This window comes from Adiantum capillus-veneris, chromosome 2 (assembly GCF_014529385.1).
Source record: "Adiantum capillus-veneris isolate H3 chromosome 2, ASM1452938v2, whole genome shotgun sequence".
Taxonomy (NCBI): Eukaryota; Viridiplantae; Streptophyta; class Polypodiopsida; order Polypodiales; family Pteridaceae; genus Adiantum; species Adiantum capillus-veneris.
Window position 1 is genome coordinate 147,228,430 of NC_140932.1, and position 144,179 is coordinate 147,372,608.

At 42.5% G+C, this 144,179-nt stretch overlaps 2 protein-coding genes across 7 annotated transcripts in view; one reads left to right on the forward strand and one right to left on the reverse strand.

Annotated features, from left to right (window-relative positions):
• Nucleotides 1–18,594: 18,594 nt before the first annotated feature.
• LOC147463816 (uncharacterized) lies at nucleotides 18,595–87,965 on the reverse strand. 2 transcript variants are annotated; one of them, XM_086491326.1, is made up of 9 exons: nucleotides 87,582–87,965; nucleotides 86,285–86,369; nucleotides 86,041–86,157; nucleotides 85,551–85,615; nucleotides 84,981–85,072; nucleotides 42,112–42,191; nucleotides 41,811–41,922; nucleotides 41,606–41,725; nucleotides 18,595–19,262 (listed from the first exon to the last, which is right to left on the reverse strand). In XM_086491326.1, the coding sequence occupies exons 1-9, from the start codon at nucleotides 87,871–87,873 to the stop codon at nucleotides 19,083–19,085; spliced, it is 1,143 nt and encodes a 380-aa protein (XP_086347452.1). In that variant the 5' UTR covers nucleotides 87,874–87,965; the 3' UTR covers nucleotides 18,595–19,082. The 2 variants fall into 2 exon arrangements, with proteins under 2 accessions (XP_086347452.1, XP_086347462.1); XM_086491336.1 differs by having other exon boundaries at nucleotides 84,981–85,069; nucleotides 87,582–87,964.
• Nucleotides 87,966–140,064: 52,099 nt separating this feature from the next.
• Nucleotides 140,065–144,179, forward strand: part of LOC147463817 (RNA polymerase II degradation factor) — a 76,498-nt gene continuing 72,383 nt past the window's right edge. For 3 of the 5 annotated variants that reach the window (XM_086491357.1, XM_086491348.1, XM_086491362.1), the window contains exons 1-5: nucleotides 140,065–140,740; nucleotides 141,255–141,524; nucleotides 141,621–141,731; nucleotides 143,224–143,279; nucleotides 143,374–143,518. In XM_086491357.1, the coding sequence (XP_086347483.1) occupies nucleotides 140,420–140,740; nucleotides 141,255–141,524; nucleotides 141,621–141,731; nucleotides 143,224–143,279; nucleotides 143,374–143,518 (903 nt within the window). In that variant the 5' untranslated portion in view covers nucleotides 140,065–140,419. The remainder of the gene's footprint in view (nucleotides 140,741–141,254; nucleotides 141,525–141,620; nucleotides 141,732–143,223; nucleotides 143,280–143,373; nucleotides 143,519–144,179) is intronic. The other 2 variants (XM_086491379.1, XM_086491370.1) reach the window with 2 other exon arrangements.

Sequence of the window (144,179 nt, forward strand, 5' to 3'; positions counted from 1 at the left end):
ATCTGGACATGAAGACAATTGACCATACCCGTCAAGTCGAGTAGGACATTCCACTTTGAGTTTGAACTCCATAGACAAAGAACTATGATGCACCACTAGATCCATCCCTCCTTCAAGGCGAATGATTTTTATTGGGGAGTGAGGAGTATGTATCCACATGGCATCATTGCCCCATTCATGTAGAGCTTTAGTGTGCCGCAAGCATGGTTTATCGATGAGCAAAGGAAGTCCACCATCATCCTGGGCAAGACAATAGACCATACCTATCAGGTGGAGTAGGCTATTGCAGTTCAAGTTTGGACTCCACAGGAAAAGAACTATGATGCACCATTGGATCCATCCCTCCTTCAAGGCGAATGGGTTTCATTGAGGAGCTAGGAGTATGTATCCACATGGAGTCATTGCCCTAGTTAGGTAGCGCTTTAGTGTGCTATAGCCATGGTCTACCAATGAGCAAAGTAAATCCTCCTTGAACCTGGGAAAGATGAACCGCAACCAAATCCAAGTTAAAGGGGTGAAGTCTTGTACCTGTAGAGGCACCTTGTCCACTATGCCCAACGAGTAGACTTCCCTCTCATCGACTAAAGTAACTGGGAAGGGGGAGGGTTGTGTAGGCTACAAACCTAATGCCAACATGTTCTATCTTCTGGAGTCTTGTGTCCATCACACACATCTGCACTCTCTCTGCATATTGGAGCCTCAACACTCCCATTGTACATGTGAATCCTAGGCTTGGAGCTAGTGTGCTGCCAGCCAAAGTCTATACAGGTTCCATGAGTTAGTCGAGTTCCATGGTATTCTCAGTCTATTGTTGTGTCTTGGAGTTGCTCGGTACATTGTTGTGTTTTGTGTTTTCTTTTTGTTGGAGTGAGGTTTCATGCATATTGCATTGAGGAGCATCTGGAATAGAGAGCACAACAACACACTTTTCCTACTACAAGTGCTCTCATTTTTTACATGCCCTGTGGACCTCAACTAAAGTCTCACTCCACTCCACTATGTTAACATGGGCAAGGAGCTAGCTAGTTTAGCCCCTCACTTTGTCTAGTATGCTTGTGTGGTTCAGCTTGGTCTAGACCAGTTTTGCCTTGTTCCATCTTCGCCTTGTAAAACTTGGTCTAGCCTCTCTCGCCCCTATGTAGCAAGAGTGGTCTAGTCGGGTCTAGTACAGTGGGTCTAGACTATCCAGCAAGCTCATGGGTCTCCCCGCCCACAGCTAGGGTGGGTTTGTTCCTACTGCATGACACACACATGACAGTCTAAATATTGACAAGGCTCGCTATTGAGCCCTCTGAAGTACTACCACAGAAAGTGCCAACCTTTTGTGTCGGGTAGAAGTCCACCAACCCCACTACCCCTATTCTCCCATGCCTCTACCTCCACTCCCTCGACCATTTCTTCACCTAGAAGGTCACCTTTCCCATTACACTTCTCACCAATTGTGTTACAACAAGCACTTGAGCAACACGCTCCTGACCAAGAAACGAGGGAGGAGCTAACAAGCATTCTGGCTAAGGTGAATATAGAGTTTTTGACTTTCAAAGGACTCTCCACAAAAGATGTAGACAACCATGCTAGGATATTTGTATCCCTCTGTAGGGGTTGTGGCCTCAATAGAAAAGATGCCTACCTCATGCTCTTTTGTCAACCTTGGATGGCTCAATAGATAAACGGTATAGTCAGTTTGTTGAGAACCACCTTACTACTTGGGCAACACTGAGGCAATAGTTTTATGAAGCTTTTAAACCAAGTGGCTTTCAAGATGAGAGCACGATAATTCGAACCAGGTGACTTTCATAGGGAACTAGAAGCATTGAAGTTACAACAAGCTCTTCAAGAGGAGAGATCTTTCTCTCTTTGATAGGAGAAGCCTCCACATCAAGAGGTTTGGACAAGATTAAGCGAGAGCGGAGTTATAAGAGTTGAGGGCTCAGCAAGAGTCTAAGGGTGTGGTCTGGTTTAGCTCACATCGCTCTCTAGGGCATCCTCCACACGAATACCCCATTTGGGCTTCTTCCCACCTCTGTAAAAAATCTAGACATGAAGACAATCAACCATACCTGTCAGGTCAAGTAGGCTATTCAACATCAGGGTTGGACACCACAGACAAAGAAGTACATGATGCACCACTAGATCCATACCTTCTTCAAGGCAAATGGGTCTCATTGGGGAGCGAGGGGTATGTACCCACATGGCATCATTTCCCCATTCATGTAGCACTTTAGTGTGCCACAACCATGGTCTATTGATGAGCAAAGGAAACCCTCCCTCAGCCTAGGGAAGATAATAGACCATACCCACGGGGAGTAGGTTGTTCTAGTTCATGTTTGAACTCCACAGACAAATAACTATGATGCACCATTGGATCCATCCATCCTTCAAGGAAAATGGGTTTAATTGGGGAGCTAGGAGTATGTATCCACATGGAGTCATTCCCTAGTCATGTAGCACTTTGGTGTGCCACAACCATGATCTACTGATGAGCAAAGGAAATACCTCCCTCAACCTGGGAAAGAGAAACCACAACAAATCCAAGTTAAAGGGGTGAAGTCTTGTACTTGTAGAGGCATACTATGCCCAACAGGTAGACTGCCCTCTCGAAAAGTAAAGTAACCATGAAGGGCGTGGGTTGGGTAGGCTGCATACCTAATGCCAACATGGTCTATCATCTTGAGTCTTGTGTCTAGCACCGCACATCTACACTCTCTGTGCACATCGGAGCCTCGACACCCCCATTGTACCTGTGAGTCTTGGTCTTGGACCGGAGTGTGTTGCATGCATCTACCTCCACTCCCTCAACCAGTTCTTCACCTCCAATTTTCGTACATTTGGGTTTTGTCTTAGCCTTGGTTAATTCTCCTTACCACTTCTTTGACCAATTGATCATAGTTCGGCATGGTAGGAGCTTGAATGTTTCGCTTGGTCATGGATTCACTTGTCGTAGAAGAGACAATACTAGTCATGTTGTCAGCATCTTCCATCACCTCTTTGTAGGCCTTACAATGGTCAACTAGATATAATGCTTCTCTAGTGAGTTGCTCAAAGGTGGTACATCCTTTTAAGTGCATATCTATTTTGAGAGTTTTATTTTTTAAGCACTCTAAAAAGAGAACTGACAATATTGATTAATATTCGGCATGGTAGGATCTTGAATGTTCTGCTTGGTCATGGATTCACTCGTCATAGAAGAGGCACTACTAGTCACATTGTTTTCATCTTCCATCACCTCTTTGTAGGCCTTAAAATTTCCAACTAGATATAATGCTTCTCTAGTGTCTTGCTCAAACGAGGTACATCCTTTTAAGTGCAGGACTTTTTCGAGAAAATTTTTAAGCCCTATATAAAGAGAACTAAAAATCTTTTGTTCTGCGGTAACTCTTGTGCAGGACATCTCTCAAGGTAATGTTTGAATTGAAGCAATGCTTCCTTCACCTTTTCATTTTCCTTTTTCTTGAAAGCATAGATATGTGACACCGTGGTGTGCTTGATCCCCCTTTTAGAGAAAATCCTCTACAAATTCATGCAAAAGTTTCTCTATATTTGGAAAATCTCTACTATTCAAAGGTTGGAACCACATAAAGGTCGTTCCTTCCGATGTTAGCCCAAATCCTTCGTAGTGAGTGTGGAAATCTACAACCTGATTAACTCTCAAAACTTGTTTGAAGAGTGAGACATGAGTGTATGGATCTCTTTTACTTTTTGGCAATACACTTTGCTACCTGACATGGTCCCATTTTGGCATGGTTCAACCACCAATCTGACCAATTTAGAGTCTCTTACAAATTTGTCTCACTCTCTCTTCTCGTCTTGGAGAAAATCCTAGTGGAATCCTCTCTAATATATGCTCTAGCATCTTTTTTAGGAATCTACGTCCAAATCCTTGTGTTTCGGTCTCAATGATCATTGGTGCAATCACACTCGGTTGAAAGTACATAGAGATTTGAGTAGCCTTATATGTATACCTCTCTAGGTCAATTGGATCAAAAAGTTTGTACTCTCGCCCATACTTATCTACCATCAAAACTCACACTTATTGGGCATTTGTATATGTGAATGCATAGAGGTTCTTATGGTATGTCAACTCTCCAGCATTGGGTTCTACACACTTGTTGAAAGCATGTTGATCCATGTTTGTGAACCTATACAAGACCTCATGAGTGTAATCTGTTGGAACTCTCATGGATTCACTGATTTTGATGAATCTCACGTTGGGTTTGTCAATCAGTGGATGCTTCTCCTTCAAGTCTTCCTCAATTTTTGCTCTCATATTTTTAGACACATGCATTTGAGTTGAGGTGTATAATGGCTAGTGTGGTTCCCCATGAGCTCTATAATTACTTCACAAATATCCACGAGCCATGCCTTGAGGTGTGGTGTTGTATGTTTGATACATCCCCACGTACTCTCTTAATCCCACTATCAAAGGTGTTGCAACACTTCTTGTCATTTTCACATCTCTGAGCTGAGTAGAAAACCATGGTGGTGGATAATTTTTCATGGCTAGGGCTTAATCAATACTCTCAAGATAATCTTTGACAAGCCCACTTTGGCTTAGTGCAACTTATCCCTTTCTGTCCTTGATCAGGTCTCTCAAAAGTCAGGTCTATGTGAACCTTTGGTTTATGGAAACTGGTTTGGGTACCCTAAAAATTTGGAATTAAAAACCTTAAAAAATTGACTCTTAAACTTTCCTATTGCTTGCAAGATTTTCTCTTGGATTTACCTGACTTAGTTTGGAGTTGTGTATCAAAAGTTAGAGCAATTTTGGTGATTTGCACTTGAAATAGCACTCGAAACATTCTCAAGACCTGGACACAAAAACTTTTTCTTGTACCTTGGTCTCTAGAGGGAATTTTTAGCTAAAACTTGAGATATAAGATGTAGTGAAGCATATCTACAAGATCATCCAGCCAGATAGCCCAACTAGGAAGAAGACATGGATCACGATCCATGTTCCTCTATCAAATTTTGACTTCAAATTTTGATTGTTGGTAGACCAGATCATCTACATACTATCAATTTTCACCAATTTCTGAGATTGGGGTACATGGATCATGATCCATGTTTCACCACTTTTGGACTTGATCTCTAGAGAGATTGTTACTCTCTATGTTTACAAGAAATATCCCAAATCTTTTTGAATTTGGAATTGTTTTGATAGGTCAAATGCCCAACCCTAGGTTTGATCTGCGGTTTTGAGTCTGTCTTTTGTTTCGATGCCTTTTGATCCAAATTTGCTCAATTTTTTTCCAAAAATGGACTTGGGGATATGTTTTCTTATATATGCACTACAGTGTGGAAAAGTTTCAGGTCAAGTTGTCATTATGGGTACATGGATCGCGATCCATGTTTGGAGGCCAAATTGAGTTTTCTTAGTACCATTAGGATCGTCATGATTACTAGATACTATGGTATTAAACTTTTTGGATTTGGAACTTTGGATTGGAAATTAGGTTAGTTTTTACACCATTGATAGTTTAAGGTAGCAAAGTTGGCTATGTTATCATTCAAAACCAAATCACATAGGCCCATTTTGGGCATACAGTATCCTTCATACCTCGGTTGGTATGCCAAATGAGAAGAAGACCTACTAAATCTAGTCAAATTAGCCTTAATAAAGTTGAAAAAATATCGTGCCCCGATAAACAACATAAAAAGTAGGACCCTTCAATATGTTGGTAGCCTGATACGAACTCAGTAGGTATAAGATGGAAGAAAGGTTACTTCATGATATGCAGTCAATAGTCCACCAAGTACAAATAACAATCGCCTTTGGGGCTAGTAGTACCAAACATACCATTACCTTTCCTGTGAGTGTCAAGGGTATATTATACCACCCCATCACTTCTCTAACAAACAACAAATTTTAGGCAGCATAGTGTTAAGACAGAGTTCTACCAGAATCACGCCAGAAACCCATAAACTAATGCGCCATATTGGCCGTCAGAAAATAGCTTTATCTAGAGCCAAAACATCGTGTATGTAGGGGCTCCGCTAGATCAAACCAAAGGTGTAATAAGGCTCTACCCAAAAGCTATGAGTGAAACATAACTTACTCTCTATACTACAAACTATCTAACACAGTAATCAAGTTAGAGAGAGTTGGTTAATAATCAACAGTGCAGCTTGTATCATGTCAAAGGAAAAAAATGATGCAGACATATTAGAAAATCCAAGGAATATAAACAACTTAACAGGCTTTGAAGTGGTGCAGAGTAGTGCAATTTTTTTTTTTATAAAACCAATCCAAGATGCCTCCTTGTGTTCAACCATCTCCATAGCCACACAGTAAGCAAGTGTTCAGGCCCTCAAAAACTCACTTTCATGTACACACACAGAAAACGCAAGAGCCAAGGCTAAGTGAGAGGTATAGATTATCCCTCACTTGGTTATATAAATACCCAATTCTGCACATGTTTTGAGGAGCCACATTCAAGGTGAATCATGAATGATCTGTCATCATCACGAGGAGAATACAATCCAGCGGGTAGCCGCCAACCTTAATCCAATGGAGGGGGGGGGGGGGGGGGGGGGGGGGGGGGGGGTGTTTGTGTGTTTTGTTAGGAGTCAACGAAAGCGAAGTGGAGCGACTCAAAGGAGTGGGAGTAGTAAGTTCCAAGGGAGGAGAATTAATGTGTGGCTTGCTTCTCTAAGAAGAGAAAAGACTCACGATCCACTTAGGAAGGGATTTTTATGAGGACTAAGTCCGAAGGGCAACCACCAATTTAGGGAGAGCATCCCACGAAGGATGGAGAAGTTCCATGCCTTCTTTCAATGTTTTCGAGGAAAGTTTTTTGAGCATTACCAGGCAGTGGTACTCGTACTTATGTGTGTGTAAGTGTGTGTGTGTGTGTGTGTACCCGCCCTGTCCCAAGCTCCATACACAATGGGTCGGTAGTAGGCCCATTATGCATGGGCCTACTACCTGATTAGAGAGATGGGGTTGGCACGACTGAATTGTAAGCCAAGCGAGTCATTCCGAGAGATAATCTTGATGGTTTTGTGTTCTAGGTCGCCTCTTGAATCCATTAAAGCAAAACTTGTGAACAAGTAGCTTAATGTCTACCCATGCCAAGAAGCAGTTGGAGGAAGAGTATAAGATCAAGTGTAGCAGGCTGATGCATGTACTAAGAGCAGCCATATGAGGTTGGCTACTCTTGTTGGTAGCCTGATACGAACTCGATATGAGATGGAACAAAGGTTACTTTACGGAATGCAATCAATAGTCCACAAAGTACAAATAACAATCTCCGTTTGGGGCTAGTAGTACCAAATACACCATTACCTTTCCTGTGGGTGTCAAGGATATATTATCCCACCCCATCACTTCTCTAAAAAACAAATTTCAGACAGTGTAGTGTTAAGACAGTGTAGTGTTAAGACAGAGTTCTACCAAAATCACGACAGAAACCAGTAAACTAATGTGCCATATTGACCGTCATAAATAGCTTTATCTAGATCCAGAACATCGTTTATGCAGGGGTTCCACTAGACCAAACCAAAGGTGTTATAAGGTTTTCCCAAAAGCTACCAGTGAAACATAACTTATTATCTATAATACAAACTATCTAACATAGTAATCAAGTCAAAGAGAGACGGTTAATAATCAACAACGCAACCTGTATCATGTCATATGAAAAAATGATGCAGACATACTTTGTACAGAAAAAACACCGTTCATATGGATGTAATCCCCTTTAGCTATGAAATCCAAGGAATATCAACAACTTAACACGCTTTGAAGTGGTGCAGAGTACTGCAAATATATATATATATGTATGTATATATATATATATATATATATATATATATATATATATATATATATATATATATATATATATATATATATATATATATATATGTATGTATGTATATATAACCAACCTAAGATGCCTCCTTGTGGTTCAATCATCTCCATATCCACACAGTAAGCAAGTGTTTAGGCCCTCAAAAACTCAACTTTCATGTACACACACAGAAAACGCAAGAGCAAAGGCCAACAGAGGGGTATAGATTATCCCTCACCTAGTTATAAATACCCAATTTTGTACATGTTCTGAGGAGCTACATTCAAGGAAAATTGTGAATGATCTGTCATTGTCACAAGGAGAATACAATCTAGCAACAGCCACCAACCTTAATCCAGTAGGGGCGGCGGGGGGAGTTTGTTTGTGTGTTTTATAGGAGTGAACAAAAGTGGAGTGCAGCGACACAGAGGAGTGGGAGTGGTACACGTAGTGCAGAGAGTGGGGGGGGGGGGGGGGGGGGGGATAATTAATGTGTGGCTTGCTTCCCTAGGAGGAGAAAATACTCACGCTCCACTTAGGAAGGGATTTTTATGAGGACTGAGCCCTAAGGGCAACCACAAGTTTAGGGAGATCATCCCACAAAGGATGGAGAAGTTCCATGCCTTTTAATGTTTTTGGGGAAAGTTTTTTGAGCAATACCAAGCGGTGGTACTCGTACTTGCGCGTGCGTGTGTGTGTGTGTGTGTGTGTGCGAGAGAGAGAGAGAGAGAGAGAGAGAGAGAGAGAGAGAGAGAGAGAGAGAGAGAGAGAGAGTTTTGGTGGAGCTACTTCTCATTCTATATGTGAGCTCCTTATTGATCTAGATTATCAATAAGAAATAATGAGATAAGGGTTAGTGGAGCGGTTAGCCTGTGATAGTATTGGCCTAATGGCCGTTATCCCCACCAACCTCCCACTTAAAGGCCAATGTGCCAATAAGCGGAGAAAGGGGTAAGTAGAGTATGATGTCTCTACCCAATACGCATCAAAATGCTTAGGAGGTAACCCTTTGTGAGAAGGTCAGCAGGGTTGTCATGTGTATGTACCTTGACAAGCTTGATTCACTTGTCCTCAAGCATCTCTCAAATGAAATGATACTTGATCTCAATGTGCTTTGTCATTGCATGAAACACGAGATTTTGTGCTAGTTGAATAGAACTTTGACTGTCATAATGCAACACCGAAATCTCATCATTAATGCCCAAATCTCCTACTAGACAAGCAAGCCATATAGCTTCTTTGCCAGCTTCAAAGGTGGCCACATATTCTGCCTCAGTGGTTGATGGAGCAATGCAATCTTGCAAACAAGATCTCCATGATATTGCACCCCCAGCAAATGTGAAAACATAGCCACTCATGGGCCCTCTATTGTCCTCATTCCCTACATAATCAGCATCCAAATATCCTTTTACACATGCCTCCTTGCTCCCAAAGCATAAGCATTTGTCCTTTGTACCACTCAAATATCTCATCACTCCTTTTACTGTATCCCAATGCTTCTTACCAGGATTAGACTTGTATCTGCTAACTACTCCCACTGCAAATGCAATGTCTGGATGTGTAGCAATCATGGCGTACATCAAGCTACCAACAACATATGCATAAGGAACTTTGGCCGTTTCAACCTTTTCTTCCTCTAATTAGGACAATCAATTTGGCTAAGTTTTACATATGGAGATAATGGATGCCTTCCCCCTCTCCATATTAAAACATTGAAGTACCTTGGAAATGTACTCGGTCTGAGATAAGTAAAGGACTTTCTTTCTCCTATCTCTGACAATCCGCATAGCAAGAAAGTGATTGGCTTCTCCTAAATCCTTCATATCAAAGTTCTTATGCAACTTTGATCTCAATGCATCTATCTCGCTGGTAATTTTCTTGATGATAAGCATATCATCTACATACAAGATGAGTATCAAAAGACTACCATCAATAGCCTTTTTAGTGTAGAGGCAATGATCTTCATCACTCCTTCTGAAACCTTGATACCGCATAGAAGCATCAAACTTATTGTACCATTGACGCGACCCTTGTTTGTCCCATAGAGAGCCTTTTAAGTGTGTGTGTGTGTGTGTGTGTGTGTGTGTGTGTGTGTGTGTGTGTGTGTGTGTGTGCGAGCGCGCATGTGTTGCAGGTCTCTTTTTCTCCCTTCTTCATCGTGTACAGACCTCTCTCTCTATCTCTCTCTCTCTCTCTCTCTCTCTCTCTCTCTCTCTCTCTCTCTCTCTCTCTCTCACACACACACACAAAATATTTGCATTCTGATCGCTCTTCTTCACACAAAAAGCTTTGTAGTAGAACTTCAAAGCGCGGGGTGCATAGAGGAGTCAGTTGTTTTGGGAGCCAGAGAGAGAGAGAGAGAGAGAGAGAGAGAGAGAGAGAGAGAGAGAGAGAGAGAGATGAAAAGGGAAAGAATGCCCCATTTCCACGTGGCCTACCTACCTCCTCGTCTTCCCTTTTCTTTCCCTGAGTCTCTTGTAAACCCTTCTTTTTTTCATATCAAACTAGTACCACCATTTTTCCATTTTTCTCCAGCTGGTACCCCCTACTTGTAAAGAGTCCTTTTATTTAAAGACCACAAAGATTCATTTTATTAAATTATTGAATTGATTTAGTATTCTCTAGGCTTATTAATCTATCTTTTTTAATGAAAGCATCAATATATTCTTTTGTTTTGGTTTTTAATGTGTTTTATATTTTATTGCTTTTATTTTATTTTATTTTCAAAAAATAATGTGTAATGTGCACCTTTTACCTTATTATTTAAGTGGTGTCTTTTCTTATATATAAACCATTCGAGATTATGATTGGGTTCACGAGAGCCAATGAGAGACATGCAAAAAGGAATGTGCCTTTACTATGGAGGTTGTCCATTGGCACAAAAAGAAATTATACTTCTCTGGACCCACAAAATGTTATGGATAAGGGATATGTACATTTACTACTCTAGTGCTCATTACGAGCTATGGTCATTTGTGGCGGCCGGCCAATGTGTATTCATTTTGAGTATTGAAGAATCTATAAATAAAATACTTGCAAGAGGGAAATGCTCACTCTTGCACAGGGGGAGATTGCATCCAGTGCTTGTGTGTTTCTTCTATCCTCTCCTCTCTTCTCTCTTGGCGTGTCGGTGTGGTACTCCGCTCTAGGAGGCGCATTTGCACGTGCTCTCTCTCTCTCTCTCTCTCTCTCTCTCTCTCTCTCTCTCTCTCTCTCTCTCTCTCTCTCTCTCGTGCCAGACTTGTTGCTATGGATTCCTTGCGTACACGATTGTGCAGATATGTGGCTCTGATGAATTTATTGTCGATTATATGCTATTTATATATTTTGCAGGGACTTTTGTAGAAGTGGTATCAGAGCTTTGGCGACGTTCATGATGACACAACTTAAACTATGGAGAGCTCCAAGGGCTAGAGCTAAGCTTCTTTTTCTCTTAGAGGTGTTAATTTCACTCTTACATGGTGAAAATGTTTTCATATAGGTATACTTAAGAGAAAAAAATAAATACATAACTACATAATTTGTGTATGTTTTTATAGCATGATTTGTATGTCTATGACTAAGATCTATAATCCATCAGGTAATTAATGTAATAGCATAGTTAAGCATAATTAATTGTTAAAAAAAAAAACGAGAAACAACACAGGATTCGTTGTTGTCGACGACCATCATTTAGAAAAATAACCGCCAAGTCTTCATGATATTTTTGAGTGATCCTTGTGTTGTTCGTGCTTGTAATCATTGATCCTGGCATTCTCTAGTAGGTCTAGGTGGTATAATGAATTGGAAGGTGTAGCATCGTCTTGGCCATGGCTACATATCGCGAGTTGATGGGGCTACGCAATATAAGGGGTGATAGGGAGCTAAACTGTGACCACAAGTGTTTTCTTCAACTCATAGGAACCATTCCATATCAAAGGACCAGTGGTAATAGCATAAGGCAAGCCGGTAAACGACCATAATAGGGCTAGCAACAACAATGGCAATGCGTAGTGACCTCGCACCATGAACCCGTGAAAAGCGTTCAACCAACCACCTCGTCTTCCCTCTTGAAACAGTAGGCAACAACGACACTGGGGGCAACATTCCGTCATGGCAACAACATTGGCATCTCCGACAATATGCAACCACCAGATGGCAACAAGCGATAGCATAGCCAACCACAATGTTGGGCAGCAATAGACCTCCACATTGGTGGTGGCAGTCCTCGCCGTCTTTGTCCTTCTCTCTCTTTTTCACTCTGTTGAACCGTAAAGTGCACTACTCCCTAGGCTTTACAGTAACGTTTATGGGAGAATTGAATGGTTGCCTAGGACGAGGCACCAAGGGGCATGGGAAAGTTATAAAAGGAGGTGTTATGTTGTAACTGAGCATCAATATGAATGAGCAAAGATTGTGGCATTTCATGTCTCTCTCTCTCTCTCTCTCTCTCTCTCTCTCTCTCTCTCTCTCTCTCTCTCTCTCTCTCTCTCTCTCTCTCTCTCTCTCTCGTCATCTTGCGCAGACCCACTCTCTAACCGCCATCTCTCTCCCGCCTAAACACACTCAGTCGAATTCACCAACTATCTCATGTTCTGTCTCTTTCGTCGAACGTACAACTGCCATTGAACTATCTCTCTCCCTTTGGCTAGCCGCCATTGAATAGGGGCGTCTCTCTCTTTCGACGAGTTCTCCGAGCACTTTTCTCTACCCCGTGTTAGGTGCATGCAAACGAGTAAGACAACCTCTCTCTCAAATCTCTCTGTGAGTCGACCGTAGTCATCTCTCTCTCTCTCTCTCTCTCTCTCTCTCTCTCTCTCTCTCTCTCTCTCTCTCTCTCTCTCTCTCTCTCTCTCTCTCTCTCTCTCTCTCTCTTTCTCTCTCTCTCTCTCTCTCTCTCTCTCTCTCTCTCTCTCTCTCTCTATATATATATATATATATATATATATATATATATATATATATATATATATATATATATATATATATATATATATATATATATATAATTTTTTTTAAATCAAGACCATAAACCCTTATTGGATTCCGAGGGTCCTTTCCACAGAGCGGTGGGCTCACAAATTAGTAGATCCTTCATGCTTCTTTGGCACGTTACGGGATATCGACGACCATAGCAATCTGCTTCTTCTACCTCTAGAACTATTCAACATCGGAGGTACACAAATTTGGCCTCGCCAACATCAACAGCGTTTACCATTGACCACGACCCGGACATCAGCACAAGGCGCTTGCACATAAGGCTACATTGACGGAAAAGGAACAATACATACACTGTGGGCGATGATCGACATGATCATAGAAGTGTGTCCTATCGCTCAAAGTCGTGTCATCGGGCAGTCGACACACCACGACACACAACGGATGCAACAAGGGATATCTTTCATGACCAATAGTCACAACGGAGGTAATCGTTCAAGTGGTGATGATGAGAATCCAAGTATTCATGTCAGCACTCAAGACGTTATCACAAGACAGGGCAACCCTAGAGTATAGAAGGGATCATGGCCATCAAGATGCTACTCGTACAACTCTCAACATCATGAAGATGTCAACAGGGACACACACGATGAATAAACTCAAAAGTGCTAATATTGATGACCACAATGACACTTTCTCTCTTTCTTACTACCCGTACCTGCACTCTCTCTTTCTCAATTACGGAATATCATTGCTATGAATGGTCCTATATATCTTTAAATTTTCAAGGTCTTTATGGGACTGCTCCACCCGAGGCTCCACCATAAACTCCTGAAGGATTCACCCCAAAACTTTGGCACGGTACTAAATTGTATAAAACAATTGTATTCTTTTACAATTGTTGTTTAAGCCTGCCCAAGGATCCTTATAATCCTTTTCCTAAAATCTCCAACTTCATCCGTGGTCCCAAGCTTACCATGACCAATCCTGACCCGGCTTGATACAATCAACAACACGTTTTCTTTTAACTAACCTTAGGCTAAGATGAGGCAAACCTTCCTTGTACATTGGTAATAGGCGGCCAATTTTATATCATTTGTTCATTGTCTTTTACAAGTAAAATTATGACATGTATCATATAAATAGCCTTAGTTACCCAAAAATGTAGTATCTATCACATTTGAAGGGATTAGATGCAAATTTGACTAGTAAAGACGATGCAAGTGGTGACCATGTCGAGTTAGAGAAGAGTAATGTGCTTCTCATTCCTCCTACTGACTCAAGAAACACCATGCTGGAAAGTTTGTAAATGCATACTTTGTTATTATGGATGCCTCAACCCTTACTTAGGTATCCATTGTTGATGTAACCATACACACATATACAAAACGGGCAAGATAACCATAGGATATTGTGCTTGCGGGGCTTTGCTAGATATGTACACTAAGTCTTGGGTTCTCTCTCTGTCTCCTCCATTTTTGGTATATCAACAGATATCTATGGATTGCAGTCAACGATCATTGTTATTAAGTTGTTACTTTTTAGGCTTTAAAATCTACTACAATATTAACAATCAATTAGATGTGTAAAAGCCTTGAGCAAGAGTTATTTGAAAATAAACAATAAAAAGATGATTCCTTCCCAAGTTGATGTTATAAACTGTTATTATGGCATTCTCTACAATAATTTTCTTCTCATGGGTCCTGTTGTTGGCAATTTCACAGTTAATATCCACTGTTCATCCCAATCTTGCAAACCACCCTATAAATTTAGATAACACATCTCTTATCCGCTCGTCTCTACTTCAGTTGTCTACTTTCATTCTCTTTTCTTGGCAAACGAACTTTGCATCAATTTTGTCCTTCATGGAGTTTAAAATGTTAATGCATTTGATGTGCATTTATTAATGTCTTCTTAAATTTAACAAGAAATTGTTTTAGTGCTTTTCTTTTTGTCTTTGAGAAATACTTTTGCAGGTAAAGTTTACTACAATGCTATCATATCAGAGAATCTTACGGTATGCAATTTCTTCATACATTTTGATAATATCCCTCTAGGAAAATCATTTCAATAACCCCTGGTTAGTAAGCTCTTTCTATGTAATATTAAATGGCTAACTTGTGTGATGACTAACCTTAACAACTCTCATTATCATCTGCACTTTGTATTAACAAGCTTCATACATGAGCAACACTATTTTCCTTCTAGTGATTTGAAATTTCTCCCAGCACACTAGGTTGAGACATTGTACATTGTTATAGCAAGGATCTTATCGGTTAATCTGAATGGGAATGGCAAAATTTCTACACATATTAGAGCTCCTACGTCTGAATAGGGTAGGACTCTCCGCTCCACACCTTGTTACGAAAACTTATAGTTATTGACATGTGTATTAGAGTGTCTACGCCTCGTGAGGCAGGACTCTTCGCTTTGCAATAATGTTATGGAAAATTATGGATGTCAATACATGTGTCCTAGAGTGCTTACGCCTGGTAAGGAACAACTGTCCATGGTTACATTATATGTGGAATTGGCCCACCACATTTGGTATGGATTGATCTGAAAGGATATGATGAATTGGTAGGCAAGGTGGAAGGTTAACAGATGGTGGTCTATTTGAAACAACATTTCTGACCAATGTTGCACTCCACACCTATGCACATTTACTTCATTTTATGCACTCCCAAAATTGCTTCCTACTAATCATTGTTACTCTTTTGGTTTTTACTTACTCATTAAGCTATGCAGGCATGTACCTAGCATCTTGTACCTTGCACTCGACTCCACCACTTATGTACCTCGTAACTGAGGACAGTTGCTTTTTCAACCCTGGAGTATGTTATGGATAAGGGATATGTATATTTATTACTCGAGTGCTCATTACGAGCTATGGTCATTTGTGTCAGCTGACTAATGTATATTCATTTTGAGCATTGAAGAATCTATAAATAAAATACGTGTAAGAGGAAAATGCTCACTTTTGCACGGGGGGAGATTACACCTAGTGCTCGTGTGTTTCTTCTCTCCTCTCCTCTATTCTCTCTTGCTGTGCCGGTGTGGCACTCCGCTCTAGGAGGTGCATCTGCACGTGCTCTCCTACTCTCTCTCTCTCTCTCTCTCTCTCTCTCTCTCTCTCTCTCTCTCTCTCTCTCTCTCGTGCCAGACTTGTTATGGATTCCTTACGTACACGATTGTGCATGTATGTAGATCTGTTGAATTTACCATCGATTATATGCTATTTGTATATTTTGCAAGGCCTTTCCGCTTTCGTTTGTAGCACAAAAAAATTAGCAAGCCTTCCCTCACTTAGAAGAGCAGTTCTACCGTCCACTTTTCAACACGAAACGTGCATCGATGTGATTGAATTGAATCCAGTAGCTACGTCCTCAACAACACTACCACTATCCTCACTTAGAAGAGCAGTTCTATCGTCCACTTTAAAACACGAAACGTACATCGGTGTGATTGAATTGAATCCAGTAGCTCCGTACTCAACAACACTACAGCTCATTGGATGTCAAAATCGTACATAATAAATTTTATAGAGCTACCTTCTTCCCTTGTGAATGAAGAGAGAGGTGGAAGAAAGAATAAGTTTTTGGCACCAACTCTTGTGAATCTAGCTTGTGTATGTATAATGAATAATATAATATATAACTTTTTCATTTTATTTTGTTTTAAAATGATAATGTGCAATGTGTATCTTTTACCTTATTATTTAAGTGGGGCTTTTTCTAATATATAAATCATTTGTGATTATATATGTATAATGGATAATATAATTTTATATTAAAACACAATTTTTTTTAATGTGATTGTAGGCACTGATTTAAACTTACTTTCCATAAATCTCATTCCCCCCTTAATTTAGTAGGTCTTCGTGCCTCTTCACCTTGTTTTTTCAATTGCAATGTGCTTCTCTGTTTTTTTTTGTCTGGGAAGGAGCACAAAAATACGATTGTCCCTTCCCCGTCTCGTGCTACTGTATCACTGTGACAATAAATGGGGCAAAAAAAAATGTGTCTCTACCTCCCACTGCTCGGGCCTTGTGGTCTCCCTCCCTAGTTCTCTTTGTGCCTGGCGTCTCTCTCTCTCTCTCTCTCTCTCTCTCTCTCTCTCTCTCCTTCCAACGTACCATTTGCGCTGCTCAAAGCCATAGCACAAACTTCAATTAATGCGCCTCAGTACATTTTCCAACAAAAGTTTCCATGCTTTAGCTACTGTTACCTTCTAATAAGTATATTACAGCTTCGAATTTGTCTTTTGATGGTTCTCCTCCTAATGAGAACTTACTGTAGAGTCTGATAGAGCACGGGAAACAAATTGACACCAACACCACCCATGCCTTCACTTCCTTGCCTCCCCTTGCATGGGTGGTGCATCCAACAAGGCCTTGAAGGGTTTGCTGAGGCATTTCAGGCACTCTCTTCAGTTGTCAACCGATAAGCCATGTTTGTGAATGCCAAGTAGAAGGTATTTGAATGGTAACAAGCTACATTTCATTAGTGACAAGCTTAAATACGATATAGGAAGTGGAGGTGGTTATGAAGGAGACTAGAGCCTTGAAGCTTATATTTCATCACAGGTTCACAGAGAAGGAGACTAGAGCCTTGGAGCTTATATATCAGCACAAGTTTACAGAGAAGGCATGTTGAAGGCATTTTGAGAGCTGTGTAGCAAGCTTATACGATATAGCCGTGCAACAAGTAGAGGCGGTTATGGAGGAGAACTAGACCCTTGAAGCTTATATTTGATCACAGGTTCACGGATAAGAAGTGTTGAAGGCATTCTGAGAGCAGCATCCGTATTGTTGATGGTAAGATTAGCGGTGAAATTAGAGTAGATTGGCACTGATTCAAGGTGGCCAAGACACCTTATGGTAGTGAGCTTGAGGGAGCTGATTGCTGACAAACTTGGCGAACGACAACAACTCCAAGAAGAGTACGGTTGATTAAAGTGCTAGGGGCCGAAGCTTTTGGTTGTCGATTATTTCCTATTTAATTGAGCAAATTTATTCTCCACATCAAGGGCAGGCCTTGTGATTTTATCACTTGTTAAACAGGGCTAAGCTTCATGTAGGCATTTCAAAACAAAATGTCATGGAAATCTATGTAGCCTTTATTGAAGGGACCCATTCTTTAACAAAGGCAACAAAATAATTTGTATGCTGTTCTCCCTTCTCTGCTACTTCGACTTCATTCAAGACCGATGGGACATCGTAGTTGACTAACAACATGAAGAGATTAAATCCATGAAAGCCTCAGAAACGGAAGTCCTGGCTCAACAGAGTTCCAATAAGTGGTCAGGCAAAATGTATCTCTGCTTACATTTGTACCATTTAGAAATCCAATAGTGCAAGAGAAAAGGAAGAAAATCCTCCTTAAATATCCACAAAATAGAGTGAAAATGTGAGAAATTAGGTTATTTTTGTAATTTTTGTTCTAGGTTAAGCACAACGAGGAATAGTGTATGTTTAGGAAAATGATTTTTTCCAAACACTGAAGCTTGCAATATATGTCTTCACTACCCCAATAAAATTCTCTTAATGAAGCTTTCAAACACAGAAGCTTCCAATATGTCTTCACTACCCCAATAAAATTTTCTCAATGAAAAACAGAGTTACATGTACTGATTCAATCGCTGCATCCTTCATCTTGTCCTGGCCTGTCTTTTTGTCAAGTTGACGGCAGCCGTCGTGTGTGGTCTCAACCTAATCTAAGAAAAATCGCCACGAAATGATCCACGGTAATGCAACAACAAGCACACTCCTCTCGATAGAATCCTAACAATAAAACCGGTATGCAGCCCTGTTGGATACCAAAAGCTTCTGAATGAGGGAAACGGACCACTTATGTCTGGCAAAGAGAATATAATAAGCTTCTAAGAGTGAGAAACGATCAACACTTTCTTGGAGCAAAGAATATACAACTAGTTGATGAGGTATAACATTGAACTCCTCAATTACTCTTCTTGCTAAAAGCTCATATTTGAAGACCCTTTTGATGGTCCCATGCACTCCACACCATACAGAAACCATACAGCAATTGACCTGAAGGCTCTATAGAAATGATGCTTGCTTTGTAAGCAACTAAATGTACAATAAGGGAATATCAACCAATAAATAACCTAGCTTACAACAACCTAGGAAGAAAAAAGCATCAATCTTCTTTGCACAAGAATAAACCATCCTCTCCTCGCCATTCCATGATCTATGATAGTTTCCACAATCTGCTACTGCCATTGTTGTTGGTGGAGGGAATGCGCCGTATGACATGCTGAGGATACTGGCATTATAGTAGTAGTTCTATTCATACAAAAAAAGTAGTATGCTTATGTCTCTTCACAAAATAGGAATGGCATGCTCTTCTTTAAATCTCATCTGTATTCATCCCCACAATCTCCTATTAGTTTCATCAAATCCTTTCCCTTTCTTGACACCTGATTTATATTGGCTTCATCCTCCTTGTCAAGTTGAAACTCAAAAATTCTCCTAGAGTCCTCCAAATGGTCTGAAAGGCCGAGTCGAACTCCCACCATTGAACCAGCAACTTCTGACTGCAAGGATACATGTCTCTCTCTCTCTCTCTCTCTCTCTCTCTCTCTCTCTCTCTCTCTCTCTCTCTCTCTCTCTCTCTCTCTCTGTGTGTGTGTGTGTGTGTGTGTGTGTGTGCGCGCGCGCGCGCGAAAGTGGAGCCTTGACCCTTTGCATTACATAAATCGACCATCGGTCCGAATACAAGGAAATATGGGAAAAAACCTGGAAGATGTACAATGTGATCATGGGAAAAAATCCCATAACAAACCACGGGATACATGTGGGAATAAAGATACTCTAACCAGGTGGTGAAATGTAGCTATCTGGATGGTGATCAAGTCTACACAAATCTGCCCAAAGCTAAGTCTAGTGCTATGTATCTGACTGATATAAAGCATCCACTATAAAAACCTCTTGTAGCAGCTCACAAAAGCCAAGGGACTGTAAAACCCCTTGGCGGTGCCTTCAAAATCATCCGCATCCACTCCAACATTTCCTGATGATGAACCTGATTAAAAAGATGCGGATATACAACACAACCAAACTAAACGAGAGGCAGCACTTGCTGTCCGCCTCAAAAGCCAAGGGAAGGTACCACAATGCACATCTCTCTCTGACCAAACCAACTTCCCGAAGGCCTCTCTAAATTGACTCTCAAACAAATCTACAAACACGTACTGCAGGTATATCTGCTGCCTTGGCAAAGATTGAAGCTGCCGTGCGCGGGATCTCCAAGACTGTCTCGATCTTGGAACCAATCCTGGATAGAAGCAGGAGGTACTCTCTCCTCAGTCCGGGGAAGCAAACTAACATGGGCCAATCTCCTTCCTTGACAAGAACTGTCAAGTGTAGCGGAAGTGTTTAAGGATTTAGCTCGGATCTAGTACTCTGCACAAACATAAGGGACACTTTACTTCACTTGAAAGAACTGAACTGAAAGAAAGAGAGAGACAAGAGAGATGAAAGACACGACACAAGGATGTCAAGTCCCAACCCTCAAGGGTCCAGAGCAAGTACTTTCTTTATTCTTGCACAAATGCTCATACCTGATGCCAATGGGTACAGATGCTATGATGCTGATACTGCTGAGTCTATGTCGACGACGATGGCAGTGTCGTCGTCGATGACGATGTCAAGGCTGAAAACTGAAAACGCTAGATGTTCTGCTGTGGATCTACGGTACTGCGGCGAGGATCTGCAACCGCCAATGCATGCAAAGCTGAAATGCAAAAACGCTAGCTGATCTGGGTTGAATCTGCACAACGCTGGCTGCTTTGGGTTGAAACCAAAAACGCTAGGCTGATCTAGGTGCTGTTGGTCGATACGACGAGGATCTGCAACCGGGAAGGGTGCGGTATGGCAAGGTTCATGGCTGATCAAAAAACGCTGGTCTTCTTATGGGCCGAAAATGCTGGGCTGAATCTGAGAAAACGCTAGAGCTCCTAAGGAGATGCCGATCGGGTGTCTACCTCCTGCCCCCTACTTCCTTTTATAGTTCCTTTAGCCATTTGCCCTACCTACATTCCAACGAGGAAGAATGAAAAGTCGCTTATTAATAGATGACCTATTAATAATGCCTGCATGATGAAATGTTGTCATGTGCAAGAGAGGGTAATGCAACTGTGACCGGCCTGGACATGCACGTCCTGCTAGAGGCTCACAAAGGTGCCAGGCTCAGTCCTAAGCTAGACTGGATAATGCTAGACTGTGGCAGAACATGTCGACGTAGCGCAAGTGAAGTGCGCACGTGACATCCTCTGTTAAAGGTGAGATACAACTGCCGAACTTCTATCTGTACTTCTGATGCATGTGGATGCATAACCAATGAAGATTCCTCCAATGGGTGGACACTTCGAATGTAGATATAGTGCGATGTAAACACCTACTATACGAGTTATCAAGTAGCCTTACTACTGTCGTAGAATACCAGCCTTCGTGCTAACTCTGCCTTGCGAGCAAGTACGACCACTTGAATAGTCTTGTCGTGAAAACATTGTGGGTGAAGCTGAACGGTAAGGGTGCTTGGAGGTAATTCCAAGGGTTTCTTGTCGACGGAAGTGGATGCACGCTACATGCGAATGCGAATGTAGAAGAGGTCAGGGATCCTGTCTCCAACTCCTTCCATATCCGCATAAGAGGCAAGTAGATCCTGGTACTCAAGATCCGGGTTCTCGTGTATCCAATGTCGATCGTCCTTCAAAGACATGGCAATGAAGATGGGATCTGTTAAGTCCACGGTCCGGACTCAAAGATTCTTTCAAGAAAAAAAAACGGGGAGAGGTTCTTTGGGTTCTTTTGTTCAACTTGGGTTCTTGATGGTTCTTTGGTTCTTGGTTCCTCCCTTGAGTTCGCAAAGCTGAAGCACACACAGAGCTCTGATACCAATGCCAGGTGCAGCGGAAGTGTTTAAGGATTTAGCTCGGATCTAGTACTCCGCACAAACACAAGGGACACTTTACTTCACTTGAAAAAACTCAACTAAAAGAAAGAGAGAGACAAGAGATAGGAAAGAGACGACACAGGGATGTCGGGTCCCAACCCTCAAGGGTCCCCTTGCTCTATTGCCAAAGCAAGTACTTTCTTTATTCTTGCACAAAAGCTCATACAAAGACTGGAGGCTGAGATGCTGATGCTAATGGGTATTGATGCTGTGATGTTGATACTGCTGAGTCTATGTCGACGACGATGATGGTGGCGTCGTCCACGATGATGTCAAGGCTGAAAACTGAAAATGCCAGATGTTCTGCTGTGGATCTGCAATCTGCGGCGGTACTGCAGCAAGGATCTGCAACCGCCAATGCATGCAAAGCTGAAATGCAAAAAAGCTAGCTGATCTGGGCTGAATCTGCAAAGCATTGGCTGCTTTGGGATGAAACCAAAAACACTAGGCTGATGTGGGTGTGCTGATGGTCGATACGGCGAGGATTTGCAACCAGGAAGGGTGCGGTACGGTGAGGTTCAAGGCTGATAAAAAAACGCTGGTTTTATGGGCTGAAAACGCTGGTCTTCTGCTGCTGAAAACGTTGGGCTGAATCTAAGAAAACGCTAGAGCTCTTGAGGTGTTGCCGATCGGGTGCCTGCCTCCTTGTGTCTCTGCATTCATCTGCTCTCTACTAGCGCCCCCTGCTTCCTTTTATAGTTCCTTTAGCCATTTGCCCTACCTACATTCCAACAAGGGTAATTGAAAAGTCACTTATTAATAAATTACCTATAAGAGGTGGTTCACGCAGTAAAAAATGCCCGCATGATGAAATGTTGTCCTGTGCAAGAGAGGGTAATGCAACTGTGACTGCCTTGGACATGCACGTCCTGCTAGAGGCTCACAAAGGTGCCAGGCTCAGTCCTAAGCTAGATTGGATCATGCTAGACTGTGTGGCAGAACATGTCCATGTAGCGCAAGTGAAGTGCGCACGTGACAAGAACATCAGAAGCTTGGTCGAAACCATGGCGCCACTGGCAAAACTGAGCCCTGTCTGCTCCGATGGCTAGTGGGCTCATCAAAATGACCTTGGAAGCCATCTTGGGAGTCTCAAACTCAATCTAGTATAACCTCGCCCAAGAAGCTTTACGTCGATGATCTTGCCCACCTCCACAAGAAGGTGGGCCTAGAGAAGGTCACGCACTTCGCCTCGGATACCCTTGCAGATGATAGAGGTGGCTTGGATGCGCTCCATCTCTACTGCAAGGCTCGCTTGCTTTGTCGGCGATAGAGCAAGTCGGATGCTGGGCTCTGCAGGGTTGGGCGAGGGGGGTTCATTTAAGTCCCTTTGGGGCGGAGCGGGAGCCTCCATTTGTGTCTACTGCTGCGAAGAAAAAAGGCGAGACGATGTCCAGAGCGGCAAGTTGAAATCGAGGACGACAAGTCGAAGAAAAACAGAAAGCAAATCGAGCCCGGGGGGGGGTGTTGGCATGCAGTGTGACAGGGAGAGGCGGCGGGGGGTAGCACGAGGGCAATGGGCCGGGAGGAGGGCAACGCGAGGACAAGGGCGAGAAGTGCGCGGGGGGGGGGGGGAGCGAGCGAGATTCAAGATGAGCAAGTTCAAATGGTTAAAAAGCTCACCATAGCTACCCCGATTTCGAAGTTCTTCGAAAAGAACTACGAGTATACCAACCTCGTCTACCAAGTTTCCCTAATCAAGAAACTCGTAAACACGACTATGCAAGAAGGTCAATGCTCATCCAAGTTCTTAGAAGCTTGACAGATATTCTACATGAAATACTTATATCAGGGCTAGCCATCCCTAAATAGCTACAGTCTGTACTCTTATTGGCCTCCTTGCCTGCATCGTGGAGAGCCTTCATCACTATACAAGCTACGACGAAAAATTAACATCCTCAAAACCTAGTAGCAAAGATTCAACAAGAGGAAACCCTTCATGACTACACGAGTGGCTCGCAAAAGTCAATGGCATTAGTCACCATGACTAAACCTGAAAAACCCACCACTCCAATCCTCCTCATCAACAACACAACCGTGGCAAGAAGCCTCATCAAAAACCCAAGCAATGTACAAATTGTCATAGGTTTGGCCATGTGGCTAAGGATTTTCAGCAACCACGCTGTCAAGGTAACCCTAATTTTCACCCTCCTGCTGCTTATTCTCGTTTTTATCCCTCATACCCTCAAGGGCGGACAAGGCCTCTTCTGTCATCACCTTCTTCTCACCCAAGCTCATTATGCTGGCATCTCTACCTAGCATAATAGCCTCTCTTATCCTATGCAACTATATGCCGTTGGCTGCTTGATACAGGTGCCACCCATCAATGACCTATCATGTTCACTGGCTTTCAAACATCACTTACCTAGAAAACCTGGCACCTCACAATGCAACACAAATGCTTACATATGCATGTTACAAGACACAACAAACAGCGCCGCTGAGCACTCCCCCGAGACAAACGGTCTGCGGTATGAAGCTACTCAACGACTACCTCGCCACTCCCCCCGCAAATAAGCTAAAAGGTCCGCGCCATGAGCTCAGAAAACTGTACAACCAAACGCTCCACAGACCGCAGTCTGCGTAGCTTGGAGGTTCAAGCATACAGCCAAACGCTCCCCAGGCATCGACCTACGTCGTTCCGAGTTTCAAACAATACCAGAACAGTATTTCTCACTTCTCCACCTGGGAGTAAAATCACCAATCAATGAAACCAGTATTAAAACTAGAGTAAAACATTTCAAATCGGCACCAAAACAGGTTCAAAACAGATACCATCCATTTCAAAAAAATTCCAAACAGGATCACCAAACGAGATCAAACAAAACTCAAACTTAAAAAGCAATCTCGACATCAGTCGAGCTCGAAAAGTCGATTGACTTTCCATCTTGGAACCTGCACCAAAAATTAGGGTTAGGTTCATTCCGTAAGGTCGTAGCCAAGCACAGCATGGTCCATCAGCTCTTGGACAAACAATGTTTCTTTTACGGTGATGGTAGTCCCAAGATAGCAATCGCACTGGACCTCCAAGGTCATCTGCTCGTGAAGAGACATCTATTGAGAGATGTCGAGAAATTTCAAGTTATAATCTGCTAGGTTTTCCATGGCAAGCATTTCAGGATACCCCACTCTGCCAGAAGTTGCACTCCGAAGGAAGATGTCAGAAACCATATAACTTTGGGCAATTTTTTTTTCTTTTTTTTTCTTGAAAGCTTGCCAAGTACTTGGAGTATGCTGCTTGGTAGCTGTAGACATCAACATCTGCATGGCACTGATTCTGAGAAAAACAGTGACTTGAAACAAATCTGGATCCTTCTCTTGCAAGTGATCTTAATTGGCTTATGCCCTGTAAGACATGAGCGATGAAGACGGGAGCGCGCCCGATGCGCGATGAAGTAAGGGTGGGAGTGGCTAATAAGTCCAGGTTGGAGGGCGAAGATACCTCAAATAAGATTCCAACAGCTCTGTCTGCTCTTTTGTAGGACAAGAGCAGTATCAGTACTTTGATCGAGAGTCTTTCCTAGCTGCTCCAATACAAGGAAGCAATGTTATTTTGGGAATGCCTTGGCATTACAAAATTCATCCTCTCCCAAATTATGTAAATAAGAAATTGTCCTTTACTTTCATAGGGCAACAGTATGATGTAGATGCAAGTTCTAGTGATTTGCCTATACCCATGGTCAGTCACTTCATTGTGAAAAGAGAAATAAAGAAGTGTCTTTCTGCTTACTTGATTTTTGTCAAAGACAGAGAGATCGACTAACTTTTCTCAATCAATAAAAGGACTCTTTTACTAACACTCTTCCAGACGACTTCTTGAGAAGGGTCTTGTTCGACCTAGTACTTCTCCTTCCTGTTCACCAATCTTGCTTGTTCAATAGAAAAACGGCACATTTCGAATGTGCATCGATTATCGTTCTTTAAATAATATTATGATTAAGAATAGATTTTCGATTCCCTGAATTGATAATATCATAGACAAGCTACAAGGGGCACAAATCTTCAGCCACATAGATCTCAAGAACGGCTACCATCAGATTCGTATTGCTCCAGAAGATATACATAAGACTGCATTCCGTACAACTTTCAAACTGTATGAGTTTTTAGTAATGCCTTTCGGCCTTACTAACACTCCAACAACTTTCAATCAAATGATGGACCGAATTTTTCATCCTCATCAACAGTTCACAGGAATCTTCTTTGATGACATTTTGGTCTTCTCTCACACAAAGGAGGAACACAAACGACATTTACAGACTTTGTTCAAAGAATTGCAACAGCATAAACTTCAAGTTGAGGGTAAGAAGAGTGAATTTTTCTTGACAGAGATTCACTATCTGGGACACAATGTCTCTCGTAATCAAGTACGCATGGACCCAACAAAGGTTCAAGCTATTTCAGATTGGCCACAACCTATTTCAGTTCATGATGTCCGCAGTTTCCTTGGCCTCTGTGCCTACTATAGACGCTTTATTCACCATTTTGCTCATGTAGTTGCACCTCTCCATGATCTCGCAAAGAAAAAGATATCTTTCGTATGGGGGGACTAAAGAGAACGAAGCTTTTGAAAAGCTTAAGCACCCTCTCACCCATGTACCTGATCTTCAGAAACCATTTGAAGTGCAGCGTGATGCTTCAAATGATTGCATTGGCTCAGTTTTGAATCAAGAAGGCCACACAAATAGCTTAAGAAAGTAGACGACTTCGTGATGCGGAACTCAATGCTTCCATCTATAAGAAGGAACTCATGGTAATAATTCATGCTCTCTCAGTTTGGAGCAGATTTTACAATCAAGACGGATCATCAAAGTCTTCGGTATTTTCTCTCTCAACGTAAGTTGTCTAAAAAGCAGACGAGGTGGGCCAATTTTCTCTCCATGTTTCACTTCCAAATTCTACACACTTCCAGAAGCAAGAATAAGGTGACACATGCTCTCTCTCGACGGCCCCAAGGAAATGCCATAACGAGTATACATCATTAAGAGTTGGAATCTCTACCCAAGATGTACCCTGACGACTCTGACTTTGGTGAAATCAAGCAACAGCTACAAACTGGTACTGAAATCTTTCCCTACTCTATTAAGAATGGTTATCTTTATTTTCATCAGGCTCTTTGTGTGGTGCATCCACTTAGAACAAAGGTGATGGATGAAGCACATGCTTCTCCTTACGCAGGACACAGAGGAATAATGTCCACAACACGGGCCTTATAATTTATTTATTTTTGGCCAACACTACGAGTTGATATAGACACTTATGTCACAGAATGTGTACCATGCCAAAAAGATAAGTACGATCGCCATAAAACTCCTTGTTTACTTCAGCCCCTACCATGAATTTTATAATGGATTTGCCGCAAACCCCGAATGGATATGATGCAATCTAGACTATTATAGACAGATTTACTAAGCAAGCTCATTTCATTCTAGTAAGAAAGACCATCAGAGCTGATCACACGGCCAAGATCTTTCTGGCCCACATTCTTAAGCATCATGATATGCCCAAAATGATTGCGACCCACGAATGACTAGTAATTTCTGGCGAGCTGTTTTTACGAACTTAGGAACTAAGCTGAATTTTCCTTTAGCTCATTATCCTCAGATAGATGGACAAAGCCAAATCGTGAACTCCACAGTCCTAGACGTTTTAAAGTGCTATGTCTCAGATAACCAACGAGAATGGGAGAAGTATCTCCCTCTCGCAGAATTTGCCTATAATAACACTGTACATGCCTTTAGAGGAAAAGCTTCTTTTGAGGTTATTTATGGCAAACCACACCTTCCCCCAATCCTTCTCACCTAGGATGAGATATTCGCAACTGATGAATTTGTTTGAGACCTAGATACCACTTACACACCAGTGAAACGCGCTATCTTTAGATCTCAAAAAAACATAAGAAAGCAATGGATAGACATCGTCGTGATCTCAAGCTAATTAAAGGACAATTTGTTCTTCTAAAGTTTGATAAAGCGCGACTTAAGTAAAAGGCCAATCAAAAAGGGAAAGTTGTCAAACTTTCCAACACAGATTATGGCCCGAAAATGATGTAGCATTTAGATTGGATTTTCCAGAAACTTGGAAAGTCCATAATGTTTTTCACATGAGCCTTCTACGACCTTTCATTGGCAAACCTCCTGCTGAACCAGTTACAAAAGATGTCACAAACGGGAGCGCATAGCAATATAAAATATACTCGGATAAATAAAATTTATCACTTAATATTGAAGCCAGAGGATATAGAGAGAGAGAGAGAGATAGAGTGAGAAGATCGACACAGTACTGGGACCAGAAGATGGGCTGGTCCCCCCCCCCCCGTAATAGTATCTTTATTACTGAGGAGAAGTCTATACAAGCACTTGAACCGAACGTATTACCACGTTCGTTCTAGAATAAGACTCGATGGTTCCCGGAAGCCTCGGCTTCCGAATCCTAGGGCAAAACCCTATTCCAAGGAACTTCCGTTCCTTATTCCAATTCCTCGAGAATCAAGGTTCTCGCCTCTGGATCTCACCTTCCAGACTCAGAGCATGGCATCCCTGCAACTCTCTTTCCAGAGTCCTCTTCCCGTAGAACAACTCTGCTTTCCCGGACACGAAAAGTCCGTACTTGGGAATCCCAACTTCCGGATCACAACTTGAGAGACTACCTCTCTCCGATCCATGGATCTACTTCCCAAACTCGGGTACGAAACCCTTGGGCTGATCTGGCTCTAGTTCCTCAGAGCGCTTTTCTCCTGTAGAGGCTCATACCTTCCTTTGCTCCTACTCCCTCACTAAGAGGAAGTACACCTGCAAACAAATACTCAGAGTTCATAACATGAAAACCGTTACCTTCAAAGTCTCGACGCTCAAAACGCAACTCCGTTCTCGAAAAGCAATTCCCCGGAAGAGATCTCTCCATAGAAAATCCTCTCTTCCAATCCTACACACAAAAGAGGTGTGTTCTCGGGTTCCTTCTCGTAAATCAGCCCCGTCTACGACGTTTATGGGCTGAAAACAGAGAAAAACGACAACTTGTCGCGATGGAAACACGCTTCGTAGGCACTTCTTCGCGAGGGAACTCGCGCACTGGGTCTTGGCGACATCTGGTACACTTGGGGCAGCCATGGGCATCACCGGCAACGTCTTCTTTACGGCTGGAATCTGCAGCAGCATCTCCTCCTTGCAAAGATTGGTCCTCCTCTCTGAGTGAGGGCATGTGATGCTTTTATAGCTCCTAGCCACGGGCACGAATAGCTGCTCGCGTAGAGATCGCGGCTGGTTTTTTTTTTTTTTCCCAAAATTAATTTTTCATTTTTTTTTTCGCTGTTCTGCCATAAAAATAGAAAGAGAAAACGCTGACTGATCTGTTGCCTTATTTATCAGATGGCTGCCCACTTATTAAGTGGGCGACCGGCGTATTTTAAAAATAGTCTGAACCTGCCCAAAAACTCAATAAAACCTTTTAAGTTAAAAACAATGCTTTCACAGCACTTCCCAGGTGTCCCTGGATGCAATCACATGCACAGTTGCAATGCAGACATAGACTTCCTCGCGGGAAAGCATCTGCTTTCCCGAAAAGCAATCCCGCTTTCTCAGAAAGCATCTGTTAAAGTTTCCTCTGAACCCATCTTCATTCAAGTGCTTGCTTTTCCTTGTGCACAATTCTAACACAGTTCGGAATTTCCTCCCGACTATGGATATTCCCTTTCCGATGCACCTGTCACCCACCTTGTGACACATCAAGAATACCCATCACCTAGTCCTTTCCTACCGAACTTACGGTACAATCTCCTTCACGATGCTCTATGTCACCCATTCTATGACGCATCAGAGATGTCCGTTCCCCGATGGTCGGATACTTCTTTCCGATGCTCCCTGTCACCCATCCGATGTGACGCATCAGAAGTACCCGTTCCTGGTGGCCTTACAGATATTCCCGTTCTCAATGCTCCCGTCATTACTTTGAATGACGCACTAGGAATACTCTGTACTCGGATGTCTCCAGTGAGAAAAGCCCTCTCACTTAAAATTCCAATAATTCATTTAGAATTATTTTTCCTTGGTGTTCCAAGCGAGAAAACCCTCTCACTTATAAATCCAATAATTCATTTAGAATTATTTTTCTGTAAGATAAAGCCAATTTAGCAACAAAAGATCTCCCTGAGGTAGATGAAACTGAAGAAATACTTTTTCCAGAACAAATCATTCACCATGAGGAGCGCCAACTAAAGTCTGGAAGAACTCATCGTATTTAGTGAAGTTTAAGAATTACTCTCCTCTAGATGCTCAGTGAATGATGGGGATCAAAATTGCAAGATTTCCCAGAGATCCTGCATCAGTATCATGAAGCCCTACAGTTAAGGACAACTGTCTAGAAGCCAGAGGGATGTAATATTTTTAGCTACGGCTACAGATAAATGAAAATAATTTTTGTGCACACAGAATGAATTTATGAATTGGTACCATTACGAACGAGTAAATTTTCAGGTGCAATGTGCCATTTGGAAATTTATCCGTGTCCGGATAGTATGATAAGTAGAACAATAGCCAAATGCAGTGCAGAATAGTTCAGCACAAGTACATGAATAAGATGGTGTCATCCAATTTGCTCAAATAAGCTATAGTTTAATAGTTTTGCAGTGGCCACCCAAGGAGTGGTTGGTCGGTCGGACATAGTGGAAAAATGACCCACCGAGACCGGCAGACTGAGTCCGGAAAGTTGTGAGATCGGTCGAGCTATGAATGCTCCAGATTGGCTAGAAAATTGGGTCTTAACACTCGTATTTAAGTAAAAGATTTAAAACCTTTAAAAAATAAGCAATCGGGCTAGTTTGAATGCGGCTAGACTTCATAAACTTTTAAAAGAAACCCAATCCTAGTGTAAGAAAACTGCAGCAAGCAGCATTTTCTATTTTGCAAGCGGTTTTCTTTCTCTCTCTGGCGCCATCTGGCAGAAATCAACATGCGCTAGGCATATAAGCAGATAGCGCTACCTATTGGGGTGCCTGCACAGCAGATTCCAGACACAGAGCGGCCGAATTTTGCATTGACATGCTGACGTGGCAAACTGTACGGACAATTCCACGAATCGTGCTAACAGTTGCTGACGTGGCAGTTGTACGGACATCCCATGGGACACAAATGCTTTTCACATATTGCTTTTGAATGGGCCTAGGACCTTTAAATACAAAGGGTAGGCACTCTCTTTGCCTGGATTCTTAGTTGAAGGCCCTTGGCCATCAAACTCAAAAGCAATTTTACATGAGAAGCTGCAAACTCAAAAGCACTGAGCCAAAAGCAGCCAATGGAAATTGTGGAAATCCGTACAGCCTGCCATGTGGCATGTCAACGCAAAACGTGGAGCTCTGTACTACTGCCACATCAGCACGCTAGCGCAATTCCCGATCATCCGTACAATTCTGCCACGCATCAGCTGGTCCTAGCTCGGATGGTCATGCCCTTCTTCTTGTTATTCCCATGTCTTTGATTCTTTTGTCATTTCTTGCCCGTTCTGTCCTCATCACTCGAATCAGAAGAGGAAGAGCTGTCAGAACTGTCAAACGAGGATGAGGACGAACTATACACACCCTCGAAGCGTACAAGCTTCTTGGCTCTTTGTGCATTTGCAAAAGAAAACTGTCGACCCAAATAACTAGGGTAATCTGTTTCCTTGCTGCGTCTCTTTGGAGGCTTCGTGGTCTTCAATATTTGGTTGACTCGTCATTCGATCACATCATCAAGTTCATCTTCAGTGTACATTCGCGGGACAGGTGGTTTCTTCAATGCGGACTTTAATGGTGACTCGATGGCTATACGCCATCGAGAATGCACCTCGTCAATCGGATGCCGGATCAAAAATTTCGCGTACTAGGGATTCTTTGAATATTGTAGCATCTGCTTGGCACACGCATCAACCTGCTGTTGACGCTGTATCTCCATTCGTTCATACTTTGTAGGCTATGGAGGCCCGTACTCTTGTTCCGATTGTCCATTTGAATTTTCCGTTCTTTCACCCGATCCGGAGTTGTCGAGTGGGTTCGTCTAATTCTTACGAGATTCGTCGTTTGAATCCATGTGTGTCGCGGTAAAAGGATCGGATTTCCGATAGAAGAGAAATCGGCTGAGCTTTGATACCACTATTACAGACTTGGGCACCCCAAGTCGGAAATCGGGTACGACTGTAACAGACTTGGACACTTAAGTAAAGAATCAATCGCGACAACACCAAATAACCACTTCAAAACAATTCATAGATCACAATAGATTTGCACTCGCCCGACGGAGTTCCGTGCCTAGAGATATTGGCCCCATAAACTGGCGCCCCTTTCGGTATTTCTTTATGTATTAAATCAATGTCAAAGTACAAAGAGCGGTTAGGGTTTCACTCTCAGACTCTACGTTCAGATGCTCTGCAGAGTGAGCCCTAAACCGTTTACTTAAAGGTTACAAGGGATGCCCAAAAACAGAGCCCCAAAAGCTTTCAAAACAAAAGGAGTGAAAATTCTCTCTCTCTCTCTCTCTCTCTCTCTCTCTCTCTCTCTCTCTCTCTCTCTCTCTCTCTCTCAGAGTAAAAGAAAATAAAGCAATAAACTCTCTCTCTCTTTCTCAGATTGCGTCGCCCAAAAGCTGGGATTTCAGCCCGTAAAAGCCGACGCAATTTCCAGAAATCCGTACGCTGGCCATGTGGCATTTCAGCCGCTTTAGGGTTTCAGCCAGAAAATTAGGGTTAGGTTTTCCAGAAATTAGGGATTCTGCAGATTAGGGTTTCTGGCAGAAATTAGGGTTTGCAGGAATTTTAGGGTTTCTGGCAGAAATTAGGGTTTCTGCTGTTGATAGCCACGTCATCACTTTGTGACATACCCCCCTCTTGAAAGCATTGTAATCGACCACCATTACAGCTGCAAAACCGACAGAAGCCATAAACCGTCTTAGCAGACACTGATTGTTAGTACCTACGTACTAGGAATACACATCTAGCACATGTACCAAATCGACAGTCACATCACACGACATCACTAGACATCATAGGACATCACATGACATTCAACATTCATTCGGATCTTAGAGCATGATTTATCGGCAATGTAGCTAGCAATCAATCTAGATCCAATCGAGACCTCATCGATGCCCGATTGACTAACTCCTATTGCAACCATGTCTATTCGAGATCAATCAGACCAAAATGCTGATGTCATTTTGTCTATCAGTTCTTGCACTTAAAAAGAAGTCAAGAACAAATCAGTATCATAATCAAGAATTCCATTTCATAAAGTTATCCAGCAGAATATTGTCAGCTCTCAGTATCCCTGAAGCTCAAAGAGACATCAGTGACTTTAGTATCAAAATCAAGGCATCTGTTGACAAAGGAGCAGGGGAGTCACTCCGCTCTTGTGCATCCCACTGCACCATATCTCCGGCCAAGTTGAATTCTGGGTTCCGTTTGGAGTAGACTATGCTAAACCAAAAGCATCGAGGTAAAGTTTCACAATCTGAGAAGTATCTGCTAGGTCCTCCTCCTCCATCCACTTCGCATCCAATGCAAGATAGTTCTTGAACTTTAACCAAGAACCGCCTTCGGACTTTACCTTTATTCTTTGTATCCTTATGTGCCAAAATCTGTTCAAGAACAAGGATCTCCTCGTTTTCTTCCACTTCGGGTTGCTCATCAGGCTCCCCATCATCAGACACATCACCCTTTAAAGGTTTCAAGAGACTCACATGGAATGCATTGTGAATCCTCCAAGTATCTGGCAGTTTCAATCGGAAGGAGACATCATTTATCTTTTCAGTGATCTGGAAAGGTCCGTAGTATCGCATACTAAGCTTTGTCTCCTTTCCCTTTTTCTTTCTAAGGCTTGCCTTCTCAAAATGTAAGAGCACCCAATCATCCTCCTTCAATTTCAAGTCGCGACGATGGCGATCCGCTACATTTTTCTGTCGTTCTTGAGACTTCTGCAAAGTCTCGCGAACCTTGGCAAAAGCTGTATCCAAATCTCGCGTATATTCATCTGCTTCAAAGATCTTATCTTTCGTGCTTAGGAAGGGTGGAACCTTCGCAGCACCTTCAACAATCTCAAATGGCGCCTTCCCCGTCGGAGAGTGTCTCGTGTTATTGTAGGCAAATTCCACCAAAGTTAAGTACTTCTTCCATTGAGTCTTCTGATCTGAGATATAAGACTTCAATAAATCTAAAATCACTGAATTGGCAATCTCAGATTGCCCGTCAGTCTGCAAGTGGAACGATGACGAGAACTGCAACCGCGTGTCAATGTTCTCCCAAATTGCCTTCCAAAACAAACTCGTAAATCTGGGGTCTCTGTCAAAGAAAATCATCTCAGGCATGCCATGTAATTTGAAGATCTGGGCCACAAACAGTCTCGCTAAGTGATCTAGCTTGACTGTTTTCTTCACTGGAATGAAATGAGCCTGTTTGCTAAATCTGTCAATAACAATCCTGATACCATCGTGACCACTCTGTGTTCTCGGGAGATCAAAAATGAAATCCATTGCAATACTTTCCCAGGGGCGGGTGGATATGGGTAAAGGCTGTAACAATCCCTGTGCCTTATGCCTATCAAACTTGACCTTTTGGCATACTAAGCAACTGCGCACAAACTCTTCCACATCCTTTTTGAGTCTCGGCCAAAAGAAATATCTCTCTACCCCCTTCATGGTGGTAGCAATGCCGCAGTGACCCGTAAAAGGTGGACAGTGGCATTCAGTCATAACCTTTTCCCTCAATGGCTATGTAACGCACAACATGGTTTTTCTCATCAAGTAGCCTTCCCGAATGGAGTATCTTGCTACTGTCTCCCCATCCCGTATCCGTGTGAAAATATCAGCAAAATCTGTATCTGTGGCATACTGGTCGACCATATCCTCGGAGCTCCTACGATGTATCGCGGAAATAGCCAGAACCAACGGCTTTCAAGACAAAGCATCTGCCACCACATTCTTCTGTCCCTACACATGGACAATCTGAAAGTGAAACTGTGACAAGATGTTCGCCCACTGCATCTCCTTTTCCGAAAGCTGCTTCTGAGACAAGAAGTAGAGCAAACTCTGATGGTCTGTAAAGACAGTAAAATCCGCTCCGAGTAGGTAATGCCGCCACTGAGTAAGAGCATGGATAACTGCCAAAAGCTCTCTCTCATAAATCTGTGCTGTCATCTCCGGCCTAGAGAACAATCGGCTCTCGTAAGCAATGACATGGCCTTCACCCAGACTACGACCACAAGCATCACAATATACTTCGAATGACTTCTGCAAGTCCGGCAAAGTCAAAACTGGTCCCGTAGTCAATTTCTCTTTCAATGTCTGAAAGGGAGTCACCTCTGTGGATCCCCACGAGAAAGGGACTCCTTTCTGTGTCAAGATATGCAAAAGGGAAGCAACCTCTACAAACTTTCGAATGAACCGCCTGCAGTACAAACACAGTCCCAAGAAGCTTCCAACTTCATGGACATTCTTCAGATCGGGCCAATCACGGATAGTGTCTATCTTGGCCGGATCCATTTGCACTCCTGCTGTTGAGACGATGTGTCCCAAAAAGTGTATCTCTGGTAGGAAAAATTCACTTTTCTTTGCATTAATCACTAACTTGTGATCTCGTAATGCCTGAAAGACCTGAAGCAGATGATCTGTGTGTTCTGCCTCATTCTTGGAGAAAACAATGACGTCGTCAAAGAAAGTGCCAACAAATAGCCTGTACTCTCGAAAAATCTTGTCCATCATCCGGTTAAATGTCGCAGGAGCATTGGTTAAGCCAAAAGGCATCACCAAAAACTCAAATAACCCAAAAGTAGTCCGAAAGGTTGTCTTGTAGACGTCTCTCGGCGTGATTCAAATCTGATGATATCCACTCTTCAGGTCAATCTTGCTAAAGCACTAGGATCCCTGTAACCTGTCAAGTATATCATCGATCCTAGGAATCGGAAATCTGTTCTTGAAGGTGATTTTGTTGAGAGCTCTATAATCGATGCACATTCTCCAAGATCCGTCTTTCTTCAAAACCAACAACAGTGGAGAGCAATACAGTGAAGTACTAGACTGGACAAGACCCTTTTTCCAAGAGGTCTTTCACTTGGTTCATAATCTTTTCATTCTGTACTCGGCTCACACGGTAAGGTGGCCGGTTCGGTGGCGTGCTTCCAGGTATCAGATCAATGGTCTGATCTTCAGGCCCTCTAAAAAGCAATCGGCATGAGTGTGGAGAAAAAAAAAATCTTGGCATTCTTTTGTTCAAGTCAAAACATATTCAACCTTTTATCCATCGTTCAGTTCTCTCCCAAAAGAATGAGTAAAGAAACTGAAGTTCATCAAGTACAATCTCTGAGCCCTTCATTGTCAAAGTCGCTTTCTTGGCCCGGTAGTCAACCACGACGTAGTTCTTGTGGTACCAAGGGATTCCGAGTAGAACGTCACTCGCATGCCCTGAACACCCCTGTCATTGCAAACGAAGTTTTCCAATGCTCTTTGTAATGGCAACATCCCGTCCGGGTGCCAGTCGAACTACCTCCGCTTGTGGCGTCAGTCTGTCGGGCGTAATTCCAAATCGAGCTGCCAATTCCAAGTGAAAAGAAGTTGGCCTTGGCTCCTTCAAGAGAGCTTCCTGATCCTTCACTTTGCCCCAAAAAGCGGCAAAGTTTGTACTTTCATTCATTTGATTCGGTGCAGGTCCCACGCCATGTGGTACCAGTTCTGCTTTTCTATCTGCCTTTTCTGCCACGTTCCTCAGCTGCTCTCGAACTCTCACGCTTGTCGTCGTCCATATCATTCTGTTCTTTCGGTGCCTTTTTAGGGCACCTCGCGGAGATATGTCCATGTTCCCCGCATCCAAAGCACTTCCCCTCTCTGATGAAGCGAGCTCTTTCCTCAGGAGTAAGCTTGGGTCGTGCATCCTTTTTCTCTGGGTTGCTGTTTTTCTTTCTACTTTCATTCCCAGAAATCTATTCGGCTCGTTGTGTCATGGCCTCATCTGTGGGGTAGGTCAAACTGCCAGAGTGAATGGCAAAGTCCCGCTTCGCATGACTCATCAACTCTTGACATGGAAGTTGACTTCTGTTCCAAGCAGTGATCTCGGACCTCTGTAGGTAGACCAAGGTAAACCGCTCAATCTGTTCTCTGAACGAGATCTTCTAGAATGAAGAGGCGGGTAGAAAAGAGCTCCAGAATCTTTCACAGTAAGCATTGATTGTATCTTTCTTGGTCATCCGAAGATGGTTCCAAGCAGCTCGTATATCTCGTTCATACTCTTGCGTCAACCAAGAAGAAATAAAAAGCTTCTTAAATTTTAGCCATTTAACTGGCACGGTCTTGTTAAAAAGAAGCGTGGACAACCAAGTGCGAGCATTTCCCTTAAAGTAAGAGGCAGCTCTCCGAATCTTGGAGTGCTCTGAGTAGCGTCCTCCCACGAAAGCAATGTCAAACTGCTGTATAAAAGACGAAGCCTTCGAAGCATCTGAGTATCCTGAAAAAGTATCAAATTTGATCGAGTGTCCACCTGCCTTAAACTCTCGGACCTTCTTGCTTTTATCTTCCAGAAAGTCATACTGGTTGGCTTTATAAAAGTTTGTTCGCATAAAAGTTTCCGTCATCGAGATCTGAGCTGTCTGTAGACGAGTCCTCAGTAGAACTGTCAGTCTCTGGGCGAGATTTAGACTTCCTTGCCTTTTTCTTGCCCTTTCCGAAGCGTTGTTTCTTGCTTCGTTTTTTGCCTTTCTTGTCTTCTTCGCTCGAATCTGAAGAGCTAGAAGAACAGTCACAAGAAGAAGAAGAAGAAGAACTGGGTACTCCTTCAAAGTGAACACGCTTCTTCTGTTTCTTTGCTTTGTCAAATGTCGATTGACGACCCAAATAACCCGGGAAGTCAGTGCCTTTCTTCTACTTTTTGCCATGCTTTTTGGCTTTCCTTTTCACGTCAAAAAGTTGAGCAATCCGCATCAACCACCTCTTGTAATTCCTTCTCTAAATATTTCTTGTGAGCAGAAGGTTTCTTGAGAGGGGGTTTCGGGGGTGGTGTAGTGGTTTCTTGCCACTGCTCATGCACTTTCTAAAAAGAAGTCTCGCTCATATACTTTGCAAATTTTGGGTCCTTCGCAAAATTGAGCATCATCTTTGTTGCATTGCCGATCAATTGACGATGCTCCATCTCTCATCGCTCCGCCTGAGTAGGCCGAGGCGGGCCATACTCTCTGCCGGAATGTTCGTTGTGATCCCTGTCCGCATCTCCAGATGCAGAGGTAGTCGATTGATCCTTGCGTGAAGCCATAGGTGCCACGGAAAAAAAATTGGGGATCAGATTTCCCGTAGAAGAGAAATCGGCCGTGCTCTGATACCACTGTAATAGACTTGGACACTCCAAGTCAAGAATCAATCGCGATAGCACCAAATAACCACTTCAAAACAATTCACAGATCACAATAGATTTGCACTGGCCCGGCGGAGTTCCGTGCCTAGAGATATTGGCCCCAAAGACTGGCACCCCTTTCGGTATTTCTTTATGTATTAAATCAGTGTCAAAGTACAAAGAGCGGTTAGGGTTTCACTCTCAGACTCTGCGTCCAGATGCTCTACAGAGTGAGCCCTAAACCGTTTACTTAAAGGTTACAAGGGATGCCCAAAACAGTGCCTTTGAAGACAGCTTTAGGGACAGAGACATAGTTTTCTACTCAGAGACACACCAGATACCGGGACAGCTTAACTCTCTCACTAATGGATCTAGTTATTTCCAATAATTTTTCTAGAATTATACTTCTTCTAGATAAAGCTAATTTAGTAACAATTGTAGAGAAGATGCTTGAGCAATATACTACAGATACAGATTTTGCAAATATCTTTAACAGGGTGCAGATACAGAGATAGTTGTAGGAGGTTCTTCGAAGGAAGGTTATTTGATGTGAAAAACCATGTTATGTGTGACGTGTGGTTTGAGGCAAAAGGTGTTGACAAAGTGCCACAATCCTCCATTTGATGGGCAAGGGGCATAAGGCACCTTGAAGGGTGTTTAAAGATATTTCTACTGGCCTCAGCTCAAGAAGGACGTGGACACTTGCTTACTTTGTCAGAAGGTAAAATTTGACGGGCACAAAGTGATAGGAATCCTAATGCCTTTGCCTATTCCAAATCAACCTTGGTATAAGTATAGCAACGGATTTCATCTTTGATCTTCCGAGGACTCAGAGTGGGCATGATAGTATTTGGACCATAATCAACAGATTTAGCAAGCCCGCTCACTTCGTACCAGTAAAGAAGACATTTATGGCCCACCACTTGGCTAGACTGTTTGTCATGCATATCTTCAGATTACATGGCATGCCTAGCGCTATGGGAGAATATTTGCACACAGCTTAAATTCTTCTCGTCATTCCACAAATTGACAGGCAGTCAGAAATAGCCAACTCAATGGTTTTGGATTTGTTGAAGTCCTACATTTCTGACAATAAAACTAAGCGGGAGAAGTATTTGCCATTGGTGGAGTTTTCTTACAACATTGTTTGCACATCAATAGGGAAGGCACCATTTGAGATCGTCGAGGGTGTTAGGAAAGCTCCACCTATTATGGGCACCAAGGACAAATTTTTTGAAGTTGATCAGTACACGCGGGATCTAGGGACTACTTTTGCCAAGGTGAAAGAGGCTTTGGAAAAGTCACAAGCACGACATAAGAAGGTAGGAGACAAGCATCGACACGACTTGCAGGTGAAGGAGAATGATCGAATGCTACTTCGGTTTAAGAAAGCACGCCTACACAAGAGGAAGGGTGAGGATAGGCTTTTCCCAAAGCTCAGTATGCGATACAATGGACCCTTCCACATTAAAGAAAAGAGAAACAATGTATCCTTCCGACTGAAGTTGTCAAATACTTGGAGGATTCACAATGCTTTTCATGTGAGTCTTTTGAGACCTTTCTGATATGAGATGCCAGAAGAAAAGGAACGAAAAGCAGCAACCAAAAGTGGAAGAGACCAAAGAGATTCTCGTTCCAGTACAGGTCCTAGCGCACAAGGAAAGGAAAGTGAAAGGTAAATTGGTCCACCAATATTTGGTCAAGTTCAAGAACTATCTGGCTCTTGATGCAAAGTGGATGGAGGAGGAGGACCTAGCAAATACTCCTCGGATACTAGAGTTGTACCTTGAGGCTTTTGGTCTAGCTCCGACTATTCCAGAAGTGCACGTCGAATCAACAGGCTGAATCTGGTGTGGTACGTGCTGCACGAGGAGAGCCACTCCACTCCTTTGTCACGGATTGCCTAGAAGGAATGAAGTCAACTAATTTCCCTTACAGATTCTAGGGGCACTGACATGCTAACAACATGACTATATAAAAAAATGTACATGGCATTTGATGACGTGCATCATGGCATATGGCCAGCAGCAGATAACTGAAGGGCAGATATAAACTAATGACGTGGCAGTTTTTACTGAATTGCTGACATGGCATGCCCTTCCGCAAATTGTGCCACAATTTGCGGAACTGTCACGTTGGCAGTCTGTACGGCAGTTTTGGTCGGGCTTTTCAAGGAGGTTTTGGACGATTCTATATTTAGCAGTTGCCTGCTTTCGGGGACACCCAATGTTAGGCCCATTGTACCTTTAAAAGGAAGGCGTTGAGGGGCTCTCTAGTGGTTGCATATTGCAGAGACGCTCCCTCCGACAGTTGTACTCTGTGATTAGTAATAAAGAAAAAAGTACCAAAAGGGGCGCCAGACTTTGGGGCCAATGCATCTAGAAGAGGAACTCAGCCGCTTTGTGTTGACTCCTCTCTCTCTTTTTCAGTTCTAGTGTTAAGTTTGTTCCAGTTTTTATTCGTGCGTTGCTATTGATACTTGCTTGGGTCTCCAAGCTGTCTGGTAGCATATCCAAGGTGCAACACATGTATCCAAGCTCTCAGCTCTGTCAGCATAAAAACAAGGTCTGCACCCTCCCTTTCATAAGTAGGGTGGGATCCCCGGAACTGAAGCAACCAGCAGACTGCACCCCAAGTGACCAAGAAAAGAGTGAAGGCCTACTCGGCATCATAGAGTGGAGTCCTTTTCCAAACAATATAATTAGGTGGGCTCTACCCTCATCCATTTGAAGGGGCAATCGACCAGAAGTCTAATCGTGCCGGGGTTGCCCGCCCAAGTCCCAACTAGGAGACCTACATGAGCTATCATCCACATGAAATAAAAAATCAGCGGCTGATCCAAAGATCCCACAAAAAGGACAGTCACAAAAGCATGAAAGAGCTCCCATCCAACCAAGAGGGGTAACTATGCAGGCCTATACACCTGACTCACCTATCTAAGTAGAATGTGTTGGCCAATAGAAACAAAGCACTCAAAGGAGATCATAACAGAAGGATCACTTGCTGATGGCCAAAACCCCCCGGATCCCAATACAACTCAGATAATGGCCGACTCCCATATCCACTCTCTCCGCTCACGACGTCCTCTACCCTGGAGGGGGAAGTTTTATTAGGTTGCAATACATAGAGCCAGGGCATCTGGAGGCTAACTACTGTGTGAAAGAGAGTCTCACAGGTCACTCTAATCGACCACTCAATGGAAGCATACAGAGCTATGAGTACCAATGTGAGACGTACAAGGCAGGACAGAACGGAGTACAGGAGCAAAATGTTCAGCAGACAGTATCACGAAATCAATTTAGAAGTCAAGTATTGCAATGCCATGTAAGCCATCCATGCAAGACAATATATGGATGCCTTCAACTTCAGACTTTTCGCAGAGAAAAATCAATCTGCAAAGTAAATACCATAGGCTCAACTTTACGGAAGCCATGGCATTGCACACCATTTCAATGCATGGCCTTCAACATTAGTGGAGTCTTGATCTCACATGCTTTCCAAAAGGTTTCTCAAAACCAGACGTTTGTTGCACTGTTTACTAAGGAGATGCTTCACATAAAACATAAAACACAAGATGTTTGGGGTCTTTATTTCTACCTGATTGAGCACATACTTCACTGCCACTGCAGCGATAGAGACCCCATGCTTTGTCGATATACTTTTAAGAGTTTGCAAGAGCTCTTGAAAAAGGTTCCATCCCCCCCACTGATCAACCATCTGTGATATCGATCAAACCATGCCTTTGAACACGAGCATAGACATTAAGAAACTTGAGAGAAACCGGTAAACGTCAAGATTGCACCTGCTTGTATTTGTTGAGAGAGGGGGTATTTAAGCTTGGCCCCACAAATGGGAGAGAGGGATTGCTACCCAGAAATTTCTCAGAAAGCAGACCACCCATCACAGTTCCATATCTGCTCAAATTGTGGCAATTCAGTTTTATGTGATAAGAGATTACTCTGTTTCCTATTGAATCCCTTCAAAGGACAGTGGACAAAGAAATTGAGAAAGAAGCATTAGTTCTGTCCCTACATACACTGTCAAATTTCAGATAAGAGAGCGAAGTGCTAAAAGGCATTTAAGTCAGACAGGGAAAGACTTACGTTATAAGCTTTACTCCTGAGATTTTACAAAGCTCTGCCATCTTTTTTTGTGGCCGTGTGTCAACAACCGAATACTGCACCTGGCATTTTTCAAACAGCTTGCTTTAAGAAGACAAGTTGTTTTGCATGCAAAAAATGCATTTTTAAAAGAGAGACCAAATATGTATGAGAGAGAGAAATGAAATGTTATATTAACGTCTTCAAAAGGCCAAAGTGACCTATGAGACCAGAAAGTTACAATGTGGTGGATCTGATACAAAGTCAGAGTAACAAGATGACAAAATGACAAAATAAAATACTCTGGAATCCTAAACTGCTAGGTGTGAACTAAGCAGCTAGCTGGGATAGCTAGATCACAAGAGATCCAGCATCGGTCGCTGGCGGATCTCATCAATCTCCTCCATGGCAGTAGTCTAACCGGGCGTCGTGCATGTCGGGCCAAAGTGATCCGAATCCTCTGATGTAGCCTCCGTCGATGCTGTGTAGTCCTCCGCGGTCATGGGCGTCTGGATCTCCCCAACTCGGTCGCTTGGTCAATCAGTGTGCCTCTGGTGTGAGGCAACGAGCTCTGCTGTGGTAGTAGCTCCTCCGGGTGTCCAATGGCAGCTCTGAAGAAGTCTGCGATTTGTCTCTGAGACTGGCTAGCCTCTCCTCTCATCAAGCTCTCTCTGTGTCTACGCAGCTCGAGCAAAAACAAATCCAGGCATCTCCGATCCTCGTACCACATGACCTTGGTTTTACCAAGGTTGACGGACATACCACTTTCCTGGGCAAACCTATGCAAAGCATCCAAGTGACGTTGCATCCCCTCCGGAGAGTCGGAGATCAACATAATATCATCAGCATATAACAATAGTGGAATCCATGTCCCTGCCAGCTGTGCACCTCTATCACCATCTCTCTCAATGTAGTCAGAAACTTCATCCACATACATACCAAATAGAGTAGGAGAGAGCGGGCAACCTTGCTTCACCCCAATAGTTGAGTGAACCAATGTGGATAGACCCTCTGAGGTGCGTACATGCCCCACTACTGACCTGTATAATGCCATGACCCCCCAAATGAACTCTGTGGGTACTCCCATCTGCGCATCAATCTAGCTCTGGGAACTACGTCAATTGCTTTGCGGAAATCCACAAAGCTACAATAGATCCGTCTCCCATGTGATCTACCCTCCTCAATGATGGCTCTGAGTGTCAAGATATGGTCAAGAGTAGAAAAACCTCTCCTGAACCCTCCCTACTCGGCTGCGTGTATCCCATCCCTCTCTGCCCATCTACTCAGCTGCTGCTCAAGAATAGATGCGTACAACCGTGCCAATCTGTGTCCAATCATGATAGTGCGATAATTCCCAGGCTCCATAGGGTCTCCCGACTTGAAGATAGGTACAATAGTAGATAGGCTCCAAGTATCAGGCAAGCCCTCACACATGGCACGGTCAAACATAACTGCTAGAAGCTCTGCTAGTAGATCTCTGGCATGCGTGAAATGCTCAGCCACTAAGCCATCATGATCATATGCTCTCCCAGTCCTCATCCTGTCCTCATCCTGTCCTCAATGGCCTTCCTACCATCTCAGCGGTGAAAAAAGCACATGTGTGTGGGCATGGATCGGGGGGGTTGCTCAGGAACTGTGTACAGAGATGATGCGTACGCCGTACTGGCCCCAGGCCTTTATAGAAGTGATGGCAGAAGGGGGGGGGGGGGGGGGGGGGGGGGGGGGGGGGGGGGGGGGGTGCTCTTGAAAGAGCCGCCATGCCTCCCGTGAATCCTGACTCAAGAATAGCTGGTATAGATCTTGCTCTAGGCGAGCCAAAAATGCCCTCTTCTTCCGTCGCACCAGGCGTCAGAAGTCAACCTGACTGTCTGTGAGTGATGTTCCCCAAAAGCACCTCCCTTTGAAGTCTAGCTCTGTGTCTCGGCATTCCTCATCATACCAATTTTTCTGGGGCATGCTCCCCGAACGGCATCTCTGCTCAGGCTGGGTAAGTGGGTATGCCTCTATTGCTGCATCATGTAGTATAGTAGTAAGCTCCTCCAGAGGTCGCCCTGGCTCCTGTGTGCACAGGCGTCTGTAGATCCCATTTATGTATACAGAGTCCATCTCCCGCGTGAAGGTGTAGCAAGTAGGGGCTGCTGCCCGTGGCCGGACCTTGGCAAAAACCGTGTCTAAGTCGCGCGTGTACTCATTAGCTTCAAAAATCTTATCTTTCGTGCTTAGGAAGGGTGGAACCTTCACAACACCTTCAATAATCTCAAATGGCGCCTTCCCCGTCGAAGAGTATATCGTGTTGTTGTAGGCAAATTCCACCAAAGGTAGATACTTTTCCCATTGAGTCTTCTGATCCGAGATATAAGGCTCCAATAAATCTAAAACCACTGAATTGGCAATCTCAAATTGCCTGTCAGTCTACGGGTGGAAGGATGACGAGAACTGCAACCGCGCACCAATGTTCTCCGAAATTGCCTTCCAAAACAAACTCGTAAATCTGGGGTCCCTGTCGGAGACAATCGTCTCGCGCATGCCATGTAATCTGAAAATCTGGGTCACAATCAGTCTCGCTAAGTGATCCGGCTTGACTGTTTTCTTTACTGGAATGAAACGAGCCTGCTTGCTAAATCTGTCAATAATAGTCCAGATACCATCGTGACCACTCTGTGTTCTCGGGAGATCAAAAATGAAACCGATTGCAATACTTTCCCATGGGCGGGTGGGTATGGGCAAAGGCTGTAACAATCCCTGTGCTTTATGCCTGTCAAACTTGACCTTCTGGCATACCAAGCAACTGCGCACAAACTCGTCCACATCCTTCTTGAGTCTCGGCCAAAAAAAGTATCTCTCTACCCCTTTCATGGTGGTAGCAATGCCGCGGTGACCCGTAAAAGGCGGACAGTGGCATTCAGTCATAACCTTTTCCCCCAAAAGGCTATGTAACGCACAACATGGTTTTCCTCATCAAGTAGCCATCCCCAATGGAATATCCCGCTACGGTCTCCCCATCCCGTATCCGTGTGAAAACGTCTGCAAAATCCGTATTTGTGGCATATTGCTCGACCACATCCTCGAAGCTCCTATGATGTATCGCGGAAATAGCCAGAACCAACGGCTTCCGAGACAAAGCATCTGCCACCAAATTCTTCAGTCCTTGCACATGGACAATCTGGAAGTGAAACTGTGACAAGATGTTCGCCCACCGCATCAGCTTTTCCGATAGCTGCTTCTGTGACAAGAAGTAGCGTAAACTCTGATGGTCTGTAAAGACAGTAAAATCCGCTCCGAGCAGGTAATTCCGCCACTGAGTAAGAGCATGGATAGCCACCAAAAGCTCTTTCTCATACACCTGTGCTGCCAATTCTGGCCTTGAGAACAATCGGCTCTCGTAAGCAATGACATGGCCTTCTTGCATTAAGACCGCACCGAGACTACAACCACAAGCATCACAATATACTTCAAATAACTTTTGCAAGTCCGGCAAAGTCAAAATTGGTCCCGTAGTCGATTTCTCTTTCAATGTCTGAAAGGCAGTCACCTCTATGGGTCCCCATGAGAAAGGGACTCCTTTCTGTGTCAAGATATGCAAAGGGGAAGCAACCTCTGCAAACTTTCTAATGAACCGCCTATAGTACGAACACAATCCCAAGAAGCTTACATTCTTCAAATCGGGCCAATCACGGACAGTCTCTATCTTGGTTGGATCCATCTGCACTCTCGCTGTTGAGATAATGTGTCCCAAAAAGTGTATCTCTGGTAGGAAAAATTCACTTTTCTTTGCACTAATCACCAAGTTGTGATCTCGTAATGCCTGAAAGACTTGAAGCGGATGATCTCTATGTTCTGCCTCATCCTTGGAGAAAACAATGATGTCGTCAAAGAAAGTGCCAACAAATAGTCTGTACTCTCGAAAAATCCTGTCCATCATCCGGTTAAATGTCGCAGGAGCATTGGTTAAGCCAAAAGGCATCACGAAAAACTCAAATAACCCAGAAGTCGTCCGAAAGGCTGTCTTGTAGACATCTCCCGGCGCGATTCGGATCTGATGATATCCACTTTTTAAGTCGATCGTGCTTTATTTTTAAGTTGATCTGGCTAAAGCACGAGGATCGCTGAAGCAGAGTAACATGGAACGGGCCCCTCCCGTTCCTGAAATGCGTTTCCAAAGGGGTCGGGCAGTCAGAACGGGAACGTAGGCAAATCGGAACGGTCACCGGAACGGCAGCGGGAACAGGCGGAACGAGGACGGAACGTCCAGTTCAAAAAAACTGTCCGTTGGACAGAATTCAAAAAAATTTCGGTTGGGATTTTTTGAACTTCTTGCATGCTTTTGGGGGGAGATGGAAGAGAGGGGGTCTTCTCCTCTCCTATATAAGCCAAGGCTCTCAAGCCTCAAGGGAATGAAGCATAAGCCCCTCCACTTTCCTCTCTCAAGAGTCAAGGGCCAAGGCAAGGCCGCAAGGCAAGGCACTCTCTCTCCCTCCCTTGGGCCTCGAGGCTCAAGCTTGACGCTTGCAAGTTGCCGCTCCACTTCTCCATCAAGCTCCACCTCTCTATCTCTCCATCTCTCTCAACTCTTGAGTCTCGAGTCATGATTCACTCATCCATCACCTCTCTCCCTCTCCCTTGGACCTCAAGGCTCAAACTTGAGAGTCAAGACTCCACCTCTCCATCGCGCCATCTTGAGAGCCAAGACTCCACCTCTCCATCACTCTCCACCGCGCCATCATCCTCTCTCTCTCTCTCTCTCTCTCTCTCTCTCTCTCTCTCTCTCTCTCTCTCAAGATTCCTTCCTCTCTCGAGTCTCATCACTTATGACGCAAGCTTCTGCATCAAGTGAACGTGATCCCTTGGGTGCCAAGAAGAAGAAGGACGAAGCATCATGGTGGGATGAAGTGTATTCCCGAGTGTTAGGAAAGTCCGGTGGTACACGCGCATGGAAGTGCAAACTATGCGGCTTCGAACGGCAATCCGGCACAACCAAAGTCCGCGCTCACCTCCTTAAGCTAGAGGGACAACAAGTAGCAATATGCAAGGCCGTCAACGAGCAACGGTTGAAGGAATTTGAAGCCAAGGATGCCGCCATCAAAGCCAACAAAGAAGAGAAAGAAGCGGCAAGGCCTAAGCGTCCCACAATCAACCCCAACAACTTGGTTTTCCCTCTTCTACACCTTCTTCATCGGTTGGTGGTGATAGCAATGCGGCAACGACGGAGACGGCGGACATCATTTCGATCGGCATTTTCAATGCCTAATACTACTCCGGTCTCCACTCCCAAATCTCACCAACGCACCCTACATACCACTTGGGATCCAAAAAGGAAGGAGGATGTGGATGCAAGTGTTGCCCGCTTTTTCTATCACGATCACAACCCCTTCATAAAGGCTCGGTAAGACTTACTATCATTTTCAATTTTTCATACAATCAATCATCTCGATTCTCATTCTCATTTAAATAGTAAATACTAATACCTCTTGTGTGCAATGTAACAAACTGCTGACGTGTCAGCCTAAAGAATGGAGCCAACTTACAGATGTGGCCGAGGGGCCTAAACTGTCACAAAGTGATGATGTGGCTGTCCGAGAGCAAGAACCCTAACCCTAATTTCTGCCAAAAACCCTAACTTCTGAAACCCTAATTTTGGAAACCCTAACCCTAACACTCCAAGTCGAGAATCTACCGCGACACCACCAATAAATACTTCAAAACAATTCACAGTTCACAATTGATTCGACACTGGCCCGGCAGAGTTCCGTGCCTAGAGATATTGGCCCCAAAGACTGGCGCCCCTTTTAGTATTTCTTTTTATATTAATCTGCAACTCAAAGTACAAGCGAGCTTTCGAGTCTCACTCTCAGACTCTGCGTCTAGATGCTCTGAGAAGTGAGAGCCCAGAGACTCTTATAAAAGTTTACAAGGGATGCTAAAAGCAGAGCCCAAAAGCTTGAAGTTAAAAGCTTTGAAAAATAAAGCAAAGGCTCTTTCTCTCTCTTGCTTGTAAAGTAAAGCAAAAGAAATCTCTCTCTCTCTCTCTCAAGCTCTCTTGCGTAAAATAAAGCAAGGTCAAAAAGCCCCAGCGTAAAATTTTCTGCCAACATTGTGTAGCCAAAAAGCATGACAAAACTGCCATAACAGTCCGTACACGCTGCCACGTAGCTGTCCGCCTGCTGATTTTCCCTACGTTGTTGATTCCCTGCGTTGCTGCCGTACACTGCCTGCCACGTCACTGCATCAACCCAAATGTCTGTACAACAGGCCAGCCGGGGGGGGGGGGGCCTTTGCAAGAGGGTGTGTGTGTGTACTGGGCAGCCACGTCACAAAGTTGTGACTCTCCCTATGTCTGCGCAGCTCCAATAAAAATAGCCCAAGGCATCTCTAATTTTGATATCTCATAACTTTGGCGAGTGGTCCAAAACCCTCTCTGAATATGCAGTGGAAACGGCCTCGTATCTCATAGTAGACTGGGCAGTGACATATGTGATGTAACTCTGTCTCTGGCTCTAAATGGCATAACTGACAAATCCTGGCCTCTGTTGGTACTCCTCTAAATCTACCAGCCTCAATCTCTAATTGATGTGATGATGTGCGCATTTGTCCAATAACACATTGTAATCCATGGGATAGATGAGTGTCCATGTAGGCGAGTCTTGTCACAAAACCATCCTCTCTGGCTCTATATGGCACGCTAACTGACAAATCATGACCTCTGTTGGTACTCTCCTAAATCTGCTATCTGCACCCATAATGCATAGCTGATGTGACCAAAGTGTCGAAAAGCCATAGTTTCGTTCGAGGTTCCTGAAATTAAACCTATGAACACATCCTCTCCATCTTCCCTAAAGCCGCATATGCTCTCGTTAGCCTAGTCTCTGCTGCTCTCCTCAAAGAAAACATTGAGCCACTAAAGACCACACTAAGGTAAGTGCTTAGTGTATGCATCTCTATATACTCCATCATCTCTTGACCATATGGAAAGGTAGGTGCAGATCGCTTGACCCACTGTGGTGTGGTGTTGAACACCATAACCTTGGTCTTGCCCAGGTTCACCGATAAGCCGCTATCACTAGCAAATGTGTGCAATGTATCCAAATGTCGTTGCATTCCCTCTGGTTAATCTGAGATCAACACAATATTATCTGCCTATAGTAGCAATGAGATCCAAGTTCCTCCTAATTGTGCTCCTATGTCGCCTCCCCTCTCAATGTAATCTGAAACCTCATCCACATAAATACCAAATAAAGTAGGGGAGAGTGGACAACCCTGTTTCACCCCAATAGTGGAGTGAAAAAGCTCACACACCCCCTTGGGAGTGCGGATCTCACCCACAACTGTCCTGTACAGGGCCATGATCCCCCAAATCAGCTCTGTGGGTATACCCATCTTCTGTAACCTGTGCATCAGTTGAGCTCTAGGGACTGTGTCAAATGCTTTGCGGAAATCCACAAAAGTACAGTAAATCCTCCTACCATGTGATCTGCCCTCCTCAATAATAGCTCTTAGTGTCAATATGTGATCAACAGTACAAAAACCTCTCCTGGAACCTGCTTGTCTTGATGCTCGTAGCCTGCTCTCTCTGCCCATCTACTCAATTGTTGCTCAAGAATAGATGCCGTGTGTCAACAACCGAATACTGCACCTGGCATTTTTCAAACAGCTTGCTTTAAGAAGACAAGTTGTTTTGCATGCAAAAAATGCATTTTTAAAAGAGAGACCAAATATGTATGAGAGAGAGAAATGAAATGTTATATTAACGTCTTCAAAAGGCCAAAGTGACCTATGAGACCAGAAAGTTACAATGTGGTGGATCTGATACAAAGTCAGAGTAACAAGATGACAAAATGACAAAATAAAATACTCTGGAATCCTAAACTGCTAGGTGTGAACTAAGCAGCTAGCTGGGATAGCTAGATCACAAGAGATCCAGCATCGGTCGCTGGCGGATCTCATCAATCTCCTCCATGGCAGTAGTCTAACCGGGCGTCGTGCATGTCGGGCCAAAGTGATCCGAATCCTCTGATGTAGCCTCCGTCGATGCTGTGTAGTCCTCCGCGGTCATGGGCGTCTGGATCTCCCCAACTCGGTCGCTTGGTCAATCAGTGTGCCTCTGGTGTGAGGCAACGAGCTCTGCTGTGGTAGTAGCTCCTCCGGGTGTCCAATGGCAGCTCTGAAGAAGTCTGCGATTTGTCTCTGAGACTGGCTAGCCTCTCCTCTCATCAAGCTCTCTCTGTGTCTACGCAGCTCGAGCAAAAACAAATCCAGGCATCTCCGATCCTCGTACCACATGACCTTGGTTTTACCAAGGTTGACGGACATACCACTTTCCTGGGCAAACCTATGCAAAGCATCCAAGTGACGTTGCATCCCCTCCGGAGAGTCGGAGATCAACATAATATCATCAGCATATAACAATAGTGGAATCCATGTCCCTGCCAGCTGTGCACCTCTATCACCATCTCTCTCAATGTAGTCAGAAACTTCATCCACATACATACCAAATAGAGTAGGAGAGAGCGGGCAACCTTGCTTCACCCCAATAGTTGAGTGAACCAATGTGGATAGACCCTCTGAGGTGCGTACATGCCCCACTACTGACCTGTATAATGCCATGACCCCCCAAATGAACTCTGTGGGTACTCCCATCTGCGCATCAATCTAGCTCTGGGAACTACGTCAATTGCTTTGCGGAAATCCACAAAGCTACAATAGATCCGTCTCCCATGTGATCTACCCTCCTCAATGATGGCTCTGAGTGTCAAGATATGGTCAAGAGTAGAAAAACCTCTCCTGAACCCTCCCTACTCGGCTGCGTGTATCCCATCCCTCTCTGCCCATCTACTCAGCTGCTGCTCAAGAATAGATGCGTACAACCGTGCCAATCTGTGTCCAATCATGATAGTGCGATAATTCCCAGGCTCCATAGGGTCTCCCGACTTGAAGATAGGTACAATAGTAGATAGGCTCCAAGTATCAGGCAAGCCCTCACACATGGCACGGTCAAACATAACTGCTAGAAGCTCTGCTAGTAGATCTCTGGCATGCGTGAAATGCTCAGCCACTAAGCCATCATGATCATATGCTCTCCCAGTCCTCATCCTGTCCTCATCCTGTCCTCAATGGCCTTCCTACCATCTCAGCGGTGAAAAAAGCACATGTGTGTGGGCATGGATCGGGGGGGTTGCTCAGGAACTGTGTACAGAGATGATGCGTACGCCGTACTGGCCCCAGGCCTTTATAGAAGTGATGGCAGAAGGGGGGGGGGGGGGGGGGGTGGGGGGGGGGGGGGGGGGGGGGTGCTCTTGAAAGAGCCGCCATGCCTCCCGTGAATCCTGACTCAAGAATAGCTGGTATAGATCTTGCTCTAGGCGAGCCAAAAATGCCCTCTTCTTCCGTCGCACCAGGCGTCAGAAGTCAACCTGACTGTCTGTGAGTGATGTTCCCCAAAAGCACCTCCCTTTGAAGTCTAGCTCTGTGTCTCGGCATTCCTCATCATACCAATTTTTCTGGGGCATGCTCCCCGAACGGCATCTCTGCTCAGGCTGGGTAAGTGGGTATGCCTCTATTGCTGCATCATGTAGTATAGTAGTAAGCTCCTCCAGAGGTCGCCCATTAGAACCAGCTATAGGCTGCTGAAAGGTGGCGGGCTGAATTGGTACAGCTTGAAAAACTGGCATCTCAGCCACCTGTTCTTGCACCTTAGGTATACGTTGTGGAGACTGCATGTTCTCCGTCAAGTGTACAGGTGTTTCCATTGACTGTGCGGTATGAATCACCTGTGCTCGAGCCTTAACAGGCTTTTGAATATGATCCAGTGACACAACTTGCTGAGACGGAACAGGAGGTTGCAGAAAGGCTAAAAACCTTGGGTTCTGCATTACTTGTGTGAACATAGCCACAGCAGTAGCCAACTGGGTCCTGAATATATCATCATCAGTCTGTGGTGGTCTTGAGGACTCACCCACTTCATGTGTCTGTTGACCCTGTGAAGAGGAAACCTCTTCAGTCACATCATCTGGTCTGTCAGCCATAATTACAATTCCCTGTGTCTGGTCTATGATCCCCTGTGTCTTCAAGCCCAAAACTGACCAAGGCTCACTTCTATGGGAAAAAGTGATTTAATCCCGTCGATGGAACCATGTAACCGGCCTGTATGATCCAAAAAGGGCGGTAGACTTTACTTTAAACCTTGATTTAGCTTTCACCCATTATTAGTCGTCTATTTTACTTGTATTTTCAAGACACAACAAAGGGGAGAGGGATACAGGTTGCTAGATTGCACCTGTATGAGTAGACGGACACCAGATTGGCCCCTAACTTAGGCGCCCCTTTCGGTATTTCTTTATTGTTCAAAAGAGGGAATAAACGCTGTGGTTCCTACAAGCTGCCCCGCACAAACTCGGCTGAATTTCCACTGTTCCAGCCCGATTTCGGCAGCATAACTGTACTAGAACCCTTCACGGTCAGTATTCCCACGCATTGACTGACTTTCCCGACGCATACGGGCACTTTGCAAAACCTGGCGAGAATCTGCAGCACGCTGAATTCTCTGTTTTCAGCCCTGAAAATGCGCCAGATCGCCTGTACAGCGGTCCCCTTGCGTCCCCGAACCTCCTGGGGGTATTAGGGTCCGTTTAGGGCCAAAACCCTAAACCTGCAAAAATACACAGCAGGCTGTAATTCACTGTTTCGGGCTCCGTTCCGCGTGCCGGTCGCATCCCTAGCAAGTCCTCGAGCTCCCGCACCTGTAGGGCTACTTGCCCTTTGAATCGGACGAGATTTCTGGCGTGAAACCTCTCCGAATTCACCTGTACCTGCGGGGGGATTAGCCGCTAGCTAATCCAGTACCTGTGCAAGAGGCTCTTGCCTCGGCAATCGCGCATGAACCCACACAACTGTACATTGGTCAAATGAAGAGCCCACTAGAGGGGCATAACATACTGCCAAAGGGGAGAGAGAGGGCAGTGCGTAGCGTGCAGGGCATCACTCCTGGCACCGCACTGTGCATAAGAGGGAAAGCAAGCACTCCATAGCTCTTAACCTGTGACAAAATCAGCAAATGAGCCCTTCTTCCCTTCAAATTCAGCGCCAACTCCTTCTTGCATTGGAAACTGCACCAGAATGTGCCACTTGGCACATTTACAAGCATTTTCTCGTTTCGGGGTTGCCGCCTAAAAATATCCCAACCGGTTGCCCAGTTGACTTCACGGCAGAGTAAGAAAATGTTCCCTTTGTCATTCCGGAGGTAATGACGCCAACACATTTTCAGGTCCCAAAATAGCAGTTCCCTAAATTTTAGGAGATGCTGCCATTGTATCTTTCTAGGTCATCCGACCCTCTTTGTACACTGCGGCCACATCCCAAAACTGAAATGTAGCCTCTGTAGCAAAGGATTCCACTTTGGCTAGTCAATGACCCCACTTGGCTAACCATAGTCCTTGTCCAACCTTAGTGCTCTCTTGCCCTCAGGCCTGGACTCCCTCTGGACAGTTCCACACTAGCTATGCAATGCAGGGCAGTTAGATTTCCCGAGGGGTTTCCAAAAAGTGAAAGTAAATAGATAATAAGAAAGAAATCAACAAAAAGGATAGATAGTAGTCACACGTTGGTGACACATGTGTAGTGCAACTCTGTCTCAAGCTCGATGTCACACAAGGAGCATGTCCTGGCCTCTGCTGGTACTCCGCTGTATCTCCCAGTCTTGATCTGCAGCTGCTGTGAAGATGTGCGTATCTGGCCAATAGCACATCGTATCCCATGAGACAAGTGGGTGTCCATGTATCTGGGCCTCGTCACAAAACCGTCCTCCGTAAGCTGGAGAAGATTCTCTCTGTAGAAAGCCATCTTTGTGCCCAGATCCTGTGTTGGCTGTATCCATGTCCTCCTGGTGTCTAGCCGAGTCAGGTCCTGGCGGATGAGCCTGGTGATCTCGGACTGTGTAAGAGTTAGAGAGGGTGCATCTAGTGAGTACTGGAAGGGAGGCAATCTGTCTATGCTGAACCCATGCGCCTGAAACCATGATGTCATCTCCCCATACCAGCATGCTGTATCTCCCTGCATGGCTAACTGTCGAGAGGACTCAAGTGCAAGGCGGGCATATCTGTCTCTAAGAAGTTCCCACATGCGGTGTATAAAGGAGACAGATTTGGTGAGCGCCTCAACCACTAGTGGGGGGGCAGCTAGCTCTGCTCGGACAATAGCACGTGGTAATGAAGCCTTAGCTCTAATGAGCCGCGAGATCATAGAGACCAGAGGCTTCTCCATGTCCCCCCATCCATCAATGCGGCCTGTCCTCCGGTGATGATCCAATGAAGGTCCCCAAATCTCAGCTCCATAAAGCAATGCAGAAGCCACCAAAGTGTCAAAGAGCAAGAGCTTCATCCGAGGCTCCTGAAACTGAACCTGTGAACACATCCTTTCCAATCTACCCAATGCTGCATGGGCTCTGGTCAATCTAGTCTCTGCTGCCCTCCTCAATGAAAATGCTGGCCCACTAAAACCCACTCCAAGGTAAGTGTAAGCATCTGTATACTCCACTGCCTCCTGGCCATATGTGAATGCGGGCGCTGACCTCCTGATCCACTATGGGGTGGTATTGAATACCATGACCTTGGTTTTACCAAGGTTGACGGACATACCACTTTCCTGGGCAAACCTATGCAAAGCATCCAAGTGACGTTGCATCCCCTCCGGAGAGTCGGAGATCAACATAATATCATCAGCATATAACAATAGTGGAATCCATGTCCCTGCCAGCTGTGCACCTCTATCACCATCTCTCTCAATGTAGTCAGAAACTTCATCCACATACATACCAAATAGAGTAGGAGAGAGCGGGCAACCTTGCTTCACCCCAATAGTTGAGTGAACCAATGTGGATAGACCCTCTGAGGTGCGTACATGCCCCACTACTGACCTGTATAATGCCATGACCCCCCAAATGAACTCTGTGGGTACTCCCATCTGCGCATCAATCTAGCTCTGGGAACTACGTCAAATGCTTTGCGGAAATCCACAAAGCTACAATAGATCCGTCTCCCATGTGATCTACCCTCCTCAATGATGGCTCTGAGTGTCAAGATATGGTCAAGAGTAGAAAAACCTCTCCTGAACCCTCCCTACTCGGCTGCGTGTATCCCATCCCTCTCTGCCCATCTACTCAGCTGCTGCTCAAGAATAGATGCGTACAACCGTGCCAATCTGTGTCCAATCATGATAGTGCGATAATTCCCAGGCTCCATAGGGTCTCCCGACTTGAAGATAGGTACAATAGTAGATAGGCTCCAAGTATCAGGCAAGCCCTCACACATGGCACGGTCAAACATAACTGCTAGAAGCTCTGCTAGTAGATCTCTGGCATGCGTGAAATGCTCAGCCACTAAGCCATCATGATCATATGCTCTCCCAGTCCTCATCCTGTCCTCATCCTGTCCTCAATGGCCTTCCTACCATCTCAGCGGTGAAAAAAGCACATGTGTGTGGGCATGGATCGGGGGGGTTGCTCAGGAACTGTGTACAGAGATGATGCGTACGCCGTACTGGCCCCAGGCCTTTATAGAAGTGATGGCAGAAGGGGGGGGGGTGGGGGGGGGTGGGGGGGGGGGGGGGGGGGGGTGCTCTTGAAAGAGCCGCCATGCCTCCCGTGAATCCTGACTCAAGAATAGCTGGTATAGATCTTGCTCTAGGCGAGCCAAAAATGCCCTCTTCTTCCGTCGCACCAGGCGTCAGAAGTCAACCTGACTGTCTGTGAGTGATGTTCCCCAAAAGCACCTCCCTTTGAAGTCTAGCTCTGTGTCTCGGCATTCCTCATCATACCAATTTTTCTGGGGCATGCTCCCCGAACGGCATCTCTGCTCAGGCTGGGTAAGTGGGTATGCCTCTATTGCTGCATCATGTAGTATAGTAGTAAGCTCCTCCAGAGGTCGCCCTGGCTCCTGTGTGCACAGGCGTCTGTAGATCCCATTTATGTATACAGAGTCCATCTCCCGCGTGAAGGTGTAGCAAGTAGGGGCTGCTGCCCGTGGCCGGACCTTGGCAAAAACCGTGTCTAAGTCGCGCGTGTACTCATTAGCTTCAAAAATCTTATCTTTCGTGCTTAGGAAGGGTGGAACCTTCACAACACCTTCAATAATCTCAAATGGCGCCTTCCCCGTCGAAGAGTATATCGTGTTGTTGTAGGCAAATTCCACCAAAGGTAGATACTTTTCCCATTGAGTCTTCTGATCCGAGATATAAGGCTCCAATAAATCTAAAACCACTGAATTGGCAATCTCAAATTGCCTGTCAGTCTACGGGTGGAAGGATGACGAGAACTGCAACCGCGCACCAATGTTCTCCGAAATTGCCTTCCAAAACAAACTCGTAAATCTGGGGTCCCTGTCGGAGACAATCGTCTCGCGCATGCCATGTAATCTGAAAATCTAGGTCACAATCAGTCTCGCTAAGTGATCCGGCTTGACTGTTTTCTTTACTGGAATGAAACGAGCCTGCTTGCTAAATCTGTCAATAATAGTCCAGATACCATCGTGACCACTCTGTGTTCTCGAGAGATCAAAAATGAAACCGATTGCAATACTTTCCCATGGGCGGGTGGGTATGGGCAAAGGCTGTAACAATCCCTGTGCTTTATGCCTGTCAAACTTGACCTTCTGGCATACCAAGCAACTGCGCACAAACTCATCCACATCCTTCTTGAGTCTCGGCCAAAAAAAGTATCTCTCTACCCCTTTCATGGTGGTAGCAATGCCGCGGTGACCCGTAAAAGGCGGACAGTGGCATTCAGTCATAACCTTTTCCCCCAAAAGGCTGTGTAACGCACAACATGGTTTTCCTCATCAAGTAGCCATCCCAAATGGAATATCCCACTACGGTCTCCCCATCCCGTATCCGTGTGAAAACGTCTGCAAAATCCGTATTTGTGGCATATTGCTCGACCACATCCTCGAAGCTCCTATGATGTATCGCGGAAATAGCCAGAACCAACGGCTTCCGAGACAAAGCATCTGCCACCAAATTCTTCAGTCCTTGCACATGGACAATCTGGAAGTGAAACTGTGACAAGATGTTCGCCCACCGCATCAGCTTTTCCGATAGCTGCTTCTGTGACAAGAAGTAGCGTAAACTCTGATGGTCTGTAAAGACAGTAAAATCCGCTCCGAGCAGGTAATTCCGCCACTGAGTAAGAGCATGGATAGCCACCAAAAGCTCTTTCTCATACACCTGTGCTGCCAATTCTGGCCTTGAGAACAATCGGCTCTCGTAAGCAATGACATGGCCTTCTTGCATTAAGACCGCACCGAGACTACAACCACAAGCATCACAATATACTTCAAATAACTTTTGCAAGTCCGGCAAAGTCAAAATTGGTCCCGTAGTCGATTTCTCTTTCAATGTCTGAAAGGCAGTCACCTCTATGGGTCCCCATGAGAAAGGGACTCCTTTCTGTGTCAAGATATGCAAAGGGGAAGCAACCTCTGCAAACTTTCTAATGAACCGCCTATAGTACGAACACAATCCCAAGAAGCTTACATTCTTCAAATCGGGCCAATCACGGACAGTCTCTATCTTGGTTGGATCCATCTGCACTCTCGCTGTTGAGATAATGTGTCCCAAAAAGTGTATCTCTGGTAGGAAAAATTCACTTTTCTTTGCACTAATCACCAAGTTGTGATCTCGTAATGCCTGAAAGACTTGAAGCGGATGATCTCTATGTTCTGCCTCATCCTTGGAGAAAACAATGATGTCGTCAAAGAAAGTGCCAACAAATAGTCTGTACTCTCGAAAAATCCTGTCCATCATCCGGTTAAATGTCGCAGGAGCATTGGTTAAGCCAAAAGGCATCACGAAAAACTCAAATAACCCAGAAGTCGTCCGAAAGGCTGTCTTGTAGACATCTCCCGGCGCGATTCGGATCTGATGATATCCACTTTTTAAGTCGATCGTGCTTTATTTTTAAGTTGATCTGGCTAAAGCACGAGGATCGCTGAAGCAGAGTAACATGGAACGGGCCCCTCCCGTTCCTGAAATGCGTTTCCAAAGGGGTCGGGCAGTCAGAACGGGAACGTAGGCAAATCGGAACGGTCACCGGAACGGCAGCGGGAACAGGCGGAACGAGGACGGAACGTCCAGTTCAAAAAAACTGTCCGTTGGACAGAATTCAAAAAAATTTCGGTTGGGATTTTTTGAACTTCTTGCATGCTTTTGGGGGGAGATGGAAGAGAGGGGGTCTTCTCCTCTCCTATATAAGCCAAGGCTCTCAAGCCTCAAGGGAATGAAGCATAAGCCCCTCAACTTTCCTCTCTCAAGAGTCAAGGGCCAAGGCAAGGCCGCAAGGCAAGGCACTCTCTCTCCCTCCCTTGGGCCTCGAGGCTCAAGCTTGACGCTTGCAAGTTGCCGCTCCACTTCTCCATCAAGCTCCACCTCTCTATCTCTCCATCTCTCTCAACTCTTGAGTCTCGAGTCATGATTCACTCATCCATCACCTCTCTCCCTCTCCCTTGGACCTCAAGGCTCAAACTTGAGAGTCAAGACTCCACCTCTCCATCGCGCCATCTTGAGAGCCAAGACTCCACCTCTCCATCACTCTCCACCGCGCCATCATCTCTCTCTCTCTCTCTCTCTCTCTCTCTCTCTCTCTCTCTCTCTCTCTCTCTCTCTCTCTCTCTCTCTCAAGATTCCTTCCTCTCTCGAGTCTCATCACTTATGACGCAAGCTTCTGCATCAAGTGAACGTGATCCCTTGGGTGCCAAGAAGAAGAAGGACGAAGCATCATGGTGGGATGAAGTGTATTCCCGAGTGTTAGGAAAGTCCGGTGGTACACGCGCATGGAAGTGCAAACTATGCGGCTTCGAACGGCAATCCGGCACAACCAAAGTCCGCGCTCACCTCCTTAAGCTAGAGGGACAACAAGTAGCAATATGCAAGGCCGTCAACGAGCAACGGTTGAAGGAATTTGAAGCCAAGGATGCCGCCATCAAAGCCAACAAAGAAGAGAAAGAAGCGGCAAGGCCTAAGCGTCCCACAATCAACCCCAACAACTTGGTTTTCCCTCTTCTACACCTTCTTCATCGGTTGGTGGTGATAGCAATGCGGCAACGACGGAGACGGCGGACATCATTTCGATCGGCATTTTCAATGCCTAATACTACTCCGGTCTCCACTCCCAAATCTCACCAACGCACCCTACATACCACTTGGGATCCAAAAAGGAAGGAGGATGTGGATGCAAGTGTTGCCCGCTTTTTCTATCACGATCACAACCCCTTCATAAAGGCTCGGTAAGACTTACTATCATTTTCAATTTTTCATACAATCAATCATCTCGATTCTCATTCTCATTTAAATAGTAAATACTAATACCTCTTGTGTGCAATGTAACAAACTGCTGACGTGTCAGCCTAAAGAATGGAGCCAACTTACAGATGTGGCCGAGGGGCCTAAACTGTCACAAAGTGATGATGTGGCTGTCCGAGAGCAAGAACCCTAACCCTAATTTCTGCCAAAAACCCTAACTTCTGAAACCCTAATTTTGGAAACCCTAACCCTAACACTCCAAGTCGAGAATCTACCGCGACACCACCAATAAATACTTCAAAACAATTCACAGTTCACAATTGATTCGACACTGGCCCGGCAGAGTTCCGTGCCTAGAGATATTGGCCCCAAAGACTGGCGCCCCTTTTAGTATTTCTTTTTATATTAATCTGCAACTCAAAGTACAAGCGAGCTTTCGAGTCTCACTCTCAGACTCTGCGTCTAGATGCTCTGAGAAGTGAGAGCCCAGAGACTCTTATAAAAGTTTACAAGGGATGCTAAAAGCAGAGCCCAAAAGCTTGAAGTTAAAAGCTTTGAAAAATAAAGCAAAGGCTCTTTCTCTCTCTTGCTTGTAAAGTAAAGCAAAAGAAATCTCTCTCTCTCTCTCTCAAGCTCTCTTGCGTAAAATAAAGCAAGGTCAAAAAGCCCCAGCGTAAAATTTTCTGCCAACATTGTGTAGCCAAAAAGCATGACAAAACTGCCATAACAGTCCGTACACGCTGCCACGTAGCTGTCCGCCTGCTGATTTTCCCTACGTTGTTGATTCCCTGCGTTGCTGCCGTACACTGCCTGCCACGTCACTGCATCAACCCAAATGTCTGTACAACAGGCCAGCCGGGGGGGGGGGGGCCTTTGCAAGAGGGTGTGTGTGTGTACTGGGCAGCCACGTCACAAAGTTGTGACTCTCCCTATGTCTGCGCAGCTCCAATAAAAATAGCCCAAGGCATCTCTAATTTTGATATCTCATAACTTTGGCGAGTGGTCCAAAACCCTCTCTGAATATGCAGTGGAAACGGCCTCGTATCTCATAGTAGACTGGGCAGTGACATATGTGATGTAACTCTGTCTCTGGCTCTAAATGGCATAACTGACAAATCCTGGCCTCTGTTGGTACTCCTCTAAATCTACCAGCCTCAATCTCTAATTGATGTGATGATGTGCGCATTTGTCCAATAACACATTGTAATCCATGGGATAGATGAGTGTCCATGTAGGCGAGTCTTGTCACAAAACCATCCTCTCTGGCTCTATATGGCACGCTAACTGACAAATCATGACCTCTGTTGGTACTCTCCTAAATCTGCTATCTGCACCCATAATGCATAGCTGATGTGACCAAAGTGTCGAAAAGCCATAGTTTCGTTCGAGGTTCCTGAAATTAAACCTATGAACACATCCTCTCCATCTTCCCTAAAGCCGCATATGCTCTCGTTAGCCTAGTCTCTGCTGCTCTCCTCAAAGAAAACATTGAGCCACTAAAGACCACACTAAGGTAAGTGCTTAGTGTATGCATCTCTATATACTCCATCATCTCTTGACCATATGGAAAGGTAGGTGCAGATCGCTTGACCCACTGTGGTGTGGTGTTGAACACCATAACCTTGGTCTTGCCCAGGTTCACCGATAAGCCGCTATCACTAGCAAATGTGTGCAATGTATCCAAATGTCGTTGCATTCCCTCTGGTTAATCTGAGATCAACACAATATTATCTGCCTATAGTAGCAATGAGATCCAAGTTCCTCCTAATTGTGCTCCTATGTCGCCTCCCCTCTCAATGTAATCTGAAACCTCATCCACATAAATACCAAATAAAGTAGGGGAGAGTGGACAACCCTGTTTCACCCCAATAGTGGAGTGAAAAAGCTCACACACCCCCTTGGGAGTGCGGATCTCACCCACAACTGTCCTGTACAGGGCCATGATCCCCCAAATCAGCTCTGTGGGTATACCCATCTTCTGTAACCTGTGCATCAGTTGAGCTCTAGGGACTGTGTCAAATGCTTTGCGGAAATCCACAAAAGTACAGTAAATCCTCCTACCATGTGATCTGCCCTCCTCAATAATAGCTCTTAGTGTCAATATGTGATCAACAGTACAAAAACCTCTCCTGGAACCTGCTTGTCTTGATGCTCGTAGCCTGCTCTCTCTGCCCATCTACTCAATTGTTGCTCAAGAATAGATGCCGTGTGTCAACAACCGAATACTGCACCTGGCATTTTTCAAACAGCTTGCTTTAAGAAGACAAGTTGTTTTGCATGCAAAAAATGCATTTTTAAAAGAGAGACCAAATATGTATGAGAGAGAGAAATGAAATGTTATATTAACGTCTTCAAAAGGCCAAAGTGACCTATGAGACCAGAAAGTTACAATGTGGTGGATCTGATACAAAGTCAGAGTAACAAGATGACAAAATGACAAAATAAAATACTCTGGAATCCTAAACTGCTAGGTGTGAACTAAGCAGCTAGCTGGGATAGCTAGATCACAAGAGATCCAGCATCGGTCGCTGGCGGATCTCATCAATCTCCTCCATGGCAGTAGTCTAACCGGGCGTCGTGCATGTCGGGCCAAAGTGATCCGAATCCTCTGATGTAGCCTCCGTCGATGCTGTGTAGTCCTCCGGGGTCATGGGCGTCTGGATCTCCCCAACTCGGTCGCTTGGTCAATCAGTGTGCCTCTGGTGTGAGGCAACGAGCTCTGCTGTGGTAGTAGCTCCTCCGGGTGTCCAATGGCAGCTCTGAAGAAGTCTGCGATTTGTCTCTGAGACTGGCTAGCCTCTCCTCTCATCAAGCTCTCTCTGTGTCTACGCAGCTCGAGCAAAAACAAATCCAGGCATCTCCGATCCTCGTACCACATGACCTTGGTTTTACCAAGGTTGACGGACATACCACTTTCCTGGGCAAACCTATGCAAAGCATCCAAGTGACGTTGCATCCCCTCCGGAGAGTCGGAGATCAACATAATATCATCAGCATATAACAATAGTGGAATCCATGTCCCTGCCAGCTGTGCACCTCTATCACCATCTCTCTCAATGTAGTCAGAAACTTCATCCACATACATACCAAATAGAGTAGGAGAGAGCGGGCAACCTTGCTTCACCCCAATAGTTGAGTGAACCAATGTGGATAGACCCTCTGAGGTGCGTACATGCCCCACTACTGACCTGTATAATGCCATGACCCCCCAAATGAACTCTGTGGGTACTCCCATCTGCGCATCAATCTAGCTCTGGGAACTACGTCAATTGCTTTGCGGAAATCCACAAAGCTACAATAGATCCGTCTCCCATGTGATCTACCCTCCTCAATGATGGCTCTGAGTGTCAAGATATGGTCAAGAGTAGAAAAACCTCTCCTGAACCCTCCCTACTCGGCTGCGTGTATCCCATCCCTCTCTGCCCATCTACTCAGCTGCTGCTCAAGAATAGATGCGTACAACCGTGCCAATCTGTGTCCAATCATGATAGTGCGATAATTCCCAGGCTCCATAGGGTCTCCCGACTTGAAGATAGGTACAATAGTAGATAGGCTCCAAGTATCAGGCAAGCCCTCACACATGGCACGGTCAAACATAACTGCTAGAAGCTCTGCTAGTAGATCTCTGGCATGCGTGAAATGCTCAGCCACTAAGCCATCATGATCATATGCTCTCCCAGTCCTCATCCTGTCCTCATCCTGTCCTCAATGGCCTTCCTACCATCTCAGCGGTGAAAAAAGCACATGTGTGTGGGCATGGATCGGGGGGGTTGCTCAGGAACTGTGTACAGAGATGATGCGTACGCCGTACTGGCCCCATGCCTTTATAGAAGTGATGGCAGAAGGGGGGGGGTGGGGGGGGGTGGGGGGGGGGGGGGGGGGGGGGGGGGGTGCTCTTGAAAGAGCCGCCATGCCTCCCGTGAATCCTGACTCAAGAATAGCTGGTATAGATCTTGCTCTAGGCGAGCCAAAAATGCCCTCTTCTTCCGTCGCACCAGGCGTCAGAAGTCAACCTGACTGTCTGTGAGTGATGTTCCCCAAAAGCACCTCCCTTTGAAGTCTAGCTCTGTGTCTCGGCATTCCTCATCATACCAATTTTTCTGGGGCATGCTCCCCGAACGGCATCTCTGCTCAGGCTGGGTAAGTGGGTATGCCTCTATTGCTGCATCATGTAGTATAGTAGTAAGCTCCTCCAGAGGTCGCCCATTAGAACCAGCTATAGGCTGCTGAAAGGTGGCGGGCTGAATTGGTACAGCTTGAAAAACTGGCATCTCAGCCACCTGTTCTTGCACCTTAGGTATACGTTGTGGAGACTGCATGTTCTCCGTCAAGTGTACAGGTGTTTCCATTGACTGTGCGGTATGAATCACCTGTGCTCGAGCCTTAACAGGCTTTTGAATATGATCCAGTGACACAACTTGCTGAGACGGAACAGGAGGTTGCAGAAAGGCTAAAAACCTTGGGTTCTGCATTACTTGTGTGAACATAGCCACAGCAGTAGCCAACTGGGTCCTGAATATATCATCATCAGTCTGTGGTGGTCTTGAGGACTCACCCACTTCATGTGTCTGTTGACCCTGTGAAGAGGAAACCTCTTCAGTCACATCATCTGGTCTGTCAGCCATAATTACAATTCCCTGTGTCTGGTCTATGATCCCCTGTGTCTTCAAGCCCAAAACTGACCAAGGCTCACTTCTATGGGAAAAAGTGATTTAATCCCGTCGATGGAACCATGTAACCGGCCTGTATGATCCAAAAAGGGCGGTAGACTTTACTTTAAACCTTGATTTAGCTTTCACCCATTATTAGTCGTCTATTTTACTTGTATTTTCAAGACACAACAAAGGGGAGAGGGATACAGGTTGCTAGATTGCACCTGTATGAGTAGACGGACACCAGATTGGCCCCTAACTTAGGCGCCCCTTTCGGTATTTCTTTATTGTTCAAAAGAGGGAATAAACGCTGTGGTTCCTACAAGCTGCCCCGCACAAACTCGGCTGAATTTCCACTGTTCCAGCCCGATTTCGGCAGCATAACTGTACTAGAACCCTTCACGGTCAGTATTCCCACGCATTGACTGACTTTCCCGACGCATACGGGCACTTTGCAAAACCTGGCGAGAATCTGCAGCACGCTGAATTCTCTGTTTTCAGCCCTGAAAATGCGCCAGATCGCCTGTACAGCGGTCCCCTTGCGTCCCCGAACCTCCTGGGGGTATTAGGGTCCGTTTAGGGCCAAAACCCTAAACCTGCAAAAATACACAGCAGGCTGTAATTCACTGTTTCGGGCTCCGTTCCGCGTGCCGGTCGCATCCCTAGCAAGTCCTCGAGCTCCCGCACCTGTAGGGCTACTTGCCCTTTGAATCGGACGAGATTTCTGGCGTGAAACCTCTCCGAATTCACCTGTACCTGCGGGGGGATTAGCCGCTAGCTAATCCAGTACCTGTGCAAGAGGCTCTTGCCTCGGCAATCGCGCATGAACCCACACAACTGTACATTGGTCAAATGAAGAGCCCACTAGAGGGGCATAACATACTGCCAAAGGGGAGAGAGAGGGCAGTGCGTAGCGTGCAGGGCATCACTCCTGGCACCGCACTGTGCATAAGAGGGAAAGCAAGCACTCCATAGCTCTTAACCTGTGACAAAATCAGCAAATGAGCCCTTCTTCCCTTCAAATTCAGCGCCAACTCCTTCTTGCATTGGAAACTGCACCAGAATGTGCCACTTGGCACATTTACAAGCATTTTCTCGTTTCGGGGTTGCCGCCTAAAAATATCCCAACCGGTTGCCCAGTTGACTTCACGGCAGAGTAAGAAAATGTTCCCTTTGTCATTCCGGAGGTAATGACGCCAACACATTTTCAGGTCCCAAAATAGCAGTTCCCTAAATTTTAGGAGATGCTGCCATTGTATCTTTCTAGGTCATCCGACCCTCTTTGTACACTGCGGCCACATCCCAAAACTGAAATGTAGCCTCTGTAGCAAAGGATTCCACTTTGGCTAGTCAATGACCCCACTTGGCTAACCATAGTCCTTGTCCAACCTTAGTGCTCTCTTGCCCTCAGGCCTGGACTCCCTCTGGACAGTTCCACACTAGCTATGCAATGCAGGGCAGTTAGATTTCCCGAGGGGTTTCCAAAAAGTGAAAGTAAATAGATAATAAGAAAGAAATCAACAAAAAGGATAGATAGTAGTCACACGTTGGTGACACATGTGTAGTGCAACTCTGTCTCAAGCTCGATGTCACACAAGGAGCATGTCCTGGCCTCTGCTGGTACTCCGCTGTATCTCCCAGTCTTGATCTGCAGCTGCTGTGAAGATGTGCGTATCTGGCCAATAGCACATCGTATCCCATGAGACAAGTGGGTGTCCATGTATCTGGGCCTCGTCACAAAACCGTCCTCCGTAAGCTGGAGAAGATTCTCTCTGTAGAAAGCCATCTTTGTGCCCAGATCCTGTGTTGGCTGTATCCATGTCCTCCTGGTGTCTAGCCGAGTCAGGTCCTGGCGGATGAGCCTGGTGATCTCGGACTGTGTAAGAGTTAGAGAGGGTGCATCTAGTGAGTACTGGAAGGGAGGCAATCTGTCTATGCTGAACCCATGCGCCTGAAACCATGATGTCATCTCCCCATACCAGCATGCTGTATCTCCCTGCATGGCTAACTGTCGAGAGGACTCAAGTGCAAGGCGGGCATATCTGTCTCTAAGAAGTTCCCACATGCGGTGTATAAAGGAGACAGATTTGGTGAGCGCCTCAACCACTAGTGGGGGGGCAGCTAGCTCTGCTCGGACAATAGCACGTGGTAATGAAGCCTTAGCTCTAATGAGCCGCGAGATCATAGAGACCAGAGGCTTCTCCATGTCCCCCCATCCATCAATGCGGCCTGTCCTCCGGTGATGATCCAATGAAGGTCCCCAAATCTCAGCTCCATAAAGCAATGCAGAAGCCACCAAAGTGTCAAAGAGCAAGAGCTTCATCCGAGGCTCCTGAAACTGAACCTGTGAACACATCCTTTCCAATCTACCCAATGCTGCATGGGCTCTGGTCAATCTAGTCTCTGCTGCCCTCCTCAATGAAAATGCTGGCCCACTAAAACCCACTCCAAGGTAAGTGTAAGCATCTGTATACTCCACTGCCTCCTGGCCATATGTGAATGCGGGCGCTGACCTCCTGATCCACTATGGGGTGGTATTGAATACCATGACCTTGGTTTTACCAAGGTTGACGGACATACCACTTTCCTGGGCAAACCTATGCAAAGCATCCAAGTGACGTTGCATCCCCTCCGGAGAGTCGGAGATCAACATAATATCATCAGCATATAACAATAGTGGAATCCATGTCCCTGCCAGCTGTGCACCTCTATCACCATCTCTCTCAATGTAGTCAGAAACTTCATCCACATACATACCAAATAGAGTAGGAGAGAGCGGGCAACCTTGCTTCACCCCAATAGTTGAGTGAACCAATGTGGATAGACCCTCTGAGGTGCGTACATGCCCCACTACTGACCTGTATAATGCCATGACCCCCCAAATGAACTCTGTGGGTACTCCCATCTGCGCATCAATCTAGCTCTGGGAACTACGTCAAATGCTTTGCGGAAATCCACAAAGCTACAATAGATCCGTCTCCCATGTGATCTACCCTCCTCAATGATGGCTCTGAGTGTCAAGATATGGTCAAGAGTAGAAAAACCTCTCCTGAACCCTCCCTACTCGGCTGCGTGTATCCCATCCCTCTCTGCCCATCTACTCAGCTGCTGCTCAAGAATAGATGCGTACAACCGTGCCAATCTGTGTCCAATCATGATAGTGCGATAATTCCCAGGCTCCATAGGGTCTCCCGACTTGAAGATAGGTACAATAGTAGATAGGCTCCAAGTATCAGGCAAGCCCTCACACATGGCACGGTCAAACATAACTGCTAGAAGCTCTGCTAGTAGATCTCTGGCATGCGTGAAATGCTCAGCCACTAAGCCATCATGATCATATGCTCTCCCAGTCCTCATCCTGTCCTCATCCTGTCCTCAATGGCCTTCCTACCATCTCAGCGGTGAAAAAAGCACATGTGTGTGGGCATGGATCGGGGGGGTTGCTCAGGAACTGTGTACAGAGATGATGCGTACGCCGTACTGGCCCCAGGCCTTTATAGAAGTGATGGCAGAAGGGGGGGGGGGGGGGGGGGGGGGGGGGGGGGGGGGGGGGGGTGCTCTTGAAAGAGCCGCCATGCCTCCCGTGAATCCTGACTCAAGAATAGCTGGTATAGATCTTGCTCTAGGCGAGCCAAAAATGCCCTCTTCTTCCGTCGCACCAGGCGTCAGAAGTCAACCTGACTGTCTGTGAGTGATGTTCCCCAAAAGCACCTCCCTTTGAAGTCTAGCTCTGTGTCTCGGCATTCCTCATCATACCAATTTTTCTGGGGCATGCTCCCCGAACGGCATCTCTGCTCAGGCTGGGTAAGTGGGTATGCCTCTATTGCTGCATCATGTAGTATAGTAGTAAGCTCCTCCAGAGGTCGCCCTGGCTCCTGTGTGCACAGGCGTCTGTAGATCCCATTTATGTATACAGAGTCCATCTCCCGCGTGAAGGTGTAGCAAGTAGGGGCTGCTGCCCGTGGCCGGACCTTGGCAAAAACCGTGTCTAAGTCGCGCGTGTACTCATTAGCTTCAAAAATCTTATCTTTCGTGCTTAGGAAGGGTGGAACCTTCACAACACCTTCAATAATCTCAAATGGCGCCTTCCCCGTCGAAGAGTATATCGTGTTGTTGTAGGCAAATTCCACCAAAGGTAGATACTTTTCCCATTGAGTCTTCTGATCCGAGATATAAGGCTCCAATAAATCTAAAACCACTGAATTGGCAATCTCAAATTGCCTGTCAGTCTACGGGTGGAAGGATGACGAGAACTGCAACCGCGCACCAATGTTCTCCGAAATTGCCTTCCAAAACAAACTCGTAAATCTGGGGTCCCTGTCGGAGACAATCGTCTCGCGCATGCCATGTAATCTGAAAATCTGGGTCACAATCAGTCTCGCTAAGTGATCCGGCTTGACTGTTTTCTTTACTGGAATGAAACGAGCCTGCTTGCTAAATCTGTCAATAATAGTCCAGATACCATCGTGACCACTCTGTGTTCTCGAGAGATCAAAAATGAAACCGATTGCAATACTTTCCCATGGGCGGGTGGGTATGGGCAAAGGCTGTAACAATCCCTGTGCTTTATGCCTGTCAAACTTGACCTTCTGGCATACCAAGCAACTGCGCACAAACTCATCCACATCCTTCTTGAGTCTCGGCCAGAAAAAGTATCTCTCTACCCCTTTCATGGTGGTAGCAATGCCGCGGTGACCCGTAAAAGGCGGACAGTGGCATTCAGTCATAACCTTTTCCCCCAAAAGGCTGTGTAACGCACAACATGGTTTTCCTCATCAAGTAGCCATCCCAAATGGAATATCCCACTACGGTCTCCCCATCCCGTATCCGTGTGAAAACGTCTGCAAAATCCGTATTTGTGGCATATTGCTCGACCACATCCTCGAAGCTCCTATGATGTATCGCGGAAATAGCCAGAACCAACGGCTTCCGAGACAAAGCATCTGCCACCAAATTCTTCAGTCCTTGCACATGGACAATCTGGAAGTGAAACTGTGACAAGATGTTCGCCCACCGCATCAGCTTTTCCGATAGCTGCTTCTGTGACAAGAAGTAGCGTAAACTCTGATGGTCTGTAAAGACAGTAAAATCCGCTCCGAGCAGGTAATTCCGCCACTGAGTAAGAGCATGGATAGCCACCAAAAGCTCTTTCTCATACACCTGTGCTGCCAATTCTGGCCTTGAGAACAATCGGCTCTCGTAAGCAATGACATGGCCTTCTTGCATTAAGACCGCACCGAGACTACAACCACAAGCATCACAATATACTTCAAATAACTTTTGCAAGTCCGGCAAAGTCAAAATTGGTCCCGTAGTCGATTTCTCTTTCAATGTCTGAAAGGCAGTCACCTCTATGGGTCCCCATGAGAAAGGGACTCCTTTCTGTGTCAAGATATGCAAAGGGGAAGCAACCTCTGCAAACTTTCTAATGAACCGCCTATAGTACGAACACAATCCCAAGAAGCTTACATTCTTCAAATCGGGCCAATCACGGACAGTCTCTATCTTGGTTGGATCCATCTGCACTCTCGCTGTTGAGATAATGTGTCCCAAAAAGTGTATCTCTGGTAGGAAAAATTCACTTTTCTTTGCACTAATCACCAAGTTGTGATCTCGTAATGCCTGAAAGACTTGAAGCGGATGATCTCTATGTTCTGCCTCATCCTTGGAGAAAACAATGATGTCGTCAAAGAAAGTGCCAACAAATAGTCTGTACTCTCGAAAAATCCTGTCCATCATCCGGTTAAATGTCGCAGGAGCATTGGTTAAGCCAAAAGGCATCACGAAAAACTCAAATAACCCAGAAGTCGTCCGAAAGGCTGTCTTGTAGACATCTCCCGGCGCGATTCGGATCTGATGATATCCACTTTTTAAGTCGATCGTGCTTTATTTTTAAGTTGATCTGGCTAAAGCACGAGGATCGCTGAAGCAGAGTAACATGGAACGGGCCCCTCCCGTTCCTGAAATGCGTTTCCAAAGGGGTCGGGCAGTCAGAACGGGAACGTAGGCAAATCGGAACGGTCACCGGAACGGCAGCGGGAACAGGCGGAACGAGGACGGAACGTCCAGTTCAAAAAAACTGTCCGTTGGACAGAATTCAAAAAAATTTCGGTTGGGATTTTTTGAACTTCTTGCATGCTTTTGGGGGGAGATGGAAGAGAGGGGGTCTTCTCCTCTCCTATATAAGCCAAGGCTCTCAAGCCTCAAGGGAATGAAGCATAAGCCCCTCAACTTTCCTCTCTCAAGAGTCAAGGGCCAAGGCAAGGCCGCAAGGCAAGGCACTCTCTCTCCCTCCCTTGGGCCTCGAGGCTCAAGCTTGACGCTTGCAAGTTGCCGCTCCACTTCTCCATCAAGCTCCACCTCTCTATCTCTCCATCTCTCTCAACTCTTGAGTCTCGAGTCATGATTCACTCATCCATCACCTCTCTCCCTCTCCCTTGGACCTCAAGGCTCAAACTTGAGAGTCAAGACTCCACCTCTCCATCGCGCCATCTTGAGAGCCAAGACTCCACCTCTCCATCACTCTCCACCGCGCCATCATCCTCTCTCTCTCTCTCTCTCTCTCTCTCTCTCTCTCTCTCTCTCTCTCTCTCTCTCTCTCAAGATTCCTTCCTCTCTCGAGTCTCATCACTTATGACGCAAGCTTCTGCATCAAGTGAACGTGATCCCTTGGGTGCCAAGAAGAAGAAGGACGAAGCATCATGGTGGGATGAAGTGTATTCCCGAGTGTTAGGAAAGTCCGGTGGTACACGCGCATGGAAGTGCAAACTATGCGGCTTCGAACGGCAATCCGGCACAACCAAAGTCCGCGCTCACCTCCTTAAGCTAGAGGGACAACAAGTAGCAATATGCAAGGCCGTCAACGAGCAACGGTTGAAGGAATTTGAAGCCAAGGATGCCGCCATCAAAGCCAACAAAGAAGAGAAAGAAGCGGCAAGGCCTAAGCGTCCCACAATCAACCCCAACAACTTGGTTTTCCCTCTTCTACACCTTCTTCATCGGTTGGTGGTGATAGCAATGCGGCAACGACGGAGACGGCGGACATCATTTCGATCGGCATTTTCAATGCCTAATACTACTCCGGTCTCCACTCCCAAATCTCACCAACGCACCCTACATACCACTTGGGATCCAAAAAGGAAGGAGGATGTGGATGCAAGTGTTGCCCGCTTTTTCTATCACGATCACAACCCCTTCATAAAGGCTCGGTAAGACTTACTATCATTTTCAATTTTTCATACAATCAATCATCTCGATTCTCATTCTCATTTAAATAGTAAATACTAATACCTCTTGTGTGCAATGTAACAAACTGCTGACGTGTCAGCCTAAAGAATGGAGCCAACTTACAGATGTGGCCGAGGGGCCTAAACTGTCACAAAGTGATGATGTGGCTGTCCGAGAGCAAGAACCCTAACCCTAATTTCTGCCAAAAACCCTAACTTCTGAAACCCTAATTTTGGAAACCCTAACCCTAACACTCCAAGTCGAGAATCTACCGCGACACCACCAATAAATACTTCAAAACAATTCACAGTTCACAATTGATTCGACACTGGCCCGGCAGAGTTCCGTGCCTAGAGATATTGGCCCCAAAGACTGGCGCCCCTTTTAGTATTTCTTTTTATATTAATCTGCAACTCAAAGTACAAGCGAGCTTTCGAGTCTCACTCTCAGACTCTGCGTCTAGATGCTCTGAGAAGTGAGAGCCCAGAGACTCTTATAAAAGTTTACAAGGGATGCTAAAAGCAGAGCCCAAAAGCTTGAAGTTAAAAGCTTTGAAAAATAAAGCAAAGGCTCTTTCTCTCTCTTGCTTGTAAAGTAAAGCAAAAGAAATCTCTCTCTCTCTCTCTCAAGCTCTCTTGCGTAAAATAAAGCAAGGTCAAAAAGCCCCAGCGTAAAATTTTCTGCCAACATTGTGTAGCCAAAAAGCATGACAAAACTGCCATAACAGTCCGTACACGCTGCCACGTAGCTGTCCGCCTGCTGATTTTCCCTACGTTGTTGATTCCCTGCGTTGCTGCCGTACACTGCCTGCCACGTCACTGCATCAACCCAAATGTCTGTACAACAGGCCAGCCGGGGGGGGGGGGGCCTTTGCAAGAGGGTGTGTGTGTGTACTGGGCAGCCACGTCACAAAGTTGTGACTCTCCCTATGTCTGCGCAGCTCCAATAAAAATAGCCCAAGGCATCTCTAATTTTGATATCTCATAACTTTGGCGAGTGGTCCAAAACCCTCTCTGAATATGCAGTGGAAACGGCCTCGTATCTCATAGTAGACTGGGCAGTGACATATGTGATGTAACTCTGTCTCTGGCTCTAAATGGCATAACTGACAAATCCTGGCCTCTGTTGGTACTCCTCTAAATCTACCAGCCTCAATCTCTAATTGATGTGATGATGTGCGCATTTGTCCAATAACACATTGTAATCCATGGGATAGATGAGTGTCCATGTAGGCGAGTCTTGTCACAAAACCATCCTCTCTGGCTCTATATGGCACGCTAACTGACAAATCATGACCTCTGTTGGTACTCTCCTAAATCTGCTATCTGCACCCATAATGCATAGCTGATGTGACCAAAGTGTCGAAAAGCCATAGTTTCGTTCGAGGTTCCTGAAATTAAACCTATGAACACATCCTCTCCATCTTCCCTAAAGCCGCATATGCTCTCGTTAGCCTAGTCTCTGCTGCTCTCCTCAAAGAAAACATTGAGCCACTAAAGACCACACTAAGGTAAGTGCTTAGTGTATGCATCTCTATATACTCCATCATCTCTTGACCATATGGAAAGGTAGGTGCAGATCGCTTGACCCACTGTGGTGTGGTGTTGAACACCATAACCTTGGTCTTGCCCAGGTTCACCGATAAGCCGCTATCACTAGCAAATGTGTGCAATGTATCCAAATGTCGTTGCATTCCCTCTGGTTAATCTGAGATCAACACAATATTATCTGCCTATAGTAGCAATGAGATCCAAGTTCCTCCTAATTGTGCTCCTATGTCGCCTCCCCTCTCAATGTAATCTGAAACCTCATCCACATAAATACCAAATAAAGTAGGGGAGAGTGGACAACCCTGTTTCACCCCAATAGTGGAGTGAAAAAGCTCACACACCCCCTTGGGAGTGCGGATCTCACCCACAACTGTCCTGTACAGGGCCATGATCCCCCAAATCAGCTCTGTGGGTATACCCATCTTCTGTAACCTGTGCATCAGTTGAGCTCTAGGGACTGTGTCAAATGCTTTGCGGAAATCCACAAAAGTACAGTAAATCCTCCTACCATGTGATCTGCCCTCCTCAATAATAGCTCTTAGTGTCAATATGTGATCAACAGTACAAAAACCTCTCCTGGAACCTGCTTGTCTTGATGCTCGTAGCCTGCTCTCTCTGCCCATCTACTCAATTGTTGCTCAAGAATAGATGCATATAACCTGATGTTATGTCCCGCTCTTAGGATAGGGGATCTAGCCTAGACACCGTCGGGATGGGCGTCTAGTGTCCGGGTGGATGTAATGTGAAAACAGTCAGTGTGGCCGGCCATTATTATAAAAGGGAGGCCAAGGCCTCATTTGAAGTTAACGACTGTATCCTTTCAAATCTCTCTCTGTCTAATGTTCCTCTGTGCGAAGCGCAGAGAGAGAGAGAGAGAGAGAGAGAGAGAGAGAGAGAGAGAGAGAGAAAGTACCTCCCTCTGTGTGGCAGGGACTTTCTCTGCGAGCGTGGAAAGATAGAGCAGTGACGAATTGTTTTTTTTTCCAGCGTGAAGATCTGAGTTGGCTCCAGCGTGGCAATTAGTCGCATGCTTGGCACCGGCCCGCACACACTCATAGGTAGGGGCAGATTTGCCACGCGTGGTGCTCTCTCTCTCTACGCGCGTCCCTGCTCGGATTTTTGTTTCGCTGCCTCTTTTCGGCGCTAGACGTTTTTTTTAACGCTATATGGTGGGTTATGTTTTTAGTTTATTAAGTGGCCCTTTGTTTTAACATGGCCAGGACCTTTCTTAAGGTACATTTTAAAACCTGCACATTAGTAAAATCACTTAACAACTCACCAGTTTGCAGAGAATTACTTTTTTAATCTCCTGCTTCTCACCCAACGCTCCTCTCTCACACCTGCTCGCACTCCCGCGCTCTCATCATCACCTTCTTGCCTTTGGATGCGTACGCCGATGAGTAGCGCTCTTCGGAGTTCAACTTTTCGCGATCGAAAAGTCTAGAAAAGGTCCAGTTTCGTGTGAAACTTCCAGTTTTTCACGCACTTTCCCAAGGATTCTTCCAGCTCGGATGTGCAACGTGACGACGCGCCAGGTAATGTTCAAATTCCGTTCACGCATGCTCTATACACATGGATTACAAGTACCTTCCAGAGCTTCGACCAACGTGTTACCGCTCTGGAAAACGCGAACATTCAGACGAACATTTTCTTGGCCTCTCTCGAAGGGGTCGTGCAAGGGCTTAGTTCCCAACTTATCGCTCTGGAAAATATGGCTCAGTCGACGACTGCGCGTATTTCCGAGGGCGAAACCCAATTCCAGCAATTGCAGACGCAGATTGCTGCTTTTGGGTGTTCACAGGGTGGTCAATTGCCACGATTCCGTACAAAACAACAAATTTCTCAGGGGAGGAGAAGGAATGTACGGAACTGGCCGTAAATAACTGGTTGCATCAGTGGACCACGTATTTTGATCTCCATGGGGAGCATGATGAACCGAAAATTCAAACGATTCCTCTCTATCTGTGCAGTAAGGCGCTTACCTGGTGGCACGACATGACAGAGAAGCCTGCGACGTGGGTTGATTTCTGTGTGAAATTCAAGAGGGATTTCGCCAAAATGGATCCTTTGAAAGCTTACACCGAACTGCAGAGTCTTTCGATGAAAGCTTTGTCTTTTGATAAGTACACCACGGCTTTTAAAGAAGCGCTCACCTTCTGCAAGGTGGATTCCACGCATGCTGTGCACATGTACTTGCTGGGATTACATGAAGATTACTGTTGGGCCTTAATCAAGGACAAAGCCCCGACTGACGTTGAGGATACAGTGGCAAAGGCCAGGACGTTCCATTTGATAAATGGAGCGAATTATGAGAAGAAAAGAACCACAGACCATCAATCCGGTGAGGGCGCTTTGAGGAAGCGACCCTGATTCGAGCATATGTTCAAATCACCGCCGATATCTTCTCAGGAGAAGAAGAGAGCCAAAAATGCTTCAGTTGCTGATGTAGTGAAGAAGGGGGCTTGCTTCAGATGTGGCCAGACAGGTCATCAAATCAAGGATGGCCCCAAGAAGAAGAAGACACAGAAACCGCAAGGTCGTCCTTTGGTTTAGATTCACGGGATCTCAGGTAACTCTGATGTCATTCAAGTTGAAATCCATCATCTAGCGCACAGTTCATGCACTAGATGTACTTTTAGCAACCAATTGTTTGATAAACACGATCTTCTCCGTTTTCCCAGGAAGATCAATGGTCACGACATGACCGTCCTCCTTGATAATGGAAGCTCACACAATTTTGTGGATGCAAAATTGGTGCAGAAACTGAGCCTACGGACGCGGGACAGTGACCATGAGTATCGCGTGAAGATGGCTCGTGGCGAGGATACGGATGTATGGAATCGGATGGTTCCAGATTTGTCACTCGAGCTAGCTGATTACAACGAGAACCTGGATTTCCACATCATGCGCCTGGATAGAGCAGATGTTATTTCAGGAATTCCATTGTTTTATGATAAACAAGATTCATTGTATATAGACTATGTACATCACTCTCTTGTTTTTGTTAAACAGGACATGCCTCATGTATCTGTGTCGCTTTTGTAATCGGAATTCTCTAAATAATGGTTTTGCAATACCAATTGTTACTGCTTTGGAAATATATAAAGATACAAAGTCTTCTAATGTTGACTTTTATCAGTGTGTACCATCTGTTTGGTTTGATTCATTAGTGCTTGGTACTTCTGTCATTGAATTTCGTAAAAATGTTTCATGTTCTTCTGTTGAACTTGGGGATTCTAACAAATCCAACCTTATCTGAGAAATCATGACTGATTTCAAGGATGTTGTTCCCGATGATCTACCTCCTGGCTTGCCACTTTTGAGAGGAGTAGATCATGGCATTGAGTTGGTGGCTGGTAGTCAGCCCTTCTCAAAGCAACCCTAACGGTTCAGTAAAACCGACGAGGACGAGATTTAGCGGCAACTGAAAGATTATCTCAACAGAGGTTTTGTTCGGCCAAGTAAATCCCCGTGGGGAGCGCCAGTGTTACTTTCTCGAAAGAAGGATAACACTATGCGCTTCTGCGTGGATTACAAGGGGTTGAATAAGCTCACTGTCAAGAACAAGTATCCGCTCCAACGCATGGACGATCTGATAGATCGACTCCATGGAGCGCTGTATTTTGCGAAGATAGACCTGCAATCACGCTATCGCCAGATACAAATCAAACTGGAAGATATTCCTAAGACAGGTTAGATTATTTCGACAGAGGTTTTGTTCGGCCAAGTAAATCCCCGTGGGGAGCGCCATTGTTACTTTCTCGAAAGAAGGATAACACTATGCGCTTCTGCGTGGATTACAAGGGGTTAAATAAGCTCACTGTCAAGAACAAGTATCCGCTCCCACACATGGACGATCTGATAGATCGACTCCATGGAGCGCTGTATTTTGCGAAGATAGACCTACAATCAGGCTATCGCCAGATACGAATCAAACTGGAAGATTTTCCATGCGCGTTATGGTCACTACGAGTTTTTGGTCTTGCCTTTTGGTTTGACCAATGCTCCAGCTACGTTTCAGCAGATGATGAACGATCTGCTGAGACCGTTTCTAGGCAACTTCGTTGTTGTATTTCTCGATGATATCTTGATCTTCAGCCGAAGATTGTTTGAGCACTTAGCGCATATACGCATTGTTCTTGAATAACTGAGAACTGAGAAGCTTTATGCTAAGGCTTCCAAGTGTGAATTCTTCAAGAAAGAGCTTCTGTACTTGGGTCACATCATTACTCGCGATGGAATTCGCGTCGACCCTGAAAAATTGGATAAAGTGCGAAATTGGCCCATTCTAAAGAATGTGCGCCAAGTAAAGTCCTTTTTAGGCTTTACAGGATTCTTTCGCAAATTCATCAAGGATTACTCTAAAGTTGCTGCTCCGCTTATGTAACTTTTAAAAGGAGGGGTGAAAGGACCGAAGACTTCGGGTCCTCACCGTAAAGGTAATCCCCCTGTTGTCTGGAATGAGTGTCTTGAGGAGAGCTTTCGAACACTAAAGCACTTGGTGACTACAGCTCCAATATTGCACATTGGGGATCCTAGCAAACTGTTCGTGGTTGGAACGGATGCTAGTAATTATGCCATTAGCATTATACCAGGATGGACGTCCTGTTGCGTTTGAAAGTTAAAAACTTTCTGCGCTATCTAATGTAGGAGAAGGAGTTGTACGCCATAGTCCACGCCTTGAGGAAATGGCGACACTACTTGTATGGCTCTACATTTGTTGCATGGACAGATCATCATTCTTTGCGCTATGTCTGTGATGAGGGTGATCTCAAAGGCCGGAAGGCTAGATGGACAATCCAATATAGAAAAGGATCCAGCAATCGAGTTGCCGATGCACTCAGCAGAATTCCTGAGGTTAATGCCTTGTCTATGGCTGAAATCTTGACGGACTTCTATCTCTCTCTCCGAGGGCTATGTCGTTCAGATGGCCATTTTGGCAAGATATGGAACGAGGTCGAAACGGAGCATGACTCGCGTACAGGCTTGGATGATCCGGAGACCCAAGTGAGTCGTGCTAGAGAGACGAGACAACGACATTATTCCATTAGAGGTGGACTATTGTTCAGAAATGGTAAAGTCTACGTGCCGGAAATCGATGAGGTTTGACAAAGGATTTTGTGCGAATGCCACGATGTTCCTAGCGCTGGGCACCCAGGCATTCAGAGAACTTTGGCTTCGGTCAAGCGATATTTCTATTGGCCAAGAATGCGCTCTTACATAGAGAGCTATGTGAAGAGATGCCCTTAGTGTCAGGTCAATAAGGCAGAGCGCCTTAAGAAAGCTGGCCTGCTACATCCATTGGAAATCCCAGATGCCAAGTGGCAGAGTATTTCCATGGACTTTATCGTTGGTTTGCCAAATACTAGTCGGGGAAATGACGCCATTTGGGTTGTGGTCGATAGACTCACAAAAATGGCGAAGTTTATACCAACGAAGTTGACTGTAAAAAGCCATGAGTTGGCGGTTTTATTTGCCAATCAGCTCTATAAGCTGTATGGTCTGCCAGAGGATATCGTCAGTGATCGAGATACTAAGTTCACTGGCCGATTTTGGCGAGATGTGTTTGCTCATCTTCAGACGAAGGTGAGTATGTCGTCTTCTGAACATCCTAAGTCCGACGGACAAACTGAGAGGATGAATCAAACGTTAGAGGACATGTTGAGAGCCTAGATCTCTCACAGGCACTCTGATTGGGAAAGGTATCTTCCACAGTTACAGTTGCCTATAATAGTAGCAAGCATTCTGCTACTGGATTTAGCCCATTCATGTTGATGTATGGATTTGAGCCTAAATCCCCAATTGCTATTGGCTTAGAAAAAGTCAAGGAACGCCAAGCTCGTGATTTCCTGTATGACATGCAAGAAATGCTCGAATTGGCTAAGGATAGTATAAGAACAGCTCGTGATCAAGTCACTACTTACGCTAATCAAAAGAGATCTCCAAGGACTCTAGATGTGGGACAATGGGTCTCTCTGAAGATACCCAAGGATTCCAAGACTATGCGAACAGGAAAGCATTATAAGCTTTCAGCTAGATATTGTGGTCCGTTCTTGGTCACAAAGAAAATTAGCCAAAATGCCTATAAACTGGCTCTTTCTTCGGATGTTAGTGTACATCCAGTGTTTCATGTCAGCCGCCTTAAAGTAAAATTGGGCGAAGCCGACGTTGTTGTGCCCATCGAGGAAAATGTATGGCAAGATATGCAAACTGAGTATATTCCTCGTGAACCAGACGCAGTTTTAGATCATTGTACCCGTCATTCGCGCCAAAAGGCTAATGACGAGTACTTAATTAAATGGAAGGGTCAATCTGAAAGGTTTGCTACTTGGGAACCAGTTAGAGCTTTGAAAGCTCAGTATCCCCACTTCATTGATGAGGACATCAATGGTTCTTAAGGGGGGAAGTATGTTATGTCCCGCTCTTAGGAGAGGAAATCTAGCCCAGACGCCGTCAGGATGGGCGTCCAGTGTCCGAGCGGACGTAGTGTGAACACGGCTAGTGTGGCCGACCATTATTATAAAAGAGAGACCAAGGCCTCATTTGAAGTTATTGACCCCCACTGGCAGAGTGCCAGTGGTTAGTGTAACAAACTGCTGACGTGTCGACCTACTGAAGAACGGAGCTACCAACCGAGGGGCCTAAACCCTAAGAAGAACAAGTAACAGAAGAAGTGTCACAAAGCGATGACGTGGTTGCCCGAGAGCAAAAACCCTAACCCTAATTTCTGCCAGAAACCCTAATTGCTGAAACCCTAATTCTGGAAACCCTAACCCTAAAACCTGCAAACCCTAATTCTGGGAACCTAACCCTAAAACCTGCAAACCCTAATTCTGCTACCAGAAACCCTAAAACTACAAAAACCCTAACCCTAACCCTAACCCTAAGGGCAGATTTCCGTGTTTTGTGCCGACTGATGACGTGGCAGGTTGTACGGATTTCCGTGATTTATGCTGCCAATTTTTGGCTTTGCTTTTGGACCAAAAGCTTTTGAGTTTTAAAGGCTTTTTATTGTAACTGCTTTTCAGGCCAAGGGCCTTTAAATATGAGGCTAGGGCTCATTCCCTGGGATGCTTCCTAGAGAAGGTGCAGAGTCTGGAGTACCGGCTTGTACTGTGTTGATGCAATATAAAGAAATACCGAAAGGGGCGCCAAAGTTTGGGGCCAATACTCTCTGGGGTGGAATTTCGCCACTCCGTGTTGCGTGTCGTCTCTCCCTCTCTCTCTCTTTCACTTCAGTTGTTATTGAAGTGCTAAAAGTTTGTTCAGTCTGTTCTTTGCTATTGGCACGTGGTGCCCGCCTTGTGACAGTGGTATCAGAGCATCAGGCGTGTGCTTTTCTGAAAGCATACCGGTCCTACAAAAGAGCAGATGGAACTTTATTTGAGGTATCTTTGCCCTTGAACCCGGGCCTATTAGCCACTCCCACCCTTACTTCATTGAGCATCGGGCGCGTTCCCGTCTTCACCGCTCATGTCTTACAGGGCATAAGCCATGAAGATCACTTGCAAAAGAAGGACCCAAAATTTGTTTCGAGTCACTGTTTTTCTTAGAGGCAGTGCCATGCAGATGTTGATAGCTACCAAGCAGCATACTCCAAGTACTTGGCAAGCTTTCAAGAAAATTTTTGCCCGAAGTTATATGGTTTCTGACATCTTCCTTCGGAGTGCAACTTCTGGCAGAGTGGGGTATCCTGAAATGCTTGCCAAGAAAACCCTAGCAAATTATATCTTGATATTTCTCAACATCTCTCATAGATGTCTCTTCTCGAGTTGATAACCTTGGAGGTTCGGTGTGATTGCTATCTCTTGGGACTACCATCGCCGCCAAAGAAACATTGTTTGTCCAAGAGCTGTGGACCATGCTGTGCTCGGCTACCACCTTACGGAATGAACCTAACCCTAATTTTTGGTGCAGGTTCCAGGATGGAAAGTCGGTCGATTTTTCGAGCTCGACTGGTGTCGAGATTGCTTTTTAAGTTTGAGTTCTGTTTGATCTTGTTTGGTGATCCTGTTTGAAATTTGTTTGAAATGGATGGTATCTGTTTTGGTGCCGATTTGAATTGTTTGACTCTGGTTTGATACTTGTTTCAATGTTTGTGTTTTTACTACCGGGTGGAGAAGTGAGAAATACTGTTTTGGTATTGTTTGAACCTCGGAACGACGCAGGCCGATGCCTGGGGAGCGTTTCGTTGTATGTTTGAAAACCTCGGAACGACGCAGGCAGATGCCTAGGGAGCGTTTCGTTGTATGCTAGAAAACCTCCGAACGACGCAGGCCGATGCCTGGGGAGCAAACGTTTGGTTGTATGCTTGAACCTCCAAGCGACGCAGACTGCAATCTGGGGAGCGTTTGGTTGTACAGTCCTCTGAGCTCATGGCCCATACCTTTTTAGGTTATTTGCGGGGGGAGTGATGAGGTAGTCGTTGAGTAGCTTCATACCACAGACCGTTTGTCTCGAGGGATTGCTCAGCGGCGGCGTTTGTTGTGTCTTGTAACATGCATATGTAAGCATTTGTGTTGCACTGTGATGTGCCAATTACTGAATATTCCTAATTGGATGAGATTGCTTGGGTATGTAATTTTAGTGCATCAAGACACCCGTGGAAGATCATTACCGTCTGGGTGTGATGGCTAATTTTACTACGCCGGAATATCAAGAGTTCCGATCTGGACGAAAGGAGAAGCTAACTCCTTGATCAAAAGAGCAGAAAGGAGAAGCTAACTCCTTGATCAGAACAGCCGAAAGGAGAAGCTAACTCCTTGATCAAAAGAGCCGAAAGGAGAAGCTAACTCCTTGGCTGATGACGTGGTAGGCTGTACGGCTTTCTGTGATTTACGCTGGCAATTTTTGGCTTTGCTTTTGGACCAGAAGCTTTTGAGTTTTAAAGGCTTTTTACTGTAACTGCTTTTCAGGCCAAGGGCCTTTAAATATGAGGGTAGGGCTCATTCTCTGGGATGCTTCCCGGAGAAGGTGCAGAGTCTGGAGTACCTCTTGTACTGTGTTGATGCAATATAAAGAAATAGCGAAAGGGGCGCCAAAGTTTGGGGCCAATACTCTCTGGGGTGGAATTTCGCCACTCCGTGTCGCGTGTCGTCTCTCTCTCTCTCTCTCTCTCTCTCTCTCTCTCTCTCTCTCTCTCTCTCTCTCTCTCTCTCTCTCTCTCTCTCTCTCTCTCTCTCTCTCTCTCTCTCTCTCTCTCTCTCTCTTCAGTTGTTATTGAAGTGCTAAAAGTCTGTTCAGTCTGTTCTTTTCTATTGGCACATGGTGCCCGCCTTGTGACAGTTAGCCCGCAAGGCTAGGAGTGCGCGAGGTCACCTCGAGGAGGTGAGGCCGGGTGGTATGGGACGCTCGGTCTTACAGGTGCATGCCTACGTCCTCGGACGTTGGCCCCAGCACGGGGGAGCTACCGGATGGTGGCTATGGTCGGGTGACGTTCGTCCGACGCGTGTCTGTAGGCGGTCTGTGTAGCCAGGAGATCTGTTCCCTGCGTTCTTTTCACCTACCAGTGTGTGCCCAATCATAATGGTGCGATAGTTCCCAGGTATCATTGGATCTCCTGCCTTGAAAATAGGCACACATCATTGGATCTCCTGCCTTGAAAAACCCTCACAAATGGCTCGATTGAACATCAATGCAAGAAGTTCTGCAAGCATATCTCGGGCATGTATAAAGTGCTCCGCCACCAATCCATCATGATCATATGCTCTCCTAGTCCTCATCCTGTCAATAGCTGTCTTCACCATCTCATGGTAAAAAAAAATGCATGTCTCTAGACATGGTACCGGGGGGTCTGGTAGAGGCGGCTGTCCCGGAGCTGTGTAAAGAGATGCTCCTTACTCACCCCATGTCTTAGTGGATGTGATAGCCGGTGGAGGGGAGTGCTCATGAAAGAATCTCCATGCCTCACCTGAGTCTTGGCTCAAAAATAGCTTATACAATTCCTTCTCTAGCTAAGCGAGATAAGCCCTCTTCTTCCGTCGCACCAGCCGTCGAAAGGAAATCTGTGACTTTACGAGAAATGACTCCCAAAAACACCTCTCTCGTCTCTCTACACTCCTCATCATACCAATTGTTCTTGGGCATGCTCCTAGAACGGCATCTGTGCTCACGTTGGCTGTGTGCACTGTGGATATGCCTTTGTTGCTGCTTCATGTAATGTCTTTGTCAGTATCTGGGTAATCTCCTCTAATAGAAGTCCCAGCTCCTCAGTAGCTAAGAGTCTGTATATGCCATCTATGTAGACACAATTAGTCTCTGATGTGAAACTGTATCGAGTATGTGTAGATGTTTGTGCCAGTCGAGCTGAGCTGAACTGAAAAGAGACGGTAAACATGAGAAGGGCATGATCTACTGCTACCCAGATAGGCTTGGGCCTGAGGCCTAGGCCCGACTGTAAAATCCTGAATAGAGGGTATAAAACTGGGCCGAGCCAAAACATAATCCACTGTGCTAGCCCCATGTCTGTGAGGACAACAAGTGAACCCACTCGATGTTGGAAATCTCTGTAGAACATTCAAAATGGCCAGTCCATGTGCAATCCCCACATGGGTCTAAAAAATATCCCCCATAACTAGTCTGCTCCTCATCCTGAGAACACTTGGCCAAACCTACCCAGATAGGCTTGGGCCTGAGGCCTAGGCCCGACTGTAAAATCCTCAATAGAGGGTATAAAACTGGGCCGAGCCAAAACATAATCCACTGTGCTAGCCCCATGTCTGTGAGGACAACAAGTGAACCCACTCGATGTTGGAAATCTTTGTAGAACATTCAAAATGGCCAGTCCATGTGCCATCCCCATGTCTATAAAATATCCCCCATAACCAGTCTGCTCCTCATCCTGCGAACACTTGGCCAAACCTACCCAGATAGGCTTGGGCCTGAGGCCTAGGCCCGACTATAAAATCCTGAATAGAGGGTATAAAACTGGGCCGAGCCAAAACATAATCCACTGTGCTAGCCCCATGTTTGTGAGGACAACAAGTGAACCCACTCGATGTTGGAAATCTTTGTAGAACATTCAAAATGGCCAGTCCATATGCAATCCCCATGTCTATAAAATATCCCCCATAACCAGTCTGCTCCTCATCCTGCGAACACTTGGCCAAACCCATATCACTGACATCCAATTCTCTCAACATCTCCTCTAAGGTATCGTAGAAGACTGTCTAAGAGTGGCCCGTCCCAGCATTAAAGTCCCCCAGAAGGATAACATCCCCATCTCTAGAGAACTCCCATATGTCCTCATCCAAAATCATATAAGGTGACTGTCCCTTGGGGATGCGTAGTGAGATGCGCTTGGTGGAAAATAGCATATTGTACTGTAGAGTGGCCTCCCAATCTCTGCTCACCTTGACCCACATATACCTGGCATGCTCATCTCTACGGACAGTACGAATGAGGGACTGCAACTCCTCCTTGAATAAGACTGCCACACCTCCTGACCCACGTCCTCTATACTCTGATCTCACCTCCCGTCTACAAGTAGTCTGCCAACGATACCCCGACACTCTAGGTAATGTGCCACCAGGAGTCTGGTGCGTCTCCAAGTAGAAAATAATGTCTCGTCCTCTGAAGCTATCTTCAAAGGCGCCCACATCTAGCTTCAATGACCCATTACAATTTCAATAATTTTTCCTTTCTCTCTAACTGCCTTGATCTCCGGCATCTTCTCTTGCATGTCTGCTATCTGTGCTAGGGTAAGATCATCCCCCAAGGAAATCCCGGTCTCTTGAGTGCTGGTCTTTTCTTCAAAAACTGCTTCCTAGCCTCCCAGTTCTTTGGAGCTACTTGTCCCATCCTCCCTTTCTTTCCCACTCTCCAAGCCCCTGTGTGAGTAGGCTCGGGAATGTATTCGTTTCAGAAGTTCCTTAACTTTTTCTTCCACATTGTTAGTGTCCTTGAGACTAGTGACACGTACATGAAGAGCTTTCGTCTTCCTCTTTTTCTCCTCCTCCAAGGTCAAGTTAATGATGGTGGATGGGGGTGTGGTAGTAGAGAGAGAGAGAGAGAGAGAGAGAGAGAGAGAGAGAGAGAGAGAGAGAGAGAGAGAGAGAGAGAGAGAGAGCGTTGCGACAATAGAAGGTTGCCACAAAGTGTGGTTTTGGAAATTCATCAGGTTCATATGCAGTGGTGAACATTGGGTTGTGTGCTTGTTACTTACTTGATTGCTTACAATTGGTATCTGACTATCCAGTATTATATGAAGCCTTTCTGTGTCAAAGTTTGTCAGAGCCAATGTTTTTATTTTTCCTGCTAAAAAAGTTAGAAATACACCTAATGAGTAAGTCAAGCCATAAGCATAAGATCGCACACAAGCACACAGGTACACACAATAATTCAGCACTAAAGTGCAGGATTTATGATAGTATGAGACATATATGTAAAGATAAGATTCGAGCCATTACAAACATGTGTCTACCACCTCTTGTGGACCGTGTATTTAGTATAAGTCTGATAAAATACTTTCACATAGGTAATGGCCTCAACAGCAAGGCATTGCCTCTCCTAGTACTGGGTCTGACCGCTATTAGACAAAACTCGAGTCAGCACCCAGGACCTTACTTTTTCTACAATCAATCTTAACATCATAGCAAGACGATATAAGTCCCGTATATAGCACAACACGAGTAACGAGAGATGATGGAAGAAAAAGAAATTGTGTAGAAAAATGCAGTGCATTTTCGATTTTTCCAAAGGCTGATTCAGTCAGATATAGAACTCTAAATCTTGCCTTCTTCCTTTAGGTCTGTTAAGTGTTTTAAGGCGTCTAAATATCCGCGATCAGAGTAATCCCACCTGCTCTAAAATCCCAACAAAAAATAGGTATAAATATACAGAATAAAACAAAGGCTGCCCAAAAAAGAGCACTTTAACAAGAGTATGATAAGAGTAAGGTCCTATGTTTAAGGTGTTATCATGCTTTGGCCCTTTATACACCAGTTAATAGGTGAAAGACCAAATTCCCTTCATTTGAATGAGGACTTCTCAATGGGAAATTTACTAACTCACAAAACAAAATTAAGAGAGCACGTAGCCTCCAAATGCATTATAAGTGTCTGACCGAGTCCTTCAAGCAATCACATTGTTATGTTGATTCAACCAAAAAGCAGCTTACTTGTTCTTGCATATGATTCAATATAACGAGATAAGTCTCCATATGAAGGGGAAAAAAGCCGTTGATCTACACTCGGCATGCTGCTTGATGGATTTAGAAAACATACCAATGAAATTGAAGCATGTCCAAAGTCTTCACATCCATCCGCTTTCTGGATCGATCAATGCTGCCCTCAACATATGCTCGTGTCATCTTCATGGGCCGCGGTACCCATTTTGTAAGCCTACCTTGTCAACAACTAGACACTTAAAATACTTGTCAAAAGGCACAGAGTGTTTCTTGCTGCCATCTGTTTTAAATTTAGAAGTTCAACCTCACAAAAAGCTGTAGGAGAACAAAAAGTAACTCACCCTTTGATGCCAAGAGCAAATTCCTCCGCTCGCTCTTGACGCACTTTGTTTATGAACATTCCATATAATTCTTCTGCTGGACCATCTGCATAACTCAAGATATATAACGTCTTCAAAAAGAAAAAGACCAGATTTCATCCAACATAAAGCAAGCTACTAATACATGACTTTAGCGAATACCAACAAAATACTTTGATAGATTTTGCAGCAGTGACCCAAGCTAAGCTAATAGTTTGATCGAGTTCCTAAAAAAGTGTGAAAAATGGGTTAGGAGGTTCATCTCATGAATGCACCAATGTGTGTGAGCGGTGGGATGAGCTTAGCTGAGCCTGACTTGAAAGTTGAAGAGAGGAACCAAGCCTGATCACCATACGGCACACAAATTACGCCTTGAAACACGGCAGGATTTCTGCCACAAATCACAGAGGGCCAGCTTTAGGGCTTCAAAGCTTTCCCTGGGACTTTCCTAATGGTCTCAGACAGCTATCCTAACTAGCTTTCATGGACGACTCTGGAAAACAAAAAGTGATATCTTTTGTGGAAATTTAGAGCATCTCACACAAGGTGTCATGACATTTCAAACTTCCTTCCTAGAATGTAGAGACAGTGGACAAAAAGAGGGACCCGAGCACTTTCATCAAACCGGCATTGAAGGGTCATAATGATCTGAGCTGAATACAAAGATGACCCTGTATTCCTAGACAAATGGTGATTTAAGTTGAGCTTTCATCAAGAAGCATGCTCAAATATCAATCTACACACAAACAAGAATTCAATTATACAAGACCTTCCTTCTAAGTTCCTGTCATTCCTCCAAATATGGATACAAACTCAACCATAGCGATGCAAAGCGCTACAAAATAGAAGAGACAATCTACAGTAAAAAAAAAACATGATTAATACAACACAAGCACTAGTAACGAGAGGAAAATTTTGCAATATTGCTTGGACAAGTCTTTTTTATGTGCATTTTTCAGCATGATGGTTGAATTCTTCTTTACAAAAAATTAAAGCACATTTTAAAAATCTTTGCAGGAATCGAAAAGGCAATAATCATCGGTTCCATCATACACAGCACCACCAAATACTTCCATATTCTCAATATGTCATCAATGCCTATTTCAGCATTCAAAATCACTTGTGAATTCAATGAAAACTTCAAATTACAAGTCTCACTAATGCTATCAAATGTCTAATCAAAATCACTTTTAGATGCCAACGCAAAGTGAAACGACAGCTTCCATATGGGAGACGATGGGAGACAAAAAAAAAACAACATTTTTGCAGGGGAACTTACAGATGTCTGCCATGTCAAATGTGGCGAAGCCTGCATCAGCATGGCGCAGCATGGCATCAACAGCAGCATGTGGGTCGATTTTGCCCCAGCCTCCACTGGTCTGCCACATGCCATTAATGACCCTAGATATCTCCAGCTTGTCATTTCCATTTTGAACGATGGCTAATGAGGTGCTCTTAGGCTCTGCCCTTTCAACTGAGGCGGCTCGAATGTATGTGCTCCTGCTGATGCATTTGTTTTGTGTCAGCCTCGTGCTGGAATTGAGATGGCAGGAAGCAAGAAGAGACGCCATGGCTGGTCGGCTCTCTGGTGATCACTCCCGAAAGCACATGCACACGCATGCCATTCAAGGTGATGGGGAGATAAAGTGTCCGCTCACAAACTATGGGTGGCCTGACCTTTTAGTTTGTGATTAATTTACTTTGTGAAAAACCAACCATCAATGATGTGGCTTTGGTCTAGAGCAATCAAACACCCCAAAAATGATGTGGCTTTTTGCCTTAGATCCATGTTCATAAATGTCCCATTTAAAGGCGAGTGAAAGTGGGGACACTCTTTCAAACGTCGTGCACTATAGTTCGAAGGTTCACGTAGTTCAACCAGGAGTTTAGGAGGCAGACAACATGCGGCCAATAATATTAAGGCATGTCCTAGCCCCAATATTAAAATAAGGTGTACCTCTAGTTCACGTATGAGTCTATTTGAGAAAGTGGTTTTGTAGCTGTGGGAGAAGCATTGAGAGCCATCAGATTCTTAGCTCTAGCCCAGGGTGTATGTTCCTTTATGGGCACAATTTTGTTCAACTACGAAACAAAATGTTGTCGTATGATTGAGTAAAATTGTATCAAAAGACTCCACGCTTGTTTTGCAAGTTGCTTGCCTCCTCAACTCCCGAATAGACTACTCCAAGCTTGGAACAACACAACAAGATGTTTGATTGAGTGTCCCCCGTTTCATTGTCCTTGATATGGGACATTTACACTAAGTCTTCTAGTGGAGATTTCGTCAATCATGCGGTAGAATTTTAGTATGGAGTTCAAAAAAAATTGTGACCTGAAGGCGGAACCCACTAAAAGCTTAATTAGATTTAGATTGCTTTAGGCATAAACTCAGCTTACTATAGGTTACATTTTTGAGTGCATAACCAAGCATCATTTTCACATACATATTCAAATTACCATGCTTTTAACCAAAATTAAGGAGAAGATTAGTGAACATGAGAAGAATGTTGAGGGCCAGATTTTATAAGGTCGACCCCTCCCCCTTAAAAGGCTTTTAATTGCTCATTCTCTTGGAGGTCTTTGCAAAAAAGAGAAGCTTGAGTATACATAGAACCGTGAAAGCTAAGATCTCCATGACCCAAGCAACTTAGCAGCTTCCTTGATCATCATATATCGTTCTCTTTTTTTTTTCAAAACATCAATAAATAATCAACACAATTATATTGCACAGAAAAGGAGTGGAATTCTTAGGGCTTTGATTATGAGCTTCATAATAAGAAGCTTCATAGCATAATAGTATATGGAATACTAGTGGAGGTTCTTGAAGTTTCAAACAGTCTTCGATAATCCGATTAGATGACCTGTATAATTTCAGAATTAGCTTTCAACTTGTTCTACAAAATTGTGGAGCTTCAGAAGAGTTAAATTTTGATTTAAAAATATAATTTTTTTATTTGAGCTCGAATGAGCGAGTTATGCCCGATTTATTTGAGCAAGCAGAGACGCCATGACTGGTCGACTCTTTGCTCTTTGGTGGTCACTCCCGAAAGCACATGCACACGTATGTCATTCAAGGTGATGGGGAGATAAAGTGTCCGCTCACAAACTATGGGTGGCATGAACTTTTAGTTTGTGACCACTTTACGTTGACCATGAACCATCGATGATGTGGTCTTGGTCTAGTGCATTCGACAACAAACTAAATCAATTCTCCCCAAAATGATGTGGCTTTTTGCCTTAGATTCATGTTCATAAATGTCCCATTTAAAGACCACTGAAAGCGGGGACACTCAATGAGACGTCGTGCACTATAGTTCGAATTTTCAAGTAGGAGTTTAGGAGGCAGACAACATGCAAAACAACCACTAGGGATTTTAATTGCTCGTGATCTTGGAGCTATTTGCAACAAAGAGAAGCTTGAGGATACATAAAACCGTGAAAGCTAAGATCTCCACCCAAGCAACTTAGCAGTTTCCTTGATCATCATATATCATTCTCCTCTTCTTCAAACCATCAATGAATAGTCAACACAATTCTATTGAATAGAAAAGGAGTGGAATCCTCAGGGCTTTGATTATGAGCTTCATAAGAAGAAACTCCACAGCATAATAGTATATGGAATACTAATGGAGGTTCTTAAAATTCCAAACAGTCTCTGATAATCCGGGTAGATGACCTCTATAATCTCATAATTAGCTTTTGACTTCTTTTAAAAAATTGTGTAGCTTCAAAAGTGTTAAATTTTGATTAAAAAAATATTCTTTGATTTGAGCTCGAAAGAGCGAGTTATGCCTGATTTGTTGATGATTAGCTTTTCCTCCCTTTTAAAAAAATAGTAACTTTGAATTTCTAGGAGGAGGTGGAAGAGTCCAAAGTTTGAGAGTATGAAAGTGGGGATTTAACATCTTTTGGGATTTTTGAAGAGAGATATGTATGTTCTAAGCCCTCATACCCATCCGCATGCCCTTCTACCCACTTTGCCTTCTGTTCCCATCACCATAAGCCGAATTTTTTTGTTTTGAGTCTCATAAAATTCTTGTGAGATCTTAGGAAATTTCCCATGTATTTTTAAGTGGAATTCATCTTTTGGCACTTCCTTAGCCCCATAAGTGCACTTTCTTGCATGCCTCATCGTACTTTGACATGAGCTTCCTCTCTCTAGTGCTATCATTTTGGTCTCGACAAAATGTGTGCGAGTCCTTATAGGATTCCCTAGGCCCTTGTGGAGGTAGCATCAACTTTTGGAACCATAAGGTCCTGTGGTGAACATTTCTATTATAATCTTAATCCTAGCCCTTCCACACTATCTTATTTTCTCTTACTAAACCAAAAATTAAATGTTGTGACAATACCTTCGTCCTTGAAAATCATAGTCATTCTCAACTATGTTTCTTATTGGTGGAGGATTTCTTAGGCACTCCTTAAAGTAACATCATCTGTATTGGCACCCGATAGTTTTGTGATGCACATTTATATCATCATTATAACTCTAGCCCTTGTTCTCTTTTTGTTTTCCTAAAGAGAAAATCATTTAAGTATACCAAGAGCTAAACATTATTCTACTTGGACAATCATAGTCATCTTTGACTTCTCATAGACACTTCTAAAGGTATCATGATCCTTGTTGGCACACTAGGGTCTTAAGATACACTCTTTTTTCCATTGGTATAACCTTGATCGTTTTACACTTTTTAGTTTCTCCTTTTAGAGAGAGAGAATCATTCAAGTAAGGCAAAATTCATTACCTCGCACTGTAATCATAGTCATCCTTGGTTATGCTTCTTATAGGGAGGGATTAATCCTTAGTCCATTAGAATTTTGTAGAGGATCCTATTTGGCCATTACACCATACAAGCAGACGCCACATTTTTAATATTTTTGTACTTTATTATTTTTTCAAGCTAGTGTAGTTATATTGTGTGTAAATTTTGATTCCAAAGTGGCAGATCAATTTTGTGAGTTGGAATTCTCACATGATATTTGTAAAGATCCATGTGAGTCGGCCACTAGCCATTTAAAGAGCCCTATGTATAAAAGAAAACAATCTTAGTATGAACGGGAGGCTTGTCTTTTGGAGAGAGGCAGCTCTATTGTCCGTACACTCATGTACGTACACTCAAACGACGAAGCAGCTCCAACTTGCAATCGACATATCTAATGATTGGGTGATTTGATTTCAATTCCAAAACTTGCATTGTGTTCCTCTTTCCATGAGCTATCAATCAAGTGTAAGGATTTCAAGTTTTGTTGTGGTTTGTGACTGCACGTTGGCAAGTCTAATCTTCAGTTTTGAGTGCTTAAATCACTATTTTTTGACATTTTGACCATACGAGAGTGTTATTAGACCGTAGGGTGACCCTTTTGGATTGTTTTGTTGCAGTTTTTTTTACCTTGACCATGATGGATTGGGATTTTAGTACCTTGCCAAAATGTTGTAGGCTTGTGCCCTTAGACGTAATATAGCTTATCTTAAATTTTGGTGATGATTTGAGTCCGTTTAGTCGACGAAATGGCGTGATGACCTAGAGCGACGAGAATGGACATAGGCAAGTTTTTCGATATGGGAGTTGGTGATTTGCTTGTTGAGTTGTTATGATTGCTTGCTAGGTTCACTTCTCTTATGATTGCTTGCTAGGTTCACTTCTTGAGGTTGACACCCTCAAAGAGTCTTTGTGCCCCATCCAAGTCACTTCCCTGAGTATTGACACATTATTTAGTGCCATATAGCTATGCTACAAACATCCATCGCCGCGACCTGCTAACATTGGCGTCGTTGACGGGAAATGATCCTTGGATGGTGAGTGACGTAGTACATATTTTGAGTTTTGTTTTTGAGAGATTAGTCTTTCCATTCCATTTACACTAGTAGCAAAGTAGCTAAATGGGGGTTTAGTACTTGATAGAGTTAAGAAGTCGAGGACTTGCTAGATCTATTCTCAAAAGGTAAAGAGAGTTGTCAGTGAGACATTTCATTCTTTGATTTTCTCTATACTTTCAGAGTGTTGTACCGTTTTCTTTTACAACTTTTATTTGCATTGTTTTGTTTCTTTTTGTTTCAAGTTTCTGTCAAGCATACAAGAGTAGGGTAAGTAGAAACTACCACCATAAAATTGGGCCAAAAAGTTCAGAGGGGCTAAAAACCATATTTTGGCCAAAACGGTCGTAACTCTAAAAAACTAAAAAATTGATGGTAGAGAGTTAGCAGATCAAAACTCAAAAAGTTGGTGATCAAGTGTCTTAGAAAACTTACTAGGTGCAATCTAGAAAGTTTCAACAATTTTTATGGTCAAATATGGATCGTGATCCATATACCTCAAAGGCCATTTTTGCAGAGAAGTTATCAGTGACACTTTGTATCAATAAAACATTGCTTTGGTTGCAAGAAGATTTCAAATGTCACATCAAAATTGGTTGTTAGAGGAAAAAATTGCAGAAACAAGGATTTCAAACAAAAAATTGGGTATATCTTGAGATTTTGAGATCCAAATCACAAAAGACCAAGTGGACCAGTTAGAGAAAAGCAGTGTTTACCAACTATGAAAATTGCAAATTCATCTATGGTGGAAGATGGATCTCGATCCTTTACCACAAAGATAAAATGATACAAAATTGAGAGCATATGACTGATACTGCTTCCAATGAGCAACTTATTTCTGCAGGTGAAGTCATTCCTGACAATCCCCTTGTGTAGATTGTTCTTGATGTCTTGCCAGATTCTTACCAGACTTTTGCTAGTACTTGGAGACTTATGACCCAATAAAATCCTGAAGTTGTCAAGTTTGATGTATTGCACAAAGCTGTTACAAGAGTCACTTTCTAGAAGATACAAAATTGAGAGCATATGACTGATACTGCTTCCAATGAGCAACTTATTTCTGCAGGTGAATTCATTCCTGACAATCCCCTTGTGTAGATTGTTCTTGATGTCTTGCCAGATTCTTACCAGATTTTTGCTAGTACTTGGAGACTTATGACCCAATAAAATCCTGAAGTTGTCAAGTTTGATGCATTGCACAAAGCTGTTTTACAAGAGTCACTTTCTAGAAAAAAACAGGACTAGACAGCGTGCAGTTGAACATGCCTTTATTGTTGCTCAAAGAAAAGGTGGTAACAACAATATAGCCACTTCTCATGGTTCTTCTACGAGTGGTAAATCACATGTTCCTAATGCTTTTGTTGGCAACAATTCATCTAGGTATTCTGATGAAAAGGGCAAAAAGAAGATGCATTGCCATTATTGTAAAGCTAATGATCACTTGATCAAACAGTGTCCTAAGTTGAAGACCAAAGAGGCTAAGAAGAAAGAGGATGGTTCCACTACAAATGCAGCTATGCTGGAAAGATTGTGCTAATAACTGCTGCAAATGGCAGTTCTTTCGCACTTGTTGATGCACTTTATGTACCTAGGATCAAGAAGAACATTTTGTATGTACTTGCTAGACTTGGTCTTGTTGTAAAATTTGTGGATGACACATGTATAGTTCACGATCTTAGTTTTGGTGATGAGATTGTTGCATCAGGCATTTTATGCCGGGGGTTGTATAAGCTCACTTTGTATGACAAGTGTGCGTAGAATTCTTGCAAATGTTGTTGTGGATTCTAAGGCTATGTTAGATGCAATAATTTGGCATGCATGTTTTGGGCATCTGAATGTTTCCAGTTTGCTACGTTTGCAAAAATCCGATATGGTTGCTTCTTTGCTGCCTCTTGAAGCACTTGTCAAAACATGTTTGTGAAGGTTGTATTTTGGGTAAGATGCAATGTTCTAAGTTTCCAAAGGATGGTTCAGTTAGGGCCACATGCAGGTTACAACTTGTGCATAGTGATGTTTGTGGGCCCATGAAAACTCCGTCCTTGTGCAATTACCTGTACTTTGTGACTTTCATTGATGATTACTCCCGGCATGCATGCGTATATCCACTTAAAGCTAAGTCTGAAGTGTTTATGTGCTTCAGACAATTTCTGGCTATGACTGAAAATGTCACAAAATGTACTATGGGCACCCTCCATTCAAATCGAGGGCGGGAGTACACGTCTCATGAATTTAATGCACATTTGGCTAGTCGTGGGATAAAACACCAATGTACAGTGCCTTATATGCCTCCACAAAATGGTGTTTTTGAGAGGAAAAACAGGTCACTTACGAAAATGGCACCATGTATGATCAAAGTCAAGCTTTGCCACATTCGTTTTGGCTTGAGGCCATCATGTGTGCCACTTATGTACTTAACAGATGTCGTACGAAAGCTTTACAGTCTATGACTCCATATGAAGCATGGCATGATAGAAAGCCTTCTATTGAGCACATGCATGTTTTTGGCTGTTTGGCATATGATTTGGTGCCACAAACACAACGTAGAAAATTGGATGATAAGGTTGTCAAATGTATTTTTGTTGGTTATAGTGCTGAAAGCAAATGTTACAGGTTGTATCATCTGCAAAAAAAAGCATATCTTGGTTTCATGGGATGTGTTTGTGGAAGATTTTCTTTAGCCCTTGTTGTCATGTACTAGAGACAGTAATGTAAGCTCACATGACATTTATGACACTTTGTTACCTCTTTTCAGTGGTGGAAGTTCGAATGTAAATTCCAATGAAGCAAATGTACAGCCTATGAAGGTTTCTGAAAATGTTACATATCTGCCTATTACTGATGCAAATGTACATGATGTACTTGATGAGGAAAGGGCTGAGAATGAGCAGGCTAGAGGCATGCCAAAATGGTTGGTGCACACTTTACATGTCAGTAAATTGGATGCACCTTTGTCTAGTTGTACTCGTTCAGGTTCTCGCCATGCATCTTATGCATCAGATTGTTATGCTCTGGTTGTTTCTAGCTTACATGATGTTGAGGAACCTCTGTCTTTTGATGAAGCACATAATTCAAAAAATTGGATGGCTGCCATGCAATCAAAATATGATGCACTTATAGAAAATGACACATAGACTATATGTGATTTGCCTCTTGGCAAAAAGGCCATTGGTACGAAGTGGGTTTACAAGTTGAAGCGCAAGCTAGATGATGAGATTGATTGCTATAAGTCTCGACTTGTTGCAAAAACTTATGCACAACAAAAAGGCATAGATTATGAAGAGACTTTTGCTCCCACTTGTCGTATGACTATTGTGTGCATTGGCAACTCATTTTGGTGGGATGTACATCAATCAAACATTGTTAATGCTTTCTTGAATGGTGACATATTTGAGGAAGTTTATGTAAGGCAGCCTCGTCGTTTTATCATTAAAGGACAGGAAGATAAAGTGTGCAAATGTACAAAAGCTTTGTATGGGTTGAAGCAATCTCCTCGTGCTTGGTATGAGAAGGCTTACACTCATTTGGTCAAACAAGGCTTTTGTAACAGTCCCACAAAAATCACATTGTATGTAAAGCGTGAGGGTGATGTACTTCTCATTATCGTTCTCTATGTGGATAATTTGCTGATCATTGGATCAAATGAGAGACATATTGCTGAATTTAAGGTTGATTTAATTGCTACTTTCAAGATGAAAGATTTGGGGTTGTTGCATCATTACTTGGGTATACAATTTAAGCAGTGTGATGGTGGTATTGCCTTGTGTTAGAAAAGTTACATAGAGACATTGTTATGTAAGTTTGGACTCAAGGATTGAAAACCTATTGCCACTCCCATGGAAACAGGTTTGAAATTGAGTCTTCATGATACTGGTGATCTTGCTGATGTCACTCTTTACCAAATTGATGTTGGGTGCCTTATTTATGTATGCAACACAAGACCAGATATTCAGTTTTCAATCTCACACGTCATCAAATTTATGTATAGCCTTTTATCCCAAGGGGGGATCATTTCTACTAGATTCACATGCTTTTTCAGACTCAGATTGGGCTGATTGTTTTGACACAGAGTGTCCACAAGTGGTTTTTGTTTCATGCTTGGAAACTCATGAATATCATGGTTGAGCAAGAAGCAACCTACTATGGCCACGTCCAGTTGTGAGGCTGAGTACAGGGTAGTCTTCACAACTACGATTGATGTATGGCTCAGACGCCTTATGGATGATTTGGGTGTTGGAAAAGATACTGCCAACACTATCTACACTGACAGTCAGAGCACATTGGCAGTTGCGAGGAACCCAATTCTTCATGCTCGCAGAAAGCACATTGAGATGCATTACCACTATGTCAGGGAGAGACTCTCATCAGGAGAGATCATCTTGGCTTATGTGCCCACATACCAAAGAATGCTTTGGCAGTTAGAACTAGACCCTTCCTCTCTAGGAAGGCCAAAGATTGTATTACTTACTATGGTAAGTATAAGTGAACTTACCACACTTTTTTGAAAAATTGCAGACTCTTGCTCTCTCACAAGGATTGGAATTGTCCTCGAAGCCCCTCTCAGTGGCCACATCTCTTGTACTCATATGTATTAGCAGCTTGGATGTTTTTCAACTAATATATGATTTGGCTCTTACCTCTGACAAGAAATTATCTGTCTTACATATGCTATCTTTTTAATGATTGGGTCAAAATTTTGGCTACTCTGGATAAAGACTCCATGGAAAGGGTGAAGTTAATTACCCAATACATATCTCAGTTTCCCCTACTCTTCTCACAATACCAGCAAGAGCTTGCCCTATTTTCCTCCTTTGGTGCTAATCTATCTAACTTTCTAAGGAAGTTATGTGGTCTCAATCCCTCTTTTGTCTGTACACCGGATACTCCAACTATTCCACAGACTGGTGGAATCTTTTGTCGGGATAGTGCAGCCCTTGAAGTAGTTAAGGAATTTCATAGTAATTTTTGCTCCCTCAATGACTCTAACCTCCTGGAGATGGTGCCTAAAATATCCAAAGTTTTTCTTGTCTTACCTGTTAGGCAAATTAAAATTGAATCCCTTGGGGTTGACCATCAGTTTTGGGTCCTGCCCAACAAAGCTTTCTTAGCACCCATTTTGAGTGAAAATTGGGTTTACCTTGCCAACTTCCCTACCTCTACTGTGGAAGATTGCAGACTCAAGATTCTAAAAGGAGGGCAATTTCTGGACAAAGGGGAGCTTATCAAAGTACCCTTCAATCTCAATCTCATTGACCACTCCAAATGCCCCTGAAATACTGGCCTCTACATCCGTACCAAAGGAAACATGGAATTTGCCAAGAGTAATTCGGATTTTTACATTGAATCCATCTGGAATGTCTTTTGATCTTATGTAAAATGTGCCTGCAGATTTCTTGACCCTAAAGCCTCTTGTGAATTCAGCATCATGTGGTTCGATCATGCCATTTGGTTTATTCTCAACCATCTAGGCTTACTCTTCCCAAAAAAACCTGTGGATTTTCACCTCTCCCTCATTTGCTCTTGGTTAGGTGGCCAAGCTAAAAAATTTGTAATTGCATAGCTTGCCTTTAACATCTTCCGTGGATTAATGCTGGATATCTTGAAGGAGTTAAAATCTGATGAACCTGGAATTTACTTAACTACTTATGCTAACTTTAAAGGTGTTAAGATCATTACTAGTCTACTTAAATCTTATATTGATGAGGATGACTCCCCTGCTCTCAAAAGATCCAACTCTTTGATTACCCCCAACTCCTTTCTAACACCTAGCTCATCCTCTAACCGGGAAAAAGTTCGTAGCTACACAAGGGGTAGAGGCAGGTTTTCCCCCATCAGGAACTTCCCTGAAATTTAAACCTTGGTGATATTGCAGGTTACTAGAAGCCCTTGCGGAAGAAGAACTCTCTACAAAGTGGATCCGGACAATGGATTCAAATACATACACTGTCTCTTTCACAATGTACTCCTCGATTGGATTCAACCAAAAAATCTTTTTTGTGAGTGCTTTGATATGTTTTTTGGCAATCACAAATTACTCACCAACATACTCATAGGATCAAGTATCAACATCCCATAAAGAAGTTAATTTACAGTAATGACTTTCTTCGGCAGGATTCTGTTCCCCATTGTACATGCTTTTAGTTTACCACCTTTTGCAGGAATTTTGAGGCTTATGGTAACAATGTTTGTACCTGTGATCTTAGCATTATTGAAAATACTAAAATACGTAGAATTTTTGCCAAAGGGCTCAATCATATACCTAACTGGATCAAGTATCAACATCCCATAAAGAAGTTAATTTACAGTAATGACTTTCTTCGGCAGGATTTTGTTCCCCATTGTACATGCTTTCAGTTTACCACCTTTTGCAGGAATTTTGAGGCTTATGGTAACCATGTTTGTACCTGTGATCTTAGCATTATTGAAAATACTAAAATACGTAGAATTTTGGCCAAAGGGCTCAATCATATACCTAACTTTCCCAAAAACCCCTACCTTGCTCTATTAGCTATACTAAGCTGCCTCACTGACTTTGTCAATGCTCTCCAACCAGAGATGACAGTCCTACAGGACTTAAGGGAAGTTGTGAAGGAATGCTTCCTTCTAAAAGTATCACAACTACCTAGAAAATGGTTATCCTCTGATGATTCCTGGCTTACATCTCAGCTATCTTTTGATTTTCAAAAAATCTCTGATAAATGGTTTGTTGTCGGGCTTGACAAAAGCTCTAACTGTCCCACTATTATATGCAAATACCTTGCTTGGAAGGCCGCTCGCAATCGAGTATCTGGTAAGGAATTCTGTAAATATTAAATCTCCACTACAAACAGTTACCAATGATATTGCTAAACACTTAGGGAATCTAGGCTACCCTGTTCTGAACAGTAAGTTACCTGTATTATTTCCCACTTATAAAATTCATAAGCATAAGTTTAGATGGATATCTGATGCCTCCAATAGTATTTTTACTGATATCACCAAGGATATTACATTATGCCTTGAACTATACTAACCGAATTTGAGCTTATTTGTGCCACTAAACATAAAATCTGCCAGGACTTCTTACATATTCAGTACAATCCCTTTTGGTTTACAAAAAACTCTACAGAAGTCTTGCTTAATCTTCCTCAGCAAATCTATTTTTACTACTGACATTACACAATGTTATGAAAACATTCTCCTTGAAGGGAGTCTTGGCCTTAAGACTATTCTTGCCAAGGTAATTAAAATGGCTTTCTCCAATGCTGAAAAATAGAAACTTTTCTACATCTCTCTTTCCAAAAAATCTAGGTGGATAAAAGTAACTCACTCCTTACACTTTAATGAAGCTAAGATTTGGTTCTACATCTCCTGGCTGCTTTTTTGTAACTGCACTATAGTTTCAGGAGGTCTATGCTTTAACCAATGCCTGGGCATCCCCATGGGATTCTCATGCTCTCCACTTATGTGTAATATTTACCTTGCTTTATTTGAATACAAGTGGTGTCTCAAAACCATGGAATCATACAAAAATAAGCTTTCACGGTTCAGACATACCTATAGATATATGGATGACTTACTTAGTGTCAACAATAGAGACTTCCTCAAAGAAATTTGTCTGATTTATCCTCAGTGCCTTGAAATTGAACCTACATCTCTCCATAAGATCATCACACCCAATGGGGCCTTTTGCACATCAGTCCAATTCCTTAACCTTTCTATCTCCCTTCATATCCCATCCGTCAGTGGGTATGACCTAAGGTTTGTTTGGAAAAGGGGTCTCCAAACCATTGTGTATGGCGCCTGGGTTAGGGCGGGTACACACACACACACACACACACACACACAGAGTGTTACTTTAGTACTCTTGGTCTTTTTTTAGCTTAAATTAAAAAAGGGGACCACACATAGACCTAGCCCTTGGATCGGGACCTGTTGGGGGTGGTTTTTTATGGCAATGATAAACACACACACACACACACACACTAGGTTACTCATTAGTTCTTGACCTATTTTCTTTTTAAAAAGAAAGAGTGCCTTAATTTATTTGAGCCTCCACTATGAGATTTAAACCCTTCATAAAACTAAAAGCCTGATAATGCATTGACTAGTTGGACTACACACACTCTTACTGTACCACCTAACTTGAGGGAGTTCTCGAGCTTACTTGCCTCCTAGGTCTTTTAGTAAAAACCACCTCCTATGGGTACTACTACTGGGTATAGCCCTTCTCAACACTTGAGTATCTTTACCATGGGTGAAACCCTGTCGTGAATACTCCTGGTTACCTCCTCATTGCACCGCGCAGGAGGCTTCACTTGCTCTACTGGAGATCCCCAAACGCTTGAATATCTGCGCGTTTTGTAGTTATGGTGACCTCCCTTCCTACTCTATTTAAAGGTGAGGGCGCATCTCTGCCCCTCACTTAGTTTTGGTTGTACTCTGCTTGATTTCTTGAAACTAGAAACTGCATTTCTAATACAAAGCATGGAGATCTCTACTCAGGTTACTCAGGTCGGTCACTGTTATTGCTTGATTTACTTATTGCATGCATATGATTCTTTCGGCATAGGTTTATCACTTTGTAAGGAAGATGTTTTGTTGGAACATATGGTGGTGTCCTCCTGCAAACATTATAAACCCAGACATGGGGGTTATTCCTCATCGTGTGATCACTAATGGTGCACAAAATAACTGTTTATTCTAAAACATCCACCCTGGTGGTCAGAGCATGTGGTTGATTAGGGTTTTTTTTTTTGCCCTAGTAACTACTACAAAATGGGATATTTATTGCTTGTCTTGCTTACTAATCTTTGTTGCAGGATGGCAGGCGATTTTGTGCCTTGATTGATTCTGTGTCGGGTTTTTCTAAAAAAAACTCTTGATGTATATGAAAAAAAGGGGGTGTGTGTTGCTCTACCCTCTGCACACCAGTTTATGCTTGTTTTGGCGAAGTTGCTTACTGTCACGATTTTGGAACTTGGCTTATACTAAAGGGCCACAATGGCATATCATAACATGACTCGGTGGCTATGGCAATATAGCAGTTATTGTTTAAACGGAAGGGTTTTTGTTGGACGGGAGCGACTCACACACCCATGAAGTGCATGCAAACACTACCTAGATCAACATAATGTCAATCGAGGACACAGATGACACGATAGGCACACAAAGGAAATCTCTTTAGCTTGTCATGCTGAGACCATCCTACACATACAACACTCTGGAAGGCCAACTAAACCACAATCAAGAACCTCACTGCCCTCAACTACACCACCTAGCCACATACACACATACGGAAGGTAACTCACCTAATCATGCCAGATTCATACGAAACTTAAGGAACACCATCCCCTCACTAGGATACATCTGTCCCTAAGCTTCTACACTCAAAACCCTCACTCTAAACCCATCTTCGGAAAACGCATAGGATGACAGAGCAGAATTTTGAAAGTGCTCGAAACTGAAATTTATGAGTACCTATGCGTAGCTTATGTCGCCATGATTCTATAGACTACTAGCACACAGAAAATAGACATCGTTTGATACACTTACGGCCACAAATAGCTCATAGATGCGTCGGCATGTGTGCTTCGTCTCGCGTGGAATGCTTGGCGTTGTCGCATAGCTCTCCTAGAGCCTACAGCAATGGTGCAGTCGGATCTCCAATGTGTTGAGCGAGCCAGGCGTAGCGAGAGGATAAAGCTCACGCTCACTGTCTTTCTCTCTCACACACAGTAGACGACAGCACTAAAGTTTTGATTATGATAAAAGTCTTTTTTACAAAATGACCTAGGTACCTTATATACTAAGGCTACCTTAGGTTTAACCAAAAATGGGGTTGAAAGGGTCAAATGGCTTTGTATTTACAATCTGGAAGTGCCATTGCACCCGGGCTTCTGAAACTAGAATAACTACTCATTACAAATGACGTTTATAGCCATAATCCGCAGCATTTCATAACTCGCAAAAGATAAGACTTTGGTACGAAACTTGAGTTATGTTGTGTTGTTGACCCAGTGGTCAACATTCCCCCCTTCCGCGTTCATGTCATCCCCGACATTACCTGATTGTCGATGGCGATGTGGTCTTTGCTATCGTTTTGTTGTTGGAAAGAAAGTATAGACTATAGCCTTTGCAGTAGCTTGTCTTGTTCATCCAATCCGACGTACATAGTCTTCACATGATTCAGGAAAATCATAATTGATGACGAACTTTATGTCTTTCACATCCACGCTCCAAGCTGCAACATCTGTTTCTGTGATTATAGGTCTACTGCCATATCGAAATTCAAAAAGAACCCAATGTCGTTTAACTTGACTCTTATCATCATGGATAGAGAAAGTTCCACCCATCATTTGCTCTAGCAAATCTGTGAATTCGGAGTATTTGTGATTCTCAGAAACAACTTCTACAATCTGTAGAATTGAGTGATTGGCTTTCTGATCTTGTGAGCCAATGACAACTTTGTAAGGATTTTGTAGAAATTGTATAGCTAAACCCATAACTTCTTTAGGCCAAGTTGCACTCCAATGCAAAGTCTGTTTGTCAGGCCGAATCCAGGACTTAATTATTTTAATTTGAGGTTCAAAACCCTGCCGAGCATTCGATGCGCATTATCAAGGACAAGCTTTTGCGATCTTCTAATTACCCTTATGTCTGCTCTTTGTCATTGAGGACTTCTTTGTTCTTGAGTTGTGTTGTGTTGTTGACCCAGCGGTCAACACTTTGCTGTTGTTTTGGCTTCATCTGTTGCACTGCTTGTATCTTTATCGAACCACAACAAGAACTATGATCCATTAGAGCGGACATCTATCATCATAACCATTCATCTTTTGAGATCCTCTGATTACTTTTATGTCTGCTCTTCTTCATTGGGGACTTCCTTGTTCTTGTGCAATCATGTTGTTAGTGTTGTCTGCAGCTTTGTCATTGTAGGCCATTCTTCGACTCGCCATTGAGGAGAAGTATGCTATGATATGAAATTAGTGCTCCAATTCATTTGTCAATTGATTTGAGTAGCATTTCCTTATTGTTGATGTAGAAGGAATATGTACAAGAGGATGGTGATAGGTGTCTTTAGATTAGGGTCTAAAACCTGGATGACCAAAGGGAAAAAACCCGGTGGGAAAAAAATGCCTTTGGTATACGCTCGTATTGGAGTTGAGCAGTTGAACGTGAAGTACATGTTCATGAAAGGTGAGTGCTTGGGTGAAACACGGAAAGAGTGCCTGATGCAAGTGCCAATTATGAGACACTCTATATGCATATGAGAAATTTGTCAACAAAAGCATGCAATGTGAAAGAAGGAGATGATGGGTGTTTCGAGGAATAAATGTAGCACATGTGACATCAAAAGATGTCTCAATAGCTTCCACCTTTCCAAGAAGGGTTTTCGATGTAGAAGTTTCTCCACTCGTATCTCACTGTGCTCAATACGTGAGTGTCTTTTGGACCTTCTCCTTCACTTCACCAGACTTAAGTACTTAGACTTCGACTCTTTTTCTCACCTATACCAGCATGAGCGACACAACGTAAATATGCTCAACTCTTCCAGCTTGAGCAGTACCTAGAATAGCTAAGACACTTAGACCACAGAGAATATTACTTGAAGCTTTGGGACTAACACCTCACTCATTTTGTGGCTTAGCTACTCAAATCTGACTTTTATGACTTGTCGGTTGCCTGTTGACACTGCTTTGTGACAAGTTCTTCGGCTGTTGTAGTGGCTGCTGAGACATACTTCGTGAAGTTTCATCGTTTCCCTGTACCTTCTTCTCTTTGTAGTGCTCAGGCCTCTCGTCAGTCTTTTCTTCATGTGGATTATGGATGTTTTATTTTTTTCTTAATAATAAACAAAGAAAATATTAAAACAACTCAACAGAAGAAAAATCATTCAAATAGAAATCTAAATGCTATGTACACTATACACATGTCCCTAGGGGCTCATATATGGATTTTGTCCCCATACTCCTCTGTAACACTACTATGAGGGCATATACTCTAAATTTCGTCAAAAAATTATCACAATAAAATGCAAAAATTCAATGCATCTCACAAAACATTGCCCTCTAATAGTCATAATGTTAGGTCCGCATTCAGAATGCCTCCCCCCTTCCTATTTGGAGTCATCCTTTACGATAGGGTATCGCAAAGGGTATGTGTTGTGCTTGGGCAATTAAAAGTTGTGCCTATGCAGGCCCTGTAATGTAGCCCTATTATGCATACACAGTCAATGCATGGAAAAGATTTATGTTGTGCAAGATGTGGGTATAAGCAATTTGCTTATTGGCATTTGTTGGCGAGGCTTCCTATTCTAAGCAATGTAATGGTCTTTGAAGCTCCTGTATCGTTGCTTGATTGAAGCGACTTGCTCTCTTCTAACTGTACTGTAATCATAAGAAGAATTGTAAGAATTCAAGCGGCGATGCACTGACAACAGTTTTTTGTTCTTCTTTGGGACCCATTTCTTTGCGATTATTGGTTGTTTTGTTGCTGACTCTCGTTTGGGAACCCATACTTGCCCGTGCTTCGTTTGTGTTTGAAGAGACTTCTTTGGGATCCACCTTTTTGTTGTGTGAGTCGACAGTGGTCTTTGCTTCAACCCTTGTACGCTTGGTTGGGGATGGGATTATTAGAGCCACGGCTTCTTGACCCGTGCCCCTCCCCTTGCATTGTGCAACGATAATCGCAGGAAGGGCTAGGCAAAAACTTGAAAATCTTAGGAGAAACATGGGATTTGTGAGAGATTTTGAAAGTTTAATTTGCCTTAGCAAAGCAAAGGTGGCACGGGATTTTCAAGTTGCAATGGTAACGCATGAGATAAAAATCCTAAATGCGTCAGAGTTTGCAAAAATGCAAACGGGACAATAACAAGGCTAAAATTGGGGGCATCAAAATGAAGGTAGCACGGGAGAATTAATGCAACTAAATGGGGGTCGTAAGGTACTGTTAAAATAAAATGAGGGGGTAGCGCTGGATTTCAAAGACTTCAGAGGTAGCGCAAACTTTTTTGGTGGCCTTGTGTGCTAAATCTGAAAGAGAGAAGCAAAGGTTTTTATTGTGTGTGTAGCGAGCGCACACACACATACATAGTGGGAGAAGGGACTTGAAGATTATGTGTGTGCACACACACACACACACACATACACACACACAAGCATCATCAAGGGAGTGTGTGTTCATCACATACACACATACACCGTGTGTAGAAAGACTAAGGGGAAGGGAGATGAGTGCACAGACACTCCTCCAAACATAGCTTGAGAGAGAGAGAAACATTTGTGTCCCTCTGTCTTTCCGCCCTTGCATGGTGAGAGAGAGAGAGTGACATAGTGCAGTTGGCAGTCTTTGGGTCAATTTTTGGCTTGTATATATACACAGTCTACCTCCTTGTCAATTTATGGTCAATTTTTGGTTTGGCATATACATAGTCTATCTTCGTCAATTTTATGTGTACTTTGGGATGAGTTTTTTCTCCACATACAAAGGAGACACTGTCAAATTTTTCCCACAAGTCTATTTATCCATTTCTTTGCACTTTGAGTCCTATTCAAATTAGGTTCTCCCAAGATTTTTCTAGGCTTCTTAGTTTTTTAGCATTCTTGCCTTAGTGTTCAAGCATTGCACTTATGGCCTCTTCTTTTGAGTAGGACATTTACAACATGTGGAAGTTCAATGTCACGAACTTTTCTATGTAGAAAGAGAAGATTCAGGATGAGTGAACCCAAAAAAGCCAATTAGAGACACTCCTTGAATGCTCAAAGAACAATGGCTATATGGATGCGCATTGTAAAACGCTTATTGCCAAATCAAGGTCCACTATTTTCTTACACTAAGCAAAGTCCATGTTCTTCACTATCGTGAGTGAAGCTACTCCTAAAGCCTTATGGGACAAGTTGTGCAAAACGTACAAGACCAAGGGTGCAAGTAACAAGGTGAAGAAGATTTTTGAACTTTGCATCAAAGAAGATGACACAAATTCTTAGCACTTGAATGCATTCAATGTGGCACTCATAATCGTGCCAAAAGCAAGGATTGTAGAAATTCTTGTAGTAAATCTAGAGGTTCTTTACGCAATGTTGAGTGCTATCATTGCCACAAGAAAGGTCATTTAAAGAAAGACTATCATGCATGGCAAAGAGACAAGAAAAAGTCTCAAAATAGCAAGAAATCTAATAATGATGGAAGGATTAAAGCTAAGATTGAGGAGATCAATGTGTTAGAGCCTTCAAAGTGTAGATGTGCCTGAGGTCCAAACGTCCTAAGATATTCTAGTCTTTACAATAGATTTTAGCCTAGATCCTCTTGTTGCCGAAGATGCTAGCTTTGATTAGAATTAGGTCATAGATTATAAAGCCAATTTCCATGTGACACCTCGTCGAGAATGGTTCTCTACATATGCACATACTTGTGGTAAAGTGAAGTTCGTTGATGCCTATGAGCTTGAGATACATGGTGTTCAAGACATCAAGCTAGTTTTGCATAAAGGCACATAATTTATAGTCAAAAATGTCAGAAATGTCCCCAAGTTAGCAAAAAGTTTGATATCTACTGGTCAGCTTGACGACTTGGGTTACACAAGACTTTTGGGAATGGTTTATGAACAATCAAGAAGGAAAATCTCGTTATTCTTAGAGGTCAAAAGTATGGAACACTTTACTCTATGTTTGTCTTGCGTGTAAAAGAGGATTGTATATCCATAGTCGAACTATCATCTACTAAGTTTTGGCATAGTCGGCTAGGCAATATGAGCCAAAAGGGAATGAAAACATTAGCACATTTTGGTTACTTGCTTGTGTTAAGTTATTCCAATTTTTCTACGTGAAAGCATTGCGTCTATGGCAAACAAATTTGAAATACCTCATTGCCATTAAATACGAAGTATTTGAAGCCACTAGAACTTGTTCATAGCAATGGTTGTGATCCCATACCGACCAAGTCTCTAAGGGAGCTAGGTATTTTGTGAATTTCACAAAAGATTCCCCTAGGAAGATGTAGGTTTATACTTTGCATCATAAGGATCAAGTCTTCTCTACTTTTAGAAACTTAGCATTGGTTGACAATCAGTCTAGAACAAATGGAATACGTTCTTGAAGCCCGTCCTTTAGTTGAACAATAACACTGTATACAACAAATCCTAGTATATAAATGCACACACCGTTAAAATTAGAATGCACAACAATGCATGCATCAAACGTTTTCATAAAAAGATAAAATTTGTTCAAAAGTGTTTTCCTTTCAGCTATTTTGATGGCCAAAGAATACCAACATTGTACTTACATGGGCAAGTCAATTGGATTATTGTTTTCATGATAAGCATGGCCAAGCTTCCTCAAACATGGCATGCATTTTATCTCTTTAAAACGTCAATTCTTGCCTATACAATACAAATCCATAGCATGTAGACAATGGGATTGTCATGAAAAATCTAACATTCTAAAAGTATTTTCCATCTTACATTCGCCACTTAAGTATGGGGAAAATAACAGAGAACAAGTGAAATTGATTGAAGTGCTTGTAGACTTGGTTCAGTCAAAATCTTGGGACCATAGGAAAGAAGTCTATAGAGGAACAAGGATAATCGCTATCTATTTTATTCCAATCAAAGGTACGAGTCAAGAAAAAATAAATTTATCCCAAGCAACCTTGATCAAAGGTACAAGACAAAGGGTTAATTAGAGCAACTATAGGAGTCTAAAAATAAAAAAGTAACAGTGTAAATTTTAAGTGATCAAATTCACTTATTAGAATCTAAGTATGAAGTCTGGAAAGACATAAGGTAAGATTAGACCTTACTAGAGTCAGTTTAAATTCAGCAAGTTTTGAGACTAGCTCTGTAGTACCTCTAAAGGACCACGCTAAGGTGTTGCACAGAAGGTGAACCTCCAAAGCCAAAGGGTAGGTTTAATCTTTACGAGGGACCATCCTAAATCAGTAGTTGGTAGACTCTAGCCCAAGTCAGCTTCATAGAGCCTCCAAAGGATAGTGCAAAAGGTCTTGCACATGAGCTAGTTTAATTGAAGGTAGTTAATGAAATGGAAAAGCAAAAGATTGAGGTGAGATCAACCCTTTCATTTTTAGAAATTTTACTTTAATCCTTCTCTTCCAAGTTTGGCTAGGCCGCATGTCCAAAGTAGCTCATATATGCTTTATAGAAACTTGGGCAAGAGTATGCATGTGTACCTTATCTATCTACAAAGGGGGGGGGGGGGGGGGGGGGGAGTATATAATGGGGGGACATGTGTAGGCTCATGCATCTAGTTGCACTTTAAGTTTTCATTGATGATTGATCCATGTAACTACTATCCAATTGGGGATTATTAACAAGTGTGGGAAGGGAAAAAAGGAAGGGGCTCATGGGAATTTTTGGCCATTCTCTCACACTCTCATGTGCTCCTTGTGTTCAAGAAAGTGTTCTCTCACTCCCTCTCACATGGGAGCTCAAGAGATGGTCTCCTTGCTCAAGCACTTGGCCCTATGGATGCAAATCCAAGCAAGTAGAATTATGAAAGTTCGTCTTCTCTTTATTCTCTAGTATTCTAGCTATGCTTTAAAAAAATTCTCATAGTGTAAGCATACTAGAAAATATTATCTCTTTGCTTAAAGAATATTCTCTTCACCTTCATCTATCTCCATCCCCGCAGTTCTTTCTCCTTGCTAGGGTGTTTAGGGATGGGAAGGAGGGTTATACCATGTGTACCTACTTGAATCATGAAGCTCGCCATCTTCATTGGTTCAAGGAAGGTCCACAGGAGCACAAGATTATATTATACAATGGTTGACTACGATATCTTAAAATCTCCATCTTCTTTCACAACATCCCCCATCTCAAAGTCATGGATTCCTAGCTTAGTAGCTAGCTCAATAGAGATGAAATTATGGGTGGAGCCACAATCAAAAAGTATGAAAGGATCATGCTCTCTTACTTTTCCCCAAAAATAAGAGAGTAAATGATCCTTTGCAATGGCCTTCCTCTTTTTTGAGCTTCCACCATGGAAGCTCTAGGAAGGTCGTTATGTTTGCTTCTCTAGGATATACACGTGAAACATGTCCTTGTTCCCCACACTTGAAGCACTTGTTATCCTTATGATAATTCTAAATCTCTTCAAGTGAAATTTTTTTTTTCCTTTGTAGCTGTCCTTTGCCTTTACTTTGTTGGTGTTGCCATTGGACTTGGAGGAATTTGCATTGCATTGTTCTTTCCCTTTTGCTCAGTTTGTTCTTTAGCTTCCATAATCTTGGGGCCCTTCTTACTCCCTTGTTGGAAGTGGATCCTTCAGGAAACCATCATGTGATGTATGACTACCAAGATAGTTTTGGGCCTTTGTGAGTTGACATACTCACTCATCTCTTTAGATAGCCTGGCACAAAATTGTTGCTTTCGTTTCACAAAGACCATTTTCTTGTAGACAATGGCTTTGAGATTTAACTCCCAAAAACTTATCCACATACTTTTGAATGGTGCCATCTTCAAGCTTTGCCATTACGTAAGAACTTTATCTTTGGCATTGCTTGAGGGGAATTGCTTCATGATAGCAATCATCAAAGCCTTCCATGTCTTTGGAGCTTCACCTTGGGCATGAAGACTTTCTCACTAGTGAGACGGGCTCATTTTTGGAAATGCATAGAAACGTTATGTAGATATGAATATTTTGAGAAGTCTTCATCTCCAAAAGCTGTGTCAAATTGTTGGATAAAATCCAAAACTTTATTAGTTGCTCCAAAGTTTCTATCATAGGTAAGCTTGTGTGACCTCTTCCATGCAGCGTAGCTTCTTTGTTTACCTCTCTTCTTTGCTTTCTTGGGTGATCTACTCTTTGTGGATTGTTTTCTCCATTCTTAGGATGAGCATGGGAGGAAGTGCCTGATGACTTGCTCTTCTTGGAAGGACTTTGTGGCCGCCTTGTCCGTCGCATTTTCTTAGGGCCGCATCACTTTCAAAGGTAATGGGAGTCTCACTTCCATACCTCTCCCTTGAAAGTTCTTGACACATAGCATCTTCTTGGATAGATTGTTGTGGAGACCCTTCCTACATTTTCTCTTCATTATCTAAAAAGGTTCCTCTTTTGGAGGTCTCGCTAGGAGGCCTCATAGGAACTCTCTCTTCTTGGGCACATGAAATAACTTGAAGAGTTAGATTTGGCTTTGAACCGCCGCTTGCAATCTAGGATTACCCATGGCTTCTTGAAGCTTGCCAACAAGGTAGTTGACAATTCTTGACCATCATTGGTGGTTACATTATGTGCCCAAGTCAAGCTATCAATATTAATCCTAGTTCTCTTTATTATGTTGTGCCATGATAGAGTTCCTTGTATTTGTATGCTAGCCCTTTCTTTGACACTTTCAAAACCTTAGGTACTACTCCTCTTAAACCTTGAAAATAAGCACTCAAGAATCCTAGAATATTGTTAATTGCAAAGAGGAGTGGAGTGGGTTTAATAGTTCTAAGCTAACACTGGTTCCTTTCGAGCTTGCTAATAGCTCAATAATGGTTAAGCAATAGGCAAGTCTAAAAAGACTCCTTTATTTATAGTTCTTGATGGTACACCTCGAACCATGCAAAGTAGACATGCCAACTGAAATATAAATTCCAGTCCTAATTATCCTCCTATTGCAATGAACAACTCCAATTTTTCATAGATTACTCAAGGACCTCTCTTCTTAGGCAAGAAAAGAGAAACCTAGGGCTTTGATACCATTGTCAGAGTATCTATATTTTTCATGCAATCACACACAGTTTTCCATTAAGAGGATTCTTTAGAATCGTAGGTAGTGTAGGGCTAATTTCATTGCATCTTTTACACATTGAAACATCAAATCATGAAACATAACTTGAAAAGAAAACACATTAAGATTGAAAACTTGTTGAGCTCAAACATGAAGATGTTATCCTAGGGGGACCATGGTGTGATCGCATGGCTCCACTATGAAGTTTTTTGAAAGGAAATTCTTCTTTTCCTATAGAGACAAGGATGTTACGAGAGTTAATGCGTATAATACACTAGGTACAATGTACAATGTGTAATATGTGATAGCCTTGATTTGCTTGATTCTCTGCCTAGACTTCATCCCTTGGAACGTGGAGTGGGCTAGGAGGCATTGCTTCATATCCCAACATGTCTTGCTCTATCTTCTTGATTTTCCTGCTCTTTGCTCGTCCAATTATGACCGCACCATTGTAATTCTTCAAACTATTGAAAGCCACCTTTTCTTGCACTTTAGGATGCAAGCATGCATGAATTTGTCCAATTGGAAATACTTCTTCTTGGCCAATTGCATAGTGGTTGCCAACTCTACACAAAATTCTTCAAAATGATTAAGGAAAACACAAGCTCTTCACTTACATCTTGCCTTAAAGCCTTCAATTTCACGTCCATCTCCATAGAAGATGTCTCCTTGCAAAAATCCTCCAACAAGTGGGCCCACAAAGTTGGCCATGTCTAAATAAAGACATGCTTGTGATAGCTAGTTCTTCCAAGAACCAAGTGGAATTAGTCAACACTATGGAAGGATGCCAATGGGTAAAAAGGGATCCTCTAATCAAAGTAAAAGGACTAGTTATGACTTTATTTTCCTTTCTCCATAGTCGAGGATGAGTTTGATTTCACGAGAGAGATAATTTCAAACTATCTATATTTTTCATGCAATCATAGGGATTTACTTCATGAAAAGAGAGTTTTCCATTAAGAGGACTCTTTAGAGGAGAACTATAGGTAGCGTAGGGGTGATTTCATTTCATCTTTTACACATTAAAATATCAAATCATGAAACATAACTTGAAGAAAAAAACACTTAAGATTGAAAACTTATTGAGGACGAGATTTTCTTAGAGCTGGTCTCCCCTCTAAAAGGACTTTTGTATTATAATTCTCTCAATGAGAGATTTGATTACAATACAAGCTTGTCCTCTTGTAGAGCTTCCTTGAACCGATGAAGATGGTACACTACACGATTCAATTAACTACACATGGTGTAACCCTCCTTCCCAAGCCCTAAACACCCCAGCAGGGAGACAGGACTGCGAGGATGGAGGTAGATGAAGTTGAGAGAAGTACTCTTTAAGCAAAGAGATAATCTTCTCTTGTATGCTTACTCTATTAGCAAACTTTTTAGCATGGCTAGAATAATAGAGAAGATGAACTTTCATAATTCTACTTGCTTGGAGTTTGCATCCATAGCCAAGTGCTTCAATAAGGAGACCATCACTTGAGCTCCCATGTGAGAGGGAGTGAGATAACACTTGCTTGACCACAATGAGCACCTGAGAATGAGAGAGAATGGCCAAAAATTCCCATGAGCCCCCTCCTTTTTGCCCTTTCCACACTTTCCAGTAATCCCCACTTGAATAGTAGTTACATGGACCAATCATAAGTGAAATTTTAAAGTGCAACTAGCATGAGCCTACACATGTCCCCCCCTTCTATACTTAAACTCTCTCTCTCTCTCTCTCTCTCTCTCTCTCTCTCTCTCTCTCTCTCTCTCTCTCTCTTTTGACTTGTCTTTAGGTACACATGAATACACTTGCCCAACTTCTTATAAAGCATATATGAGCTACTTTGGACATGTGGCTGAGTCAAACTTGGAGGAGAAGGCCTAGAGTCAACTTTCTAAGAATGGAAGGGCTGATCTAACCTTACTCTTTTGCTTTCTTATTTCATTAATTAAAAACCATAGACTTACCTTCAATTTAACTAGCTCGTGTGCAAGACCTTTGCACTATCTTTTGGAGGCTCGATGAAGCTCACCTTGGCTAGAGTCTACCTGCTAATTTAGAACCTACTAGATTAGGACGAACTTTGAAACCTACCCTTGGGCTTTGGAGCTTCACTTCCTATGCAAAACGTTAGCACAATCCTTTGGAGGTAATACGAAGCTAGCCTCAAAATCTATAAAATTTCGACTGATTGTGGTAAGTTTTAATATTACCCTATGGCTTTCCAGACTTCATACTTAGAGTTTAATGAGTAAATTTGATCACAATTAGTTTCTCATTTTAGACTTCTATAATTGCTCTATTAACCCCCTGTGTCTTATACCTTTGATCAAGGGTGCTCGAGATAAATTTATCCTTTCTTGACTCATACATTTGATAAGAATAAATTAAATAGCAATAATATTTGCTCTTTTATAGAATTCTTTCCTTTGGCCCCAAGCCTTTGAACGAACTAAGTCTATAAGCACTTTAATCAATTTCATTTTCATTTGTTCTTTTTCATTTTGCCCATACTTAAGTGGCCAATATAAGATGGAAAATACTTTTAAAAAGTTAGAAATTAATTTTTGTAATAGGGATCTTGCGAGGCACGGTAGGAACAAGAATGTGACAATATATAAGTGGCCAATATAAGATGGAAAATACTTTTAAAAAGTTATTAAATAAATTTTTGTAACAGGGATCTTGTGAGGCACGGTAGGAACAAGAATGTGCAAGCACACGCAAGCGGCTCTTGGAATTCTCTAAATACAATTGCAAGAAAATGAACATGTTAGAGAGAGGACTCTCTAACATGCAAGCCGCTCTAAACATGATTGCAAGCAAATGAACATGTCAGAGAGAGGACTCTTAAACAAGAATTATAATTGCAAGCCATTGAACATGTTTGCAAGAGGACTCTCACACAAAAATTCATTTTCGGACTAGTACACAACTATGTGTAGATTTGGATATGTTTATTCCGCTCTTGGAACTCTCTATATATAATTGCAAGCAATTGAACATGTTAGCGAAAGGACTCTCAAACAAAAATTCATTTTCCGGCTAGTACACAACTATGTGTAGATTTGGAGATGTTTATTCCACTCTTGGAACTCTCTAAATATAATTGCAAGCAATTGAACATGTTAGCGAGAGGACATTCAAATAAAAATTCATATCCAGGCTAGGACACAACTATGTGTAGATTTGGATATGTTTATTTCTTAAAACCTTGCAACAGCTATTTCTATGGCTCTCATCATTGAAAAGAAGAATGGTGGACATCAACCTTCTAATGAATTTGAGCTACTAATTAGGGCAAAATAGTGCAATTTTTTTCTAATTTGATAGGTCCAGAGCTTTCAAGAGACCCCTTTCTAGAAGAAGGGTAGCTGGAGGCCAACATTTGAGTCCATTTGTGTGCAAAATTCTCTCATCTCTTCCTTAATTCTTCATGTGTTGTCTATGGAGCTTGATTTTCATGTCTCTTTCTTGTACCAGAATATGATAGAGCAAGAGGATTGTGCATGATTATATTTATAATATATGTGTCTAGTTTGAGAGGCATGATGAGGATGGGTGTGGGTGTGAGTGTGGTGTGTGTTGGCAAAAGGTAGAATAAGGGAGGTTTCTTCCTTCCCCTTTTTCAACATTGGATACTTTTATTGTTTGATTTTAATCGAGGATTGGTGCCTTGCCTTTCTGTTCATATATTTTTAGTTTCCCTTCTCCCACCAATAGTACTTCCACAGGATCGCCCCAAAGCTTGCACACTGTCATGTAGTGAGGATCTTTTAGTAGACATGTAGCTATTTATTCTAAATTTATATTGAAACCACATTTCTTTGTGTAGAAGGCTTGGTGGTGGGTCCAAATTAGATCTAGGAGTTATCAATTGCATATTACATATGGTGACATGCATGGACCTTTTGTGTCTATGCTTCCACCGCAATCAACAATCTAACTTATTTTGTGACTCCCTTTGGTGCATCAATTGTACGTTAAAAAACTAGAATCAAAGAAGAGTCTTAACATTGTCATGCTACTTTGGGTTGCTTTTGCCAAATTTTTTGTCATATCTTCTTTGGTGTGGAACTAGGAGCATATGAGTGATGTGGGGGATTTCCTTGTTCTATCTAATTGTTGAAGGCTATTTACTTGTATTCTTGGGATTATACAAATAGGTAGAGGTATAATGTCATTTCCTCTTGTAGATTTGACAAAAGTTATCCTTTTCGGTTGAAGGTACATACATTAAGGTCATAGGCATGGCTTAAAGTGCATAGCATACTAGCATACTATACATCTTGGGTATCTGATATTTACTTGAAAAGTAATGCTAGTGCCAAAAATTAAGGCCCCTCTTTTTCCATAAAGTTTGCATGAAACCATGAGGGTTGGTTTCCACCTCATTGGGAAATTGTTTCAAGCTTTGACTATACAAAATGAGCATGTGTTTTAATTGAACCAAAGATAAAATACTAATAAATGCCAATCATTGAACTGAGATTAAATTCTTGGCTTTGTAGCGACCTTCTAAACGTTTAAAATTCCAACTTATACAAACATCAATTTCACAATTATTTAACCATTACCAAAAAAGACAAAAATAGCGGAATCGACCATTACAAAACCTAGCTATCCCATATACATGTTGATGCTAAGCAACATGCGACATGGAAATCTAGAGGGCAGACAATATCATAACATCCCTCGTGCCAAAGAGAAAAAATCTAAGAAATTGCAAAAAACTTTTCAAGCATCCAACGTGCATTTTCTATGCGATAACTCTTAAAAGTCAAAAGATATCTAAACTTGTGTAAGAGTGTTTAGTGGTAGTCTCATAGTCAACAATCTGTGCAAGTACAAGTTGCACTTCTTGATCTACAAGTGTAGGTGGATCTTCATAAATTGGATGAGACGGTAGGGGTTCTCAAAAAGTTCTCAAAAGATTGATGTGAAATTGTGAATGTGCCAATGAGATTGTAAATTTAGCCTGTAAGGGACTTTATTAAATGACAACTAAAATTTTAAGAGGACCATAAAAATGAAGAGCAAGTTTCACAAAAGTATTAATGTCCACACTCTTGATTCAACGCTTTTCAGTATGTAACACAACAAGATCTCCTTCCTTAAAAACATGTGCTTTTTTTGTTTACTGGTATTCTTAGCTTATTGTTCCAGTGAATAATTGATGGTAGATTATACACTAGCATAAATTTCATGATGGTTGATGGAAAAATTATTAGAAATTATTAGATTATTAGCAAGTGTAGTAGTAAATAACCACACAAACTTCAAAAGGTGACTTACGACCACTAATAGAATAAATGGTGCTATTATATGCAGATAACAAAATATGCAGGTAGTCATCTCATTTCTTTGGTTGAGAATACACATGTGATTTACATAAGTCAATAATAGTGAGGTTAATCACTTATGTTTGTCCATTTGACTTAGAATGAAATGAAGAAATAAAATCAAGTGTAGTACTAAGATTCTCAAATAAAGTGATTTAGAAACACTATATAACTTTGAATCTATGTCTGGAATCATAAGAATAAGATGCTTTTTGACATGCCTACTTTTTCTTTTGACTTTGACAAGAACAAGAACCAAAGGCATGGTTCTTGTTCTTGTCAAAGTCAAAAGAAAAATTAGGCATGTTGTTCCCATCAAAATCAACGTTTTATCGATGACATCCAAACTTCTTCTCCGCAGTCAATGCTAACTTAATAGCCTTGGATAAATCCTTGGGCTCGAACATGTCAACTTCAGCACTTAGGTGGGATACTAAACCTAAGATGAATTTACACTCCAAATTTTTCCTTTTAACATGATTGATGGCTTGTAGTTAAATTTAAAATTTCCAAAATGGATCAACTTAATCCTGTATACGTTCATTTTTACCCGGTTACATTGAATTTCATTGTTTGTGTACCTTTTATTTATATTTTGCAAGTTATATTATGAAATATTCTTTGAAATGCACACCGTGAGCATGCATGTTCACCATGTCATTTGATAGCATTCCACCATAATGCAACACTATAATTAAGATGATTGGATGCACATTTAACTTATAGTCATGCTTGGGAAACTATTCACATGGTGTGCACAGTTGACGCACACACACATCCTTGTGTAAGGATTGTTAGTCCCTTGTATTCCTACTTGCTCTAGTTGTCTAAATCACCATCTAAGCTCTAATCTTGACAGCACAAGGGTGGATGATGCCATCACTTTGTAATAGTGTGCTAATCTAAAGTTTTTGATTTGCCCCTAATCTACTTTGTATCGTTTCTCTCTCTACTCTCCTTGCTACTAGATCCTTATTGTATTCCGCATTTCTTACAGCCATTTCTGACAGTTCCCTTGTGCAGACTGTTCTTGATGATTTTCCAGATTCTTACCAGACTTTTGCTAGTACTTGGAGACTTATGACCCAAGGAAAGACAAAAGTTGTCAAGTTTGATGCATTGTGCACATTACTATTGCAAGAGTCACTTTCCCAATTAAAAAAAACAGGGCTAAACAGCGTGCAGTTGAACATGATTTTATTGCTGCTCAAAGAAAAGGTGGTAACAGCAATGTAACCACTTCTCATGGTTCTTCCGCAAGTGGAAAATCTTCTATTCCTAATGCTTCTGCTAGCAGCACTTCATATGGGAATTCTTGTGATAAGGGAAAAAAGAAGATGCATTGCCATTATTGTAAAGCTAATGATCAATTGAAAGCAAAAGAGGATAAGAAGAAAGAGGTTGGATCAACTACAGGGTTCAATACAAGTGCAACTATTGTAGAGTCTACTATGGAAGGAGATTGATGCTGATGTAGAATGCATAGTGGGATTTTAGTGTTGACTGTACTTATGATCCTCCTATCCATGATGCATGCATGTCAATTGCTGCAAATTCACATGTGTGGTATTTTGATAGTGGTGCTACAAAGTACATTACCTTGCATCGTGATTTGTTTACCTCTCTTGAATCTGTCCCTCATGAGAATACTATCGTTGTGCCAACAATGCCTCTTATCTGGTTCAGGGAGTTGAAAAGATTGTGCTTACTACTACAAATGGTAGTTCTTTCACACTTGTTGATGCATTGTATGTACTTAGGATCAAGAAGAATCTTTTGTTATCTGCACTTGCTAGACTTGGTCTTGTAGTCAAATTTGTGGATGACAGATGTACAGTACATGATCTGAGTTTTGGTGATGAAATTGGTGCATCTAGCATTTTATGTCGTGGACTTTATAAGCTCACTTCGTAAGACAAGTGTGGGTAGAATTTTGGAAATGATGTGGTGGATTCAGAGGTTGTTTTAGATGCAAAACTCTGGCATGCACATTTTGGGCATTTGAATTGTACTAGTTTGCTGCATTTGCAAAAATCTGATACGATTGCTTCTTTGCCGCCTCTTGAAGCCCTGTCAAACATGTTTGTGAAGGTTGTATTTTCGGTAAGATGCAGCGCTCCAAGTTTCCAAAGGATGGTTCAGTTAGGGCCACATGCAAGTTGCAACTTGTGCATAGTGATGTTTTGTGGGCCCATGCAAACTCCGACCTTGGGCAATTACCTTTACTTCGTGACTTTTGTTGATGATTACTCTAGGCATGCATGAATGTATTCGCTTAAAGAGAAGTTCAAAGTGTTTATGTGCTTCAAACAATTTCTGGCTATGGCTAAAAATGTCTTGAAATGTACTATGGACACCCTTTGTTCAGATTGAGGGGGGGAGTATATGTCTCATGAATTTAATGCATTTTTGGCTAGTCCTGGGATAAAATACCAATGTACAATTCCGTATACACCTCAACAAAATGGTGTTGCTGAGAGGAAAAACGGGTCACTTTAAAAAATGGCACGATGTATGGTCAAAAGTCAAGCTTTGTCGCATTTGTTTTGGCTCGAGGCCATCATATGTGCCACTTATGTACTTAAGAGGTGTCCTATAAAAGCTTTAAAGTCTATGACTTCAGATGAAGCATGGCATGATAAAAAGCCCTCTATTGAGCACATGCGTGTTTTTGGTTGTTTGGCATATGCTTTGGTTCCACAAACGCAGCGTAAAAAATTGGATGATAAGGTTGTCAAATGTATTTTTGTTGTTTATAGCGCTGAAAGCAAAGGTTATAGGTTGTATCATCCGCAAACAAAGTGTATCTTAATCTCACAAGATGTTATGTTTGTGGAAGATTCTGTCCAGCCCTTGTTGTCATGTACTAGAGATAGTCTTGTAAGCTCACATGACATTTATGACACTTTGTTGCCTCTTTTCAGTGGTGGAAGTTTGAATGTAAATTCCAACGAGGCAAATGTACAACCTATGGAGGTTTGTGAAAATATTACAGATCAACCTATTTCTAATGCAAATGTACATGATGTACTTGATGAGGAAAGGGTTGAGAATGAGTAGGCTAGAGGTATGCCAAAATGGCTGGTGCATGCTTTGTATGACAATAAATTGGATGCACCTTTGTCTAGTCGTACTCGTTCAGGTTCTCGCCATGCATCTTATGCATCAAATTGTTATGCTTTGGTTGTGTCTAGCTTATGTGTTGTAGCACAAAATTCAAAAAATTGGATGGCTACCATGCAATCAGAATATGATGCACTTATAGAAAATGACACATGGACTTTATGTGATTTGCCTCTTGGAAAAAAGGCCATTGGGACTGACGGGAGCAAAGCGAACCCCGACGGCCTCTAAAACACCGGGGACCGAATGGAGCGCCTCGAGCCTGTCATGGTAAAGCAAACAGGGGCACCACCTAGCTTCAGCGGCTAGGACGCAAACAACACACCACCATAACAAAGTTTTCATCCAAGAGAGATGGATGCTTGGGAGTAATGATGAAGAGGAAAGGGAATGAGATCAAGTGAGAGAGAGAGAGAGAGAGAGAGAGAGAGAGAGAGAGTGAGGGAGGGGGTACAGCGGCTTAGTACTTAGGCACCACAAAAGGATGGCGAATCCGCACACCCTTCACACATACACAAGCTCTCTCCAAACACAAGATTAGGTGGCGATTCCGCACACCTCACATGGGCAAAAAATTGCAAGAAAACATACTCACAAAACCTAAAGCTTTATTTAGAGAATAAGGCGATGAAATGGCGAGCATAGGGTAGGGGAATGAGAAGGGAGAGAGTGGTAGAGCACATGGCGGATAGGTGGGAGTTGATGGCGAAGACTCGCACGAGGGTTATGGCCATCATCCTTCATTTAGTTGCCCTTCATCTTCCATAGACAAGGGTGTAGAGGTCATGCTCAAGACAAGCATGGTGATTGCGGTGATGGTGATGGTGTGGGTGTGTGTGTGTGTGCACTAGGCACACACTGTGCATAGTGTGTTCTTTGGTGATGTTGTGTGTCCTTAGTGTGATGGTGACCCCTCTTTATATAGGGTAGGAGGGAGGAGAAATTCTAGAATTTAGAAATGAAGAAATCATTATCTACATAGGCCATGTGACTGTGGGCCCCACTTGTCTGGCTGTGTGTATATGTGCCAGAACAGCAGTCTCATGAGAGAGAGACTAAGAGAGAGAGATGGGTTGATGAAAAAAAGTGAGAGGTGACATGGAGAATAAAGTAATTACAAGAGGGGAGAGAGGGGAGTGTGTTCAGAGGTGAATCTGTGTGCAGATGTGTGTGAACACAAGAAAAATCAGGTAACCACTGGGTGGGGATGGGTCTGTGAGCACCTTTTTCTGTGAAACTGAGTGTGTGTGAGTGTGGGGAAGGTTATTTAGCTACAAGACAAGAGATATGGTGCCCTTTAGAGAGAGAGGGGGATATTTGGGTCATGGGATATGATAGGAGAGAGAAAGAGGGGGTGGGGTATACTATTTTGGAAGATAGGGTAAGTTGCATGTGAGTTAGGGTGCATTATTGGTGAGTTATAATGCATTATTGGTGAGAGGTGGGGTAGCTTGAGGGGAGAGAGAAAGGAGGAAGGACAAGGGGAAGAGAGAGGGGGCTGACCTTTTGAGTGGAGGAGAGGAAAAGGGACACACGGCGGGGTAACAATGAAGAAAAAGGAGGCAAGGTGGGGATGGGCTACCCCGCAGGCATGAGGTGGCCTATTTTACCTTTCTTATATATTTACATAATCATACTTTATTTTTTTCTTACTTTTTCAAATGCCTTTTATCACTCCCTCCCTAAGAGGAGGTTTTCATGGGGTGGGGACGAGAGAAGAGGGGTATGGGAGCTTGGCTTGTGAAAAGCCCCCATCAGTACAAAGTGGGCTTACAAGTTGAAATACAAGCCATATGGTGAGATTGATTGCTATAAGGTTTGACCTGTTGCAAAGGGTTATGCACAGTAAAAACGCATAGATTTTGAACAAACTTTTGCTCCCACTTGTCATATGACTACTGTGCATTTTTAATGTGCATTGGTAGCTCATTTTGGTTGGAGCATTGTTACTGCTTTCTTGAATGGTGACATATTTGAGAAAGTTTATCTAACACAGCCTCGCGGTTTTGTCATTAAAGGACAGGATGATAAAGTGTGCATATATCAAAAATCTTTGTATGGTTTGAAGCAATCTCCTCGTGCTTGGTATAAGAAGGCTGACACTCATTTGGTCAAACGAGGCTTTCATAACAATCCAACAGAAGAACATTGTATGTAAAGTGTGAGGGTGATGTACTTCATTGTCATTCTCTATGTGGATAATTTGCTAATCATCACTGGACCAAATGAGAGACATATTGTTGAATTTAAGGCTGATTTGAATGTTGCTTCCAAGATGAAAGATTTGGGCTTGTTGCATCATTAGTTGGGCATACAGTTTAAGCATTGTGATGGTGGCATTGCCTTGTGTTAGACAAGCTACATAGAGACATTGCTATGTAAGTTTGGACTTGAGGATTGCAAGCCTTTTTCCACTCCCATGGAAATAGGTTTGAAATTTAGTCTTCATGATGCTAGTGATCCTGTCGGTGTCACTCTTTACCAAACTGCTGTTGGTTGACTTATTTATGTATGCAACACGAGGCCGGATATTCAATTTGCAGTCTCACAAGTCATCAAATTTTTGCATAGCCAATGGTATAAGCATTGGCAGGCTGTCAAGAGGATTTTTCATTGCTTGAGTGGCATTTTACATCTTGGCTTGTTTTATCCCAAGGGGGGATCATTGCCGCCAGATTTACATGCATTTTTGGACTCATATTGGGCTGGTTGTTATGACACATGAGTGTCCACAAGTGGTTTTTGTTTCATGCTTGGCAGTTCATGTATTTCATGGTTGATCAAGAAGCAACCTATTGTGACCACTTCCAGTTCTGAGGCTGAGTACATGGCAGTCTTCACATCTACGGTTGAGTGTGTATGGCTCAGACTCCTTATGGTTGATTTGGGTGTTGGATAAGACGCTGCCAACACTATCTACATTGACAATCATAGCACATTGGAAGTTGCGAGGAGCCCAGTTTTTCATGCTCGCACAAAGGACATTGAGGTGCATTACCACTATGTTAGGGAGAGGCTCTCAATAGGAGAGATCGACTTGGCTTATGTGCGAACACAGGACAACCTTGCAAATCTTTTCACAAAGGCATTGTCTCGTGAGAAGTTCAAAGCTTTCCACAAAGCTTTGGGCTTACTCCCTTTTGTGGATTGATCATGTCCTCAAGGCCGTTCACCGCATCACTCCCAAGGGGGATTTGTCACCATATACATGTGGTAGTGATGTGTGTGAACACACTTAGGGTCGTCGAAGCATTTTTCCCTCATTAGGAGGGTTTTTCCCCCGTGCATTATATATACACCCATCACTCTAGGGCTATCTATCTTTCCATTGCACACTAAGTAATACACTCTCTGTAGTGTGCTTTAAGCTTCCTTCGTCTTCTCCAAGCTGTGTGTGTTTTCCTGCAACCCTAATTCCAACAACTATGTGAAAGGATATTACATTTTCTCTACCTTTTATTATTCAATTTCTCTTTATGAACCGTGAACATTATTATGTCCGAGTAAATGAGCTTGTGGAGAAAGGGATGGTCACTCCTAGTTCATCTCCATTTTGTTGACCCATTCTACTAGTACGAAAGAAAGACGGTACTTATAGAATGTGTGTAGACTAGGCGCTTAATCAAATAACCATAAAGAATAGATTTCCTATTCCCAAGATAGAATATCTATTTGATAATCTACAAGGGTCTACCTACTTTAGTATAATAGATCTCAAAAGCGTCTATCATGAGATAAGGATAGTGCCTAAAGATATTCATAAAACGGCCTTTTGAACAACTTTTGGCTTATATGGATTCTTGGTATTCCCTTTTAGAATTACCAATGCACTGACTACCTTTAATCAAATGATGGAAAGGCTCTTCAGACCTCATCAAAGCTTCACAAGAGTGTTCTTAGACGACATTATCATCTACTCAAAGACTATTGAGGAACATAAGTAGAATCTTCAAGTAACATTGGTCGTATTATCTCTCAAGCAAGGATTTGAATGGACCCTGCAAAGTTGAAGGTAATAAAAGAATTGCATATACCAACAAAACTACATGAATTAAGAAGTCTTATAGGAATGTGTGTATACTATAGACGCTTCATATAAAAATTATCACTCATAGCAAGCCCATTGTATGATTTGATTAAGAAGAATTTTACATTTGTATGGACTCCAAAAGAGAATGAAGCTTTTGAAAATTCAAAGGCAAAGGTTATCTCTCAACCTGTTCCAATATTACCAGACCTTTCAACGTCTTTCGAGGTCTAGTGTGATGCTTGTGGACAATGCCTTGGAGGTGTTTTGCTTCAAGAAGGACATGCCATAGCATATGAAAGTAGGAGATTGGATAACCAAGAAAAGAATCTAATCAAATATAGAAAGGAGCTTTTAGCTATCTTACATGCCCTAGATACTTGGAAGCATTATCTCCTAGGCACTCCATTTGTTTTGCGTACAGATCATCAAAGTCTTAAATACTTTTTGATGCAAACTAAATTAAGTGATAAGCAAATGAGATGGGCAAATATTCTCTCACAATTTATATTTCATATTGCTCATATAGCTGGTAAGCACAACCAAGTGGTTGATGCACTATCTCAAAGGCCAAGGGTGAATGTTGTATCAATAGCTACTCACAGTGATCTATCCTCTATGATAGATGAGTATGTTATTGATCCACAATTTAAAGATGTAATGTCAGCTATTGTACTAAGAAGAAAGATGAGCCATACAATGTGCAAGGTGGTTATATTTTCTATGGCAATCGAGTATGCGTTACACAAAATCTAAGTGAAAAGATTATGTGCGAATCTCATGTTCCACCATATGCGGGACATAGAGGGATTCAAGCTCCTCTCAAAGGAGTAGATATATACTTATATTGGTCAACAATGAAGGTAAACATACCAAACTATGTTGCCAAATGCATTGTATATCAAAAAGACAAAGTATGAAAGAGGGAAGCAACTTGGCTTGCGTCATCCATTGCCTAGACCTGACTCCCCATGGGAAAGTATATCCATGGATTTTATCCTTGGATTACCCAAGTCTATACATGGGAATACGTGGATATGGATAATAGTAGACCGGTTTAGCAAGCAAGCACATTTCATACCGATCAAAAAGACTATTAAAGCACACCATATGGCAACCCTCTTTATCTCATAGGCCTTTAAGTACCATAACTTACCAACGTCTATAGTATCCGAAAGAGATCCAAGAATGACCGTTAATTTTGGAAGGGTCTATTTGAGAAGTTGAGTACTAAGTTGAATTTCTCATCAGCCTATCACCCACAAACAGATGGCCAAAGTGAGATAGAAAATTCAACTATCATTGATCTACTTAAAGCCTATGTTACGGAAGTAGATCAAAGAGATCAGTGAGAAAATTATTTAACCTTAGTAGAGTATGTGTACAATAACAATGTCTATACTTCTACAGGAAAGGCACCCTTCAAGGTAATTAAAGGAAGACCCAAGCTCCCATTGATAGTCAAGACACTTGGGAGCATATTTGTGAGTATAATAGATCTTAAAGAATTTTTTTGAAAGATCAAAGAAACTATACCCATCACGCAACAAAAGCAGAAGGTTGTTGCTGATAAGCATAGACAACCTTGACCTTCAAAGAAAACGATTGGGTGTTGCTCAAGTTTTCAAAAGCATACCTAAGTCGCACTACGGGCAAGGGAACACAAGGACGCCCAACGGGTCACCAAAAATATTATGCTAAGTTAGCAAAAAGATATTATGGCCCATTTTAGATTCTTAAGCCTATCAATGAAACATCTTATAAGTTAAGGTTACCAAGTACTGGCTCATTCATAATGCTTGTCATGTGAGCCTCTTGAAACCTTATAAGGGTGAGCCACCCAAAGAACCACTTGATTCTGAGGTTCAAGAAGAGATATTTGCATCCAGAGAGCATCCTACAATATGAATACAATGTTTTAAGAAGTGGTAAGACTATCTGACAATATCTTGTCAAATTTAAGAATTATCCTTTTGAAGATGCAAGATGGATGCAAGACATCCAACTAAAGGATAATATAAACCTTGTAAATACTTTCAATGACTCTTGTCAAAGGTACCAATCAGGCATGAACAAAATATAATTCATAAATAATTTTGTCTTGTTTTGACTCTAAGATTTTCTTTTAAAGCTCATAAGTTTTAAGTGTATGCATACCATGAATCAACCTTGCGGCAGCTTAGTCTCTCGTGCATCTAGTAGACCATACCAATCTACTATGAAAGATGATTAGGGCTAAGTAAAGGAGTGCTTGCAATAGCTAAGCCTTCTAAGCACCAAGTTAGTCACCACTATGAAAGAATGTCAACGGGCAAAAAGGGATCCTCTACCCAAAGCAACATTACTAACTATGACTTTATTCTTTTCACCCCATAGTCGAGGACGACTATGATTCAAAGGGAGAGGTAATGTCATGAACATCAATTTCTAACCTTCTAAAAATATTTTCTAACTTAAATTGGTCACTTATGTCCAAGATAAATAAAAAGAGAACAAGTGAAATTGATTAAGTGCTAATGGACTAACCGGTCAAGTCTTAACACCAAAAGGAAAAGTCTGTAAAAGAGCAAGGGTAATTGCTAATTAATTATCTCAATCATAGGTATTGTCACCATATACATGTGGTAGTGATATGTGTGAACATACTAGGACCGTCAGGGCATTTTTTCCCTCTTTAGGAGGTTTTTTCCCTTGTGCATTGTATATACGCCCATTACTCTAGGGCTATCTATCTTTCCATTGCACACTAAGCAATACACTCTCTGTTGTGTTCCTTGAGCTTCCTTCGTCTTCTCCAAGCTATGTGTGTTTCCTTGCAACCCTAATTCCAACAATTGGTATCAGAGCAGGTTACGTCCTCCCGGGCTTAGTCCTAGCAGCTCCAGTACATGCTTGCTCACTTTCTTCGATTTCTATGAGATTTGGCGTTCACAGGTCGTCAAAAAAATTTGGGTAAGTTCAAAGAGCTTAATTTGCTTAGATTTTTTATTCGGGCTCATTTCGACCTCCGTTTCCACTTCAGCCAGGTCTGCACATGCAATTTTGTCATTTTTTGTAAAATTTTTGTCAGTGTCAATTACTGCATAACATGTCCCATACAGTCTACTGCGGGTTGTGCTATATAGCACGTGATGGTCTCACTTAATTTCTCCTCATTTTGGACAGTTTTCACATCAGGTGGAGGCATTTTCCATGGTTGATAACAACACAAATGTGTTCAAGATGTTTGTTGTTGAGGACGGATTGGATAGGGACAATTACCCTATGTGGGCTTGCATGATGCAACATGTACTTGTATCAAAGGGAGTTTGGAATATTGTGTAGGAAATTGATGTACGTCCTGGTACTGTGAATGCATGCGATGTTGAGAATGCTCTAGGTTTTGCTGCCAGGGTTGCTGCAGACAAAGTTGTTTTGCCTATGGCTAAGCAGGCTCGTTGGGATGTAAGAGATGTACAAGCTCATGCATTGATTGCATTGTTTGTGAAGCACACTATCACTCCTCACATCCGTTCAGCAAAATCTACAAAGCAGGCTTCGAGCAGGTCTTTATGCAAGCCGCAATGAGGCTAAAATTGCTTTGTTGCGTAAAGAGATGGAATCGAAGATTATGCATGAGGAAGATGAAATGGATACTTTCCTTGATGGTGTCAAGGATGTTAATGAGAAACTAATTTTTGCAGGAGAAGTCATTTCTGATAGTTCACATGTGCAAACACCATAATTGTGCTAGTACTTGAAGACTTATGATCCAAGGAAATCTGAAGTTGTCAAGTTTGATGCATTATGCACATTGTTGTTGCAAGAGTCACTTTTGAGAAAAAACAGGACTAGATAGCATGCAGTTGAACGGGCTTTTATTGTAGCTCAAAGAAAAGGTGGGACCAGCAATGAGCCACTTCTTATGGTTTTGCTGCAAGCGGCAAAACTTATGTTCCTAATGCTTCTGCTGGCAGCACTTCATCTGGCAATTCTGGTGATAAGGACAAAAAGAGGATGCGTTGCCATTATTGTAAAGCTAATGATCACTTGATCAAGCAGTTTCCGAAATTAAAGGCAAAAGAGGCTAAGAAGAAAGAGGTTGGATCCACTACAAGGTCCAATACAAGTGTAGCGATTGTAGAGTCTTCTGTCAAAGGAGATTGTGATGTTGATGTTGATGCAGAATTGGCATTTAGTGCAGAGTGCACTTATGATCCTACTGTCCATGATGCATGTATGTCATTGCTACAGATTCACATGTGGTATTTTGACAGTGGTGCTACAAAGCACATTACCTCACATCGTGATTTGTTTACCTCTATTGAGTATGTCCCTCATGGGAATATGGTGACTTGTGCCAACAATGCCTCTTATCCGGTTCAAGGAGTTGGAAAGATTGTGCTTACTACTGCAAATGGCAGTTCTTTCACACTTGTTGATGCATTGTATGTACCTGGGATCAAAAAGAATCTTTTGTTTGTATTTGCACTTGCTAGACTTGGTCTCGTAGTCAAATTTGTGGATGATAGATGTACAGTTCATGATCTCAGTTTTGGTGATGAAATTGTTGAATTTGGACTTTTGTGTCGTGGGTTGTATAAGCTCACTTTGTATGACAAGTGTGGATAAAATTTTGCAAGTGTAGTTGCAAATGCAAGGGCTGTTTCATATGCAAAACTGTGGCATGCACGTTTTGGGCATCTGAATTTTACCAGTTTGCTGCGTTTGCAAAAACACATCACTACCACATGTATATGGTAACAACACCAATGGACAACAATGGATGCAACATTACGATCAATCAACCACAATCAAGCAATTCCAATCAAAATGGCTTTGGACAAAGGAAGGTAAATAACAATGGTTCAAGTAATGCTTTTAAACCTTTATCTTTTTCTTTCTTGAAGTCACAAAACAAGGCTCCACATAGTCACAACAACAACAACAATAATGGCAACAAGAATAATGGAAAATTCGATGTGAAGACTGTTGTTTGCTACACTTGTCACAAGATGTGACATATAGCTAATAAGTATCCTAAAAGCAAGTCAACATATTCCTCATACTTTATGGAAGAGATTGAAGAAGATAATGACCATCAAGTGTACAACATGGAGATGGATGTCAACATTGCCAACATTTTTAAAGATATCAATCAAGTACCTCAAGGGTAATTCAAACTACCAAAATCACACAGGCACCCCTACTTCTTAACTACATAGTCTTTTACATATGCAAGTTAAAATTGGTGATCATGTTTTTTAGTTATTACATGCATTCCTATACATATTACACAAAAGTTGAAATTGCATATGGCTCCTATGAATTATAAAGTAAAACCAGCTTTCCAAGAAACCAAAATAAATTGTGTGTATATGGTAAACGATTTGCAATACCAATTAGGATACTTCATTGAATCACAAGATTTCTTAGTTGCACCATTGAAAAACACATATTTAATTTTGGATATGCCTTGGAGACATCATTTTAATCCAAAGATTGACTATGATAAGTATACACTCGTTGTTACACATAATGAAAAATCTTTAACATTACAAGCTAACCAAAAGCTAGAACTAGAACCTCTTCTTAGTCACACTCAAGCTAAAGATTAGCTCGAAAAGATAACAAACATTTTTTGGTTCTAATCAATGAAATTGAAACACATGAAGACCACTTGTCCCCTTCTCAATAAATTTTTTCGATGAAATATAAAGAATTTTTTGTTGACAATTTACCTTCATGATTACCTACTTCTAGAGTAGAGGACCACACAATAGAGTTGATTCTAGGGAGTGCACCACCTTGTCGGACACCATATCATCAAAATCAAATTGAACAAAGAGAAAATCAACATCAGATTGAGAAATTATTAAATTATGGTTTAATTAAGCCAAGTAGTTCACGTTTTGGTACACCAGTTCTCTTAGTCAAAAAGAAAAACGATACTTATCATTTGTGCAATGATTATAGAGCACTTACTAAAATCACAATAAAGAATCATTTTTCTATTCCTTGTGTTGATGAATTGCTTGATTAATTAAGTAATACATCCATTTTTAGTAAAATAGATCTTAAATTTGGATATCATCAAGTGCGTATGATAGAAAGTCATATTCATAAAACTTTATTTTGAAACACAATTTGGTCATTATGAATTCATTGTGATGCCTTTTGGTTTAACAATGTACCTGCTACATTTTCATGAATGATGAATCACATCTTTTTGAAGCATCAAGATTGTATTGTGGTTTTCTTTTATGACATTTTGGTTTTTAGTAAGAATGAAAAAGATCATTATGCTCATTTGGATTTGCTTTTTAAATTGTTGCATGAAAACCAACTTTATTTGAATGCTCTAAAAAAAACTTATTTCTTCAAAACTGAGATTGAATATTTTAGGTCACATTGTCTTTGGTGAAGGAATTTGTGGGGATCCTAAGAAGACTCATTGCATCGAGGAATGGCCTAGACCTCAATCTTTTCATGAGATTCGTTCTTTTCTTGGTTTGTATAGTTATTATAGCAAATTCATTCAAAATTTTCATACTTGGCTTTACCACTCATAAACCTTTTGAAAAAGAACACATCTCATGACCAACACAAAACAATCTTTCTAGACACTGAAATATGTACTCACACATACCCTTGTCTTACAAATTACTGATTTCAAAAGACCCTTCGTTTTAGTTACTCATGATGGTAGTGGGCATGGTATTGTTGTTGTATTAATGCAAGATAACCATCCCATTGCATATAAAAGTAAAAATTGAAACCCAATAAGCTTGATTATAATACTTGTGACAAAGAATTGGTAGTTGTTGTGCATGCTTTGAAAGTGTGGAAACATTACTTGATGGGATCTAAATTCTTGATTAAAATTGATCAACAAAGTATTCATCCATTGCTTTCACAACTAACTATCTCTGGTCGTTATATTAAGTGGGCATCATTCATTCAATGTCTTCGTCCAGTCACTCAATATCAACCAGGGCATGAAAATAAGAGTGCACATGTACTAAGTTACATGCCATCAATTAATAATATTTCTATTGTGTCTTTTGAAACTTAAAAAAAAATTATTGATACTTATGCTCATGACTCTGACTTTGCTTACATTTATGCTTGCTTTTGTAACCATACATCTTTTATTCATGCACAATACTCTTTTCATGATAGATAATTGTTCTCTGAAAAGCAATTGTGTATAACCATTGCAATTCATCAACTTGTCCTTAAAGAGTGCCATGGACCACCTTATATAGGTCACTGTGGGATTTTCACAACTATTCACGTGGCAGAATTGCAATTTTATTTGTCCTCCCTTCAAAAATATGTTGTTACATATGTTGCACAATGTTTTGTTTGTCAACACATCAAGTGTCATCATGGTAAGCAAATATGGTTTGTTGATGCTTTTACTTATTCTTGACTATCCTTGGCAACACAGTTCTATGGATTTTATTACTGGATTGCTACTCACTCGTGCACAAAATGATATGATTTGGACTATCATTTAGATAGATTTAGCAAGTAATCTTACTTTCTACCTTGTAAGAAGACTCTCTCAACTAAGCAAGCGGATCAATTATTTCTTAAGCATATTTTTGTTTTGCGTTGAATGCTTAAAGCTATCGTATCTGATTGAGATAGATGTTTTTGCAATGATTTTTGGGCGACACTTTTCACAAATTTAGGCACTCAAATAGACTTCACATTTTCATTTCACTAAGAATCTAATGGACAAACTGAAGAGATCAATAGCACCATTTTAGATCTTTTACAAACATACACTCATGAAAGGCTAGGAACTTGGGACACGTTCATTCACTTGCTTCATGCCTCATAATCTCCTCTTGCTAAGCCGATGAGACTCGATAAGGAGGCTTATTAGGAGGTGAACTACCAGGTAGAAGTTCTATGGAATGATTGTCTTGTCCCCTTTTGGAAGGTAGCTCCTTGAGAATGGCATTTGTAAACAAATCTTGAAACTCGTTTAGGAAACTAGAAAGTTCTAATTCCTCTTTAGTTTCACTTTTAGCTTCATTAGGAACACATACATCTTTCTTAGACTCTTTGACAAAAACCATGTGACACAAAAGAGAGATTTTCATTACGATGTCTAAAGCTTGAGTCTGTACAAGAGGTATGGTGTTGCCCGCATTATATAAAAACAAGTGCAACATCCTTGCCTTGATAAGAAAAGAGGACTTTTCTCTCTTGAAACTTCATAGTGGTAGCCATGCGATCAAACCATGGTGCCCCTAGGATAACATCTTTATGCTTGAGTGCAGAGATGAAGAAATGTTCCTTGTTAACATAGCTTTTCACATGGAGCCTTAGCTTCCCAATCAACGGAGTGACTGAGACCTCTTGCCCTTTGAAAGCTCTATCCGCTTGTACCACATTTCCCATCTGAGATCTCAAAGTCATGAATTCCTAGCTTGGTAGCTAGCTCAACAAAAATGAAGTTGTGGGTAGAATTAGGGTCAAACAATATGAAAGCATCATGATCTCTTACTTTTTCTCGAGCATAAGAGAGTGTTGCTCCTTTGCAATGGCCTTCCTCTTTTGGAGCTTCCACCATGGTGGCTCTAGGAGGGTCATTATGTTCGTTTCTCTCAGGACATGCCCAAGAAACATGACCTTGCTCTCCACACTTGAAACACGTGTTATCTTTACAATAATGTTCAACCTCTTCGACTCTTCGAGAGAAAGTGTATTTTTACCTTTGTAGCCCTTTTCTTTTGCCTTTCGTTTGTTGTTAGCCTTGGGAGAATTCTGTGTCACATTGTTCTTCCTCTTTGGTTTGGTGGATTCCTTGGCTTCTGTCGGCCTTGAGCCTTTCTTGGTCCCTTGTTGGAAATGGATCATCGACCATAGTATGATGTATAAACTTCATAATAGTTCTAGGTCTTTGTGAGTTGACATACTCACTCATCTCCTCAGATAGGCCATCTCAAAATTGTTGGTTTTGTTTTGTAAAGTCTATCTTTTTGTAGATTATGGCTTTGAGATGTAACTCCCGAATATTATCCACATAGTTTTGGATAGACTACCATTCCGCGAAAAATTTGTCTTTGGCATCACGTGGAAGGAATTACTTCGTAATAGCAATCCTTAAAGCTTTCCAAGTCCTTGGAGCTTCACCTTGACTACGTAGGCTTGCCAACCATTGACAGGGCTGAATTTTGGAAATGCATAGAAACATTTCGGAGCTTTGAAGATTCTGAGAAATCTTCATCTCAAAAAGCCTCATCAAATTGTTGGATAAAGGCCAATAATGTGTCGATTTCTCCAGGGGTTCCATCATAGGTAAGAAAGCTGATGTTCTTTCCTCCCTCTTTGAATTTCTTCAACTTTCGTGACTTCTTCCATGCTACACAACTCTTCCATTTACCCTTTCTCTTCTCTCTCTTGGGTGACAAGTCGCTATCCTTCGAGTAAGAAGATGGTGATGATGATGAAGAGAAAGAGGAGGAAGAAGACAAAGATGGTGACCACTTTCTTCGCTTCCTCTTGCTTGGATGTCTTTCTCCCTTCTTTGAATTAGCGTGGGAGGGAGTGCTTGACAACTTCCATTTCTTTTTGGAGGAGTAGGTGACCTCCGTGCTTGTCATATTCTTGAGGTAGCATCACTTTCACAGGTAGGTGGAGTGTCCGTTTCATACCTCTCCCTTGAAAGTTAAGGGCGTAGTTCTTCTTCTCAAACAATTTGCCTTGGAGGTCCCTCCGATATCTCCTCCTTGTAACCCAAAGAGATTCCTCTTTTGGAGGTCTCACTAGGAGGGGCCTCGCAGAAATTCTCTCCTCTTGTGCATTTGAGGGAACTTGAGTTTGAAGGTTTTGAATTTGGATTTGGACCTTTGCTTGCAAAATAGGGTTTCTCATTGCTTCTTGTAACTTGTCAACATGATAGTCGACGACTTTGCAACCATCATCAAATGTTATACCACGAGCCAAATCTAAGTTGTCAATATTAAGTACATACTCTTGATTATGTTGGGCCATTATTACATTTTCTTATATGTGTATGCTAACTCTTTCCTTGACACTTCCAAAACTTTGGCTTCCGCTCCTCTCATCCCTTGAAAATTAACACTCTAGTAACTACACCCGTTTTAGAATATTCATAATTGCAAGGAGTAGTAGAGTGGGCTTAACATTGCGAAGTTGGCACCGGTTCCTATCGAGCTTGCTAATAGCTCAATAATGGTTAAGCCATAGGCAAGTCCCAGAAGGCTCCATCTTAACACCATAGTTCCCGATGGTGTCCCCCGTACCCTGTAAATAGGCATACCAACCGAGTTAATAAATCCCAGTCACACTTACCCTATTGCAATGAACAACTCCAACCTTTCATAGATTACTCAAAGACCTCTCTTGTTAGGCAGAAAAAGAGAAACCTCAGCCCTGATACCAATGTCAAAGAATCTAACACTTACTTTTAGATTCAACAGAACTTAAATATGAAAGAAGAGAGTTTTCCTTTAAGAGAAAGATAGCAAAGAGAACATAGGTTGTGATGCGCTGAATTCTGTACACAAATACACATTAAAAACACTTTAACCATGCACATAGTTAAAAGAGAATAACTAATTCACATTGACAACTCAATGAGGACCCGATTTGCTTAGTGTCGGTCCTCCCTCCAAAAAGACTTGCATCATAATCCTCTTAAAAGAGAGATTTTTTACAATACATGCTTGTGCTCTTGTGGAGCCTTTCTTAAATCAAGAAGACGGTGTCTTAAAAATTCCATGGTATAACCTTCCTTCCCAAACCCTAAATACCCCAGCGGGGAAAAAGGAATTGCGGGGAAAAAGAAAGATGAAGGTGGAGATAAGTATTTTCCAAGCAAGAGAATTGATATTCCATGTGCACTTGCTCATGGGAAAGATCTTATAATAACTTAGTAATAGAGATGGAGAAGAAGAAACTTTCTCTTGGCTTATATTTGCATCCATAGCCAAGAGCTTCAGCATAGAGTCCATCTCTAGAGCTCCCATGAGAGAGAGAGAGAGAGAGAGCTTGCTTTGCAAATATTGGACACTTGAGAGAGTGTGAGAGAGGAGCAAGAGCTTCAATAATGCAACAAGCCCTCTCTTATATAGCTATGCAATTGTGCAACTAAACTTAAATTAGAATGTTTCACACTCGACCAATGAGGTGAGAAAACCTCCCAATGCAGTCCAAGCATGCCTAAAACTTGTCCCCTCTTGCTTTTCATGATAGAACTTGTCTCCCACCCACCCCGTTCTTGGGACTCATCTTGGCAAGTGGAAACACCACACAAGTTCACTCAAAGCAAGTGGAGGCTACTTTGGACATGTGACTTAGTTAAACTTAATAAACCAAGATTAGAGTCAAGTTAATAAATGAGGAAGGTTTGATATAACCTTAGTCTTTAGCTTTTCCCTTTCATTTAATAAAAATCATAAACTTGCCTTCTGATTAATTAGCTCGGGTGCAAGACCTTTGCGCAAACCTTTGAGGTTTATGAAGCGGACTTGGGGCTACAACCTACGTGCTAATTTAGGACATGCTAAACTAGTTGCTTTGCCAAAAAAAAACTCACCCTTTGGGCTTTAAAACTTTCACCTCCTTTGCAAAACCTTAGCAAAGTGCTTTGGAGGTTCCGCCAAGCTCCTCCCAAAACCTATTAAATTTAGTCTACTACATTTAGACATTTTGTGGCAAGTTAGAATTTCACCCTAATGCTTTCCAAATTTCATACTTAGAGTCCAAAGAGTTGTTCTAATGACTTGAGCTTAGCACAAATACTTTCTATTTTTAGACTCCAATAACTGCTCTCAATCATGTCCTTTGTTCCTTTGATCATGCTGCCTGGGATACATTTATCGTTCCTTGACTTGTACCTATAACTGAGATAATTAATCTTTCTCTTTTATAAACTTTCCCCTTTTGGTCCCAATCCTTGATTGGTTGGTCCATTAGCATCTAATCAATTTCACTTGTTATCTTTATATTTTTCCTGGATTTAAGTGGCCAATTTAAGTTGGAAAATACTTAGAAGGTTAGAAATCAATATTCATGACATTGCATTTGTAACTTCTCAAGCTTTTGTTGAAGAGTATGTGTAGCACGTTCCTTTTCAAGCTCTTCAAAAAGAACATCAATCTTCCATAACAACAGAATCTTGGGTGATTAGTTGGTTCACTCGAACAAAAGCAAAGTTAAAATATAGATGTAAATCCAAAACATATGAAGAGTTAAATTGAAAAAATAAAAAATATAATAAAAAAACAAATAAGATGATATCTATGTATGTTGAGCGAGCCATTAAAAAATTAAGAAGACCTCCAATGAATATGCAAATCCTTTGAAAAATCCAAAACGGTGGATATAATCATTCGAGAGAGAGAGTCTTCTTGTTTTCTTGATATTTGTCGGCACTTTGATTAACTTTGAGGCTATATTGTCAACACGTTGTGATTGTTCCTTGAGAGTAGCGATGCATGAATTGTCTTTGTTGATGATTGTCGGCATGTTGATTAACTTTGAGGCTGATCTTGAACACTTTGTGATTGTTCCTTGAGAGTGTAAGAGATCCATGAATTATCTTTGTTGCTTTTCTTCATTTGCCTGCATCGTTTTCTTCAAAATAGGTTGCTCGTAGTTGTGATTGAAACTATTGGGATGAGGAAGATTGTTATTCTTGTATCTTTAGCAGAGAGAGACTTCCAAAAGCGATCTTCTTGAGAGTCTTCATGCCAAAATTTATTTGATTTACCCACAAGAAGTACTATTCTTTAGTTCTACACATTGTAAGGAGGGTCTTCAAAGATTTGATACCACTGCTGGCTTTGTGAAATCTTCCCAACACTTTCAACATAACTTTGATTCATTAAATAAAAATAAATCCAGCAAAACGATTGATTGAATAGTCACAACAAACAAAGAGAGCAACATAAACAAGAATCAAAACACAAGACACTGTACTAGATACCAACCATCTCCCTCAATCAATATGAATGACTATTTGCCTTCCGCCTCTTTACTTATCTCATGGAGTATGAATTACAATAAGATAAATATATGAAAGATAAGAGAGCATGAGCTACACAATCAAAAGAGTATATGCCATCATTAAGAGAAAAAAAATAGAATAAAAGAACGCAAAAAGTGTATCTTTTGGAGGTTTTCTCTTATGGAGATTATGATGGCTCCGTTGGCTTTGAAATGGGGAGTTAAACAGGAGGTCACTTGATCAGGATGCTCTCCGAGCGCTTGTCTTCCTCGTGAAGACTCAAGAATATGATTTTTGATGAAAAGTGCAGTGCGCCTTAAGACACAATTTTGGGATTCTCTTTTTCTCTTCATGCATGCACCCAAAAAATAGAAGTGGTTGCCTTTCTTTCGAACTCCAAGTACAATAAGCAAAGAAGAGTTCTATTTACATTGCTTCTTTTGAATGGTTTTTGGAAATAAAACAAAAGCAAAATTGATGATATGTCCAAAAGTAGTAATCTTAATAACAAGTGGTCACATGATATATAGTTATTAGTTTCTTTTTGAAATAATCGTGCTTATGCATGGTCACATGTGCCCCAATTATTTGTATTGTATGCAACTATGCAAGGCTTTTTGTAACAATTATAATTTATTGCATAGTTGCATTAGTAACATCGTACTAATAAATTGATGCACGTGTGACCCTATCCTAATTAATCATAATAATGTCTAACTATCCCATAGTTGATGCATAGTTGCATTAGTAACATCGTACTAATAAATTGATGCACGTGTGACCCTATCCTAATTAATCATAATAATGTCTAACTATCCCATACACATGCTGAAACTAACCATATGCAACATGGATGACAAAAATATAGCGGCGGATAATATCATAACAATTTTATCAATTACTACTTCAGTGTTTTACCCACAATGGACACGGTGGGATTTTATTCCTCTTTTTTTGCTATCTTAGTGTCGCCCTCTCCTTTTGAATCGGATACAACGAGAGATTTCAGAGAGCGCGTACACCGTGAAACGAAAGAGGAGATAGTAAGCAACTAAAGAGCGAATATCCTTGTTCTTCTTATTCTTCCCATACATGAGAGGGAAGAGATTATAAATATGGTGATGAAGAGCTTGCACCATTCCGTAAAATAGATACATATAGCCTTGCGATAGTAGATGCAATAGACAACACTGAAAACTGAGGTGTCTATGTCAATTTATAGTTTTTTCAACTGCCCGGAGTGTGCCCCAAGCTACAGATAGCGCTAGTTTCACAGCTAGGAAGCCTTTGCTATTGGTGGTCAACTCTCCCACTTACCATTCAATTTTTACAATGCCAATTGAACAATATTCGGCCAACTAATGGAACCTTAGCTAGACTATGCCACATCGTAATATCTCGACATAATTATTGCCCCGACGTATTTATGGTACCACTTTTTATAAAAATAATTACCGTTAAAATCCCGTTTGGTCCCATTTTTGCTATGGGTGATCAATTTTAAATCCGAAGGAGACTAAAATTAATATTTTATGTTTAGGTCATCCTAAAAAGCACACTGCTGTCTACATGTTCTCTTTCTCATGGGCAAACATAAATTTTTAAACTCTAGTTGATGTTACGATGAGTTCATGTAGACATTTTGAACTCTTTACATGCTAGTATCTCAATTGTAGGCCTATTATGACATACCAATTTGTCCATCATGCCTCTAAATTTTTCAGGACAATCCCTTCAATTAACATGTGCCCTTATTTTATCCTTTTTGCTCTTTCAAGGACATCTGTTGCGGCTCTTTGTTTTATTCGTAGGAAACCATCAACCAAATTCTCAAAGGTTAAAAAATGGGCTACCTTGCATCAACCAAAACATTTCATAGATGCTCCATGGTTATTTGGGGTGGACAATATCGTAACAATTTCATCAATTACTACTTTTGCAATGGACAAGGTGGACTTTTCTTCCTTTGTTTTTGCTATCTTAGTGTCAACCTCTCAATTAGTGTCATAGTCCCTACATATATCTTCTTTTGAATCAGATTTGATACCAAAATCTGAATATGACTATGAATTTCCATGTCTACATTTTCTCTTTTTCATAGGCAAACATAAATTTTTAAACTCTAGTTGATGTTATGATGAGTTCACGTAGACATTTTGAACTCTTTACATGCTAGTATCTCAATTGTAGGCCTATCATGATAGACCAATTTGTCCATCATGCCTCTAAATTTTTTAGCAAAATTCCTTCAATTAACATGTCCCCTTATTTTAGACTTTTTACTATTTCAACGACATCCTTTGCGGCTCTTTATTTCCTAAATATAGTAGGAAACCCTCAACCAAATTATCAAAGGTTAGAAAATGGGCTACCTTACATCAACTAAACCATTTCATAGATGCTCCATGGTTGCAACAAACTATTGCAACCTAACAACATCGTGCCATTTCATCCCCGCCCCCCCCCCCCCCCTTTTTTTTGCTTAGGTCATTGTTCAAACTAGAAGCTTCTTCTCACTTCAATTTAAAACAATGTTCCCAAAAATGCTTTGGGCAACTAGTTGATAAGACCGAATTAGAGTACCTAACTCCTCATTAAGTTATTGAACAAGAGTACCTAACTCCTTATTAAGTTACTGCACGCTCTTTTGCTTGCTCGTCTCCTTGGTTTGATGGGCCACTTAATGCTACATAATAAAAGGGATAACATTGATTATCTCTGTCACTAATATTTTCAATCATTGCTTGGGTTGTCCCACTGAGAAAACGAATGTAACATAGACTCTCTATCATTTCATTGCTCATACACATAGGACATGCAATACAAAATTTGTAACCAACCACCAACAAAGGATTAATGTGGCATAATGAACCCGTAGGATTGCCAATGTGTATTTTGTCTAATTGCCAAGTCACACTATTTGATACGCAACACATATGGAATTACACACATACATTTTGATTTCATGACACGACTTTCAAAAATTGCACTTTGAATTGGAAACTGATAACACACTGAATGATTAACACAATAAATTCTCTCAAATGAGACAAAAGATAATGAGAACTTAAATCCTTGATTACATTCACACCGACAAACCTTGAGATATGGATTTCCACAATTTCAATTGTCTCATAAATGGTTTTAGGAGAACCATAGAGTCAAAGACAACCTCTCGTATCTCCTCTCAATTCTCAAGGCTTTAAAAGAACCCAGCCAAGTATCAGTTTTGCAAAGTCATACCATAAAAGACATTTAAACTAGTCTAGCATAACATCTCTAAAACCTAACAACATACGACAATGAGCCATTGGAGTTCGTTCTATGAAGATGGCTTGTTTATACTCACCATGTTAGTTCAAAAGGGCTTAATGGTAGAAAGCAAGGCAACATGATATCGAGACCACTATTGTCACTTTAGTTCATAAACATGTCAAGCAAGGTTTGTATTGAAGCCAAGAAATCACCATTTGGGCTAGTTGTCAACAAGTGTGGTGCATATAAATAAGTAAAGAAACACACGCAAAATTTCACAAAAATCATAGTTAATTTTCATGGCAAGGGGTGGCGCACTTGGGGTTGAAAAAGTAGAAAGTCGGAGGAGATGCATTAGACAAGGGCATATGCCCAACATTGTCACACCAAGAATTAAAAGATTACAAGCATGGTTTGGAGGTGATGCTTATTTAATCAAATTTTTTGTGGGCGCCATCGCCAAAAGACAAGGGTCAGTGTGAAATGGGCCATCAGTTCTTTTTGTTCAGTATTTAGAAGAGGAGGAGAAGAATCCTGTCTTTGCTTACTTCTGTGGTTGTCTTCCCTCTAAGCGGGCCTCATTCAGCAATCGCGAGCGAGCGCAACGCGGGCGAATTGACGACTCGACTTTAGCAGACACCCTCTCTTGACTTCGGATTCGCCGCGCGTCCCTGATTGCAGTCCGACGTGATCGCTTTCAAGACCGGTAGTCCACCACCAGACGGTTGCTGCAACGCTAACTCTCAGCCGAAGAGTTGTGGCCTGCAGTTTCCTTTTTCCAGGTTTCTTTCACCAAAAAGGAGGCCATCCTGAAATCTGTTCAGGTTTAGGGTTACTAGTTGGGCAATGTTGCTGTCCTAGGGGAGTGCAGAAGGGATCTTTTTTCTGGCTATGGAGGCAGTAGGTGGGCACAATGCACTCTTGGGCATGCATAATCCAGTTGGGAGGAAGGAATGGAGAGTTGTAACTGAAGGATCGGCTCGTGACAGACTTACTGGAGATGGTTCAATGGAGCATAGTCGGGTGAATGGATCAGCAAGGATGAGGCCTTTGCATGCAGATAATCCGAGGAATGGTCGGATTTTCCATTCTGGGGCCAGCAGTGGAAGTTCCAGTGACTCTGATCATCATACAAGCGATGCCAATCAGATTATTGTTGCATCACATGAATCTCTTCGTCAAAACGGTGAAGATATTAAGCTTTATGATGAGGTACTGAAGTCTTCATAATCCGTTTTCTTCACAAACCCTTTTTAAATTAGGAAAATGAAAAACTACAGCTAAATTAGAGGACCAAGTTCCAATGTGGTATCTTTGATCGTTAGCACAAAACGCTTGACTTCTTAGTCAGAGGTTATGAGAAGGAGCACTTCCAGATCTTTCGAGGCTGGGATGTTCAATGCCAGTAGAAGGATTTTCAATTCTATTGTGTTGCCCTTTGCTATGGTATGAATGCATGTTTGTTTTTGCCAACACACATTTTGCAATCTGCACTTTGATTGTCTGACACAAGTGATGAAATGAAGCCTTTTCTTCCCTTCCCCGTTTCTTGCAAGCAAGTAAAGCTCTCTGTTCTACATGTATGCAGTCTATTTGTGGGCGTGTTTTTTTGAGTCTCACGCTTATCTCTTTCAAGGTTGAAGAATTGGTTGTTCGGGTCTTGAGGGGTGTGCTTAATCTTTGGGATATGTTGTTGTTTATGATCTTTTAAATTTAAATATGACAGGCTCTGCATATTCACGAGCAGGAGCCTGCATCAAATGGTCACTCTAGTTCACTATCGAATGGTCTGCCCCTCGATTTCGGAGGGTTGAACTCCTCCAAGCATGAGACCTTGGAACAACGCTTACATGATGTTATACGACAAAGGGAGCAGCTTCAGAGGTTGGAGGCGGAGCTAAGAGCACAGTTTATTGCAAGATCAGAAATCATAAGAGTGCAAAATAGCTATGACGAGCAGACCAAGCAACATGCTAGTGTAGTTTCCAACCTACAGGTAGATATCCATGGGAGATTAGAAGGCTCTCTAGCGAAGCTTTGTCAATTAGCTGTATGGGGTCGTGTTCCTACTAACTAGCCTCGATCATTCCAGGAGCAATTGCAAGAACGAGATCACAGATTGCATGAACTGGAGCAGAAACTCGAAGAAAGAGAACGACAATTGCATGCAAATCAGAAGGAGGCAAGTGAAGCAGTAAATCAGGTTATATTTTATTTCTGGTGCTTTTATGTGGTGTCATGTGCACTTGCCTTCAAGCAGATTTTGACATAGTTTATCCTGGTATTTGATTGAGGATTCCCCACATCTGTTATTTTAATGGTTTGTGTGATTACCACTCACTTTGGCGACTACACAAGGCTTTATAATTAATTGATGTTAACAAGACTGATGAAAAGGACATTTTTGGGGTTGCCTTTGAAAGATTTTGTATGGCTGCATTAGGCAGAGCTTGGTATCTTTTGACTCTTTTGTAAGAACGTATTCTGGAACTGTATGTCGGCCATTTTTGGCCAAGTTGAAACAACTCTGCCCACTCTTTTGGCAAGACCCTGCAGGGCCTGGGGAGGTCACTTGGCTATTTTTCGCCGAATGTGAACAACACTGCCCACACTCTCTTCTTCTTGGTACACTTGTCATTTTTTCAATGTTTTTACTATGACGAAGCCGACGCTGCCTATGTCAGAAAAATTTGGCCCTACTTCATTCAAATCTATTTTTGTAGCATGCTTAAGTATTGCAAGGGATATATTGGACATATTGAAGATTGTAGAGCCAAAGTCAAATTGATTTTTCAGAGTGTTGACTGGCTGATGTGCCATACAGATTATTATTTTATTGCAAGAAAGGATCAAGCAATTTAGTGAGGGTTTGTACTATGCTGATTAGCCTATCAATTGCAGTGGGGAAAACGAGGGCAAGCAATTTTTTGCTTGGGGAGGGGGCGGGCTGAGTGTCTTCCCTATGCAAACGCTGTTGGCCTGCTGCTTAAGCATTGTAAGTCTCTCGTGCCCTTTCCCAGTCACTTTGAACTGTGATTGAGCTCTCATTAAAGGGCGGATTCACATGCTGCCAAGATTTTGAACATGCTTATTAAGGGTTTTAGGTTGCCATGATTAATCTGCCAAGGACTGTAAAGTTCGACTTTTGGAACACAGATGTTTTGTACTGCTTTGATTGCATGAAACACACGAATTTATGGTGATTTTAAAGATTGGAGCAACTAGTGCAACTGGAGAACTGAGAATTTCATGAATTTAGCCCTCAGGAAGGTATGCCAAGCTATTGATTGCTTTCTGGTGATGAGGATCATGTAAGACAACAGATGGTTACAAAGTCAGGCTAAATTTTATTCACTTGTATGCCCTTGGTTAAGGGAAGATCAGATTTTTGGATAGTGTTATGCAAGTGCTCTGATTTCACTATAGATATATCAATTTTGTCTTGAATCTCAAGCTTTGTCAACATTTGCATGAAGAAGCTTGTCGTGTGGATGAGTGCACGGGCCTACATTTGCGCTACTATGTAGGTGAATTTGTGCTTTTCTTAGGCCCATCTAGGTACATGTAGATGCTAGGAGTAACTGTCTTTGTAGTGGGAAGAAATAAATAATGAGTATCAAGTCCATTATTTATTTCAAGAAGCTGAAGTTTCTAAAGGTATTTTTGTAATCCAAAGGAATTGCATATTTTTTCAGGTGTGGGCAAAGGATGGACTTTTACGTGAACAGACTAGTGAGCTTGCAACTTTACGGTAGTAACTTACCTGAAGATAATCGCTTCTTGGAAAATTTTTCTAACATTAGGTTGTTGCCAGGGTTTGATGATTGTTTTTTCCTTTTTTTCAGGCGAGAACGTGAAACTCTGATAGCAGAACAGAAAGCAACCCTGACCCAGTTTGAAGCAGATAGAGCGCAACTCTTGTCACGACTCCAGGATCTGGAAGAGCAAATACAGGAGAAAGAACGCCAGTTGCAGGAGATTGATGAACAAGTATGTCATATTTTTCTCTCCCAGCTTTTGTGAAAGCTAGATTGACATTTACAAGTGATCTTTGCGGGCCCCAAATGATCAGAGGGCACTGTATTGTTTGTGCTATAAACTAATGGCAAATATGCATGTGTTTTTGCCTGTTTCACATAAGATTTATTTTTTGTAATTTTGTATTTAATGTGATTGAAGCAGTGTTTTTGGTGTTGCTACCTTTTACATAGAGAGTGCTCGAATGTGTGGTCGAGTAAATGAGAGGGGTACATCATATCATAATTATCTTAAATTTAGTGGTTGAAACACTTGGTTTTGTGTTTGCCAGTTTGTGTTGCCAGTGAACCTTTTCAACTGATGATTCTTCTATGGAAAGCTTTTTAAAATCACTTGCATTGTATATCCTGCACACCATTTTGAAGAAGATATGTAACTTAATGGTGGTGTCAGCAAAACTTTATATCTATGCTTGTAGCAAGAGGAGCTCATTGAAAGCTATGGGAGAGCTATTGTATGCTATTTTAAAAAATTTAGTACGACTGCATAACAATGTCATCAAGAAGTGGTATGGTATCGAGCTGAGAGTGCACTCTTTGTTTGCAATTTTAGATTTTTTTGTGGAAATTGTGGATGATCCTTTTCCTCTCCTTGTTTATGGTCGGACCTGCAC

What these genes read in the sequence shown, in the direction of transcription:
- LOC147463816 (XM_086491326.1), bottom strand. Translation starts at nt 87,873, where the DNA reads ATGGCGTCTCTTCTTGCTTCCTGCCATCTCAATTCCAGCACGAGGCTG. An exon ending in TTTGCTCTTGGCATCAAAGG is followed by an intron (nt 86,158 to 86,284) that starts GTGAGTTACTTT and finishes TTGACAAGGTAG; the next exon opens with GCTTACAAAATGGGTACCGC. An exon ending in TCAGGAGTAAAGCTTATAAC is followed by an intron (nt 41,923 to 42,111) that starts GTAAGTCTTTCC and finishes CAATTTGAGCAG; the next exon opens with ATATGGAACTGTGATGGGTG.